This window comes from Panthera pardus, unplaced genomic scaffold, assembly GCF_024362965.1.
Source record: "Panthera pardus isolate Hobbes unplaced genomic scaffold, ASM2436296v1 HiC_scaffold_333, whole genome shotgun sequence".
NCBI lineage: Eukaryota > Metazoa > Chordata > Mammalia > Carnivora > Felidae > Panthera > Panthera pardus.
In genome coordinates, this window is record NW_026526914.1 from 466350 (window position 1) to 603493 (window position 137144).

The 137144-nt window shown below is 55.4% G+C and overlaps 11 protein-coding genes across 11 annotated transcripts; all 11 read left to right on the top strand.

Moving 5' to 3' along the window:
* Window positions 1-6753: 6753 nt before the first annotated feature.
* Window positions 6754-9301, top strand: LOC128774547 (testis-specific Y-encoded protein 3-like; the record flags this gene model as incomplete). The annotated part of the gene is made up of 6 exons (XM_053893613.1): window positions 6754-6936; window positions 7735-7893; window positions 8586-8663; window positions 8808-8919; window positions 9012-9157; window positions 9251-9301. Coding segments are annotated over exons 1-6 (729 nt in total), but the record flags the coding sequence as incomplete, so codon positions are not given.
* A 7605-nt stretch (window positions 9302-16906) lies between these two features.
* LOC128774548 (testis-specific Y-encoded protein 1-like) lies at window positions 16907-18969 on the top strand (the record flags this gene model as incomplete). The annotated part of the gene is made up of 5 exons (XM_053893614.1): window positions 16907-16939; window positions 18163-18240; window positions 18397-18508; window positions 18647-18792; window positions 18898-18969. Coding segments are annotated over 5 exons (441 nt in total), but the record flags the coding sequence as incomplete, so codon positions are not given.
* A 12670-nt stretch (window positions 18970-31639) lies between these two features.
* Window positions 31640-34187, top strand: LOC128774549 (testis-specific Y-encoded protein 3-like; the record flags this gene model as incomplete). Its single annotated transcript, XM_053893615.1, has 6 exons — window positions 31640-31822; window positions 32621-32779; window positions 33472-33549; window positions 33694-33805; window positions 33898-34043; window positions 34137-34187. Coding segments are annotated over exons 1-6 (729 nt in total), but the record flags the coding sequence as incomplete, so codon positions are not given.
* A 7605-nt stretch (window positions 34188-41792) lies between these two features.
* Window positions 41793-43853, top strand: LOC128774550 (testis-specific Y-encoded protein 1-like; the record flags this gene model as incomplete). Its single annotated transcript, XM_053893616.1, has 5 exons — window positions 41793-41825; window positions 43047-43124; window positions 43281-43392; window positions 43531-43676; window positions 43782-43853. Coding segments are annotated over 5 exons (441 nt in total), but the record flags the coding sequence as incomplete, so codon positions are not given.
* Window positions 43854-56516: 12663 nt separating this feature from the next.
* LOC128774551 (testis-specific Y-encoded protein 3-like) lies at window positions 56517-59064 on the top strand (the record flags this gene model as incomplete). Its single annotated transcript, XM_053893617.1, has 6 exons — window positions 56517-56699; window positions 57498-57656; window positions 58349-58426; window positions 58571-58682; window positions 58775-58920; window positions 59014-59064. Coding segments are annotated over exons 1-6 (729 nt in total), but the record flags the coding sequence as incomplete, so codon positions are not given.
* A 6937-nt stretch (window positions 59065-66001) lies between these two features.
* LOC128774592 (testis-specific Y-encoded protein 1-like) lies at window positions 66002-68714 on the top strand. Its single transcript, XM_053893659.1, has 5 exons — window positions 66002-66688; window positions 67908-67985; window positions 68142-68253; window positions 68392-68537; window positions 68643-68714. Exons 1-5 carry the CDS (start codon window positions 66002-66004, stop codon window positions 68712-68714), a joined length of 1095 nt encoding a protein of 364 aa, XP_053749634.1.
* A 12647-nt stretch (window positions 68715-81361) lies between these two features.
* LOC128774552 (testis-specific Y-encoded protein 3-like) lies at window positions 81362-83909 on the top strand (the record flags this gene model as incomplete). The annotated part of the gene is made up of 6 exons (XM_053893618.1): window positions 81362-81544; window positions 82343-82501; window positions 83194-83271; window positions 83416-83527; window positions 83620-83765; window positions 83859-83909. Coding segments are annotated over exons 1-6 (729 nt in total), but the record flags the coding sequence as incomplete, so codon positions are not given.
* A 6940-nt stretch (window positions 83910-90849) lies between these two features.
* LOC128774589 (testis-specific Y-encoded protein 1-like) lies at window positions 90850-93564 on the top strand. Its single transcript, XM_053893656.1, has 5 exons — window positions 90850-91536; window positions 92758-92835; window positions 92992-93103; window positions 93242-93387; window positions 93493-93564. The coding sequence occupies exons 1-5, from the start codon at window positions 90850-90852 to the stop codon at window positions 93562-93564; spliced, it is 1095 nt and encodes a 364-aa protein (XP_053749631.1).
* Window positions 93565-106215: 12651 nt separating this feature from the next.
* Window positions 106216-108763, top strand: LOC128774553 (testis-specific Y-encoded protein 3-like; the record flags this gene model as incomplete). Its single annotated transcript, XM_053893619.1, has 6 exons — window positions 106216-106398; window positions 107197-107355; window positions 108048-108125; window positions 108270-108381; window positions 108474-108619; window positions 108713-108763. Coding segments are annotated over exons 1-6 (729 nt in total), but the record flags the coding sequence as incomplete, so codon positions are not given.
* Window positions 108764-115712: 6949 nt separating this feature from the next.
* Window positions 115713-118433, top strand: LOC128774522 (testis-specific Y-encoded protein 1-like). The gene is made up of 5 exons (XM_053893588.1): window positions 115713-116399; window positions 117627-117704; window positions 117861-117972; window positions 118111-118256; window positions 118362-118433. The coding sequence occupies exons 1-5, from the start codon at window positions 115713-115715 to the stop codon at window positions 118431-118433; spliced, it is 1095 nt and encodes a 364-aa protein (XP_053749563.1).
* A 12646-nt stretch (window positions 118434-131079) lies between these two features.
* Window positions 131080-133627, top strand: LOC128774554 (testis-specific Y-encoded protein 3-like; the record flags this gene model as incomplete). The annotated part of the gene is made up of 6 exons (XM_053893620.1): window positions 131080-131262; window positions 132061-132219; window positions 132912-132989; window positions 133134-133245; window positions 133338-133483; window positions 133577-133627. Coding segments are annotated over exons 1-6 (729 nt in total), but the record flags the coding sequence as incomplete, so codon positions are not given.
* Between the last annotated feature and the right edge of the window lie 3517 nt (window positions 133628-137144).

Below are 137144 nucleotides of genomic sequence, written 5' to 3' on the forward strand. Positions count from 1 at the left end.
TACCTTTCCAAATTGTTTCTTGTAGTTGATTTCGAGTCTCTTAGTGTTGTGGTCTGAAAATATGCACGGTGTGACCTCGATCTCTTTGAACTTCCTTAGGGATGACTGTTTTCCCCAGCATATGATCTATAGAGGAGAATATTCCGTGAGCACCGGAGAAGAATGTATATTCTGCTGCTTTATTATGAAATGTTCTGAACATATCTGTGAAGCCCATCTTGTCCAGTGTGTCATTCAAAGCCCCCGTTTGCTTGTTGATTTTTCGTTTACATGATCTGTCTATTGCAGTGAGTGAGTGCATAGAAGTCTCCTCCTATGATGGCATTACTAAGAATGAGGTTCCTTATGTTTGCGTTTAATTGGTTTGTATATTTGGTTGCTCTCAAATACGCCACATAAATGTATCCATTTGCTAGGTCTTCTTGGTGGATAGACCCCTGAATTATGACATCATGCCCTTGTGTACCACTTGAGACAGTCTTAAATTAAAGTCTAGATTGTCTGATAGAAGTATGGCTACTTTGGCTTTGTTTTGTTGACGGGTAGCATGACAGATGATTCTCCATCCCCTTCTTTTCACTCTGAAGTTGTTTTCACATCTAAAGTGGGTCTCTGGTAAACAGCATATCGATGGAACTTGTTTTCTCATCCATTCTGTTCCCCTATGTTTTTTGATTGGAGCATTCAGTCCACTGACGTTTAAAGTAGTACTGAAAGACACGATTTTATGGCCATTATCTTGTTTGAAGAGTTGGAGGAAAACATATCTATATATCTTTATATCTGTATCTACGTCTCCATCTCCATCTATATGTATATGTGTATGTGTATGTATATGTGTATGTGTATGTGTATGTATGTATATGTATATGTATTGTATTAACTGTATCTATATATCTATATCTATATCGATATGTATATGTCTATATACATCTATATATATAATTCTATATCTATTTGTATATATAAATATAATTATAAAGATAGATAGATAGTTAGATAGATAGATAGATAGATAGATAGATAGATAGATAGATAGATAGATATCAATTTCCCTCTGAGTGTCCCCCCTTAAAATTGCATGCAGGTGTGATTTAGCGGTCACAAACTCCTTTAAATTTTGTGTATCTGGGAACCTTTTTCCTCTGTTTCTATTTTGAATGATGGCCTTGCTGCATAAAGAATTCTTCACTGTGGATGTTTCTAATTCAGCACTTTGAACGTATCCTACCACTCCTTTCAGGCCTGCCAAGTTTCTCTGGATAGGTCTGCTGCAAACCTGATCTGTCTTCTCTTGTAGTTTAGGGACTTGTTTCCCTTGCTGCCTTGATGATTCTCTTTGCCTGAGTACTTTGTGAGTTTGAATATGATATGCCTTGCTGAGGGTCAGTTTTTGTTGAATCTGATGGGGTCCTCGGTGCTTCCTGGATTTTGATGGTGTGTCTTTCCCCAGGTTAGCAAAATTTCCCACTATGATTTGCTCACATAACCTTTCTACCCCTTTTTCTCTCTCTTCCTCTTCGGGACCCCTATGATTCTGATGTTGTTTTTCGTTCTGCATGAGTCACTGATTTCTCCAATTCTTCAATCGTGCTCTTTTCCTTAATCTCCCTCGATTTTGCTGCTTCCATAGTCTCCATAAGTTGGTCCTCTGAATCGCTGATTCTCTGTTCTGTCTCATCCATCCTTGACACCGCTGCATCCATCCGTCATTGCAGCTCAGTTATATCATTTTTAATTTCATTCTGGCCAGTTTTTACTGCATTTTTTCTCTGCACAAAGGGACTCTAATCTACATTGGACTGCAGCTAGTATTCTCATAATCGTGCTTCTAAATGCTGCTTCAGACATCTTGCTTGTGTCTGTGTTGGTTGAATCCCTGGCTCTCGTTTCTTCAGGCTCTTTCTTTCTGGGTGAATTCCTTCCCTTTGTCATTTTGAATGGAGAAAAGGAACTCATGAGGTAGAATATTCAATGAAATATTCAAATTATAAAATGTTAAAAGTAAAAACTTAAAAACACACATGTGAATAATGGAATGAATGATGCTAGATTCTAGGCATGTTTCACCTGGGTGTTGAAAGTGGTTTTGACACAGGAGAGAAAAAAACGTGGGAGTGGAGAAAAATTTAGAAAATACTAATAAAAAATATTAAAAAGGGAAATGTTGTGAGAATTTGAAAAACCAATACACTGAAGTAGACTAAAAGGAGAAGATGGGAGTAAAATAGAATCTGTGAATATAGACACAAAAGGAAAGAATCATGTAGAAGAGTATTAAAGAAAGTTAGTAAAATTTCCACCTGCCCAGTCTCCTTCGCCTCTCCGCGCACAAAAGCACCTCCCTTCCCATGCCTCCTCGCTCTCCAAGTTCACTTCTGCATGCCACGTACCTGCTGAATTCGGTGGTTCAGGATATGCAGATTGCTGTGCTAATCCTCCAGTCAGTTTCCTGGGTGGGTAGGATGGTTTAGTGTTGGTCTGGCTGTATCTCATGCACGCGAGACACTTAAGAAGCTTCCATGCTGTCTGCCATCCGGGCTCCTCCCCAAAGAGGTGAGATCTGTAGCACCAGTTCTCCGATATGAGACATCCCACAGGAAAGTTGTGGTCGGTGACAAAGCGGAAAAGGGCATGTACCAAACAGGGAGGTCACCCTGGAGGGGGAGGCAGAGAACCTGCTCCAGACCTGGGAGGGGAGGCAGGGGCTCAAATGCTGGAGCCACGCCCACTGCCCTCCAGCTGATTGTTCCTGAACAGCAGCCAACTGTCTGGGTCTGGCCTGGAGCGCCTTCACCCCAAGGACCCATGGTCAAAAAGTTCACTGCCTCTGCCTCTGCCTCTCCCCCACCTCCACCGCAGCCACAGCCACAGCCACAGCCACAGCCACAGCCACTTCAGTGTCCGAAGGGCCACGGGGCCGTGGGCGTGCTTCCCAAATGCTGGTGGGCTCCAGAAGGAGGCAGCAGGCATTTAAAAACCTTGGGCCTTGACACTCCACCTGCTGGGCCTAGTCTGGAGCCTCATGCCTCAAGTTCCCACTCCTTCTGCTCTATGGCCCTAGCCTGAGGATGGGCTAGGGCCCCAAAGCAAGGGAGTCCTGTTCCGGAAAACGCTGAGATTGCTGACAATACCGGGCCTCCATTCTGCTGGAAGAGGGCGTTCGAGAGTCCAGGAATCGTGGCAACACCCCTGTCTCAGTCCCAGACAATTTCACTCATTCATACGCACTCACACGCACACGCACGGGCACGGGCACACACACACACACTCCCCCTCTGTGGCTGTCTCTAGTGGCGACTTACTCTCCTTCTTCGGCCTCCTTCCATGTCCCTCTGGCCTCTGTCTGTCTCTGAGTCCCTGTGATCATTTTCTTGAGGGAACGCTTCCTCCCTCCCGCACCTCCATCTCTCTTTCTCTGTCTCTGTGCTGTCCTTGCACAGTATCAGTGCATCTGGGTTTCCGTGAGCTGTGCGTGTCCATATGGACGGAGTAGGCTGCTGATGGCACAGGGCTGCAGGGGAACACACAAAGGAACGCACAAGTACCAGGGGTCAGAGCACATCCAGACCTCCTAAGCCGTGACTGCCTCCAGGCAGCCCACACAAGCTGGGTATACATGTGAACTGAGAAAGGTCAGTCCCTTGGCCCTTGCCCTGTAGGTTGCAGCCAGCTGGGAGGTACTGAAACCCAAGGGACTGCCCAGTGTTGAGAGGGTCTGAAGAAAGGGCAGGAGCCGAGGAGGCAGGGAACCTAGTCGTAGCTGGTGTTTCTCCACATGCCATGTTCCGGTGCCATTGGTACTGGAAGGTTGGTATCAGTTGTGGCTCTCTTTCCTTGGCATCTCAATGCAAGCTTCCGTGACCCAATGGAGGTCCTGAATCTGCCCTAGTTTTCAGCCAGGTTGGGCCCCAGGACAAATGCACGTGCTGTGTGAGGGGGGAAAGCAAGTGTGAGTCGTGAGGAGGAGCTAGCCTCGTGAGTGGGATGTGGCAGAGGGCATGAGTGAGTGCACAGGTCCACTAGAGTGTGTCTGTGAATGTATTGTGGCTGGCGCCTGTGAGTACTTTTGCCTGAGACCTAGCGTTTGTGCTGGCAGCGTGCACGTGTCTGTGTCCACGTGCCGCGTGGCCGTGCATCTTTGTGCCTGAGTGAGTGTGTGTAGGCCGTTGGCAAGCGAAGGAAAGAGACTGGGGGCTTTCCTGACTTGGTGAGTAAGGGGGGGCTCCCGTGCCAAAGTGCAGCGAGTGCAATCCCTTCGCGCCTGGGATCGACACGGAGCTAGCTGATCACCTTTCATGACGGGAGGAAAGCCCGGACTTTGCCTGGGTCCGCTCGTCCTGTGTTGCCTTGGCCAGGGGCAAGTTGGGGTTGGGCCACCCATGGCGCAGTGGAGGAGGACCAAAGTTCCCTGCAAGGAAGTGGGCGTTAGTGGAGGGAGGCAGCAGAGAGCATGAGTAAGCCTGGCCCTGCTCCTGGAGCGGCCTAGGGGATCATCGCAAGGCCTTGTGGTCCCAGCCAGGGTATGTGTCTCGGTGAACATCCTCCTGGATGACCCTGCAGAGACAGGCCTGGCTGGTCTAGAGTCCCTTGCGAAGTTGGGGCCCGGCCCCGGGACCCCAATACTGTGGTAGGTGTTGTTCAAACTGAAAGGCATTGCCTGCTTGTCCCAGACAGTCCCTGCACCTGGGACCCAGATTTGTTCCCACGTTCCTGCCACGGGGTCTCCCGGCGATGCGTGGGAGTTTGACAGGCCCCATTTCTCTGGAGGGAGTGAGTTGCATAGGTCAGGTGCACCAGGGTCTGGGCCTGCTTTCCTGTCTTGCCCACCCGCTACGTCCTCTGCTGAGGGCAGCTTGAGGGCTCACCACTGGACCTGTTCCTCTCCCTTTCTGGGTAAGAGTTTGCCTCTCTGTCGGTCACACTGGCCACCCCCTCTCAGCCCCCTACCACCTGTTCAGCCTCCCCCCATCCACCTGCGTTTCTATGCATTGCTGTCACCTGAAGCGGTGGTGTGCTGCCTCATATATCACAGCCACCCTGGAGCATTTCTGTACCCCGTTCGTATCCTGACATAGCCCAGCGAGTCTGGAGGAACCTCTTCTGTGTCACGGAAGCAACATGTTGGCCAGAGGGCCCGGCACACGAATTTGGAAATCCTAGAATCCCCCGCCTGCCTGGCAGCCTCCTGGTCCCATAAAGAGGTAGGGGAACACTGCATTCCACCAAAGGGAAAAGGCAATGCATGAGTGTGGTGCCTGGCCAGGCAATGCATCTCGAGCCTCCAATCCTGCAGTGGCTCTGTGTGGTGTGTGTGTGTGTAGCTTATGCTGTCTGACATAGACCGGCAGGGAGTCCACATCACCACTGCCCTGACAGGGAGGGAGACCACATCATCGCCCTCACTGCACACCGTCTGCAGCTTATTGCTTCCCCAAAGTGGTCATGTGGCTTCATGTAGACCCTGGGGCGTGTCCCTCACTTGGGTCCCAACACTGCATCCCCCAACCCCCCGATACCTCTCGGAGACCCTTGAAATCACGCTGCCTGTGGCACAGGGGGACAGTGTTTTGAGCCAGCGCCCACGCTCATGGCAGCCTGCCGCCTAAGTGAGTGGTAAAGGAAATGGGACCAGGATGAACAGACATACGGCCAACGAAGGCCTGGGGAGGGTCCCTGTGAGAAGATGGCCAAGCATTGTGGGAGGAAGGGGACCGCTGTCTGTGGGACAGACACAAGCTCCAGGAATCCCAGGGCCCACGGTCACGGGTCTTTCCTGTGCACTGCCACACACGGGAGCAATGGGCAGCCCATCATGAGAGGGGGGTGTGTGCTTGCCAGTGTGTCACTTTCCAGGCAACGGGGACAAACGGCAAGAGCGGCGCGCATGATACGCAGCCTCCCCTAGTGTGGCGTCCTCTCCACGTCACACACCTCTGGTCACCGACCTTCCCTAGCCGGTGCACTGCTAGACTGCTGTCATGACATACATGTCTTCTGGGAGCAAGGATGGACGTAGAGAGTATGCAAAGGAGGCTGAGCAGATGGAAAACCGGGGTGCACAGACAGCAGGCGCACAGCTGACATGCGTCTCCCGGACAGCCAAGGTGATCCGCTGAGTGGATTTGTCGGACTAGGGGCACAATGAACAAAGGTGGCGGTGTAAATGGGCAAAGCGGGGAGGTCCCCCTTTACCCGTGTGTGTAGATAGCCGCGTGCCCAGCGCAGCGTGGAATGCAAAGGTCGCTTTCGCATGGCCAGAAGCCAAACAGGGCACCCAGAGCGCACAGAGGGCCGGCTGCAAGCCCCCCGGAGGAGTTGCACTGCACGGGGCCCAGAGCCTTCCTGCCTATGCAACAGACGCGCCCCAGTTTCCGGGTGACCTAGGGGCGGGACCGCCGAAGCCACGCACGCCACCGTCCCTATGATTGGTCCTGAAGGCAGTGAAGCGGCCTGGGCGTGGCTTGGAGCTCCCTCAGCCTCAAAGCCGCAGGCGCACACCTCTCACCACAAAGGCCTCCGAGGCAGCATCGGCATAGCGATAGCCACCGCCGAGGCATCCTGGGTACAGCACCATGCGCATGCGCATGCGCATGCGCCCCCTCGACCTTTGGGCTCTGGGAGGAAGGGGGAGCGAGTTGCCAGCCATTGCCCTCAGGGCTCCACTCACTGGGTCTGGGGAGGGGGGCCGTGCTTTCACCTCCCGCTTCGTCGTCGGTAGGAGCCACAGTTGGTGTCTCGGGCCGGGGCCGCATGTTGCGCGACTCGTGTTTCCGAAACACTGGGGATGCCCGGAGCCCCCATGCCGCCTTCGACCGGGAACGGGGCGGTCGAGAGACGAGGGCCCGTGGGGACACTGGGTCTCCGGCAGGGCCGGAGGTGCCGCAGGCCGAAGGCTCTCAGGCCACAAGCGAACAGCCTGTGCAGGAAGGCCAGGCCCGACCCGAGAGGCAGGTGGGCGGCCCCAGCGAGATATCGGTGCCGCTGGTGCATGACATAGTGGCGGTGGAGGCGCTGTGGGGCCTGGCGGAGGAGGAGGTTGAGGTGGCGGCCGCGGAAGAGGACGCGCCTGGGGAAGAGGGGCATGAGCAGAGGAAGAAGGGGGAGGAGGACGAGGAGCAGAAGCCGGGGAAGGAGAAGGTCCAAGTTCACGAGGAGGAGGACCTGAAGGGCGAGGGGGAGCAGCAGGACCAGAAGAGCAGAAGGAGGAGGAGGAGGAGGAGGAAGAGGGGGAGAGGCAGCAGGAGTAAAAGATTAGAAGGAGGAGGAGCAGCAGAAGCCCAAGCAGAAGGAGGAAGAGCGGAAGGAGGAGGAGTTGGCGGAAATGAAAGGGGAGGAGCAGGAGCAGCAGGGTATAGAAGCGGGCGCGGCGGCGGCCACGGCGCCGGCCGCGGCGGTGGCGGTGGAGGCATTGGCGGCGGCAGTGGCAGGGGAAGGGGACCAGGAGGAGGAGCAGGAGGAGGAAGGGAAGGCGTGCGAGCCATTAAAGGGAGAGCAGAATTGCAAACCGAGGAGGAAGAGGAGCAGGAGAAGGAAGCGCTGGAGGAGCAGCAGCAGGGCGAGGAGGAGGTGGAGGGCAAGGAGGACAAGGAGGAGCGGGTGGAGGAGGAACAGAAGCCGAGTGAGCAGGAAGGCCGATGGGTGGAAGAAGCCCAGGAGCTGCAGGTGAAGCAGGCTAAGAAGGAGCAGGTAGAGTCAGGCCTCCGTCCTTGCCCTTCCCCACTGGAGGCTCTGGAGGCTCTGGAGGCCCTTCAGATAGAGCTACAGCCGGTGAATAAACAAGCCAGCCGGGAGCACGCTCGACTCAAACTCAGGATGTGGCAGAGGCGGCAGCGACATCTGCAGCAGAGAGGTGCCCTTATCCAGGGCATCCGTGGTTTCTGGGCCAAGGCTGTATCCTTCCTGCTGCTGGTGGAGGGTCCACAGGGGGCTGGGCTTGCGCAAGAGGAAGGAAAGGGAGGTGCCATTTAGAGGAACCCAGGACAGGGACTGGAGCTAAGCCATGCTCCAGTGGCCGGGAACGTGCAAACGTGATCCCATCCGGTGGTCCTGGCTCTGCAATGAGTGTGGGAGGAGGGCAGTGCCGGGGTGGGGGAGGCATGTGTGCTTTACGTCGCACCTGGCACGGAAACAGCGCTGGGAGAGTGGGGAGTGGCGGTGGAGGTCCAGGCCAGGTCGGGGAAATGACCGAGGGCTTCTTCCCACACAAAGCCGCGTGGGGGCACGTTTCTGGGTCCCGCTAAGCATCTTGCTGCGGGGAAGGCGATGTGAATGCCCACTGGTCGGCGCGAGACCGGATGTGTGCTGTCTGGCTGTGTGGAAGTAAGCGTCCTCAGTGTCCTCACGAGCACACAAAGCTAGGCGTGGTTGCGGGCGTCTGGGCATGCACAGCCTCCTGTGCGTGTCTAGCAGAGCCCTGCGCGATCCTGAGACCCCGTGGGCCTGGACGCAGCCTGTGGGGAGGGCTTGAGAGCCTGGGGGAGGACGCCAGTCCCGGGGGGAGGACGCCTGGATGCTGTCCACACTGGTTCTCTGGTTCGAGCTCTCTCACGCCCAGCACCTGAAGGCTCTTTGACCTGCGGCAGTTTGTGAACCACCCTCAGATGTCAGCCCTGATTAGTAAGCCCGATGAAAGCATGCTTCGCCACATGACCAATTTGAAGGTCGGCCTGGGAGTGGGAGGTGGTGTGGGTGGCTGGCTGTGTGGGGAGGGGAGGTGGTGGGGAGAAGTGATGTGTTCCTTCCTCAGGGGAGGGCGGGTCTCCTGGAACAAGATTTCACATTTCTGCCCCACTGTACCACGGCAGGTGGAGGAACACAAGTTTCCCAGGGAATGCCGGAAGATCCTGCTGTTTTTTGGCAAGAACTCCTACTTCCAGAATGAAGTCGTTACGAAGGAGTATGTCCTAGGCCTTGATGGTAAGTGTCCACTGACTGCATGGGCGGCAGTGGGTGCAGGGTTGAATGTGATTAGTTCTCTGGCGCCTTCTCACATACTCGTCTTCCTGCAGGGTATAGGGCGTCTCATTCCAGTCCCATCCAGTGGTACCCAAGGTACAGACAGGAGGCCTACAGACGCAGGCATGACAACAGCAGCCTCAACTTCTTCAACTGGTTCTCTGACCACAGCTTTGCCGGCTCTAGCAGGATTGCTGAGGTGGGGCCCTGTAACAAGGAAGGGAGGTGATTTTCATGGGTTCCCCCACTGCGTGGGATAGCTACCTGAGGCCTGGCCTGTCTCCCCTACCAGATAATCATAGAGGATCTTTGGCCCAACCCCCTGCCGTATTTCAAGATGAAGGAGGCCCCAGGAGAGAGAACTGAGAGGGAAAGAGGTGAGCAGCCAAGGGTGTGGGCATGGAAATGTGTGTCATGGGGTCCAGGGCACAATTCTCTTCTGCATGGAGGCACCGAGACTCACAGCGGCACAGGAGGTGACCCCAGGTCAAAAGGGCATCAGCCTGAGACAGGGAGTCTTAAGAAGTAACGTGTCAAAGAGGCTTTGCCCCTTTGGGGAGCCTGAAGGTGGGAAGGGGGCTAGACAAAAAGAATGAGCAAAGCGGGACAACCAAAGCTGGCTCATCACATAGCACGGTGACAACTGTCATTCCCGGACCATGAACCCCACCCTCAGGCCTCCTACCACCATCCCACATGTTGTCTGGCTTCTGGATCCCCTTGTCAGCTTTGGCACAGCTTATCACACCCTCCCATCCTACTTTCCGTTTGGAAACATTCAAGCAACCTTACTCAGGGCCAAGATAAGACTCTCACCTGTCCTGTGTGTGTGTGTGTGTGTGTGTGTGTGTGTGCGTGTGTGTGTGTGTGTGTGTGTGTGTGTATGTGTGTGTGTCTGTCTGTCTGTCTGTCTGTGTGTACCCATATATCCCAGGGATATGCACGATCTTGAGAAGAGTATGAAGGAGCGTCACACTTCATCGACCCCAGTGGAAACCCTTCCGATGCTCACCGATGGTCCACAAGATTCTCCTGGCCATGAAATAAGGACAAGGGTGGTGGTGACACGTGGCGCAGGGCGGGGGTCCAATACATTTGAAGAAATATAGAATGGGAGATAAACAGCATGAAGTGTTTGTGTGTGTCTTCCTCTCAGGTTCGCTCTGGGGCGTGTCCATGTATACATGCGGCTGTCCAGAGGTGTAAGTGTTCTGTGCCTGCACATTGGAGTTCCAAGGAAGGGCGGGACGTAGGACATTGTCCGTAGGGATGGGTCACACATTGGGATTGCATGTGAGGTCAGTAAGATTGAAGCAATGGGGACTTGAGTGAGGGAGGCCAGGGCACAAACCTGAGAGAAAGGCCAGTGCCCAGGTTCATAGCTTTCCTGTGAAAATGAGGAAATTCAAGGAAACGGAGAGGCCAGCACAGGCCAGGGATGTCCAATATTCAGGGATTGGGCATGTCCATGATGGTGCCCCCAGAATCCCGCATGGGGACACCCTCAGTCATGTTGACTGAACCGCCACACAGGGAGGAATTCCCAGGGTTGATTACCCTCTGGTTTTCAGACGTCTACCAATGCAGACTGTCTTGTGGACAAGGTCAGGATCTCAGGACCAGCCACACATATTTGAGGGATTGTGAGCAGGTTGTAAGATTGGCGTCCAGGGGAAGGAACCGAGGGACCAGAGGCAGAGTGGGTGGGTAAGACCGATGAAGTTCTGCTTCAGGCAGAGTTGACAGGGACAACATACACACTGCAGAGAAAACAGCCCACTACAGTCTCACGCAACTCCAAAATCACAGCGAACTTTTCTGGTTCCACTTCCTGAAGCTGAGCCTCCCAAACACCGCTTCACTTATTCTCACACACACACACACACACACACACACACACACACACACACACACACACAAGACTCCTGAAGGAGTCCTAGTGCTGATGCCCTTGTGTGAACTTTGCTGTTTCTGAAAAGACCTCTGGTTACGAATGGGTGGCCCGGATTGCAAGCCAACAGAGGGGAGGGTCGCGGGGAGGTGGGGCTCTTCAAGGGCACGAACACGCCAACCTCTCCCGTGTGCCCTCTGCCCTCTCATCATCAGCCGTGATGAGTCGGGTGATGCTCTTCCTCTGTGTCCACAGGCTTAAGCCGTGTGTCCAACACGCCATGTGAGACTTGTGAGAAGACTCCCAAGTGCAAACACCAGCAGGCGCTCAGGGAGGTCGCCTCGTCCCAGGCAGCCTGTGTTCCTTTGCCTGAGTGCCAGGACAAAGGCTGCCTCAGCCACATAGGGAACGATGGACTTGTGAGGCCTTAGCATTCTGTGCAGAGGTCCCCGGCAGGCCTGGAGCTTAGAAAGGACTGGGACGAGCCTCACCTGCGAAGACGTGAGTGCTGGGATACTCCTTACACAGCAGATGGCTGCTTGCCAGAGATGTCTGTGCTAGGGATGGGGCAAAAGCTCCACCGTGCGAGCAGTGCAGTCGACAGAGTTCAGCCTTGTCCATCGCAGGCTCTTCTGTATCCCCATGTAACACGGCCCCCAGCACAGCGTGCCTGACACTGACCTCCCGACACTAATATTCCTGTCTCCCAAGCTGCCCAAGCTCCCCAGGATCCCCACTGCACAGCTCTGCAGTACAAGAGCCTTCTCTGCAGTGGCTCTATTCCAGAGAAGGCGTGGGCAGTCCCAATGCATGGAGGCCTCTTGCCCCTATCATATGCAGACAACACGGTCAGCGGGGTGTCAGCACGCTGTGGAGTTGAGGATCTGTGCGACCAAGCCTTACCTCTTCCAGGGCAGAGGCTGTCGCACTCTCTAGAAGGGAAGGCAGGCCTTTCTCTCGCTGCTGTCTGCACACTGGCTGGAGAGGCACGTCTTCTCAGCTGCTTGATGGGTAAATGTCAGGGTACCCTGGAAAAGCTCCCAGTGCTGACCCGAGTCTTTGGGTGTGAACATCCAAAGAAAGTATGGCCAGTGATTGTGCAGTGGGAATACGGCCTCAGTGGTCATGAGGCTGGGCCCTTTGGGGCATCTTCCTGCACAAGCAGGCCGTTACTTGATAGGTCTTGCCGAGCAGGAACACTTTAGGGGACAGGTGAACACAGGGTCCCCCACATGTTAATATCTCCAGCCAATACCTCCTTAGGGGCCAGGGTGACGTTTCCGCCCGGCCTGTCCCAAAGACAAGGTACGGACAAGGTGTGGGTGTGGAATGCACTCACGGCACCCAGAGCCAAACCCTCGAGTGTGGACACTTGAGGTCCGTGGGCAGAGGCCTCGGTGCTCTGTGTCCGAGGGATTACAGCCCTCATGCTGCACACCCGGCATCCCCGGGTGTCCTCCCGTATCCGCAGCTCTCCCCGGGGAGCCCTAGGGTCCAGGAGCTGCTAAACCCCCTGCACAACTGTATCTGCTGCCCAGCGGCCTCTTCCACCCCAACATCAGCGTGTGTGGGCTCCAGAGTGCTGTCCCTCGAGAGAGGACACCCTCAGCAATTCAGGAGCCTTCTGACTTCCATGTCTCTGAACCACACGTGTCTCATTGGCCTGTCGGGATCGTCACGTTGTTCTCTGTTCACAGGAAATGTCTCGCATTGCCTGTGCTCCTCTGTCTCCCTGAGTGAGCCCTGGCGTGTTTGTGTCTTTTCCTGGCTTTGCCTGTGCCGACACCTCTCTGGTGATGCCTCCTTGCCTGGCCTAAGTGGGCACAGCTGTACCCGTGTAACCGCCTTCGTCTCTGCACACCTGTGTGTTGGGTCAGCTGTGGCTCTGGTGGCCTGTCTTGTCTTTGGTGTATGCTTCTGCGCTTGAGTGTGCTTCCCTCTGCATTCAACCCCTTTCTTCCACTGACAGATCCAGTTGCTGTCCTGCTGTCAGGTGGAGGGGCTTCTGCGTGTTCTGTTCTATGTTCCAGGAGCCAGAAATCCTTCCGTGCCTGTAGGACCTTCGTCAGAGGATTGGCCATGCACTCACTGCCAGCCAGTTAATGTCCCCAAATGCAGCTGGCTTGCTGTGAGCATTCCGTCACACCTCTATTTTCTGTCCTTCTGTTTTCAAACCCTTTGCGCCCGAGGGGCTCAAACGTCACTGGCCGGCACATTGCAGATGCAGGCGTAAATTGTGAAAAGCGGACCGGCAACGTTTTCCCACTTACTCTTTTGCCACGTGGCATGTTCCTGGCTGGGAGAGACTTCCCCCTGCCAGTGTGTGTCTCGTTTCCCTGTGCCTCCTGTGTGTTCTGGTCCCTAATTTGTCCATTACGTCCTACCTGGGAGTCTGATCCATGTTTGCAGGAACGAGGCTGACACCTTTGACTGCTGGGTTCTGAGCTCAGCTTAGTCCACCAGGACTAGTGCGTGCCTGAGGGACACAACGGGCAGTGACGGATGTGCCCGTATCCTTCACGTGCAAGCGCTCCGTCCAGCCACCTTCACCGGGACATTTCTCAGCGACCCCTCTTTGTGTGTGGTGAGAGCACTTGCCTCTGAGAAATCTGACGAGGCGGTGAAGCATTGCTTACGGCTGCCCTGTGCAAGTTAAATCTCCAGAACTCATGCACATGGCATGACTGCATCTTCACACCCGAGCCCCGACACCTCCTCATCGCACCCTCCCCTGATTAGCACCACTCTACTCTCTGGTGGACTGCATGCCTTTAACTCCTTTAGTCTCCTCAGGAATCCATCAGGCAGGGCTCACCACCACTGTGCTTCTGTCAGGGGCTGGCTTCTTTCAGTGAGCCCAGTGCTTTCTGCACTGATGCTCAATGCACCCGCAGAAGGGTGAGCCACACTAAGCCCGGCGGCAAACCCTTTGGCCCTACGTTTCCCACACGTGTGCCTGGTGGCAGAGGTGCACAAGGAGCCTGCCTGCATGCGTCTCCCAGGTCCTCCACAGGGTACAAAGTACCGCCTCAGGAGGCTGATCCGCATCACATGGGCATAGCTCTGCTTGCACGTGTTAGCCTTTCGTATCATACAGGCAGCCCAGACTTAGAAATCCTGCTACCTGCTTACAACTATCCAGCCCTCGTGCTTCTGCAGACGCTCTGTGTCTGTACAGACATTTGAGTCACGGTCTCGTGACCTTCCAATACAGCTTGATGGTCTGTCCTTAGCTTACAGCCTGGGATGCGGTTCTCACTCATTGTCCTCCCCTCGGGTGCGAGTTTCCTCCATCACTGTGGTGGAAGGTAACCTTTATCACCATACGTTGGCTTGAAATTACTGGGCGGATCACCTGTCTGCGTCCGGGGATCCGAAGGAGACCTTGGCTCTTTTGCTCACGGTCCACACTTTCTCTGTAATGAGTCGCTTTGGATGAGAAGCTTGCCAGAGGCGAGGGGGCCTCAGAGTTGAGCACATTTCCTGGGCATCTGTGAGAACTTCGTTGGTTCCACTCGGAAAGCATTGACATTCATGGATGTGCAGCCTCTGCTTTTGCTTGAATTTGCCGAGCTTTGGGACGTGATTTCTTCCCGCATGTGCTGTGCCTAAATCTCTGCTGTGTCTTTCCGGCAGTCCCGTTTGCTGTCTCCTGCTGGTAAGTACAGGACTTCCAGCAGCCCTGTGGGGAACGGGTCCTTGTTTTCTTCCCTGCGGTGCCCTCTTCCTCACCCCGAATGACCTCACTGCAGCTTCCTTCTAGTTCAGCGATCGTTTCAGACTGCCCTTAAGGTCCAGGTGGGAGCGGTGCCTTTTGTGCTGAGGGCTGACCACTGTAGAGCATTCGTCTCTGTGCAAATTGCACAGGTGAATTTCACCAGGTGAAAGAGAGTGCACACTGCAGTTGCCCTGTCTTCAGAGTCAGCCCACCTGTCTCCGCCTCGGCTGCCCCTGCTCTCCTTCCTCCTACCCTCTCCTTGCCTCCCCCTCCCTTGTCTTCTTCCTGTCCCTCCCTCCCACTTTCCTTCCAGCTCTCTTTGTCTTCGTCTCCCTCCTCTCCATCACTAATGCCTCCCCCTGTCTCCGCCTGTCTTCCTTGTAATAGGTGCCCCTCTGTCTCTTCTTGTCTTGCTCCTCCTCCCTGTCTCTCCCGCCAATCTCCCCGGACTCTCCCTCTCCAGGCTGGTCTTCCCCTCCACTCGTCCTTCCTTCATCTGCTCTGCTAGCACGTGTCTCTCTCTCTCCCTCTATAGCTCTGTCTCTCTGTGTGTCTCTTTTTCACTGTCTCTCTCAGTGGACCTTCTGTGTCTGGGTGCATGCTTCTTCAGAATTCTTGTTGGTGCCTGGGAAATGGGAAGGGAACTCGTCTGCTTTCGTGTGTACTAGTGAAAGCAGGCACGGGGCTTTCTCAGAGACAGACACAGACAAGTCTGCAATTCTCGGTGAAGGGCCCCTACGTGCCCTGCGTGGTTGGAGTCGTCCTCCTTTTAGTGGAAGGTTAGATTTCAGGACCGGAGCAAGCTGCTAAATCCTACTACCCCATCTCCCTGGCGCTCTGTACGGAGATCAGTAGGGCACCAGTGGCAGATGGTGCTCTGGGGGTTGTTCTTTGCTCTGCATTGCAGTGCAGTGAGGTCTACTGAGCTGTGTTCTTGCAAGGACATGGCGGTGGGGTGGGTCTAGGGTGGGTGTCACTGGTTCTGGGTGGGCACCCACCTTACCGCCGCCCTCAGCCTGACGGCCAACGAGGAGATACCGTGGGGACGGCCATGTGGCCCCGGTAGGCGTGACACTAAGGACTTCTCCAGGCTTTGCCCCAGCTTCATGAAGAAGGGGCAAGGCACGGAGCAGGGAGTGGCTCACGGCGTGGACGATCCTGTGCTGAATGCTCTGGTGCCCGTAGTGAGGCCTCTGGGGAAAGGGTGTACAAGCGACCACAGACTGCGCGATACCGGGGACCTCGCAAGTGAAGGCTGGAAGGTGACAGCGCTGAAGAGGACATGCGGCAAACGGGGGCCACGCTGGCACCTTGGCACTCGCTCCAGAGCCTGGACCGGCCATTGGCGCGCGCTTGCTGGCGGCCAGCACCCTGTCTTGCTGTCTTGCAACTGATTGCTCCCCGAACCTGGCCAGCTGGCCTGACCTGCCCTGGAACCACTTCGCCCCCAGGCCGCATGCGCACACTCTTCACTGCCTCTGTCTCGGCCCCTCCTCCACAGCAGCCACAGCCAATGCGGAGTCCTCAAATCCCAGAGCCCGTGCGCCTGCGCTCAACTTTGGCGGGCTGCGGCGGGAGGCTTCAGGGAGCTAATGGTCTTGCGGCCAAGGCTCCCCCCACCTGCTGCCGTTTCCTGTCCTTGTCCTGAGGCTGCCCTAGCTACACTGGGGCCGGGGCCGAGCGTCATGGCCAGCGTGTCGCGGTCCGGACAAAGCGGAGATTCCCGCCGACCCTGGGCCCTGATCGTCCCGGATGCGAAAGGTGGAGAGTCCCGGCCCCGCGGGAATGCAGGGGCGCTGGAGGGCGTGGGCTGGCCGCAGTCCCCAGGTTCAGGGGCGGCAAGCGCCCATCCTGTGCAGGAAACCCAGGCCGGGTGTGAGATACAGGTGGCAAGCCCAGCGGAGGAATTGGTGCTGATATTGGATGACGGAATGGTGGCGGCTGAGGTGGTGATCGGGGAGGAGGAAGAGGACGGCGAGGCGACCAAGGATGAGGTGGCTGGAGAGGAGAATTCTGAGGAAGCCAAGCCAGAAGCAGAGGACATGCACGAGGAGGAGGAGGAGGTGGAAGTTGAGAGACAGCAGCAGGAGGAGTTTCAGGAGCAAGAGGAGAAGCGCGAGGCAGATGCAGAGGCGGAGGAGGGGCCCCAGCTCTCACAGCCGCTGCAGCAGCAAGAGCCAGCGCTGCGTCCTGCCTCAGGCCAGGACCCGCTGGCAGCACTGGAGCGTCTTCAGCTGGAGATCAGCGCTGGGAATGCCCAGGATTCCAGGGCCTTATGGCGGCTGAAGCGCAGGATTCTTCGGAGGCAGATTTCTTACCTGGATCACAGAAGGGCCATCATCAAGCACATCCCTGGCTTCTGGGCCCAGGCGGTATCCTTCCTTGTGCTGGTGGGTGATGGCGGGGGCTGTTGTGCAGGAGGGCTGGGCACTGAGAGCAGGGTGCCTCAGGGCGATGGCCCCCAGAGAGGAGAGCTGGGGAATGGTCCCTGGCCCTGGGTTGGTGTGGTCTGGGATCCAGTGTAAGGCCTTGGACAGGGGCGGTTGTTGGGGATGGGGGGACTTGGTGACTGGGTCTGTTTCCTCTAGGTCTCCGCCAACGTTGGCCTGCAGGCTGGTCTCAAATATTACTTGCAGACACGAGCCATGTGTCCCCATGCTACCAGAGCTAGGGTAGCACAAAGCAGCCTTCACTCAGAGCAGATAAGGCAAGGAAACATTTCGCTGCAAAATGGGAGAGTTACGCAGGCCGCACACCCACCTTCACATTCACAGGCTGTGCACGTTTCCTAGCAGTTCCTTCAAAAGAGAGCATTTCAGACACACACTCATGACCTTTAGTGGAACCACGCCACGCCCCTTTGCCAGACAGTAGGACGACTGAGACCCACTCCGAATGGGGTACAAGCTGCCTCCCCAGACCCTGACACATGACACACACACACACACACACACACACACACACACACACACACAGAGGATTCTCTCCTGGTATCTCCACCCCTGCTTCCCTCTCTGTCCTCAGGCTCCGGCTCGGTCCCACCCATGTCTTTCTCTCCGGACTGGCTGTGTCACTGTGTCTAATCCTTTTCCCTCCTCGGCCCTCCTCGTCCGTGCTTCTCGATCTCTTTCTCCCTCCCACACCCTCTGCTTGCAGCGTAAGTGTGCAGTCGGGTTCCTGTAAGCCATGTTATTCCATCTGGACTCAGGAGGCTGGTGACAACATAGGTCTTCACGGGAATATGCCAAGAAACCCAGCCGTGAGGAGGGGTCAGAGCACATGCCGACATCACAAGCTATGATGGGCTGCTGGCAGCCCACACAGGTCAGATATAGGAAGGAACTGTGAGGCGTGCAGGCAGTGGAGTCTCTCCCTGCTGTGTGCAGACAGCGTGGGAGGTACAGGAAGCCAACGGACTGCCCAGTGTCGATGGGGTCTGATGCATCTGCAGAGGCTGAGGAGTGTGGGGACTAGTGTTTCCTGGTCTTTCTGCACATGCCGTGATCTAGTCCCTTGCTCTTAGCCTGGGAGGGTTGGAGGGGGGCTGTGTCTGTTTCCACAGCATCTGAAGGCACAGCTCCTTGACACAGCACAGATTCTGAATCACCCCCAGTTGTCGGCCATGATCGGTGCCCAGGACAAAGACGTGCTCAGCTACGTGGTCGACTTGGAGGTGAGACCGGGGAGGCTGTGGCTGGGGGCCGTCCCGTCGGGTGTGGGATTTGGGCAGGAGAAGGTGAGGCAAAGGTGCTCACCCTCACAGCCAGGCAAGTAGCTCAGGACCCCGAGGGAGGACACTTGCCCCCTCCTGTCCCATTGCTCACGGCAGGTGGAAGAAGTGGGCCATCCCAAGTACCGCTGCAGAGTGATGTTTTTCTTTGGGGCCAACCCGTACTTCCGGAACCCAGTGATCATTAAGGAGTTTCAGCTGAGCTTTGCTGGTAGGGTGTGGGTCCCATGATGGTGCGGGGCAGGGGGATGAGGAGCATGAATCAGGGGCAGGAGGGAGGGAGAGGGGGAGGGGCAGGTGGGTGGGGAGGAGGCCATCAGCTTGCTCCTCAAATCCTCTCTTCCTGCAGGCTACAGGATATCGCGTTCCACTCCAGTCCAGTGGTTCTGGGATTATGAACGTGGAGCTCCCAGTCGCAGGCATGACCCCACCAGCCTTAACTTGTTCAACTGGCTGTGTGAGCACAGCCGCCCAGGGGCGAACAGGATTGCCGAGGTGGGGCCCCTGAGGCCTTCGTCAGCAGTGGGGATGTGGGTGGCCCCCGGCCAGAGAGGAGAGTGGGCTATGCCCAATGTGGCGCCGGCCTGTGTCCTCTTCCAGATCATCATCGAGGACCTGTGGCCCAATCCCCTGCAGTACTACCTGAGGGAGGAAGGGACCAGCAGACAGTGATCTGACGTGCTCACGTGTCGGTGAGGACCCCAGTATGCGGTGTGTTGACCTGCGTGTTGTATGGGCAAGGGAACGTGGGCCACACATTGGCTTGGAAATGGAAGGTCCGCCAAGACAGGGACACAGGTAGCATGGGGAGAGGGTGGGAGGATGACAGGGGACCTGCAGAGACTCAGCTGCAAACACACAGAGGGTCGAAGCCTGCAAACCAAATGCAGTTGTGCTGTGGGCTGGGGCTTTGGAGAGCAACTGGGGAGGAGCAGTGCTTCACCACAAATGCTCCCCGTGGATGTCCGCCCTGTCCCGGGCTTCCCCCTGCTCCTTCAGTCTGGATTTGCCTGCCAGTCTTTGGGTCAGGAGCTGCCGTGTCCCCAGGCGCCACTGTGGTGAGAATCTCGCACTTCCTTCCATGTGCCCCACCACGCCATGTCCTCCCGCAACCCGACAGCCATTCTTAGAACTGGTCCAAGGCCATTGGGGGCTGGAAATGAATCCCTGGGTGAGAAAGCAAGGGGGATCGCAAAAGGGCGAGGCACAAGAGTGACACCATCTGGGATGTATCTGCAAATATCCCGTATCATTCTTGGTGTCTGTTGCGTGGGGGTGCGTGTGTGCGCGTGTACGCAAATGTGTCTGCGTGTGCCCACATGCGTCAGGGGCTCTGCATCTGTGTGGGCGTGAATGGCGCAGAGCTTCTATCTTTGCCCATGCAGAAACAATGGAGGACGCCACCAGTGCTGGAAGAGATGGGTGGATGAGTCTCCTGTCTTCTACGTGCCCCGGAGAGAATTGAGGAAGAGATAACGTGTGGCAGCCTTGAAGAGGTTCCACGATGTTTATGTGGACACATACAGGAAGCTAAAAACCCTTCTGTTTTTGTGTATGTGTTTGTGTGTGTTTATGGGGGACGCAAGGAGGCTCGACGAGAACGGGACCTGAGTGTGACTGTCCTAGCCGCTGCCCGGGTGATTCTGTGTGTGCAGGAGAGGTGCAGTACTGGGGTGGGGCCGGTGTTGCCATGTGCACAGAGGCCTGCCTTCTTGGGCAGGAAGAGCCTGGAAGGAGGAGGAGGAAGAGACAGACCTGTTATTTGGAGATTTATTGTATAGGCCAGAGCCGAAAGGCAGGGAAGGGGATTGCACAGTGGGACCAAATTGGTCCATTGGGTCGTGGTACAGTGTGGCCAGGACTCGGGGGGTTTTCATCCAGGACCCTTGCTCCCAGAGGGGTGTTGTGTCCTTGGTGAGATAGAATCCAGTCAGCAAAGCCTCCAGTCAGGATCAGAGCTAAGACCACATGTCCCCGGACAACTCAGGAGCAGGCAGCCTTCTCATAGTCGATGGCAGTATACCTTGCTGCTGCCTCCCACACCCGGGGCTCCTTTGACCCCGAGCCCTGTCCTCAGACAGTGGCTCAGGATGGGAGATGTGTGAGGGGGAGGGGCAGGTGTGGGTTGTGGGCAGCAGCGAGGCTTATGAGTGGGAATTCATGGAGAGAGTACGCACGAGGGCAGAGATCCAGCGTGAGTTCGTGCGAGTGTGTGTGGGCGTCTGTGGCAAACTGGGCCTGAGATCCGTGGTGGTGCCGGCAGTGTGAGCGTGCATATGTTCGTGCGATTGCGTAGCCGTGTGTCTCTGTGTGTGCAGGAGTGGGTGGTTAGGCCACTGGAGAGACAAGGAGAGACACAGCGGTCTGTGTGAATGAGGTGCTTATGTGGGACGGTCAGGTGCCAGAATACAAGAGTGCAGTCCCTTCCCTCCTGAGTCCTGATGGTAATCGCTGGGATGGGTGCAATCGTTGCTGTGCCAGGGGGCTCAAGTCAGGATGCAAAAGGGAGATTGGTGCAAGGTCAAGAGGGGGGCCGAGGGGAGGACAGCCTGTGTCCAGTGGCCAGTGGACCACTTGTGAGTAAGTGTGCTTGTGTGTGTGTTAGTGTGTGTCTAGGTGGGAGTGAGTGTGTGTGTGTGTGTGTGTGTGTGTGTGTGTGTGTGTGTGTGAGTGGCTCTGGTGGGCCGACAGTAGCAAATACGTAGGGGCTACATGGTGTGCCCAGGCTTTGTGCACAGGGTAGCTAGGGAACCCAACCTGTCAGGCTACGTGGTGTGCAGAGGGCGTAGGTATTTCCCTGGAGGGAGCCGTCTAGCAAAAATCTCTGCTCTTGGCAGACGAGCCATGTTTTGTCGCCAGTCAGCTCTTCCTTGGGGCTCTCCTCTCTGCTTCCTGTGCACCAGGCCCAGGGAAAGGGAGGAGCTGGGACCCTAGACCTCAGGTGACTTGAGTCCCCCAGGGGTGCCATAGCAGGGTGGTGTGCGTGATCCATGTGTGGATGGGCAGGTGAGCAGCCTGCCAGCTGCTCTCTGAGGGGACAGTTCCTTGCCAGCAACACCTCTCCCCGCAGCACAAGATCACCACTGTCGCTGCAGCTGGGCTGGGGACATGTCAAGGTGTGTCCCAGAACTGTGTTCCCCTTGCATGTAAGTGGTGCCAGAATGCGCCTCTCAGTCCCTGTGCGGGTGACCCTGATTAGCCTCAGGCTTTGTCGACTCCTGGCCTCATGTAAATGGGGAACTGGGTTCCTTTCTCAGTGTCTCAGCGGTTGCATGTCGACAGAGGATGCTGTGGACATTGTGGTCAGGATTCTGACCGGGCTCCCCCCGCCCTGCCCCAAACCACAGTGGGCAGCACATGGCCCACTGTGTGTGCGCTTTGGGGAGGCTAAAGCCGTACAGCCCCTCCAGTATTCTTCTCAGGTGGTGGACGGTCAAAGGGGCCTAGGGAGGAACACTGGTCCCAGTCTGCTGCCGGCTGTGCCCACAGGTGTGTGTGCCCAGCTCCTTGACGCTGAAGCTGCAAGGCTTCCGCACTGCCCCCAAAGCCCCATCCCTAGAATTTGCGTGTGGGCCAGATGGAAGTGAAGTCCCAGTGACCCTGCGGGATCACAGCGGGTGGTCTCGTCTGTGCCTGGCCACCCACCTACCTGCCTTCCCCGCAGCCCGTGGCCCCCATACAGGGCTTTCGGTAAACACACGGCCACCGTCCAGCATGAGAGGAAAGGCTTGACGGTGTCCCAGTACCGCTGGTCATGTGTTGGCTGCTGCCAGCTGACAGCATGGAGACCCCATGGCCCAGTGGAGGATGTCCGACCTGTCCTACAAGGAACTGGGGACGACTGTACGGATGCATCAGGTCCCATGCAGTAACCTAGGCCTGACCTTATCCGCCTAGGGGGTGATCGAAGCGCCTTGGGGTCCCAGGCCTGGCATACGTGTCGGTGAGCTTCCTCCTGGATGGCGCTGCCGACACAAGGCTGGCTGGTCAGGGGTCGCGTGGGAGGCCCGTTGGGTCCCGGCCTCTAGGTCCGATACTGCTGTAGGTGTTGTTGAAAAGACAGAGCACGATATGACCATCCCTTGGGTGTCGCTGCACCGGGGATCCCGTCGCTGCTCCCAGGTTCCCACTACCGAGTCTCCCCGGGAGGCCTGGGAGGTTGCCAGGCTCCTTTTGCAGGGACACAAAGGCCTGTGAGAGCCCATCCGCAGGGTCCGGTGCTCATTGCGGATGACTTGGGGGCAGTGCGAGATCTATTGCTCCCGTCCTTAGAGGAGATTGTGGTAGTCTTAAGGGACAAAGATGTGCCTGGAGAATAGAAGGATGTCCAGAGGAAGCATTGGAGGAGGAAGAGGACGAGGAGGAGTAGGAGGATGAGGAGGAGTTGGAGGAAGAGGATTGGGAGGAGTTAGAGCTGGAAGAGAAGGGTGAATGATTGGGTGCAGGAGAGGGAACAAGTGGAGGAGGAGGATGTCCAGGATGAGGAGGAGCACGAGCCAAAGGAGCAGGAGCAGCTGGGGGAGGATGTTGAGGAGGACGAGAGCAGAGGGAAGAGGGTGGGGAGAAAAGATAGAGCCAGGGTTCCAGAGCATGAGTAGAAGTGTAGGAGCAGAAGGAGGAAGAGCCCGAGGAGGAAGAGGTGGAGGGAGAGGAGGAGCAGGAGGAGTTGGAGGAAGAGGATTGGGTGGGGTTAGAAGAAGAGGAGGAGGAGAAGGAGCAGTGAATGACTGGGTGCAGGAGAAGGACAAATGGAAGAGGATGATGTCCAGCACCAGGAAGAGGAGGATTACGGGCCAGAGGAGCAGGAGCAGCTGGAGGACGGAGTCGACTAGGACGAGAGCAGAGGGAAGAAGAGGTGAAAGGTCAGAGGTAGGGCAGGAAGGGCAGTAGCAGGAGAGGACCTGGAGAAGGAGGAAGAGTCCTAGGAGGAAGAGTTGGAGGAGGAGGAGGAAGAGGTGAAGGACGAGGAGGATCAGATGGAGGAAGAGGACTGGGAGGAGTTACAGGAGGAGGAAGACGAGTGAATGATCGGGTGCAGGCGAGGGAAGAAGTGGAGGAGGAGGAAGTCCAGGACGAGCAAGAGGAGGAGCACGAGTCGAAGAGCAGTAGTAGCTGGGGAGGAAATTGAGGAGGACGTGAGCAGAGGGAAGAAGAGGAGGAGGAGGAAAGGTAGAGCCAGGGCTGGAAGAGCAGTAGCTGCAGAGGGGGAGCAGAAGGATGAAGAGGCCCGAGGCTAAGACTTCCAATACTGTGTTGAATAACAGTGGAGGCGGTGGACATTCCTGTCTCGTTCGTGACTTGAGCTGAGAGCTTTTGCTCCTTGAGATGATATTCACGTTGGGTCGTTCATACATGGCTTTATGATCTCGATGTGTGCTCCTTCTATCCCTACTTTCTTGAGGGGTTTTACCAGGAAAGGATGCTGTATTTTGTCCATCACTCTGTCTGCATCGATTGAGAGGATCCTGTGGTTCTCGTCCTTTCTTTTATTGATGTGAGGAATCACGTTAATTGTTTTGCAGATGTTGAACCAGCCCTGCGTCCCAGGTACAAATCCCACTGGGTCGTGGTGAATAACATTTTCATGTATTGTTGGATCCGAGTGTCTAATACCTTGTTGAGGAGTTTTGCATCCATGTGCATCAGGGAAATTGGCCTATAGTTCTCCTTTTCAGTGGGGTCTCTTTCCGGTTTTGGAATCAAGGTAACGCTGGCTTCATAGAAAGAGTTTGGAAGTTTTCCTTCCATTTCTATTGTGAGAACAGCTTCAAGAGAATAAGTGTTAACTCTTCCTTAAATGTTTGCTGGCACTCCCCTGGAAAGCCATCTGGCCCTGCAGTCTTCTTCCTCCGGCAGGTTTTTGATTACTAATTTGATTTCTTTACTGGCGATGGGTCTGTTCAAATTTTCCTTTTCTTCCTCTTTCAGCTTTGGTAGTGTATACATTTCTAGGAATTTGTCCATTTCTTCCAGATTGCCCATTGTATTGGCAAATAATGGCTCCTAATATTCTCTTCTTATTGTTTGCCTTTCTGCTGTGTTGGTTGTGATGTCTCCTCTTTCATTCTTGCGTTTCTTTATTTGGGCCCTTTCCTTTTTCCTTTTCATCAAACTGATGACTGGCTTATCAATTTTGGTAATTCCTTCAAAGAAGCAGCTTCTGGGCTCATTGATCTGTTCTCCTATTTTGGTTTGTTTCTTTGTTTGTTTGTTTGAGGTTGTTTTTGTTTTTGTTTTGTTTGATTTTTGGTTTCAATAGCATTAATTTCCGTTAATCATTGTTATTTTCTGTCTCCTGAATGTTTTGGGTTTCGTATGGTGTTCTTTTTACAGCCTCTTAAGGCGTAAGGTGAGGTTGTGTCTCTGAGATCTTTCTTTCTTCTTTAGCAAGACCTGACTTGCTAGATAGGTCCTCTTATAACCGACCCTGGTGCGTCCCAGAGGTTTTGGGTTGTGGTGTTATCACTGACTTCCATATACATTTTCATTGACTTCCGTATACTTTTTATATTCTCTTTCAACCCTTGCTTAGCCCGTTCAATCTTTAGTAGGATGTTCTTCAGTCTCCCAGTATTTGTTACCTTTCCAAATTGTTTCTTGTAGTTGATTTCGAGTCTCTTAGTGTTGTGGTCTGAAAATATGCACGGTGTGACCTCGATCTCTTTGAACTTCCTTAGGGATGACTGTTTTCCCCAGCATATGATCTATAGAGGAGAATATTCCGTGAGCACCGGAGAAGAATGTATATTCTGCTGCTTTATTATGAAATGTTCTGAACATATCTGTGAAGCCCATCTTGTCCAGTGTGTCATTCAAAGCCCCCGTTTGCTTGTTGATTTTTCGTTTACATGATCTGTCTATTGCAGTGAGTGAGTGCATAGAAGTCTCCTCCTATGATGGCATTACTAAGAATGAGGTTCCTTATGTTTGCGTTTAATTGGTTTGTATATTTGGTTGCTCTCAAATACGCCACATAAATGTATCCATTTGCTAGGTCTTCTTGGTGGATAGACCCCTGAATTATGACATCATGCCCTTGTGTACCACTTGACACAGTCTTAAATTAAAGTCTAGATTGTCTGATAGAAGTATGGCTACTTTGGCTTTGTTTTGTTGACGGGTAGCATGACAGATGATTCTCCATCCCCTTCTTTTCACTCTGAAGTTGTTTTCACATCTAAAGTGGGTCTCTGGTAAACAGCATATCGATGGAACTTGTTTTCTCATCCATTCTGTTCCCCTATGTTTTTTGATTGGAGCATTCAGTCCACTGACGTTTAAAGTAGTACTGAAAGACACGATTTTATGGCCATTATCTTGTTTGAAGAGTTGGAGGAAAACATATCTATATATCTTTATATCTGTATCTACGTCTCCATCTCCATCTATATGTATATGTGTATGTGTATGTATATGTGTATGTGTATGTGTATGTATGTATATGTATATGTATTGTATTAACTGTATCTATATATCTATATCTATATCGATATGTATATGTCTATATACATCTATATATATAATTCTATATCTATTTGTATATATAAATATAATTATAAAGATAGATAGATAGTTAGATAGATAGATAGATAGATAGATAGATAGATAGATAGATAGATAGATAGATATCAATTTCCCTCTGAGTGTCCCCCCTTAAAATTGCATGCAGGTGTGATTTAGCGGTCACAAACTCCTTTAAATTTTGTGTATCTGGGAACCTTTTTCCTCTGTTTCTATTTTGAATGATGGCCTTGCTGCATAAAGAATTCTTCACTGTGGATGTTTCTAATTCAGCACTTTGAACGTATCCTACCACTCCTTTCAGGCCTGCCAAGTTTCTCTGGATAGGTCTGCTGCAAACCTGATCTGTCTTCTCTTGTAGTTTAGGGACTTGTTTCCCTTGCTGCCTTGATGATTCTCTTTGCCTGAGTACTTTGTGAGTTTGAATATGATATGCCTTGCTGAGGGTCAGTTTTTGTTGAATCTGATGGGGTCCTCGGTGCTTCCTGGATTTTGATGGTGTGTCTTTCCCCAGGTTAGCAAAATTTCCCACTATGATTTGCTCACATAACCTTTCTACCCCTTTTTCTCTCTCTTCCTCTTCGGGACCCCTATGATTCTGATGTTGTTTTTCGTTCTGCATGAGTCACTGATTTCTCCAATTCTTCAATCGTGCTCTTTTCCTTAATCTCCCTCGATTTTGCTGCTTCCATAGTCTCCATAAGTTGGTCCTCTGAATCGCTGATTCTCTGTTCTGTCTCATCCATCCTTGACACCGCTGCATCCATCCGTCATTGCAGCCCAGTTATATCATTTTTAATTTCATTCTGGCCAGTTTTTACTGCATTTTTTCTCTGCACAAAGGGACTCTAATCTACATTGGACTGCAGCTAGTATTCTCATAATCGTGCTTCTAAATGCTGCTTCAGACATCTTGCTTGTGTCTGTGTTGGTTGAATCCCTGGCTCTCGTTTCTTCAGGCTCTTTCTTTCTGGGTGAATTCCTTCCCTTTGTCATTTTGAATGGAGAAAAGGAACTCATGAGGTAGAAAATTCAATGAAATATTCAAATTATAAAATGTTAAAAGTAAAAACTTAAAAACACACATGTGAATAATGGAATGAATGATGCTAGATTCTAGGCATGTTTCACCTGGGTGTTGAAAGTGGTTTTGACACAGGAGAGAAAAAAACGTGGGAGTGGAGAAAAATTTAGAAAATACTAATAAAAAATATTAAAAAGGGAAATGTTGTGAGAATTTGAAAAACCAATACACTGAAGTAGACTAAAAGGAGAAGATGGGAGTAAAATAGAATCTGTGAATATAGACACAAAAGGAAAGAATCATGTAGAAGAGTATTAAAGAAAGTTAGTAAAATTTCCACCTGCCCAGTCTCCTTCGCCTCTCCGCGCACAAAAGCACCTCCCTTCCCATGCCTCCTCGCTCTCCAAGTTCACTTCTGCATGCCACGTACCTGCTGAATTCGGTGGTTCAGGATATGCAGATTGCTGTGCTAATCCTCCAGTCAGTTTCCTGGGTGGGTAGGATGGTTTAGTGTTGGTCTGGCTGTATCTCATGCACGCGAGACACTTAAGAAGCTTCCATGCTGTCTGCCATCCGGGCTCCTCCCCAAAGAGGTGAGATCTGTAGCACCAGTTCTCCGATATGAGACATCCCACAGGAAAGTTGTGGTCGGTGACAAAGCGGAAAAGGGCATGTACCAAACAGGGAGGTCACCCTGGAGGGGGAGGCAGAGAACCTGCTCCAGACCTGGGAGGGGAGGCAGGGGCTCAAATGCTGGAGCCACGCCCACTGCCCTCCAGCTGATTGTTCCTGAACAGCAGCCAACTGTCTGGGTCTGGCCTGGAGCGCCTTCACCCCAAGGACCCATGGTCAAAAAGTTCACTGCCTCTGCCTCTGCCTCTCCCCCACCTCCACCGCAGCCACAGCCACAGCCACAGCCACAGCCACAGCCACAGCCACTTCAGTGTCCGAAGGGCCACGGGGCCGTGGGCGTGCTTCCCAAATGCTGGTGGGCTCCAGAAGGAGGCAGCAGGCATTTAAAAACCTTGGGCCTTGACACTCCACCTGCTGGGCCTAGTCTGGAGCCTCATGCCTCAAGTTCCCACTCCTTCTGCTCTATGGCCCTAGCCTGAGGATGGGCTAGGGCCCCAAAGCAAGGGAGTCCTGTTCCGGAAAACGCTGAGATTCCTGACAATACCGGGCCTCCATTCTGCTGGAAGAGGGCGTTCGAGAGTCCAGGAATCGTGGCAACACCCCTGTCTCAGTCCCAGACAATTTCACTCATTCATACGCACTCACACGCACACGCACGGGCACGGGCACACACACACACACTCCCCCTCTGTGGCTGTCTCTAGTGGCGACTTACTCTCCTTCTTCGGCCTCCTTCCATGTCCCTCTGGCCTCTGTCTGTCTCTGAGTCCCTGTGATCATTTTCTTGAGGGAACGCTTCCTCCCTCCCGCACCTCCATCTCTCTTTCTCTGTCTCTGTGCTGTCCTTGCACAGTATCAGTGCATCTGGGTTTCCGTGAGCTGTGCGTGTCCATATGGACGGAGTAGGCTGCTGATGGCACAGGGCTGCAGGGGAACACACAAAGGAACGCACAAGTACCAGGGGTCAGAGCACATCCAGACCTCCTAAGCCGTGACTGCCTCCAGGCAGCCCACACAAGCTGGGTATACATGTGAACTGAGAAAGGTCAGTCCCTTGGGCCCTTGCCCTGTAGGTTGCAGCCAGCTGGGAGGTACTGAAACCCAAGGGACTGCCCAGTGTTGAGAGGGTCTGAAGAAAGGGCAGGAGCCGAGGAGCCAGGGAACCTAGTCGTAGCTGGTGTTTCTCCACATGCCATGTTCCGGTGCCATTGGTACTGGAAGGTTGGTATCAGTTGTGGCTCTCTTTCCTTGGCATCTCAATGCAAGCTTCCGTGACCCAATGGAGGTCCTGAATCTGCCCTAGTTTTCAGCCAGGTTGGGCCCCAGGACAAATGCACGTGCTGTGTGAGGGGGGAAAGCAAGTGTGAGTCGTGAGGAGGAGCTAGCCTCGTGAGTGGGATGTGGCAGAGGGCATGAGTGAGTGCACAGGTCCACTAGAGTGTGTCTGTGAATGTATTGTGGCTGGCGCCTGTGAGTACTTTTGCCTGAGACCTAGCGTTTGTGCTGGCAGCGTGCACGTGTCTGTGTCCACGTGCCGCGTGGCCGTGCATCTTTGTGCCTGAGTGAGTGTGTGTAGGCCGTTGGCAAGCGAAGGAAAGAGACTGGGGGCTTTCCTGACTTGGTGAGTAAGGGGGGGCTCCCGTGCCAAAGTGCAGCGAGTGCAATCCCTTCGCGCCTGGGATCGACACGGAGCTAGCTGATCACCTTTCATGACGGGAGGAAAGCCCGGACTTTGCCTGGGTCCGCTCGTCCTGTGTTGCCTTGGCCAGGGGCAAGTTGGGGTTGGGCCACCCATGGCGCAGTGGAGGAGGACCAAAGTTCCCTGCAAGGAAGTGGGCGTTAGTGGAGGGAGGCAGCAGAGAGCATGAGTAAGCCTGGCCCTGCTCCTGGAGCGGCCTTGGGGATCATCGCAAGGCCTTGTGGTCCCAGCCAGGGTATGTGTCTCGGTGAACATCCTCCTGGATGACCCTGCAGAGACAGGCCTGGCTGGTCTAGAGTCCCTTGCGAAGTTGGGGCCCGGCCCCGGGACCCCAATACTGTGGTAGGTGTTGTTCAAACTGAAAGGCATTGCCTGCTTGTCCCAGACAGTCCCTGCACCTGGGACCCAGATTTGTTCCCACGTTCCTGCCACGGGGTCTCCCGGCGATGCGTGGGAGTTTGACAGGCCCCATTTCTCTGGAGGGAGTGAGTTGCATAGGTCAGGTGCACCAGGGTCTGGGCCTGCTTTCCTGTCTTGCCCACCCGCTACGTCCTCTGCTGAGGGCAGCTTGAGGGCTCACCACTGGACCTGTTCCTCTCCCTTTCTGGGTAAGAGTTTGCCTCTCTGTCGGTCACACTGGCCACCCCCTCTCAGCCCCCTACCACCTGTTCAGCCTCCCCCCATCCACCTGCGTTTCTATGCATTGCTGTCACCTGAAGCGGTGGTGTGCTGCCTCATATATCACAGCCACCCTGGAGCATTTCTGTACCCCGTTCGTATCCTGACATAGCCCAGCGAGTCTGGAGGAACCTCTTCTGTGTCACGGAAGCAACATGTTGGCCAGAGGGCCCGGCACACGAATTTGGAAATCCTAGAATCCCCCGCCTGCCTGGCAGCCTCCTGGTCCCATAAAGAGGTAGGGGAACACTGCATTCCACCAAAGGGAAAAGGCAATGCATGAGTGTGGTGCCTGGCCAGGCAATGCATCTCGAGCCTCCAATCCTGCAGTGGCTCTGTGTGGTGTGTGTGTGTGTAGCTTATGCTGTCTGACATAGACCGGCAGGGAGTCCACATCACCACTGCCCTGACAGGGAGGGAGACCACATCATCGCCCTCACTGCACACCGTCTGCAGCTTATTGCTTCCCCAAAGTGGTCATGTGGCTTCATGTAGACCCTGGGGCGTGTCCCTCACTTGGGTCCCAACACTGCATCCCCCAACCCCCCGATACCTCTCGGAGACCCTTGAAATCACGCTGCCTGTGGCACAGGGGGACAGTGTTTTGAGCCAGCGCCCACGCTCATGGCAGCCTGCCGCCTAAGTGAGTGGTAAAGGAAATGGGACCAGGATGAACAGACATACGGCCAACGAAGGCCTGGGGAGGGTCCCTGTGAGAAGATGGCCAAGCATTGTGGGAGGAAGGGGACCGCTGTCTGTGGGACAGACACAAGCTCCAGGAATCCCAGGGCCCACGGTCACGGGTCTTTCCTGTGCACTGCCACACACGGGAGCAATGGGCAGCCCATCATGAGAGGGGGGTGTGTGCTTGCCAGTGTGTCACTTTCCAGGCAACGGGGACAAACGGCAAGAGCGGCGCGCATGATACGCAGCCTCCCCTAGTGTGGCGTCCTCTCCACGTCACACACCTCTGGTCACCGACCTTCCCTAGCCGGTGCACTGCTAGACTGCTGTCATGACATACATGTCTTCTGGGAGCAAGGATGGACGTAGAGAGTATGCAAAGGAGGCTGAGCAGATGGAAAACCGGGGTGCACAGACAGCAGGCGCACAGCTGACATGCGTCTCCCGGACAGCCAAGGTGATCCGCTGAGTGGATTTGTCGGACTAGGGGCACAATGAACAAAGGTGGCGGTGTAAATGGGCAAAGCGGGGAGGTCCCCCTTTACCCGTGTGTGTAGATAGCCGCGTGCCCAGCGCAGCGTGGAATGCAAAGGTCGCTTTCGCATGGCCAGAAGCCAAACAGGGCACCCAGAGCGCACAGAGGGCCGGCTGCAAGCCCCCCGGAGGAGTTGCACTGCACGGGGCCCAGAGCCTTCCTGCCTATGCAACAGACGCGCCCCAGTTTCCGGGTGACCTAGGGGCGGGACCGCCGAAGCCACGCACGCCACCGTCCCTATGATTGGTCCTGAAGGCAGTGAAGCGGCCTGGGCGTGGCTTGGAGCTCCCTCAGCCTCAAAGCCGCAGGCGCACACCTCTCACCACAAAGGCCTCCGAGGCAGCATCGGCATAGCGATAGCCACCGCCGAGGCATCCTGGGTACAGCACCATGCGCATGCGCATGCGCATGCGCCCCCTCGACCTTTGGGCTCTGGGAGGAAGGGGGAGCGAGTTGCCAGCCATTGCCCTCAGGGCTCCACTCACTGGGTCTGGGGAGGGGGGCCGTGCTTTCACCTCCCGCTTCGTCGTCGGTAGGAGCCACAGTTGGTGTCTCGGGCCGGGGCCGCATGTTGCGCGACTCGTGTTTCCGAAACACTGGGGATGCCCGGAGCCCCCATGCCGCCTTCGACCGGGAACGGGGCGGTCGAGAGACGAGGGCCCGTGGGGACACTGGGTCTCCGGCAGGGCCGGAGGTGCCGCAGGCCGAAGGCTCGCAGGCCACAAGCGAACAGCCTGTGCAGGAAGGCCAGGCCCGACCCGAGAGGCAGGTGGGCGGCCCCAGCGAGATATCGGTGCCGCTGGTGCATGACATAGTGGCGGTGGAGGCGCTGTGGGGCCTGGCGGAGGAGGAGGTTGAGGTGGCGGCCGCGGAAGAGGACGCGCCTGGGGCAGAGGGGCATGAGCAGAGGAAGAAGGGGGAGGAGGACGAGGAGCAGGAGCCGGGGAAGGAGAAGGTCCAAGTTCACGAGGAGGAGGACCTGAAGGGCGAGGGGGAGCAGCAGGACCAGAAGAGCAGAAGGAGGAGGAGGAGGAGGAGGAAGAGGGGGAGAGGCAGCAGGAGTAAAAGATTAGAAGGAGGAGGAGCAGCAGAAGCCCAAGCAGAAGGAGGAAGAGCGGAAGGAGGAGGAGTTGGCGGAAATGAAAGGGGAGGAGCAGGAGCAGCAGGGTATAGAAGCGGGCGCGGCGGCGGCCACGGCGCCGGCCGCGGCGGTGGCGGTGGAGGCATTGGCGGCGGCAGTGGCAGGGGAAGGGGACCAGGAGGAGGAGCAGGAGGAGGAAGGGAAGGCGTGCGAGCCATTAAAGGGAGAGCAGAATTGCAAACCGAGGAGGAAGAGGAGCAGGAGAAGGAAGCGCTGGAGGAGCAGCAGCAGGGCGAGGAGGAGGTGGAGGGCAAGGAGGACAAGGAGGAGCGGGTGGAGGAGGAACAGAAGCCGAGTGAGCAGGAAGGCCGATGGGTGGAAGAAGCCCAGGAGCTGCAGGTGAAGCAGGCTAAGAAGGAGCAGGTAGAGTCAGGCCTCCGTCCTTGCCCTTCCCCACTGGAGGCTCTGGAGGCTCTGGAGGCCCTTCAGATAGAGCTACAGCCGGTGAATAAACAAGCCAGCCGGGAGCACGCTCGACTCAAACTCAGGATGTGGCAGAGGCGGCAGCGACATCTGCAGCAGAGAGGTGCCCTTATCCAGGGCATCCGTGGTTTCTGGGCCAAGGCTGTATCCTTCCTGCTGCTGGTGGAGGGTCCACAGGGGGCTGGGCTTGCGCAAGAGGAAGGAAAGGGAGGTGCCATTTAGAGGAACCCAGGACAGGGACTGGAGCTAAGCCACGCTCCAGTGGCCGGGAACGTGCAAACGTGATCCCATCCGGTGGTCCTGGCTCTGCAATGAGTGTGGGAGGAGGGCAGTGCCGGGGTGGGGGAGGCATGTGTGCTTTACGTCGCACCTGGCACGGAAACAGCGCTGGGAGAGTGGGGAGTGGCGGTGGAGGTCCAGGCCAGGTCGGGGAAATGACCGAGGGCTTCTTCCCACACAAAGCCGCGTGGGGGCACGTTTCTGGGTCCCGCTAAGCATCTTGCTGCGGGGAAGGCGATGTGAATGCCCACTGGTCGGCGCGAGACCGGATGTGTGCTGTCTGGCTGTGTGGAAGTAAGCGTCCTCAGTGTCCTCACGAGCACACAAAGCTAGGCGTGGTTGCGGGCGTCTGGGCATGCACAGCCTCCTGTGCGTGTCTAGCAGAGCCCTGCGCGATCCTGAGACCCCGTGGGCCTGGACGCAGCCTGTGGGGAGGGCTTGAGAGCCTGGGGGAGGACGCCAGTCCCGGGGGGAGGACGCCTGGATGCTGTCCACACTGGTTCTCTGGTTCGAGCTCTCTCACGCCCAGCACCTGAAGGCTCTTTGACCTGCGGCAGTTTGTGAACCACCCTCAGATGTCAGCCCTGATTAGTAAGCCCGATGAAAGCATGCTTCGCCACATGACCAATTTGAAGGTCGGCCTGGGAGTGGGAGGTGGTGTGGGTGGCTGGCTGTGTGGGGAGGGGAGGTGGTGGGGAGAAGTGATGTGTTCCTTCCTCAGGGGAGGGCGGGTCTCCTGGAACAAGATTTCACATTTCTGCCCCACTGTACCACGGCAGGTGGAGGAACACAAGTTTCCCAGGGAATGCCGGAAGATCCTGCTGTTTTTTGGCAAGAACTCCTACTTCCAGAATGAAGTCGTTACGAAGGAGTATGTCCTAGGCCTTGATGGTAAGTGTCCACTGACTGCATGGGCGGCAGTGGGTGCAGGGTTGAATGTGATTAGTTCTCTGGCGCCTTCTCACATACTCGTCTTCCTGCAGGGTATAGGGCGTCTCATTCCAGTCCCATCCAGTGGTACCCAAGGTACAGACAGGAGGCCTACAGACGCAGGCATGACAACAGCAGCCTCAACTTCTTCAACTGGTTCTCTGACCACAGCTTTGCCGGCTCTAGCAGGATTGCTGAGGTGGGGCCCTGTAACAAGGAAGGGAGGTGATTTTCATGGGTTCCCCCACTGCGTGGGATAGCTACCTGAGGCCTGGCCTGTCTCCCCTACCAGATAATCATAGAGGATCTTTGGCCCAACCCCCTGCCGTATTTCAAGATGAAGGAGGCCCCAGGAGAGAGAACTGAGAGGGAAAGAGGTGAGCAGCCAAGGGTGTGGGCATGGAAATGTGTGTCATGGGGTCCAGGGCACAATTCTCTTCTGCATGGAGGCACCGAGACTCACAGCGGCACAGGAGGTGACCCCAGGTCAAAAGGGCATCAGCCTGAGACAGGGAGTCTTAAGAAGTAACGTGTCAAAGAGGCTTTGCCCCTTTGGGGAGCCTGAAGGTGGGAAGGGGGCTAGACAAAAAGAATGAGCAAAGCGGGACAACCAAAGCTGGCTCATCACATAGCACGGTGACAACTGTCATTCCCGGACCATGAACCCCACCCTCAGGCCTCCTACCACCATCCCACATGTTGTCTGGCTTCTGGATCCCCTTGTCAGCTTTGGCACAGCTTATCACACCCTCCCATCCTACTTTCCGTTTGGAAACATTCAAGCAACCTTACTCAGGGCCAAGATAAGACTCTCACCTGTCCTGTGTGTGTGTGTGTGTGTGTGTGTGTGTGTGCGTGTGTGTGTGTGTGTGTGTGTGTGTGTATGTGTGTGTGTCTGTCTGTCTGTCTGTCTGTGTGTACCCATATATCCCAGGGATATGCACGATCTTGAGAAGAGTATGAAGGAGCGTCGCACTTCATCGACCCCAGTGGAAACCCTTCCGATGCTCACCGATGGTCCACAAGATTCTCCTGGCCATGAAATAAGGACAAGGGTGGTGGTGACACGTGGCGCAGGGCGGGGGTCCAATACATTTGAAGAAATATAGAATGGGAGATAAACAGCATGAAGTGTTTGTGTGTGTCTTCCTCTCAGGTTCGCTCTGGGGCGTGTCCATGTATACATGCGGCTGTCCAGAGGTGTAAGTGTTCTGTGCCTGCACATTGGAGTTCCAAGGAAGGGCGGGACGTAGGACATTGTCCGTAGGGATGGGTCACACATTGGGATTGCATGTGAGGTCAGTAAGATTGAAGCCATGGGGACTTGAGTGAGGGAGGCCAGGGCACAAACCTGAGAGAAAGGCCAGTGCCCAGGTTCATAGCTTTCCTGTGAAAATGAGGAAATTCAAGGAAACGGAGAGGCCAGCACAGGCCAGGGATGTCCAATATTCAGGGATTGGGCATGTCCATGATGGTGCCCCCAGAATCCCGCATGGGGACACCCTCAGTCATGTTGACTGAACCGCCACACAGGGAGGAATTCCCAGGGTTGATTACCCTCTGGTTTTCAGACGTCTACCAATGCAGACTGTCTTGTGGACAAGGTCAGGATCTCAGGACCAGCCACACATATTTGAGGGATTGTGAGCAGGTTGTAAGATTGGCGTCCAGGGGAAGGAACCGAGGGACCAGAGGCAGAGTGGGTGGGTAAGACCGATGAAGTTCTGCTTCAGGCAGAGTTGACAGGGACAACATACACACTGCAGAGAAAACAGCCCACTACAGTCTCACGCAACTCCAAAATCACAGCGAACTTTTCTGGTTCCACTTCCTGAAGCTGAGCCTCCCAAACACCGCTTCACTTATTCTCACACACACACACACACACACACACACACACACACACACACACACACACAAGACTCCTGAAGGAGTCCTAGTGCTGATGCCCTTGTGTGAACTTTGCTGTTTCTGAAAAGACCTCTGGTTACGAATGGGTGGCCCGGATTGCAAGCCAACAGAGGGGAGGGTCGCGGGGAGGTGGGGCTCTTCAAGGGCACGAACACGCCAACCTCTCCCGTGTGCCCTCTGCCCTCTCATCATCAGCCGTGATGAGTCGGGTGATGCTCTTCCTCTGTGTCCACAGGCTTAAGCCGTGTGTCCAACACGCCATGTGAGACTTGTGAGAAGACTCCCAAGTGCAAACACCAGCAGGCGCTCAGGGAGGTCGCCTCGTCCCAGGCAGCCTGTGTTCCTTTGCCTGAGTGCCAGGACAAAGGCTGCCTCAGCCACATAGGGAACGATGGACTTGTGAGGCCTTAGCATTCTGTGCAGAGGTCCCCGGCAGGCCTGGAGCTTAGAAAGGACTGGGACGAGCCTCACCTGCGAAGACGTGAGTGCTGGGATACTCCTTACACAGCAGATGGCTGCTTGCCAGAGATGTCTGTGCTAGGGATGGGGCAAAAGCTCCACCGTGCGAGCAGTGCAGTCGACAGAGTTCAGCCTTGTCCATCGCAGGCTCTTCTGTATCCCCATGTAACACGGCCCCCAGCACAGCGTGCCTGACACTGACCTCCCGACACTAATATTCCTGTCTCCCAAGCTGCCCAAGCTCCCCAGGATCCCCACTGCACAGCTCTGCAGTACAAGAGCCTTCTCTGCAGTGGCTCTATTCCAGAGAAGGCGTGGGCAGTCCCAATGCATGGAGGCCTCTTGCCCCTATCATATGCAGACAACACGGTCAGCGGGGTGTCAGCACGCTGTGGAGTTGAGGATCTGTGCGACCAAGCCTTACCTCTTCCAGGGCAGAGGCTGTCGCACTCTCTAGAAGGGAAGGCAGGCCTTTCTCTCGCTGCTGTCTGCACACTGGCTGGAGAGGCACGTCTTCTCAGCTGCTTGATGGGTAAATGTCAGGGTACCCTGGAAAAGCTCCCAGTGCTGACCCGAGTCTTTGGGTGTGAACATCCAAAGAAAGTATGGCCAGTGATTGTGCAGTGGGAATACGGCCTCAGTGGTCATGAGGCTGGGCCCTTTGGGGCATCTTCCTGCACAAGCAGGCCGTTACTTGATAGGTCTTGCCGAGCAGGAACACTTTAGGGGACAGGTGAACACAGGGTCCCCCACATGTTAATATCTCCAGCCAATACCTCCTTAGGGGCCAGGGTGACGTTTCCGCCCGGCCTGTCCCAAAGACAAGGTACGGACAAGGTGTGGGTGTGGAATGCACTCACGGCACCCAGAGCCAAACCCTCGAGTGTGGACACTTGAGGTCCGTGGGCAGAGGCCTCGGTGCTCTGTGTCCGAGGGATTACAGCCCTCATGCTGCACACCCGGCATCCCCGGGTGTCCTCCCGTATCCGCAGCTCTCCCCGGGGAGCCCTAGGGTCCAGGAGCTGCTAAACCCCCTGCACAACTGTATCTGCTGCCCAGCGGCCTCTTCCACCCCAACATCAGCGTGTGTGGGCTCCAGAGTGCTGTCCCTCGAGAGAGGACACCCTCAGCAATTCAGGAGCCTTCTGACTTCCATGTCTCTGAACCACACGTGTCTCATTGGCCTGTCGGGATCGTCACGTTGTTCTCTGTTCACAGGAAATGTCTCGCATTGCCTGTGCTCCTCTGTCTCCCTGAGTGAGCCCTGGCGTGTTTGTGTCTTTTCCTGGCTTTGCCTGTGCCGACACCTCTCTGGTGATGCCTCCTTGCCTGGCCTAAGTGGGCACAGCTGTACCCGTGTAACCGCCTTCGTCTCTGCACACCTGTGTGTTGGGTCAGCTGTGGCTCTGGTGGCCTGTCTTGTCTTTGGTGTATGCTTCTGCGCTTGAGTGTGCTTCCCTCTGCATTCAACCCCTTTCTTCCACTGACAGATCCAGTTGCTGTCCTGCTGTCAGGTGGAGGGGCTTCTGCGTGTTCTGTTCTATGTTCCAGGAGCCAGAAATCCTTCCGTGCCTGTAGGACCTTCGTCAGAGGATTGGCCATGCACTCACTGCCAGCCAGTTAATGTCCCCAAATGCAGCTGGCTTGCTGTGAGCATTCCGTCACACCTCTATTTTCTGTCCTTCTGTTTTCAAACCCTTTGCGCCCGAGGGGCTCAAACGTCACTGGCCGGCACATTGCAGATGCAGGCGTAAATTGTGAAAAGCGGACCGGCAACGTTTTCCCACTTACTCTTTTGCCACGTGGCATGTTCCTGGCTGGGAGAGACTTCCCCCTGCCAGTGTGTGTCTCGTTTCCGTGTGCCTCCTGTGTGTTCTGGTCCCTAATTTGTCCATTACGTCCTACCTGGGAGTCTGATCCATGTTTGCAGGAACGAGGCTGACACCTTTGACTGCTGGGTTCTGAGCTCAGCTTAGTCCACCAGGACTAGTGCGTGCCTGAGGGACACAACGGGCAGTGACGGATGTGCCCGTATCCTTCACGTGCAAGCGCTCCGTCCAGCCACCTTCACCGGGACATTTCTCAGCGACCCCTCTTTGTGTGTGGTGAGAGCACTTGCCTCTGAGAAATCTGACGAGGCGGTGAAGCATTGCTTACGGCTGCCCTGTGCAAGTTAAATCTCCAGAACTCATGCACATGGCATGACTGCATCTTCACACCCGAGCCCCGACACCTCCTCATCGCACCCTCCCCTGATTAGCACCACTCTACTCTCTGGTGGACTGCATGCCTTTAACTCCTTTAGTCTCCTCAGGAATCCATCAGGCAGGGCTCACCACCACTGTGCTTCTGTCAGGGGCTGGCTTCTTTCAGTGAGCCCAGTGCTTTCTGCACTGATGCTCAATGCACCCGCAGAAGGGTGAGCCACACTAAGCCCGGCGGCAAACCCTTTGGCCCTACGTTTCCCACACGTGTGCCTGGTGGCAGAGGTGCACAAGGAGCCCGCCTGCATGCGTCTCCCAGGTCCTCCACAGGGTACAAAGTACCGCCTCAGGAGGCTGATCCGCATCACATGGGCATAGCTCTGCTTGCACGTGTTAGCCTTTCGTATCATACAGGCAGCCCAGACTTAGAAATCCTGCTACCTGCTTACAACTATCCAGCCCTCGTGCTTCTGCAGACGCTCTGTGTCTGTACAGACATTTGAGTCACGGTCTCGTGACCTTCCAATACAGCTTGATGGTCTGTCCTTAGCTTACAGCCTGGGATGCGGTTCTCACTCATTGTCCTCCCCTCGGGTGCGAGTTTCCTCCATCACTGTGGTGGAAGGTAACCTTTATCACCATACGTTGGCTTGAAATTACTGGGCGGATCACCTGTCTGCGTCCGGGGATCCGAAGGAGACCTTGGCTCTTTTGCTCACGGTCCACACTTTCTCTGTAATGAGTCGCTTTGGATGAGAAGCTTGCCAGAGGCGAGGGGGCCTCAGAGTTGAGCACATTTCCTGGGCATCTGTGAGAACTTCGTTGGTTCCACTCGGAAAGCATTGACATTCATGGATGTGCAGCCTCTGCTTTTGCTTGAATTTGCCGAGCTTTGGGACGTGATTTCTTCCCGCATGTGCTGTGCCTAAATCTCTGCTGTGTCTTTCCGGCAGTCCCGTTTGCTGTCTCCTGCTGGTAAGTACAGGACTTCCAGCAGCCCTGTGGGGAACGGGTCCTTGTTTTCTTCCCTGCGGTGCCCTCTTCCTCACCCCGAATGACCTCACTGCAGCTTCCTTCTAGTTCAGCGATCGTTTCAGACTGCCCTTAAGGTCCAGGTGGGAGCGGTGCCTTTTGTGCTGAGGGCTGACCACTGTAGAGCATTCGTCTCTGTGCAAATTGCACAGGTGAATTTCACCAGGTGAAAGAGAGTGCACACTGCAGTTGCCCTGTCTTCAGAGTCAGCCCACCTGTCTCCGCCTCGGCTGCCCCTGCTCTCCTTCCTCCTACCCTCTCCTTGCCTCCCCCTCCCTTGTCTTCTTCCTGTCCCTCCCTCCCACTTTCCTTCCAGCTCTCTTTGTCTTCGTCTCCCTCCTCTCCATCACTAATGCCTCCCCCTGTCTCCGCCTGTCTTCCTTGTAATAGGTGCCCCTCTGTCTCTTCTTGTCTTGCTCCTCCTCCCTGTCTCTCCCGCCAATCTCCCCGGACTCTCCCTCTCCAGGCTGGTCTTCCCCTCCACTCGTCCTTCCTTCATCTGCTCTGCTAGCACGTGTCTCTCTCTCTCCCTCTATAGCTCTGTCTCTCTGTGTGTCTCTTTTTCACTGTCTCTCTCAGTGGACCTTCTGTGTCTGGGTGCATGCTTCTTCAGAATTCTTGTTGGTGCCTGGGAAATGGGAAGGGAACTCGTCTGCTTTCGTGTGTACTAGTGAAAGCAGGCACGGGGCTTTCTCAGAGACAGACACAGACAAGTCTGCAATTCTCGGTGAAGGGCCCCTACGTGCCCTGCGTGGTTGGAGTCGTCCTCCTTTTAGTGGAAGGTTAGATTTCAGGACCGGAGCAAGCTGCTAAATCCTACTACCCCATCTCCCTGGCGCTCTGTACGGAGATCAGTAGGGCACCAGTGGCAGATGGTGCTCTGGGGGTTGTTCTTTGCTCTGCATTGCAGTGCAGTGAGGTCTACTGAGCTGTGTTCTTGCAAGGACATGGCGGTGGGGTGGGTCTAGGGTGGGTGTCACTGGTTCTGGGTGGGCACCCACCTTACCGCCGCCCTCAGCCTGACGGCCAACGAGGAGATACCGTGGGGACGGCCATGTGGCCCCGGTAGGCGTGACACTAAGGACTTCTCCAGGCTTTGCCCCAGCTTCATGAAGAAGGGGCAAGGCACGGAGCAGGGAGTGGCTCACGGCGTGGACGATCCTGTGCTGAATGCTCTGGTGCCCGTAGTGAGGCCTCTGGGGAAAGGGTGTACAAGCGACCACAGACTGCGCGATACCGGGGACCTCGCAAGTGAAGGCTGGAAGGTGACAGCGCTGAAGAGGACATGCGGCAAACGGGGGCCACGCTGGCACCTTGGCACTCGCTCCAGAGCCTGGACCGGCCATTGGCGCGCGCTTGCTGGCGGCCAGCACCCTGTCTTGCTGTCTTGCAACTGATTGCTCCCCGAACCTGGCCAGCTGGCCTGACCTGCCCTGGAACCACTTCGCCCCCAGGCCGCATGCGCACACTCTTCACTGCCTCTGTCTCGGCCCCTCCTCCACAGCAGCCACAGCCAATGCGGAGTCCTCAAATCCCAGAGCCCGTGCGCCTGCGCTCAACTTTGGCGGGCTGCGGCGGGAGGCTTCAGGGAGCTAATGGTCTTGCGGCCAAGGCTCCCCCCACCTGCTGCCGTTTCCTGTCCTTGTCCTGAGGCTGCCCTAGCTACACTGGGGCCGGGGCCGAGCGTCATGGCCAGCGTGTCGCGGTCCGGACAAAGCGGAGATTCCCGCCGACCCTGGGCCCTGATCGTCCCGGATGCGAAAGGTGGAGAGTCCCGGCCCCGCGGGAATGCAGGGGCGCTGGAGGGCGTGGGCTGGCCGCAGTCCCCAGGTTCAGGGGCGGCAAGCGCCCATCCTGTGCAGGAAACCCAGGCCGGGTGTGAGATACAGGTGGCAAGCCCAGCGGAGGAATTGGTGCTGATATTGGATGACGGAATGGTGGCGGCTGAGGTGGTGATCGGGGAGGAGGAAGAGGACGGCGAGGCGACCAAGGATGAGGTGGCTGGAGAGGAGAATTCTGAGGAAGCCAAGCCAGAAGCAGAGGACATGCACGAGGAGGAGGAGGAGGTGGAAGTTGAGAGACAGCAGCAGGAGGAGTTTCAGGAGCAAGAGGAGAAGCGCGAGGCAGATGCAGAGGCGGAGGAGGGGCCCCAGCTCTCACAGCCGCTGCAGCAGCAAGAGCCAGCGCTGCGTCCTGCCTCAGGCCAGGACCCGCTGGCAGCACTGGAGCGTCTTCAGCTGGAGATCAGCGCTGGGAATGCCCAGGATTCCAGGGCCTTATGGCGGCTGAAGCGCAGGATTCTTCGGAGGCAGATTTCTTACCTGGATCACAGAAGGGCCATCATCAAGCACATCCCTGGCTTCTGGGCCCAGGCGGTATCCTTCCTTGTGCTGGTGGGTGATGGCGGGGGCTGTTGTGCAGGAGGGCTGGGCACTGAGAGCAGGGTGCCTCAGGGCGATGGCCCCCAGAGAGGAGAGCTGGGGAATGGTCCCTGGCCCTGGGTTGGTGTGGTCTGGGATCCAGTGTAAGGCCTTGGACAGGGGCGGTTGTTGGGGATGGGGGGACTTGGTGACTGGGTCTGTTTCCTCTAGGTCTCCGCCAACGTTGGCCTGCAGGCTGGTCTCAAATATTACTTGCAGACACGAGCCATGTGTCCCCATGCTACCAGAGCTAGGGTAGCACAAAGCAGCCTTCACTCAGAGCAGATAAGGCAAGGAAACATTTCGCTGCAAAATGGGAGAGTTACGCAGGCCGCACACCCACCTTCACATTCACAGGCTGTGCACGTTTCCTAGCAGTTCCTTCAAAAGAGAGCATTTCAGACACACACTCATGACCTTTAGTGGAACCACGCCACGCCCCTTTGCCAGACAGTAGGACGACTGAGACCCACTCCGAATGGGGTACAAGCTGCCTCCCCAGACCCTGACACATGACACACACACACACACACACACACACACACACACACACACAGAGGATTCTCTCCTGGTATCTCCACCCCTGCTTCCCTCTCTGTCCTCAGGCTCCGGCTCGGTCCCACCCATGTCTTTCTCTCCGGACTGGCTGTGTCACTGTGTCTAATCCTTTTCCCTCCTCGGCCCTCCTCGTCCGTGCTTCTCGATCTCTTTCTCCCTCCCACACCCTCTGCTTGCAGCGTAAGTGTGCAGTCGGGTTCCTGTAAGCCATGTTATTCCATCTGGACTCAGGAGGCTGGTGACAACATAGGTCTTCACGGGAATATGCCAAGAAACCCAGCCGTGAGGAGGGGTCAGAGCACATGCCGACATCACAAGCTATGATGGGCTGCTGGCAGCCCACACAGGTCAGATATAGGAAGGAACTGTGAGGCGTGCAGGCAGTGGAGTCTCTCCCTGCTGTGTGCAGACAGCGTGGGAGGTACAGGAAGCCAACGGACTGCCCAGTGTCGATGGGGTCTGATGCATCTGCAGAGGCTGAGGAGTGTGGGGACTAGTGTTTCCTGGTCTTTCTGCACATGCCGTGATCTAGTCCCTTGCTCTTAGCCTGGGAGGGTTGGAGGGGGGCTGTGTCTGTTTCCACAGCATCTGAAGGCACAGCTCCTTGACACAGCACAGATTCTGAATCACCCCCAGTTGTCGGCCATGATCGGTGCCCAGGACAAAGACGTGCTCAGCTACGTGGTCGACTTGGAGGTGAGACCGGGGAGGCTGTGGCTGGGGGCCGTCCCGTCGGGTGTGGGATTTGGGCAGGAGAAGGTGAGGCAAAGGTGCTCACCCTCACAGCCAGGCAAGTAGCTCAGGACCCCGAGGGAGGACACTTGCCCCCTCCTGTCCCATTGCTCACGGCAGGTGGAAGAAGTGGGCCATCCCAAGTACCGCTGCAGAGTGATGTTTTTCTTTGGGGCCAACCCGTACTTCCGGAACCCAGTGATCATTAAGGAGTATCAGCTGAGCTTTGCTGGTAGGGTGTGGGTCCCATGATGGTGCGGGGCAGGGGGATGAGGAGCATGAATCAGGGGCAGGAGGGAGGGGGAGGGGGAGGGGCAGGTGGGTGGGGAGGAGGCCATCAGCTTGCTCCTCAAATCCTCTCTTCCTGCAGGCTACAGGGTATCGCGTTCCACTCCAGTCCAGTGGTTCTGGGATTATGAACGTGGAGCTCCCAGTCGCAGGCATGACCCCACCAGCCTTAACTTGTTCAACTGGCTGTGTGAGCACAGCCGCCCAGGGGCGAACAGGATTGCCGAGGTGGGGCCCCTGAGGCCTTCGTCAGCAGTGGGGATGTGGGTGGCCCCCGGCCAGAGAGGAGAGTGGGCTATGCCCAATGTGGCGCCGGCCTGTGTCCTCTTCCAGATCATCATCGAGGACCTGTGGCCCAATCCCCTGCAGTACTACCTGAGGGAGGAAGGGACCAGCAGACAGTGATCTGACGTGCTCACGTGTCGGTGAGGACCCCAGTATGCGGTGTGTTGACCTGCGTGTTGTATGGGCAAGGGAACGTGGGCCACACATTGGCTTGGAAATGGAAGGTCCGCCAAGACAGGGACACAGGTAGCATGGGGAGAGGGTGGGAGGATGACAGGGGACCTGCAGAGACTCAGCTGCAAACACACAGAGGGTCGAAGCCTGCAAACCAAATGCAGTTGTGCTGTGGGCTGGGGCTTTGGAGAGCAACTGGGGAGGAGCAGTGCTTCACCACAAATGCTCCCCGTGGATGTCCGCCCTGTCCCGGGCTTCCCCCTGCTCCTTCAGTCTGGATTTGCCTGCCAGTCTTTGGGTCAGGAGCTGCCGTGTCCCCAGGCGCCACTGTGGTGAGAATCTCGCACTTCCTTCCATGTGCCCCACCACGCCATGTCCTCCCGCAACCCGACAGCCATTCTTAGAACTGGTCCAAGGCCATTGGGGGCTGGAAATGAATCCCTGGGTGAGAAAGCAAGGGGGATCGCAAAAGGGCGAGGCACAAGAGTGACACCATCTGGGATGTATCTGCAAATATCCCGTATCATTCTTGGTGTCTGTTGCGTGGGGGTGCGTGTGTGCGCGTGTACGCAAATGTGTCTGCGTGTGCCCACATGCGTCAGGGGCTCTGCATCTGTGTGGGCGTGAATGGCGCAGAGCTTCTATCTTTGCCCATGCAGAAACAATGGAGGACGCCACCAGTGCTGGAAGAGATGGGTGGATGAGTCTCCTGTCTTCTACGTGCCCCGGAGAGAATTGAGGAAGAGATAACGTGTGGCAGCCTTGAAGAGGTTCCACGATGTTTATGTGGACACATACAGGAAGCTAAAAACCCTTCTGTTTTTGTGTATGTGTTTGTGTGTGTTTATGGGGGACGCAAGGAGGCTCGACGAGAACGGGACCTGAGTGTGACTGTCCTAGCCGCTGCCCGGGTGATTCTGTGTGTGCAGGAGAGGTGCAGTACTGGGGTGGGGCCGGTGTTGCCATGTGCACAGAGGCCTGCCTTCTTGGGCAGGAAGAGCCTGGAAGGAGGAGGAGGAAGAGACAGACCTGTTATTTGGAGATTTATTGTATAGGCCAGAGCCGAAAGGCAGGGAAGGGGATTGCACAGTGGGACCAAATTGGTCCATTGGGTCGTGGTACAGTGTGGCCAGGACTCGGGGGGGTTTCATCCAGGACCCTTGCTCCCAGAGGGGTGTTGTGTCCTTGGTGAGATAGAATCCAGTCAGCAAAGCCTCCAGTCAGGATCAGAGCTAAGACCACATGTCCCCGGACAACTCAGGAGCAGGCAGCCTTCTCATAGTCGATGGCAGTATACCTTGCTGCTGCCTCCCACACCCGGGGCTCCTTTGACCCCGAGCCCTGTCCTCAGACAGTGGCTCAGGATGGGAGATGTGTGAGGGGGAGGGGCAGGTGTGGGTTGTGGGCAGCAGCGAGGCTTATGAGTGGGAATGCATGGAGAGAGTACGCACGAGGGCAGAGATCCAGCGTGAGTTCGTGCGAGTGTGTGTGGGCGTCTGTGGCAAACTGGGCCTGAGATCCGTGGTGGTGCCGGCAGTGTGAGCGTGCATATGTTCGTGCGATTGCGTAGCCGTGTGTCTCTGTGTGTGCAGGAGTGGGTGGTTAGGCCACTGGAGAGACAAGGAGAGACACAGCGGTCTGTGTGAATGAGGTGCTTATGTGGGACGGTCAGGTGCCAGAATACAAGAGTGCAGTCCCTTCCCTCCTGAGTCCTGATGGTAATCGCTGGGATGGGTGCAATCGTTGCTGTGCCAGGGGGCTCAAGTCAGGATGCAAAAGGGAGATTGGTGCAAGGTCAAGAGGGGGGCCGAGGGGAGGACAGCCTGTGTCCAGTGGCCAGTGGACCACTAGTGAGTAAGTGTGCTTGTGTGTGTGTTAGTGTGTGTCTATGTGGGAGTGAGTGTGTGTGTGTGTGTGTGTGTGTGTGTGTGTGTGTGTGTGTGTGAGTGGCTCTGGTGGGCCGACAGTAGCAAATACGTAGGGGCTACATGGTGTGCCCAGGCTTTGTGCACAGGGTAGCTAGGGAACCCAACCTGTCAGGCTACGTGGTGTGCAGAGGGCGTAGGTATTTCCCTGGAGGGAGCAGTCTAGCAAAAATCTCTGCTCTTGGCAGACGAGCCATGTTTTGTCGCCAGTCAGCTCTTCCTTGGGGCTCTCCTCTCTGCTTCCTGTGCACCAGGCCCAGGGAAAGGGAGGAGCTGGGACCCTAGACCTCAGGTGACTTGAGTCCCCCAGGGGTGCCATAGCAGGGTGGTGTGCGTGATCCATGTGTGGATGGGCAGGTGAGCAGCCTGCCAGCTGCTCTCTGAGGGGACAGTTCCTTGCCAGCAACACCTCTCCCCGCAGCACAAGATCACCACTGTCGCTGCAGCTGGGCTGGGGACATGTCAAGGTGTGTCCCAGAACTGTGTTCCCCTTGCATGTAAGTGGTGCCAGAATGCGCCTCTCAGTCCCTGTGCGGGTGACCCTGATTAGCCTCAGGCTTTGTCGACTCCTGGCCTCATGTAAATGGGGAACTGGGTTCCTTTCTCAGTGTCTCAGCGGTTGCATGTCGACAGAGGATGCTGTGGACATTGTGGTCAGGATTCTGACCGGGCTCCCCCCGCCCTGCCCCAAACCACAGTGGGCAGCACATGGCCCACTGTGTGTGCGCTTTGGGGAGGCTAAAGCCGTACAGCCCCTCCAGTATTCTTCTCAGGTGGTGGACGGTCAAAGGGGCCTAGGGAGGAACACTGGTCCCAGTCTGCTGCCGGCTGTGCCCACAGGTGTGTGTGCCCAGCTCCTTGACGCTGAAGCTGCAAGGCTTCCGCACTGCCCCCAAAGCCCCATCCCTAGAATTTGCGTGTGGGCCAGATGGAAGTGAAGTCCCAGTGACCCTGCGGGATCACAGCGGGTGGTCTCGTCTGTGCCTGGCCACCCACCTACCTGCCTTCCCCGCAGCCCGTGGCCCCCATACAGGGCTTTCGGTAAACACACGGCCACCGTCCAGCATGAGAGGAAAGGCTTGACGGTGTCCCAGTACCGCTGGTCATGTGTTGGCTGCTGCCAGCTGACAGCATGGAGACCCCATGGCCCAGTGGAGGATGTCCGACCTGTCCTACAAGGAACTGGGGACGACTGTACGGATGCATCAGGTCCCATGCAGTAACCTAGGCCTGACCTTATCCGCCTAGGGGGTGATCGAAGCGCCTTGGGGTCCCAGGCCTGGCATACGTGTCGGTGAGCTTCCTCCTGGATGGCGCTGCCGACACAAGGCTGGCTGGTCAGGGGTCGCGTGGGAGGCCCGTTGGGTCCCGGCCTCTAGGTCCGATACTGCTGTAGGTGTTGTTGAAAAGACAGAGCACGATATGACCATCCCTTGGGTGTCGCTGCACCGGGGATCCCGTCGCTGCTCCCAGGTTCCCACTACCGAGTCTCCCCGGGAGGCCTGGGAGGTTGCCAGGCTCCTTTTGCAGGGACACAAAGGCCTGTGAGAGCCCATCCGCAGGGTCCGGTGCTCATTGCGGATGACTTGGGGGCAGTGCGAGATCTATTGCTCCCGTCCTTAGAGGAGATTGTGGTAGTCTTAAGGGACAAAGATGTGCCTGGAGAATAGAAGGATGTCCAGAGGAAGCATTGGAGGAGGAAGAGGACGAGGAGGAGTAGGAGGATGAGGAGGAGTTGGAGGAAGAGGATTGGGAGGAGTTAGAGCTGGAAGAGAAGGGTGAATGATTGGGTGCAGGAGAGGGAACAAGTGGAGGAGGAGGATGTCCAGGATGAGGAGGAGCACGAGCCAAAGGAGCAGGAGCAGCTGGGGGAGGATGTTGAGGAGGACGAGAGCAGAGGGAAGAGGGTGGGGAGAAAAGATAGAGCCAGGGTTCCAGAGCATGAGTAGAAGTGTAGGAGCAGAAGGAGGAAGAGCCCGAGGAGGAAGAGGTGGAGGGAGAGGAGGAGCAGGAGGAGTTGGAGGAAGAGGATTGGGTGGGGTTAGAAGAAGAGGAGGAGGAGAAGGAGCAGTGAATGACTGGGTGCAGGAGAAGGACAAATGGAAGAGGATGATGTCCAGCACCAGGAAGAGGAGGATTACGGGCCAGAGGAGCAGGAGCAGCTGGAGGACGGAGTCGACTAGGACGAGAGCAGAGGGAAGAAGAGGTGAAAGGTCAGAGGTAGGGCAGGAAGGGCAGTAGCAGGAGAGGACCTGGAGAAGGAGGAAGAGTCCTAGGAGGAAGAGTTGGAGGAGGAGGAGGAAGAGGTGAAGGACGAGGAGGATCAGATGGAGGAAGAGGACTGGGAGGAGTTACAGGAGGAGGAAGACGAGTGAATGATCGGGTGCAGGCGAGGGAAGAAGTGGAGGAGGAGGAAGTCCAGGACGAGCAAGAGGAGGAGCACGAGTCGAAGAGCAGTAGTAGCTGGGGAGGAAATTGAGGAGGACGTGAGCAGAGGGAAGAAGAGGAGGAGGAGGAAAGGTAGAGCCAGGGCTGGAAGAGCAGTAGCTGCAGAGGGGGAGCAGAAGGATGAAGAGGCCCGAGGCTAAGACTTCCAATACTGTGTTGAATAACAGTGGAGGCGGTGGACATTCCTGTCTCGTTCGTGACTTGAGCTGAGAGCTTTTGCTCCTTGAGATGATATTCACGTTGGGTCGTTCATACATGGCTTTATGATCTCGATGTGTGCTCCTTCTATCCCTACTTTCTTGAGGGGTTTTACCAGGAAAGGATGCTGTATTTTGTCCATCACTCTGTCTGCATCGATTGAGAGGATCCTGTGGTTCTCGTCCTTTCTTTTATTGATGTGAGGAATCACGTTAATTGTTTTGCAGATGTTGAACCAGCCCTGCGTCCCAGGTACAAATCCCACTGGGTCGTGGTGAATAACATTTTCATGTATTGTTGGATCCGAGTGTCTAATACCTTGTTGAGGAGTTTTGCATCCATGTGCATCAGGGAAATTGGCCTATAGTTCTCCTTTTCAGTGGGGTCTCTTTCCGGTTTTGGAATCAAGGTAACGCTGGCTTCATAGAAAGAGTTTGGAAGTTTTCCTTCCATTTCTATTGTGAGAACAGCTTCAAGAGAATAAGTGTTAACTCTTCCTTAAATGTTTGCTGGCACTCCCCTGGAAAGCCATCTGGCCCTGCAGTCTTCTTCCTCCGGCAGGTTTTTGATTACTAATTTGATTTCTTTACTGGCGATGGGTCTGTTCAAATTTTCCTTTTCTTCCTCTTTCAGCTTTGGTAGTGTATACATTTCTAGGAATTTGTCCATTTCTTCCAGATTGCCCATTGTATTGGCAAATAATGGCTCCTAATATTCTCTTCTTATTGTTTGCCTTTCTGCTGTGTTGGTTGTGATGTCTCCTCTTTCATTCTTGCGTTTCTTTATTTGGGCCCTTTCCTTTTTCCTTTTCATCAAACTGATGACTGGCTTATCAATTTTGGTAATTCCTTCAAAGAAGCAGCTTCTGGGCTCATTGATCTGTTCTCCTATTTTGGTTTGTTTCTTTGTTTGTTTGTTTGAGGTTGTTTTTGTTTTTGTTTTGTTTGATTTTTGGTTTCAATAGCATTAATTTCCGTTAATCATTGTTATTTTCTGTCTCCTGAATGTTTTGGGTTTCGTATGGTGTTCTTTTTACAGCCTCTTAAGGCGTAAGGTGAGGTTGTGTCTCTGAGATCTTTCTTTCTTCTTTAGCAAGACCTGACTTGCTAGATAGGTCCTCTTATAACCGACCCTGGTGCGTCCCAGAGGTTTTGGGTTGTGGTGTTATCACTGACTTCCATATACATTTTCATTGACTTCCGTATACTTTTTATATTCTCTTTCAACCCTTGCTTAGCCCGTTCAATCTTTAGTAGGATGTTCTTCAGTCTCCCAGTATTTGTTACCTTTCCAAATTGTTTCTTGTAGTTGATTTCGAGTCTCTTAGTGTTGTGGTCTGAAAATATGCACGGTGTGACCTCGATCTCTTTGAACTTCCTTAGGGATGACTGTTTTCCCCAGCATATGATCTATAGAGGAGAATATTCCGTGAGCACCGGAGAAGAATGTATATTCTGCTGCTTTATTATGAAATGTTCTGAACATATCTGTGAAGCCCATCTTGTCCAGTGTGTCATTCAAAGCCCCCGTTTGCTTCTTGATTTTTCGTTTACGTGATCTGTCTATTGCAGTGAGTGAGTGCATAGAAGTCTCCTCCTATGATGGCATTACTAAGAATGAGGTTCCTTATGTTTGCGTTTAATTGGTTTGTATATTTGGTTGCTCTCAAATACGCCACATAAATGTATCCATTTGCTAGGTCTTCTTGGTGGATAGACCCCTGAATTATGACATCATGGCCTTGTGTACCACTTGACACAGTCTTAAATTAAAGTCTAGATTGTCTGATAGAAGTATGGCTACTTTGGCTTTGTTTTGTTGACGGGTAGCATGACAGATGATTCTCCATCCCCTTCTTTTCACTCTGAAGTTGTTTTCACATCTAAAGTGGGTCTCTGGTAAACAGCATATCGATGGAACTTGTTTTCTCATCCATTCTGTTCCCCTATGTTTTTTGATTGGAGCATTCAGTCCACTGACGTTTAAAGTAGTACTGAAAGACACGATTTTATGGCCATTATCTTGTTTGAAGAGTTGGAGGAAAACATATCTATATATCTTTATATCTGTATCTACGTCTCCATCTCCATCTATATGTATATGTGTATGTGTATGTATATGTGTATGTGTATGTGTATGTATGTATATGTATATGTATTGTATTAACTGTATCTATATATCTATATCTATATCGATATGTATATGTCTATATACATCTATATATATAATTCTATATCTATTTGTATATATAAATATAATTATAAAGATAGATAGATAGTTAGATAGATAGATAGATAGATAGATAGATAGATAGATAGATAGATATCAATTTCCCTCTGAGTGTCCCCCCTTAAAATTGCATGCAGGTGTGATTTAGCGGTCACAAACTCCTTTAAATTTTGTGTATCTGGGAACCTTTTTCCTCTGTTTCTATTTTGAATGATGGCCTTGCTGCATAAAGAATTCTTCACTGTGGATGTTTCTAATTCAGCACTTTGAACGTATCCTACCACTCCTTTCAGGCCTGCCAAGTTTCTCTGGATAGGTCTGCTGCAAACCTGATCTGTCTTCTCTTGTAGTTTAGGGACTTGTTTCCCTTGCTGCCTTGATGATTCTCTTTGCCTGAGTACTTTGTGAGTTTGAATATGATATGCCTTGCTGAGGGTCAGTTTTTGTTGAATCTGATGGGGTCCTCGGTGCTTCCTGGATTTTGATGGTGTGTCTTTCCCCAGGTTAGCAAAATTTCCCACTATGATTTGCTCACATAACCTTTCTACCCCTTTTTCTCTCTCTTCCTCTTCGGGACCCCTATGATTCTGATGTTGTTTTTCGTTCTGCATGAGTCACTGATTTCTCCAATTCTTCAATCGTGCTCTTTTCCTTAATCTCCCTCGATTTTGCTGCTTCCATAGTCTCCATAAGTTGGTCCTCTGAATCGCTGATTCTCTGTTCTGTCTCATCCATCCTTGACACCGCTGCATCCATCCGTCATTGCAGCTCAGTTATATCATTTTTAATTTCATTCTGGCCAGTTTTTACTGCATTTTTTCTCTGCACAAAGGGACTCTAATCTACATTGGACTGCAGCTAGTATTCTCATAATCGTGCTTCTAAATGCTGCTTCAGACATCTTGCTTGTGTCTGTGTTGGTTGAATCCCTGGCTCTCGTTTCTTCAGGCTCTTTCTTTCTGGGTGAATTCCTTCCCTTTGTCATTTTGAATGGAGAAAAGGAACTCATGAGGTAGAAAATTCAATGAAATATTCAAATTATAAAATGTTAAAAGTAAAAACTTAAAAACACACATGTGAATAATGGAATGAATGATGCTAGATTCTAGGCATGTTTCACCTGGGTGTTGAAAGTGGTTTTGACACAGGAGAGAAAAAAACGTGGGAGTGGAGAAAAATTTAGAAAATACTAATAAAAAATATTAAAAAGGGAAATGTTGTGAGAATTTGAAAAACCAATACACTGAAGTAGACTAAAAGGAGAAGATGGGAGTAAAATAGAATCTGTGAATATAGACACAAAAGGAAAGAATCATGTAGAAGAGTATTAAAGAAAGTTAGTAAAATTTCCACCTGCCCAGTCTCCTTCGCCTCTCCGCGCACAAAAGCACCTCCCTTCCCATGCCTCCTCGCTCTGCAAGTTCACTTCTGCATGCCACGTACCTGCTGAATTCGGTGGTTCAGGATATGCAGATTGCTGTGCTAATCCTCCAGTCAGTTTCCTGGGTGGGTAGGATGGTTTAGTGTTGGTCTGGCTGTATCTCATGCACGCGAGACACTTAAGAAGCTTCCATGCTGTCTGCCATCCGGGCTCCTCCCCAAAGAGGTGAGATCTGTAGCACCAGTTCTCCGATATGAGACATCCCACAGGAAAGTTGTGGTCGGTGACAAAGCGGAAAAGGGCATGTACCAAACAGGGAGGTCACCCTGGAGGGGGAGGCAGAGAACCTGCTCCAGACCTGGGAGGGGAGGCAGGGGCTCAAATGCTGGAGCCACGCCCACTGCCCTCCAGCTGATTGTTCCTGAACAGCAGCCAACTGTCTGGGTCTGGCCTGGAGCGCCTTCACCCCAAGGACCCATGGTCAAAAAGTTCACTGCCTCTGCCTCTGCCTCTCCCCCACCTCCACCGCAGCCACAGCCACAGCCACAGCCACAGCCACAGCCACAGCCACTTCAGTGTCCGAAGGGCCACGGGGCCGTGGGCGTGCTTCCCAAATGCTGGTGGGCTCCAGAAGGAGGCAGCAGGCATTTAAAAACCTTGGGCCTTGACACTCCACCTGCTGGGCCTAGTCTGGAGCCTCATGCCTCAAGTTCCCACTCCTTCTGCTCTATGGCCCTAGCCTGAGGATGGGCTAGGGCCCCAAAGCAAGGGAGTCCTGTTCCGGAAAACGCTGAGATTCCTGACAATACCGGGCCTCCATTCTGCTGGAAGAGGGCGTTCGAGAGTCCAGGAATCGTGGCAACACCCCTGTCTCAGTCCCAGACAATTTCACTCATTCATACGCACTCACACGCACACGCACGGGCACGGGCACACACACACACACTCCCCCTCTGTGGCTGTCTCTAGTGGCGACTTACTCTCCTTCTTCGGCCTCCTTCCATGTCCCTCTGGCCTCTGTCTGTCTCTGAGTCCCTGTGATCATTTTCTTGAGGGAACGCTTCCTCCCTCCCGCACCTCCATCTCTCTTTCTCTGTCTCTGTGCTGTCCTTGCACAGTATCAGTGCATCTGGGTTTCCGTGAGCTGTGCGTGTCCATATGGACGGAGTAGGCTGCTGATGGCACAGGGCTGCAGGGGAACACACAAAGGAACGCACAAGTACCAGGGGTCAGAGCACATCCAGACCTCCTAAGCCGTGACTGCCTCCAGGCAGCCCACACAAGCTGGGTATACATGTGAACTGAGAAAGGTCAGTCCCTTGGCCCTTGCCCTGTAGGTTGCAGCCAGCTGGGAGGTACTGAAACCCAAGGGACTGCCCAGTGTTGAGAGGGTCTGAAGAAAGGGCAGGAGCCGAGGAGGCAGGGAACCTAGTCGTAGCTGGTGTTTCTCCACATGCCATGTTCCGGTGCCATTGGTACTGGAAGGTTGGTATCAGTTGTGGCTCTCTTTCCTTGGCATCTCAATGCAAGCTTCCGTGACCCAATGGAGGTCCTGAATCTGCCCTAGTTTTCAGCCAGGTTGGGCCCCAGGACAAATGCACGTGCTGTGTGAGGGGGGAAAGCAAGTGTGAGTCGTGAGGAGGAGCTAGCCTCGTGAGTGGGATGTGGCAGAGGGCATGAGTGAGTGCACAGGTCCACTAGAGTGTGTCTGTGAATGTATTGTGGCTGGCGCCTGTGAGTACTTTTGCCTGAGACCTAGCGTTTGTGCTGGCAGCGTGCACGTGTCTGTGTCCACGTGCCGCGTGGCCGTGCATCTTTGTGCCTGAGTGAGTGTGTGTAGGCCGTTGGCAAGCGAAGGAAAGAGACTGGGGGCTTTCCTGACTTGGTGAGTAAGGGGGGGCTCCCGTGCCAAAGTGCAGCGAGTGCAATCCCTTCGCGCCTGGGATCGACACGGAGCTAGCTGATCACCTTTCATGACGGGAGGAAAGCCCGGACTTTGCCTGGGTCCGCTCGTCCTGTGTTGCCTTGGCCAGGGGCAAGTTGGGGTTGGGCCACCCATGGCGCAGTGGAGGAGGACCAAAGTTCCCTGCAAGGAAGTGGGCGTTAGTGGAGGGAGGCAGCAGAGAGCATGAGTAAGCCTGGCCCTGCTCCTGGAGCGGCCTTGGGGATCATCGCAAGGCCTTGTGGTCCCAGCCAGGGTATGTGTCTCGGTGAACATCCTCCTGGATGACCCTGCAGAGACAGGCCTGGCTGGTCTAGAGTCCCTTGCGAAGTTGGGGCCCGGCCCCGGGACCCCAATACTGTGGTAGGTGTTGTTCAAACTGAAAGGCATTGCCTGCTTGTCCCAGACAGTCCCTGCACCTGGGACCCAGATTTGTTCCCACGTTCCTGCCACGGGGTCTCCCGGCGATGCGTGGGAGTTTGACAGGCCCCATTTCTCTGGAGGGAGTGAGTTGCATAGGTCAGGTGCACCAGGGTCTGGGCCTGCTTTCCTGTCTTGCCCACCCGCTACGTCCTCTGCTGAGGGCAGCTTGAGGGCTCACCACTGGACCTGTTCCTCTCCCTTTCTGGGTAAGAGTTTGCCTCTCTGTCGGTCACACTGGCCACCCCCTCTCAGCCCCCTACCACCTGTTCAGCCTCCCCCCATCCACCTGCGTTTCTATGCATTGCTGTCACCTGAAGCGGTGGTGTGCTGCCTCATATATCACAGCCACCCTGGAGCATTTCTGTACCCCGTTCGTATCCTGACATAGCCCAGCGAGTCTGGAGGAACCTCTTCTGTGTCACGGAAGCAACATGTTGGCCAGAGGGCCCGGCACACGAATTTGGAAATCCTAGAATCCCCCGCCTGCCTGGCAGCCTCCTGGTCCCATAAAGAGGTAGGGGAACACTGCATTCCACCAAAGGGAAAAGGCAATGCATGAGTGTGGTGCCTGGCCAGGCAATGCATCTCGAGCCTCCAATCCTGCAGTGGCTCTGTGTGGTGTGTGTGTGTGTAGCTTATGCTGTCTGACATAGACCGGCAGGGAGTCCACATCACCACTGCCCTGACAGGGAGGGAGACCACATCATCGCCCTCACTGCACACCGTCTGCAGCTTATTGCTTCCCCAAAGTGGTCATGTGGCTTCATGTAGACCCTGGGGCGTGTCCCTCACTTGGGTCCCAACACTGCATCCCCCAACCCCCCGATACCTCTCGGAGACCCTTGAAATCACGCTGCCTGTGGCACAGGGGGACAGTGTTTTGAGCCAGCGCCCACGCTCATGGCAGCCTGCCGCCTAAGTGAGTGGTAAAGGAAATGGGACCAGGATGAACAGACATACGGCCAACGAAGGCCTGGGGAGGGTCCCTGTGAGAAGATGGCCAAGCATTGTGGGAGGAAGGGGACCGCTGTCTGTGGGACAGACACAAGCTCCAGGAATCCCAGGGCCCACGGTCACGGGTCTTTCCTGTGCACTGCCACACACGGGAGCAATGGGCAGCCCATCATGAGAGGGGGGTGTGTGCTTGCCAGTGTGTCACTTTCCAGGCAACGGGGACAAACGGCAAGAGCGGCGCGCATGATACGCAGCCTCCCCTAGTGTGGCGTCCTCTCCACGTCACACACCTCTGGTCACCGACCTTCCCTAGCCGGTGCACTGCTAGACTGCTGTCATGACATACATGTCTTCTGGGAGCAAGGATGGACGTAGAGAGTATGCAAAGGAGGCTGAGCAGATGGAAAACCGGGGTGCACAGACAGCAGGCGCACAGCTGACATGCGTCTCCCGGACAGCCAAGGTGATCCGCTGAGTGGATTTGTCGGACTAGGGGCACAATGAACAAAGGTGGCGGTGTAAATGGGCAAAGCGGGGAGGTCCCCCTTTACCCGTGTGTGTAGATAGCCGCGTGCCCAGCGCAGCGTGGACTGCAAAGGTCGCTTTCGCATGGCCAGAAGCCAAACAGGGCACCCAGAGCGCACAGAGGGCTGGCTGCAAGCCCCCCGGAGGAGTTGCACTGCACGGGGCCCAGAGCCTTCCTGCCTATGCAACAGACGCGCCCCAGTTTCCGGGTGACCTAGGGGCGGGACCGCCGAAGCCACGCACGCCACCGTCCCTATGATTGGTCCTGAAGGCAGTGAAGCGGCCTGGGCGTGGCTTGGAGCTCCCTCAGCCTCAAAGCCGCAGGCGCACACCTCTCACCACAAAGGCCTCCGAGGCAGCATCGGCATAGCGATAGCCACCGCCGAGGCATCCTGGGTACAGCACCATGCGCATGCGCATGCGCATGCGCCCCCTCGACCTTTGGGCTCTGGGAGGAAGGGGGAGCGAGTTGCCAGCCATTGCCCTCAGGGCTCCACTCACTGGGTCTGGGGAGGGGGGCCGTGCTTTCACCTCCCGCTTCGTCGTCGGTAGGAGCCACAGTTGGTGTCTCGGGCCGGGGCCGCATGTTGCGCGACTCGTGTTTCCGAAACACTGGGGATGCCCGGAGCCCCCATGCCGCCTTCGACCGGGAACGGGGCGGTCGAGAGACGAGGGCCCGTGGGGACACTGGGTCTCCGGCAGGGCCGGAGGTGCCGCAGGCCGAAGGCTCGCAGGCCACAAGCGAACAGCCTGTGCAGGAAGGCCAGGCCCGACCCGAGAGGCAGGTGGGCGGCCCCAGCGAGATATCGGTGCCGCTGGTGCATGACATAGTGGCGGTGGAGGCGCTGTGGGGCCTGGCGGAGGAGGAGGTTGAGGTGGCGGCCGCGGAAGAGGACGCGCCTGGGGAAGAGGGGCATGAGCAGAGGAAGAAGGGGGAGGAGGACGAGGAGCAGGAGCCGGGGAAGGAGAAGGTCCAAGTTCACGAGGAGGAGGACCTGAAGGGCGAGGGGGAGCAGCAGGACCAGAAGAGCAGAAGGAGGAGGAGGAGGAGGAGGAAGAGGGGGAGAGGCAGCAGGAGTAAAAGATTAGAAGGAGGAGGAGCAGCAGAAGCACAAGCAGAAGGAGGAAGAGCGGAAGGAGGAGGAGTTGGCGGAAATGAAAGGGGAGGAGCAGGAGCAGCAGGGTATAGAAGCGGGCGCGGCGGCGGCCACGGCGCCGGCCGCGGCGGTGGCGGTGGAGGCATTGGCGGCGGCAGTGGCAGGGGAAGGGGACCAGGAGGAGGAGCAGGAGGAGGAAGGGAAGGCGTGCGAGCCATTAAAGGGAGAGCAGAATTGCAAACCGAGGAGGAAGAGGAGCAGGAGAAGGAAGCGCTGGAGGAGCAGCAGCAGGGCGAGGAGGAGGTGGAGGGCAAGGAGGACAAGGAGGAGCGGGTGGAGGAGGAACAGAAGCCGAGTGAGCAGGAAGGCCGATGGGTGGAAGAAGCCCAGGAGCTGCAGGTGAAGCAGGCTAAGAAGGAGCAGGTAGAGTCAGGCCTCCGTCCTTGCCCTTCCCCACTGGAGGCTCTGGAGGCTCTGGAGGCCCTTCAGATAGAGCTACAGCCGGTGAATAAACAAGCCAGCCGGGAGCACGCTCGACTCAAACTCAGGATGTGGCAGAGGCGGCAGCGACATCTGCAGCAGAGAGGTGCCCTTATCCAGGGCATCCGTGGTTTCTGGGCCAAGGCTGTATCCTTCCTGCTGCTGGTGGAGGGTCCACAGGGGGCTGGGCTTGCGCAAGAGGAAGGAAAGGGAGGTGCCATTTAGAGGAACCCAGGACAGGGACTGGAGCTAAGCCACGCTCCAGTGGCCGGGAACGTGCAAACGTGATCCCATCCGGTGGTCCTGGCTCTGCAATGAGTGTGGGAGGAGGGCAGTGCCGGGGTGGGGGAGGCATGTGTGCTTTACGTCGCACCTGGCACGGAAACAGCGCTGGGAGAGTGGGGAGTGGCGGTGGAGGTCCAGGCCAGGTCGGGGAAATGACCGAGGGCTTCTTCCCACACAAAGCCGCGTGGGGGCACGTTTCTGGGTCCCGCTAAGCATCTTGCTGCGGGGAAGGCGATGTGAATGCCCACTGGTCGGCGCGAGACCGGATGTGTGCTGTCTGGCTGTGTGGAAGTAAGCGTCCTCAGTGTCCTCACGAGCACACAAAGCTAGGCGTGGTTGCGGGCGTCTGGGCATGCACAGCCTCCTGTGCGTGTCTAGCAGAGCCCTGCGCGATCCTGAGACCCCGTGGGCCTGGACGCAGCCTGTGGGGAGGGCTTGAGACCCTGGGGGAGGACGCCAGTCCCGGGGGGAGGACGCCTGGATGCTGTCCACACTGGTTCTCTGGTTCGAGCTCTCTCACGCCCAGCACCTGAAGGCTCTTTGACCTGCGGCAGTTTGTGAACCACCCTCAGATGTCAGCCCTGATTAGTAAGCCCGATGAAAGCATGCTTCGCCACATGACCAATTTGAAGGTCGGCCTGGGAGTGGGAGGTGGTGTGGGTGGCTGGCTGTGTGGGGAGGGGAGGTGGTGGGGAGAAGTGATGTGTTCCTTCCTCAGGGGAGGGCGGGTCTCCTGGAACAAGATTTCACATTTCTGCCCCACTGTACCACGGCAGGTGGAGGAACACAAGTTTCCCAGGGAATGCCGGAAGATCCTGCTGTTTTTTGGCAAGAACTCCTACTTCCAGAATGAAGTCGTTACGAAGGAGTATGTCCTAGGCCTTGATGGTAAGTGTCCACTGACTGCATGGGCGGCAGTGGGTGCAGGGTTGAATGTGATTAGTTCTCTGGCGCCTTCTCACATACTCGTCTTCCTGCAGGGTATAGGGCGTCTCATTCCAGTCCCATCCAGTGGTACCCAAGGTACAGACAGGAGGCCTACAGACGCAGGCATGACAACAGCAGCCTCAACTTCTTCAACTGGTTCTCTGACCACAGCTTTGCCGGCTCTAGCAGGATTGCTGAGGTGGGGCCCTGTAACAAGGAAGGGAGGTGATTTTCATGGGTTCCCCCACTGCGTGGGATAGCTACCTGAGGCCTGGCCTGTCTCCCCTACCAGATAATCATAGAGGATCTTTGGCCCAACCCCCTGCCGTATTTCAAGATGAAGGAGGCCCCAGGAGAGAGAACTGAGAGGGAAAGAGGTGAGCAGCCAAGGGTGTGGGCACGGAAATGTGTGTCATGGGGTCCAGGGCACAATTCTCTTCTGCATGGAGGCACCGAGACTCACAGCGGCACAGGAGGTGACCCCAGGTCAAAAGGGCATCAGCCTGAGACAGGGAGTCTTAAGAAGTAACGTGTCAAAGAGGCTTTGCCCCTTTGGGGAGCCTGAAGGTGGGAAGGGGGCTAGACAAAAAGAATGAGCAAAGCGGGACAACCAAAGCTGGCTCATCACATAGCACGGTGACAACTGTCATTCCCGGACCATGAACCCCACCCTCAGGCCTCCTACCACCATCCCACATGTTGTCTGGCTTCTGGATCCCCTTGTCAGCTTTGGCACAGCTTATCACACCCTCCCATCCTACTTTCCGTTTGGAAACATTCAAGCAACCTTACTCAGGGCCAAGATAAGACTCTCACCTGTCCTGTGTGTGTGTGTGTGTGTGTGTGCGTGTGTGCGTGTGTGTGTGTGTGTGTGTGTGTGTGTGTGTGTGTGTGTCTGTCTGTCTGTCTGTGTGTACCCATATATCCCAGGGATATGCACGATCTTGAGAAGAGTATGAAGGAGCGTCGCACTTCATCGACCCCAGTGGAAACCCTTCCGATGCTCACCGATGGTCCACAAGATTCTCCTGGCCATGAAATAAGGACAAGGGTGGTGGTGACACGTGGCGCAGGGCGGGGGTCCAATACATTTGAAGAAATATAGAATGGGAGATAAACAGCATGAAGTGTTTGTGTGTGTCTTCCTCTCAGGTTCGCTCTGGGGCGTGTCCATGTATACATGCGGCTGTCCAGAGGTGTAAGTGTTCTGTGCCTGCACATTGGAGTTCCAAGGAAGGGCGGGACGTAGGACATTGTCCGTAGGGATGGGTCACACATTGGGATTGCATGTGAGGTCAGTAAGATTGAAGCAATGGGGACTTGAGTGAGGGAGGCCAGGGCACAAACCTGAGAGAAAGGCCAGTGCCCAGGTTCATAGCTTTCCTGTGAAAATGAGGAAATTCAAGGAAACGGAGAGGCCAGCACAGGCCAGGGATGTCCAATATTCAGGGATTGGGCATGTCCATGATGGTGCCCCCAGAATCCCGCATGGGGACACCCTCAGTCATGTTGACTGAACCGCCACACAGGGAGGAATTCCCAGGGTTGATTACCCTCTGGTTTTCAGACGTCTACCAATGCAGACTGTCTTGTGGACAAGGTCAGGATCTCAGGACCAGCCACACATATTTGAGGGATTGTGAGCAGGTTGTAAGATTGGCGTCCAGGGGAAGGAACCGAGGGACCAGAGGCAGAGTGGGTGGGTAAGACCGATGAAGTTCTGCTTCAGGCAGAGTTGACAGGGACAACATACACACTGCAGAGAAAACAGCCCACTACAGTCTCACGCAACTCCAAAATCACAGCGAACTTTTCTGGTTCCACTTCCTGAAGCTGAGCCTCCCAAACACCGCTTCACTTATTCTCACACACACACACACACACACACACACACACACACACACAAGACTCCTGAAGGAGTCCTAGTGCTGATGCCCTTGTGTGAACTTTGCTGTTTCTGAAAAGACCTCTGGTTACGAATGGGTGGCCCAGATTGCAAGCCAACAGAGGGGAGGGTCACGGGGAGGTGGGGCTCTTCAAGGGCACGAACACGCCAACCTCTCCCGTGTGCCCTCTGCCCTCTCATCATCAGCCGTGATGAGTCGGGTGATGCTCTTCCTCTGTGTCCACAGGCTTAAGCCGTGTGTCCAACACGCCATGTGAGACTTGTGAGAAGACTCCCAAGTGCAAACACCAGCAGGCGCTCAGGGAGGTCGCCTCGTCCCAGGCAGCCTGTGTTCCTTTGCCTGAGTGCCAGGACAAAGGCTGCCTCAGCCACATAGGGAACGATGGACTTGTGAGGCCTTAGCATTCTGTGCAGAGGTCCCCGGCAGGCCTGGAGCTTAGAAAGGACTGGGACGAGCCTCACCTGCGAAGACGTGAGTGCTGGGATACTCCTTACACAGCAGATGGCTGCTTGCCAGAGATGTCTGTGCTAAACAAAAGCTCCACCGTGCGAGCAGTGCAGTCGACAGAGTTCAGCCTTGTCCATCGCAGGCTCTTCTGTATCCCCATGTAACACGGCCCCCGGCACAGCGTGCCTGACACTGACCTCCCGACACTAATATTCCTGTCTCCCAAGCTGCCCAAGCTCCCCAGGATCCCCACTGCACAGCTCTGCAGTACAAGAGCCTTCTCTGCAGTGGCTCTATTCCAGAGAAGGCGTGGGCAGTCCCAATGCATGGAGGCCTCTTGCCCCTATCATATGCAGACAACACGGTCAGCGGGGTGTCAGCACGCTGTGGAGTTGAGGATCTGTGCAACCAAGCCTTACCTCTTCCAGGGCAGAGGCTGTCGCACTCTCTAGAAGGGAAGGAGGCTTTTCTCTCGCTGCTGTCTGCACACTGGCTGGAGAGGCACGTCTTCTCAGCTGCTTGATGGGTAAATGTCAGGGTACCCTGGAAAAGCTCCCAGTGCTGACCCGAGTCTTTGGGTGTGAACATCCAAAGAAAGTATGGCCAGTGATTGTGCAGTGGGAATACGGCCTCAGTGGTCATGAGGCTGGGCCCTTTGGGGCATCTTCCTGCACAAGCAGGCCGTTACTTGATAGGTCTTGCCGAGCAGGAACACTTTAGGGGACAGGTGAACACAGGGTCCCCCACATGTTAATATCTCCAGCCAATACCTCCTTAGGGGCCAGGGTGACGTTTCCGCCCGGCCTGTCCCAAAGACAAGGTACGGACAAGGTGTGGGTGTGGAATGCACTCACGGCACCCAGAGCCAAACCCTCGAGTGTGGACACTTGAGGTCCGTGGGCAGAGGCCTCGGTGCTCTGTGTCCGAGGGATTACAGCCCTCATGCTGCACACCCGGCATCCCCGGGTGTCCTCCCGTATCCGCAGCTCTCCCCGGGGAGCCCTAGGGTCCAGGAGCTGCTAAACCCCCTGCACAACTGTATCTGCTGCCCAGCGGCCTCTTCCACCCCAACATCAGCGTGTGTGGGCTCCAGAGTGCTGTCCCTCGAGAGAGGACACCCTCAGCAATTCAGGAGCCTTCTGACTTCCATGTCTCTGAACCACACGTGTCTCATTGGCCTGTCGGGATCGTCACGTTGTTCTCTGTTCACAGGAAATGTCTCGCATTGCCTGTGCTCCTCTGTCTCCCTGAGTGAGCCCTGGCGTGTTTGTGTCTTTTCCTGGCTTTGCCTGTGCCGACACCTCTCTGGTGATGCCTCCTTGCCTGGCCTAAGTGGGCACAGCTGTACCCGTGTAACCGCCTTCGTCTCTGCACACCTGTGTGTTGGGTCAGCTGTGGCTCTGGTGGCCTGTCTTGTCTTTGGTGTATGCTTCTGCGCTTGAGTGTGCTTCCCTCTGCATTCAACCCCTTTCTTCCACTGACAGATCCAGTTGCTGTCCTGCTGTCAGGTGGAGGGGCTTCTGCGTGTTCTGTTCTATGTTCCAGGAGCCAGAAATCCTTCCGTGCCTGTAGGACCTTCGTCAGAGGATTGGCCATGCACTCACTGCCAGCCAGTTAATGTCCCCAAATGCAGCTGGCTTGCTGTGAGCATTCCGTCACACCTCTATTTTCTGTCCTTCTGTTTTCAAACCCTTTGCGCCCGAGGGGCTCAAACGTCACTGGCCTGCACATTGCAGATGCAGGCGTAAATTGTGAAAAGCGGACCGGCAACGTTTTCCCACTTACTCTTTTGCCACGTGGCATGTTCCTGGCTGGGAGAGACTTCCCCCTGCCAGTGTGTGTCTCGTTTCCGTGTGCCTCCTGTGTGTTCTGGTCCCTAATTTGTCCATTACGTCCTACCTGGGAGTCTGATCCATGTTTGCAGGAACGAGGCTGACACCTTTGACTGCTGGGTTCTGAGCTCAGCTTAGTCCACCAGGACTAGTGCGTGCCTGAGGGACACAACGGGCAGTGATGGATGTGCCCGTATCCTTCACGTGCAAGCGCTCCGTCCAGCCACCTTCACCGGGACATTTCTCAGCGACCCCTCTTTGTGTGTGGTGAGAGCACTTGCCTCTGAGAAATCTGATGAGGCGGTGAAGCATTGCTTACGGCTGCCCTGTGCAAGTTAGATCTCCAGAACTCATGCACATGGCATGACTGCATCTTCACACCCGAGCCCCGACACCTCCTCATCGCACCCTCCCCTGATTAGCACCACTCTACTCTCTGGTGGACTGCATGCCTTTAACTCCTTTAGTCTCCTCAGGAATCCATCAGGCAGGGCTCACCACCACTGTGCTTCTGTCAGGGGCTGGCTTCTTTCAGTGAGCCCAGTGCTTTCTGCACTGATGCTCAATGCACCCGCAGAAGGGTGAGCCACACTAAGCCCGGCGGCAAACCCTTTGGCCCTACGTTTCCCACACGTGTGCCTGGTGGCAGAGGTGCACAAGGAGCCCGCCTGCATGCGTCTCCCAGGTCCTCCACAGGGTACAAAGTACCGCCTCAGGAGGCTGATCCGCATCACATGGGCATAGCTCTGCTTGCACGTGTTAGCCTTTCGTATCATACAGGCAGCCCAGACTTAGAAATCCTGCTACCTGCTTACAACTATCCAGCCCTCGTGCTTCTACAGACGCTCTGTGTCTGTACAGACATTTGAGTCACGGTCTCGTGACCTTCCAATACAGCTTGATGGTCTGTCCTTAGCTTACAGCCTGGGATGCGGTTCTCACTCATTGTCCTCCCCTCGGGTGCGAGTTTCCTCCATCACTGTGGTGGAAGGTAACCTTTATCACCATACGTTGGCTTGAAATTACTGGGCGGATCACCTGTCTGCGTCCGGGGATCCGAAGGAGACCTTGGCTCTTTTGCTCACGGTCCACCCTTTCTCTGTGATGAGTCGCTTTGGATGAGAAGCTTGCCAGAGGCGAGGGGGCCTCAGAGTTGAGCACATTTCCTGGGCATCTGTGAGAACTTCGTTGGTTCCACTCGGAAAGCATTGACATTCATGGATGTGCAGCCTCTGCTTTTGCTTGAATTTGCCGAGCTTTGGGACGTGATTTCTTCCCGCATGTGCTGTGCCTAAATCTCTGCTGTGTCTTTCCGGCAGTCCCGTTTGCTGTCTCCTGCTGGTAAGTACAGGACTTCCAGCAGCCCTGTGGGGAACGGGTCCTTGTTTTCTTCCCTGCGGTGCCCTCTTCCTCACCCCGAATGACCTCACTGCAGCTTCCTTCTAGTTCAGCGATCGTTTCAGACTGCCCTTAAGGTCCAGGTGGGAGCGGTGCCTTTTGTGCTGAGGGCTGACCACTGTAGAGCATTCGTCTCTGTGCAAATTGCACAGGTGAATTTCACCAGGTGAAAGAGAGTGCACACTGCAGTTGCCCTGTCTTCAGAGTCAGCCCACCTGTCTCCGCCTCGGCTGCCCCTGCTCTCCTTCCTCCTACCCTCTCCTTGCCTCCCCCTCCCTTGTCTTCTTCCTGTCCCTCCCTCCCACTTTCCTTCCAGCTCTCTTTGTCTTCGTCTCCCTCCTCTCCATCACTAATGCCTCCCCCTGTCTCCGCCTGTCTTCCTTGTAATAGGTGCCCCTCTGTCTCTTCTTGTCTTGCTCCTCCTCCCTGTCTCTCCCGCCAATCTCCCCGGACTCTCCCTCTCCAGGCCGGTCTTCCCCTCCACTCGTCCTTCCTTCATCTGCTCTGCTAGCACGTGTCTCTCTCTCTCCCTCTATAGCTCTGTCTCTCTGTGTGTCTCTTTTTCACTGTCTCTCTCAGTGGACCTTCTGTGTCTGGGTGCATGCTTCTTCAGAATTCTTGTTGGTGCCTGGGAAATGGGAAGGGAACTCGTCTGCTTTCGTGTGTACTAGTGAAAGCAGGCACGGGGCTTTCTCAGAGACAGACACAGACAAGTCTGCAATTCTCGGTGAAGGGCCCCTACGTGCCCTGCGTGGTTGGAGTCGTCCTCCTTTTAGTGGAAGGTTAGATTTCAGGACCGGAGCAAGCTGCTAAATCCTACTACCCCATCTCCCTGGCGCTCTGTACGGAGATCAGTAGGGCACCAGTGGCAGATGGTGCTCTGGGGGTTGTTCTTTGCTCTGCATTGCAGTGCAGTGAGGTCTACTGAGCTGTGTTCTTGCAAGGACATGGCGGTGGGGTGGGTCTAGGGTGGGTGTCACTGGTTCTGGGTGGGCACCCACCTTACCGCCGCCCTCAGCCTGACGGCCAACGAGGAGATACCGTGGGGACGGCCATGTGGCCCCGGTAGGCGTGACACTAAGGACTTCTCCAGGCTTTGCCCCAGCTTCATGAAGAAGGGGCAAGGCACGGAGCAGGGAGTGGCTCACGGCGTGGACGAGTGGACGATCCTGTGCTGAATGCTCTGGTGCCCGTAGTGAGGCCTCTGGGGAAAGGGTGTACAAGCGACCACAGACTGCGCGATACCGGGGACCTCGCAAGTGAAGGCTGGAAGGTGACAGCGCTGAAGAGGACATGCGGCAAACGGGGGCCACGCTGGCACCTTGGCACTCGCTCCAGAGCCTGGACCGGCCATTGGCGCGCGCTTGCTGGCGGCCAGCACCCTGTCTTGCTGTCTTGCAACTGATTGCTCCCCGAACCTGGCCAGCTGGCCTGACCTGCCCTGGAACCACTTCGCCCCCAGGCCGCATGCGCACACTCTTCACTGCCTCTGTCTCGGCCCCTCCTCCACAGCAGCCACAGCCAATGCGGAGTCCTCAAATCCCAGAGCCTGTGCGCCTGCGCTCAACTTTGGCGGGCTGCGGCGGGAGGCTTCAGGGAGCTAATGGTCTTGCGGCCAAGGCTCCCCCCACCTGCTGCCGTTTCCTGTCCTTGTCCTGAGGCTGCCCTAGCTACACTGGGGCCGGGGCCGAGCGTCATGGCCAGCGTGTCGCGGTCCGGACAAAGCGGAGATTCCCGCCGACCCTGGGCCCTGATCGTCCCGGATGCGAAAGGTGGAGAGTCCCGGCCCCGCGGGAATGCAGGGGCGCTGGAGGGCGTGGGCTGGCCGCAGTCCCCAGGTTCAGGGGCGGCAAGCGCCCATCCTGTGCAGGAAACCCAGGCCGGGTGTGAGATACAGGTGGCAAGCCCAGCGGAGGAATTGGTGCTGATATTGGATGACGGAATGGTGGCGGCTGAGGTGGTGATCGGGGAGGAGGAAGAGGACGGCGAGGCGACCAAGGATGAGGTGGCTGGAGAGGAGAATTCTGAGGAAGCCAAGCCAGAAGCAGAGGACATGCACGAGGAGGAGGAGGAGGTGGAAGTTGAGAGACAGCAGCAGGAGGAGTTTCAGGAGCAAGAGGAGAAGCGCGAGGCAGATGCAGAGGCGGAGGAGGGGCCCCAGCTCTCACAGCCGCTGCAGCAGCAAGAGCCAGCGCTGCGTCCTGCCTCAGCCCAGGACCCGCTGGCAGCACTGGAGCGTCTTCAGCTGGAGATCAGCGCTGGGAATGCCCAGGATTCCAGGGCCTTATGGCGGCTGAAGCGCAGGATTCTTCGGAGGCAGATTTCTTACCTGGATCACAGAAGGGCCATCATCAAGCACATCCCTGGCTTCTGGGCCCAGGCGGTATCCTTCCTTGTGCTGGTGGGTGATGGCGGGGGCTGTTGTGCAGGAGGGCTGGGCACTGAGAGCAGGGTGCCTCAGGGCGATGGCCCCCAGAGAGGAGAGCTGGGGAATGGTCCCTGGCCCTGGGTTGGTGTGGTCTGGGATCCAGTGTAAGGCCTTGGACAGGGGCGGTTGTTGGGGATGGGGGGACTTGGTGACTGGGTCTGTTTCCTCTAGGTCTCCGCCAACGTTGGCCTGCAGGCTGGTCTCAAATATTACTTGCAGACACGAGCCATGTGTCCCCATGCTACCAGAGCTAGGGTAGCACAAAGCAGCCTTCACTCAGAGCAGATAAGGCAAGGAAACATTTCGCTGCAAAATGGGAGAGTTACGCAGGCCGCACACCCACCTTCACATTCACAGGCTGTGCACGTTTCCTAGCAGTTCCTTCAAAAGAGAGCATTTCAGACACACACTCATGACCTTTAGTGGAACCACGCCACGCCCCTTTGCCAGACAGTAGGACGACTGAGACCCACTCCGAATGGGGTACAAGCTGCCTCCCCAGACCCTGACACATGACACACACACACACACACACACACACACACACACACACAGAGGATTCTCTCCTGGTATCTCCACCCCTGCTTCCCTCTCTGTCCTCAGGCTCCGGCTCGGTCCCACCCATGTCTTTCTCTCCGGACTGGCTGTGTCACTGTGTCTAATCCTTTTCCCTCCTCGGCCCTCCTCGTCCGTGCTTCTCGATCTCTTTCTCCCTCCCACACCCTCTGCTTGCAGCGTAAGTGTGCAGTCGGGTTCCTGTAAGCCATGTTATTCCATCTGGACTCAGGAGGCTGGTGACAACATAGGTCTTCACGGGAATATGCCAAGAAACCCAGCCGTGAGGAGGGGTCAGAGCACATGCCGACATCACAAGCTATGATGGGCTGCTGGCAGCCCACACAGGTCAGATATAGGAAGGAACTGTGAGGCGTGCAGGCAGTGGAGTCTCTCCCTGCTGTGTGCAGACAGCGTGGCAGGTACAGGAAGCCAACGGACTGCCCAGTGTCGATGGGGTCTGATGCATCTGCAGAGGCTGAGGAGTGTGGGGACTAGTGTTTCCTGGTCTTTCTGCACATGCCGTGATCTAGTCCCTTGCTCTTAGCCTGGGAGGGTTGGAGGGGGGCTGTGTCTGTTTCCACAGCATCTGAAGGCACAGCTCCTTGACACAGCACAGATTCTGAATCACCCCCGGTTGTCGGCCATGATCGGTGCCCAGGACAAAGACGTGCTCAGCTACGTGGTCGACTTGGAGGTGAGACCGGGGAGGCTGTGGCTGGGGGCCGTCCCGTCGGGTGTGGGATTTGGGCAGGAGAAGGTGAGGCAAAGGTGCTCACCCTCACAGCCAGGCAAGTAGCTCAGGACCCCGAGGGAGGACACTTGCCCCCTCCTGTCCCATTGCTCACGGCAGGTGGAAGAAGTGGGCCATCCCAAGTACCGCTGCAGAGTGATGTTTTTCTTTGGGGCCAACCCGTACTTCCGGAACCCAGTGATCATTAAGGAGTATCAGCTGAGCTTTGCTGGTAGGGTGTGGGTCCCATGATGGTGCGGGGCAGGGGGATGAGGAGCATGAATCAGGGGCCGGAGGGAGGGGGAGGGGGAGGGGCAGGTGGGTGGGGAGGAGGCCATCAGCTTGCTCCTCAAATCCTCTCTTCCTGCAGGCTACAGGACATCGCGTTCCACTCCAGTCCAGTGGTTCTGGGATTATGAACGTGGAGCTCCCAGTCGCAGGCATGACCCCACCAGCCTTAACTTGTTCAACTGGCTGTGTGAGCACAGCTGCCCAGGGGCGAACAGGATTGCCGAGGTGGGGCCCCTGAGGCCTTCGTCAGCAGTGGGGATGTGGGTGGCCCCCGGCCAGAGAGGAGAGTGGGCTATGCCTAATGTGGCGCCGGCCTGTGTCCTCTTCCAGATCATCATCGAGGACCTGTGGCCCAATCCCCTGCAGTACTACCTGAGGGAGGAAGGGACCAGCAGACAGTGATCTGACGTGCTCACGTGTCGGTGAGAACCCCAGTATGCGGTGTGTTGACCTGCGTGTTGTATGGGCAAGGGAACGTGGGCCACACATTGGCTTGGAAATGGAAGGTCCGCCGACACAGGGACACAGGTAGCATGGGGAGAGGGTGGGAGGATGACAGGGGACCTGCAGAGACTCAGCTGCAAACACACAGAGGGTCGAAGCCTGCAAACCAAATGCAGTTGTGCTGTGGGCTGGGGCTTTGGAGAGCAACTGGGGAGGAGCAGTGCTTCACCACAAATGCTCCCCGTGGATGTCCGCCCTGTCCCGGGCTTCCCCCTGCTCCTTCAGTCTGGATTTGCCTGCCAGTCTTTGGGTCAGGAGCTGCCGTGTCCCCAGGCGCCACTGTGGTGAGAATCTCGCACTTCCTTCCATGTGCCCCACCACGCCATGTCCTCCCGCAACCCGACAGCCATTCTTAGAACTGGTCCAAGGCCATTGGGGGCTGGAAATGAATCCCTGGGTGAGAAAGCAAGGGGGATCGCAAAAGGGCGAGGCACAAGAGTGACACCATCTGGGATGTATCTGCAAATATCCCGTATCATTCTTGGTGTCTGTTGCGTGGGGGTGCGTGTGTGCGCGTGTACGCAAATGTGTCTGCGTGTGCCCACATGCGTCAGGGGCTCTGCATCTGTGTGGGCGTGAATGGCGCAGAGCTTCTATCTTTGCCCATGCAGAAACAATGGAGGACGCCACCAGTGCTGGAAGAGATGGGTGGATGAGTCTCCTGTCTTCTACGTGCCCCGGAGAGAATTGAGGAAGAGATAACGTGTGGCAGCCTTGAAGAGTTTCCACGATGTTTATGTGGACACATACAGGAAGCTAAAAACCCTTCTGTTTTTGTGTATGTGTTTGTGTGTGTTTATGGGGGACGCAAGGAGGCTCGACGAGAACGGGACCTGAGTGTGACTGTCCTAGCCGCTGCCCGGGTGATTCTGTGTGTGCAGGAGAGGTGCAGTACTGGGGTGGGGCCGGTGTTGCCATGTGCACAGAGGCCTGCCTTCTTGGGCAGGAAGAGCCTGGAAGGAGGAGGAGGAAGAGACAGACCTGTTATTTGGAGATTTATTGTATAGGCCAGAGCCGAAAGGCAGGGAAGGGGATTGCACAGTGGGACCAAATTGGTCCACTGGGTCGTGGTACAGTGTGGCCAGGACTCGGGGGGGTTTCATCCAGGACCCTTGCTCCCAGAGGGGTGTTGTGTCCTTGGTGAGATAGAATCCAGTCAGCAAAGCCTCCAGTCAGGATCAGAGCTAAGACCACATGTCCCCGGACAACTCAGGAGCAGGCAGCCTTCTCATAGTCGATGGCAGTATACCTTGCTGCTGCCTCCCACACCCGGGGCTCCTTTGACCCCGAGCCCTGTCCTCAGACAGTGGCTCAGGATGGGAGATGTGTGAGGGGGAGGGGCAGGTGTGGGTTGTGGGCAGCAGCGAGGCTTATGAGTGGGAATTCATGGAGAGAGTACGCACGAGGGCAGAGATCCAGCGTGAGTTCGTGCGAGTGTGTGTGGGCGTCTGTGGCAAACTGGGCCTGAGATCCGTGGTGGTGCCGGCAGTGTGAGCGTGCATATGTTCGTGCGATTGCGTAGCCGTGTGTCTCTGTGTGTGCAGGAGTGGGTGGTTAGGCCACTGGAGAGACAAGGAGAGACACAGCGGTCTGTGTGAATGAGGTGCTTATGTGGGACGGTCAGGTGCCAGAATACAAGAGTGCAGTCCCTTCCCTCCTGAGTCCTGATGGTAATCGCTGGGATGGGTGCAATCGTTGCTGTGCCAGGGGGCTCAAGTCAGGATGCAAAAGGGAGATTGGTGCAAGGTCAAGAGGGGGGCCGAGGGGAGGACAGCCTGTGTCCAGTGGCCAGTGGACCACTTGTGAGTAAGTGTGCTTGTGTGTGTGTTAGTGTGTGTCTATGTGGGAGTGAGTGTGTGTGTGTGTGTGTGTGTGTGTGTGTGAGTGGCTCTGGTGGGCCGACAGTAGCAAATACGTAGGGGCTACATGGTGTGCCCAGGCTTTGTGCACAGGGTAGCTAGGGAACCCAACCTGTCAGGCTACGTGGTGTGCAGAGGGCGTAGGTATTTCCCTGGAGGGAGCCGTCTAGCAAAAATCTCTGCTCTTGGCAGACGAGCCATGTTTTGTCGCCAGTCAGCTCTTCCTTGGGGCTCTCCTCTCTGCTTCCTGTGCACCAGGCCCAGGGAAAGGGAGGAGCTGGGACCCTAGACCTCAGGTGACTTGAGTCCCCCAGGGGTGCCATAGCAGGGTGGTGTGCGTGATCCATGTGTGGATGGGCAGGTGAGCAGCCTGCCAGCTGCTCTCTGAGGGGACAGTTCCTTGCCAGCAACACCTCTCCCCGCAGCACAAGATCACCACTGTCGCTGCAGCTGGGCTGGGGACATGTCAAGGTGTGTCCCAGAACTGTGTTCCCCTTGCATGTAAGTGGTGCCAGAATGCGCCTCTCAGTCCCTGTGCGGGTGACCCTGATTAGCCTCAGGCTTTGTCGACTCCTGGCCTCATGTAAATGGGGAACTGGGTTCCTTTCTCAGTGTCTCAGCGGTTGCATGTCGACAGAGGATGCTGTGGACATTGTGGTCAGGATTCTGACCGGGCTCCCCCCGCCCTGCCCCAAACCACAGTGGGCAGCACATGGCCCACTGTGTGTGCGCTTTGGGGAGGCTAAAGCCGTACAGCCCCTCCAGTATTCTTCTCAGGTGGTGGACGGTCAAAGGGGCCTAGGGAGGAACACTGGTCCCAGTCTGCTGCCGGCTGTGCCCACAGGTGTGTGTGCCCAGCTCCTTGACGCTGAAGCTGCAAGGCTTCCGCACTGCCCCCAAAGCCCCATCCCTAGAATTTGCGTGTGGGCCAGATGGAAGTGAAGTCCCAGTGACCCTGCGGGATCACAGCGGGTGGTCTCGTCTGTGCCTGGCCACCCACCTACCTGCCTTCCCCGCAGCCCGTGGCCCCCATACAGGGCTTTCGGTAAACACACGGCCACCGTCCAGCATGAGAGGAAAGGCTTGACGGTGTCCCAGTACCGCTGGTCATGTGTTGGCTGCTGCCAGCTGACAGCATGGAGACCCCATGGCCCAGTGGAGGATGTCCGACCTGTCCTACAAGGAACTGGGGACGACTGTACGGATGCATCAGGTCCCATGCAGTAACCTAGGCCTGACCTTATCCGCCTAGGGGGTGATCGAAGCGCCTTGGGGTCCCAGGCCTGGCATACGTGTCGGTGAGCTTCCTCCTGGATGGCGCTGCCGACACAAGGCTGGCTGGTCAGGGGTCGCGTGGGAGGCCCGTTGGGTCCCGGCCTCTAGGTCCGATACTGCTGTAGGTGTTGTTGAAAAGACAGAGCACGATATGACCATCCCTTGGGTGTCGCTGCACCGGGGATCCCGTCGCTGCTCCCAGGTTCCCACTACCGAGTCTCCCCGGGAGGCCTGGGAGGTTGCCAGGCTCCTTTTGCAGGGACACAAAGGCCTGTGAGAGCCCATCCGCAGGGTCCGGTGCTCATTGCGGATGACTTGGGGGCAGTGCGAGATCTATTGCTCCCGTCCTTAGAGGAGATTGTGGTAGTCTTAAGGGACAAAGATGTGCCTGGAGAATAGAAGGATGTCCAGAGGAAGCATTGGAGGAGGAAGAGGACGAGGAGGAGTAGGAGGATGAGGAGGAGTTGGAGGAAGAGGATTGGGAGGAGTTAGAGCTGGAAGAGAAGGGTGAATGATTGGGTGCAGGAGAGGGAACAAGTGGAGGAGGAGGATGTCCAGGATGAGGAGGAGCACGAGCCAAAGGAGCAGGAGCAGCTGGGGGAGGATGTTGAGGAGGACGAGAGCAGAGGGAAGAGGGTGGGGAGAAAAGATAGAGCCAGGGTTCCAGAGCATGAGTAGAAGTGTAGGAGCAGAAGGAGGAAGAGCCCGAGGAGGAAGAGGTGGAGGGAGAGGAGGAGCAGGAGGAGTTGGAGGAAGAGGATTGGGTGGGGTTAGAAGAAGAGGAGGAGGAGAAGGAGCAGTGAATGACTGGGTGCAGGAGAAGGACAAATGGAAGAGGATGATGTCCAGCACCAGGAAGAGGAGGATTACGGGCCAGAGGAGCAGGAGCAGCTGGAGGACGGAGTCGACTAGGACGAGAGCAGAGGGAAGAAGAGGTGAAAGGTCAGAGGTAGGGCAGGAAGGGCAGTAGCAGGAGAGGACCTGGAGAAGGAGGAAGAGTCCTAGGAGGAAGAGTTGGAGGAGGAGGAGGAAGAGGTGAAGGACGAGGAGGATCAGATGGAGGAAGAGGACTGGGAGGAGTTACAGGAGGAGGAAGACGAGTGAATGATCGGGTGCAGGCGAGGGAAGAAGTGGAGGAGGAGGAAGTCCAGGACGAGCAAGAGGAGGAGCACGAGTCGAAGAGCAGTAGTAGCTGGGGAGGAAATTGAGGAGGACGTGAGCAGAGGGAAGAAGAGGAGGAGGAGGAAAGGTAGAGCCAGGGCTGGAAGAGCAGTAGCTGCAGAGGGGGAGCAGAAGGATGAAGAGGCCCGAGGCTAAGACTTCCAATACTGTGTTGAATAACAGTGGAGGCGGTGGACATTCCTGTCTCGTTCGTGACTTGAGCTGAGAGCTTTTGCTCCTTGAGATGATATTCACGTTGGGTCGTTCATACATGGCTTTATGATCTCGATGTGTGCTCCTTCTATCCCTACTTTCTTGAGGGGTTTTACCAGGAAAGGATGCTGTATTTTGTCCATCACTCTGTCTGCATCGATTGAGAGGATCCTGTGGTTCTCGTCCTTTCTTTTATTGATGTGAGGAATCACGTTAATTGTTTTGCAGATGTTGAACCAGCCCTGCGTCCCAGGTACAAATCCCACTGGGTCGTGGTGAATAACATTTTCATGTATTGTTGGATCCGAGTGTCTAATACCTTGTTGAGGAGTTTTGCATCCATGTGCATCAGGGAAATTGGCCTATAGTTCTCCTTTTCAGTGGGGTCTCTTTCCGGTTTTGGAATCAAGGTAACGCTGGCTTCATAGAAAGAGTTTGGAAGTTTTCCTTCCATTTCTATTGTGAGAACAGCTTCAAGAGAATAAGTGTTAACTCTTCCTTAAATGTTTGCTGGCACTCCCCTGGAAAGCCATCTGGCCCTGCAGTCTTCTTCCTCCGGCAGGTTTTTGATTACTAATTTGATTTCTTTACTGGCGATGGGTCTGTTCAAATTTTCCTTTTCTTCCTCTTTCAGCTTTGGTAGTGTATACATTTCTAGGAATTTGTCCATTTCTTCCAGATTGCCCATTGTATTGGCAAATAATGGCTCCTAATATTCTCTTCTTATTGTTTGCCTTTCTGCTGTGTTGGTTGTGATGTCTCCTCTTTCATTCTTGCGTTTCTTTATTTGGGCCCTTTCCTTTTTCCTTTTCATCAAACTGATGACTGGCTTATCAATTTTGGTAATTCCTTCAAAGAAGCAGCTTCTGGGCTCATTGATCTGTTCTCCTATTTTGGTTTGTTTCTTTGTTTGTTTGTTTGAGGTTGTTTTTGTTTTTGTTTTGTTTGATTTTTGGTTTCAATAGCATTAATTTCCGTTAATCATTGTTATTTTCTGTCTCCTGAATGTTTTGGGTTTCGTATGGTGTTCTTTTTACAGCCTCTTAAGGCGTAAGGTGAGGTTGTGTCTCTGAGATCTTTCTTTCTTCTTTAGCAAGACCTGACTTGCTAGATAGGTCCTCTTATAACCGACCCTGGTGCGTCCCAGAGGTTTTGGGTTGTGGTGTTATCACTGACTTCCATATACATTTTCATTGACTTCCGTATACTTTTTATATTCTCTTTCAACCCTTGCTTAGCCCGTTCAATCTTTAGTAGGATGTTCTTCAGTCTCCCAGTATTTGTTACCTTTCCAAATTGTTTCTTGTAGTTGATTTCGAGTCTCTTAGTGTTGTGGTCTGAAAATATGCACGGTGTGACCTCGATCTCTTTGAACTTCCTTAGGGATGACTGTTTTCCCCAGCATATGATCTATAGAGGAGAATATTCCGTGAGCACCGGAGAAGAATGTATATTCTGCTGCTTTATTATGAAATGTTCTGAACATATCTGTGAAGCCCATCTTGTCCAGTGTGTCATTCAAAGCCCCCGTTTGCTTCTTGATTTTTCGTTTACGTGATCTGTCTATTGCAGTGAGTGAGTGCATAGAAGTCTCCTCCTATGATGGCATTACTAAGAATGAGGTTCCTTATGTTTGCGTTTAATTGGTTTGTATATTTGGTTGCTCTCAAATACGCCACATAAATGTATCCATTTGCTAGGTCTTCTTGGTGGATAGACCCCTGAATTATGACATCATGGCCTTGTGTACCACTTGACACAGTCTTAAATTAAAGTCTAGATTGTCTGATAGAAGTATGGCTACTTTGGCTTTGTTTTGTTGACGGGTAGCATGACAGATGATTCTCCATCCCCTTCTTTTCACTCTGAAGTTGTTTTCACATCTAAAGTGGGTCTCTGGTAAACAGCATATCGATGGAACTTGTTTTCTCATCCATTCTGTTCCCCTATGTTTTTTGATTGGAGCATTCAGTCCACTGACGTTTAAAGTAGTACTGAAAGACACGATTTTATGGCCATTATCTTGTTTGAAGAGTTGGAGGAAAACATATCTATATATCTTTATATCTGTATCTACGTCTCCATCTCCATCTATATGTATATGTGTATGTGTATGTATATGTGTATGTGTATGTGTATGTATGTATATGTATATGTATTGTATTAACTGTATCTATATATCTATATCTATATCGATATGTATATGTCTATATACATCTATATATATAATTCTATATCTATTTGTATATATAAATATAATTATAAAGATAGATAGATAGTTAGATAGATAGATAGATAGATAGATAGATAGATAGATAGATAGATAGATATCAATTTCCCTCTGAGTGTCCCCCCTTAAAATTGCATGCAGGTGTGATTTAGCGGTCACAAACTCCTTTAAATTTTGTGTATCTGGGAACCTTTTTCCTCTGTTTCTATTTTGAATGATGGCCTTGCTGCATAAAGAATTCTTCACTGTGGATGTTTCTAATTCAGCACTTTGAACGTATCCTACCACTCCTTTCAGGCCTGCCAAGTTTCTCTGGATAGGTCTGCTGCAAACCTGATCTGTCTTCTCTTGTAGTTTAGGGACTTGTTTCCCTTGCTGCCTTGATGATTCTCTTTGCCTGAGTACTTTGTGAGTTTGAATATGATATGCCTTGCTGAGGGTCAGTTTTTGTTGAATCTGATGGGGTCCTCGGTGCTTCCTGGATTTTGATGGTGTGTCTTTCCCCAGGTTAGCAAAATTTCCCACTATGATTTGCTCACATAACCTTTCTACCCCTTTTTCTCTCTCTTCCTCTTCGGGACCCCTATGATTCTGATGTTGTTTTTCGTTCTGCATGAGTCACTGATTTCTCCAATTCTTCAATTGTGCTCTTTTCCTTAATCTCCCTCGATTTTGCTGCTTCCATAGTCTCCATAAGTTGGTCCTCTGAATCGCTGATTCTCTGTTCTGTCTCATCCATCCTTGACACCGCTGCATCCATCCGTCATTGCAGCTCAGTTATATCATTTTTAATTTCATTCTGGCCAGTTTTTACTGCATTTTTTCTCTGCACAAAGGGACTCTAATCTACATTGGACTGCAGCTAGTATTCTCATAATCGTGCTTCTAAATGCTGCTTCAGACATCTTGCTTGTGTCTGTGTTGGTTGAATCCCTGGCTCTCGTTTCTTCAGGCTCTTTCTTTCTGGGTGAATTCCTTCCCTTTGTCATTTTGAATGGAGAAAAGGAACTCATGAGGTAGAATATTCAATGAAATATTCAAATTATAAAATGTTAAAAGTAAAAACTTAAAAACACACATGTGAATAATGGAATGAATGATGCTAGATTCTAGGCATGTTTCACCTGGGTGTTGAAAGTGGTTTTGACACAGGAGAGAAAAAAACGTGGGAGTGGAGAAAAATTTAGAAAATACTAATAAAAAATATTAAAAAGGGAAATGTTGTGAGAATTTGAAAAACCAATACACTGAAGTAGACTAAAAGGAGAAGATGGGAGTAAAATAGAATCTGTGAATATAGACACAAAAGGAAAGAATCATGTAGAAGAGTATTAAAGAAAGTTAGTAAAATTTCCACCTGCCCAGTCTCCTTCGCCTCTCCGCGCACAAAAGCACCTCCCTTCCCATGCCTCCTCGCTCTCCAAGTTCACTTCTGCATGCCACGTACCTGCTGAATTCGGTGGTTCAGGATATGCAGATTGCTGTGCTAATCCTCCAGTCAGTTTCCTGGGTGGGTAGGATGGTTTAGTGTTGGTCTGGCTGTATCTCATGCACGCGAGACACTTAAGAAGCTTCCATGCTGTCTGCCATCCGGGCTCCTCCCCAAAGAGGTGAGATCTGTAGCACCAGTTCTCCGATATGAGACATCCCACAGGAAAGTTGTGGTCGGTGACAAAGCGGAAAAGGGCATGTACCAAACAGGGAGGTCACCCTGGAGGGGGAGGCAGAGAACCTGCTCCAGACCTGGGAGGGGAGGCAGGGGCTCAAATGCTGGAGCCACGCCCACTGCCCTCCAGCTGATTGTTCCTGAACAGCAGCCAACTGTCTGGGTCTAGCCTGGAGCGCCTTCACCCCAAGGACCCATGGTCAAAAAGTTCACTGCCTCTGCCTCTGCCTCTCCCCCACCTCCACCGCAGCCACAGCCACAGCCACAGCCACAGCCACAGCCACTTCAGTGTCCGAAGGGCCACGGGGCCGTGGGCGTGCTTCCCAAATGCTGGTGGGCTCCAGAAGGAGGCAGCAGGCATTTAAAAACCTTGGGCCTTGACACTCCACCTGCTGGGCCTAGTCTGGAGCCTCATGCCTCAAGTTCCCACTCCTTCTGCTCTATGGCCCTAGCCTGAGGATGGGCTAGGGCCCCAAAGCAAGGGAGTCCTGTTCCGGAAAACGCTGAGATTCCTGACAATACCGGGCCTCCATTCTGCTGGAAGAGGGCGTTCGAGAGTCCAGGAATCGTGGCAACACCCCTGTCTCAGTCCCAGACAATTTCACTCATTCATACGCACTCACACGCACACGCACGGGCACGGGCACACACACACACACTCCCCCTCTGTGGCTGTCTCTAGTGGCGACTTACTCTCCTTCTTCGGCCTCCTTCCATGTCCCTCTGGCCTCTGTCTGTCTCTGAGTCCCTGTGATCATTTTCTTGAGGGAACGCTTCCTCCCTCCCGCACCTCCATCTCTCTTTCTCTGTCTCTGTGCTGTCCTTGCACAGTATCAGTGCATCTGGGTTTCCGTGAGCTGTGCGTGTCCATATGGACGGAGTAGGCTGCTGATGGCACAGGGCTGCAGGGGAACACACAAAGGAACGCACAAGTACCAGGGGTCAGAGCACATCCAGACCTCCTAAGCCGTGACTGCCTCCAGGCAGCCCACACAAGCTGGGTATACATGTGAACTGAGAAAGGTCAGTCCCTTGGCCCTTGCCCTGTAGGTTGCAGCCAGCTGGGAGGTACTGAAACCCAAGGGACTGCCCAGTGTTGAGAGGGTCTGAAGAAAGGGCAGGAGCCGAGGAGCCAGGGAACCTAGTCGTAGCTGGTGTTTCTCCACATGCCATGTTCCGGTGCCATTGGTACTGGAAGGTTGGTATCAGTTGTGGCTCTCTTTCCTTGGCATCTCAATGCAAGCTTCCGTGACCCAATGGAGGTCCTGAATCTGCCCTAGTTGTCAGCCAGGTTGGGCCCCAGGACAAATGCACGTGCTGTGTGAGGGGGGAAAGCAAGTGTGAGTCGTGAGGAGGAGCTAGCCTCGTGAGTGGGATGTGGCAGAGGGCATGAGTGAGTGCACAGGTCCACTAGAGTGTGTCTGTGAATGTATTGTGGCTGGCGCCTGTGAGTACTTTTGCCTGAGACCTAGCGTTTGTGCTGGCAGCGTGCACGTGTCTGTGTCCACGTGCCGCGTGGCCGTGCATCTTTGTGCCTGAGTGAGTGTGTGTAGGCCGTTGGCAAGCGAAGGAAAGAGACTGGGGGCTTTCCTGACTTGGTGAGTAAGGGGGGGCTCCCGTGCCAAAGTGCAGCGAGTGCAATCCCTTCGCGCCTGGGATCGACACGGAGCTAGCTGATCACCTTTCATGACGGGAGGAAAGCCCGGACTTTGCCTGGGTCCGCTCGTCCTGTGTTGCCTTGGCCAGGGGCAAGTTGGGGTTGGGCCACCCATGGCGCAGTGGAGGAGGACCAAAGTTCCCTGCAAGGAAGTGGGCGTTAGTGGAGGGAGGCAGCAGAGAGCATGAGTAAGCCTGGCCCTGCTCCTGGAGCGGCCTTGGGGATCATCGCAAGGCCTTGTGGTCCCAGCCAGGGTATGTGTCTCGGTGAACATCCTCCTGGATGACCCTGCAGAGACAGGCCTGGCTGGTCTAGAGTCCCTTGCGAAGTTGGGGCCCGGCCCCGGGACCCCAATACTGTGGTAGGTGTTGTTCAAACTGAAAGGCATTGCCTGCTTGTCCCAGACAGTCCCTGCACCTGGGACCCAGATTTGTTCCCACGTTCCTGCCACGGGGTCTCCCGGCGATGCGTGGGAGTTTGACAGGCCCCATTTCTCTGGAGGGAGTGAGTTGCATAGGTCAGGTGCACCAGGGTCTGGGCCTGCTTTCCTGTCTTGCCCACCCGCTACGTCCTCTGCTGAGGGCAGCTTGAGGGCTCACCACTGGACCTGTTCCTCTCCCTTTCTGGGTAAGAGTTTGCCTCTCTGTCGGTCACACTGGCCACCCCCTCTCAGCCCCCTACCACCTGTTCAGCCTCCCCCCATCCACCTGCGTTTCTATGCATTGCTGTCACCTGAAGCGGTGGTGTGCTGCCTCATATATCACAGCCACCCTGGAGCATTTCTGTACCCCGTTCGTATCCTGACATAGCCCAGCGAGTCTGGAGGAACCTCTTCTGTGTCACGGAAGCAACATGTTGGCCAGAGGGCCCGGCACACGAATTTGGAAATCCTAGAATCCCCCGCCTGCCTGGCAGCCTCCTGGTCCCATAAAGAGGTAGGGGAACACTGCATTCCACCAAAGGGAAAAGGCAATGCATGAGTGTGGTGCCTGGCCAGGCAATGCATCTCGAGCCTCCAATCCTGCAGTGGCTCTGTGTGGTGTGTGTGTGTGTAGCTTATGCTGTCTGACATAGACCGGCAGGGAGTCCACATCACCACTGCCCTGACAGGGAGGGAGACCACATCATCGCCCTCACTGCACACCGTCTGCAGCTTATTGCTTCCCCAAAGTGGTCATGTGGCTTCATGTAGACCCTGGGGCGTGTCCCTCACTTGGGTCCCAACACTGCATCCCCCAACCCCCCGATACCTCTCGGAGACCCTTGAAATCACGCTGCCTGTGGCACAGGGGGACAGTGTTTTGAGCCAGCGCCCACGCTCATGGCAGCCTGCCGCCTAAGTGAGTGGTAAAGGAAATGGGACCAGGATGAACAGACATACGGCCAACGAAGGCCTGGGGAGGGTCCCTGTGAGAAGATGGCCAAGCATTGTGGGAGGAAGGGGACCGCTGTCTGTGGGACAGACACAAGCTCCAGGAATCCCAGGGCCCACGGTCACGGGTCTTTCCTGTGCACTGCCACACACGGGAGCAATGGGCAGCCCATCATGAGAGGGGGGTGTGTGCTTGCCAGTGTGTCACTTTCCAGGCAACGGGGACAAACGGCAAGAGCGGCGCGCATGATACGCAGCCTCCCCTAGTGTGGCGTCCTCTCCACGTCACACACCTCTGGTCACCGACCTTCCCTAGCCGGTGCACTGCTAGACTGCTGTCATGACATACATGTCTTCTGGGAGCAAGGATGGACGTAGAGAGTATGCAAAGGAGGCTGAGCAGATGGAAAACCGGGGTGCACAGACAGCAGGCGCACAGCTGACATGCGTCTCCCGGACAGCCAAGGTGATCCGCTGAGTGGATTTGTCGGACTAGGGGCACAATGAACAAAGGTGGCGGTGTAAATGGGCAAAGCGGGGAGGTCCCCCTTTACCCGTGTGTGTAGATAGCCGCGTGCCCAGCGCAGCGTGGAATGCAAAGGTCGCTTTCGCATGGCCAGAAGCCAAACAGGGCACCCAGAGCGCACAGAGGGCCGGCTGCAAGCCCCCCGGAGGAGTTGCACTGCACGGGGCCCAGAGCCTTCCTGCCTATGCAACAGACGCGCCCCAGTTTCCGGGTGACCTAGGGGCGGGACCGCCGAAGCCACGCACGCCACCGTCCCTATGATTGGTCCTGAAGGCAGTGAAGCGGCCTGGGCGTGGCTTGGAGCTCCCTCAGCCTCAAAGCCGCAGGCGCACACCTCTCACCACAAAGGCCTCCGAGGCAGCATCGGCATAGCGATAGCCACCGCCGAGGCATCCTGGGTACAGCACCATGCGCATGCGCATGCGCATGCGCCCCCTCGACCTTTGGGCTCTGGGAGGAAGGGGGAGCGAGTTGCCAGCCATTGCCCTCAGGGCTCCACTCACTGGGTCTGGGGAGGGGGGCCGTGCTTTCACCTCCCGCTTCGTCGTCGGTAGGAGCCACAGTTGGTGTCTCGGGCCGGGGCCGCATGTTGCACGACTCGTGTTTCCGAAACACTGGGGATGCCCGGAGCCCCCATGCCGCCTTCGACCGGGAACGGGGCGGTCGAGAGACGAGGGCCCGTGGGGACACTGGGTCTCCGGCAGGGCCGGAGGTGCCGCAGGCCGAAGGCTCGCAGGCCACAAGCGAACAGCCTGTGCAGGAAGGCCAGGCCCGACCCGAGAGGCAGGTGGGCGGCCCCAGCGAGATATCGGTGCCGCTGGTGCATGACATAGTGGCGGTGGAGGCGCTGTGGGGCCTGGCGGAGGAGGAGGTTGAGGTGGCGGCCGCGGAAGAGGACGCGCCTGGGGAAGAGGGGCATGAGCAGAGGAAGAAGGGGGAGGAGGACGAGGAGCAGGAGCCGGGGAAGGAGAAGGTCCAAGTTCACGAGGAGGAGGACCTGAAGGGCGAGGGGGAGCAGCAGGACCAGAAGAGCAGAAGGAGGAGGAGGAGGAGGAGGAAGAGGGGGAGAGGCAGCAGGAGTAAAAGATTAGAAGGAGGAGGAGCAGCAGAAGCCCAAGCAGAAGGAGGAAGAGCGGAAGGAGGAGGAGTTGGCGGAAATGAAAGGGGAGGAGCAGGAGCAGCAGGGTATACAAGCGGGCGCGGCGGCGGCCACGGCGCCGGCCGCGGCGGTGGCGGTGGAGGCATTGGCGGCGGCAGTGGCAGGGGAAGGGGACCAGGAGGAGGAGCAGGAGGAGGAAGGGAAGGCGTGCGAGCCATTAAAGGGAGAGCAGAATTGCAAACCGAGGAGGAAGAGGAGCAGGAGAAGGAAGCGCTGGAGGAGCAGCAGCAGGGCGAGGAGGAGGTGGAGGGCAAGGAGGACAAGGAGGAGCGGGAGGAGGAGGAACAGAAGCCGAGTGAGCAGGAAGGCCGATGGGTGGAAGAAGCCCAGGAGCTGCAGGTGAAGCAGGCTAAGAAGGAGCAGGTAGAGTCAGGCCTCCGTCCTTGCCCTTCCCCACTGGAGGCTCTGGAGGCTCTGGAGGCCCTTCAGATAGAGCTACAGCCGGTGAATAAACAAGCCAGCCGGGAGCACGCTCGACTCAAACTCAGGATGTGGCAGAGGCGGCAGCGACATCTGCAGCAGAGAGGTGCCCTTATCCAGGGCATCCGTGGTTTCTGGGCCAAGGCTGTATCCTTCCTGCTGCTGGTGGAGGGTCCACAGGGGGCTGGGCTTGCGCAAGAGGAAGGAAAGGGAGGTGCCATTTAGAGGAACCCAGGACAGGGACTGGAGCTAAGCCACGCTCCAGTGGCCGGGAACGTGCAAACGTGATCCCATCCGGTGGTCCTGGCTCTGCAATGAGTGTGGGAGGAGGGCAGTGCCGGGGTGGGGGAGGCATGTGTGCTTTACGTCGCACCTGGCACGGAAACAGCGCTGGGAGAGTGGGGAGTGGCGGTGGAGGTCCAGGCCAGGTCGGGGAAATGACCGAGGGCTTCTTCCCACACAAAGCCGCGTGGGGGCACGTTTCTGGGTCCCGCTAAGCATCTTGCTGCGGGGAAGGCGATGTGAATGCCCACTGGTCGGCGCGAGACCGGATGTGTGCTGTCTGGCTGTGTGGAAGTAAGCGTCCTCAGTGTCCTCACGAGCACACAAAGCTAGGCGTGGTTGCGGGCGTCTGGGCATGCACAGCCTCCTGTGCGTGTCTAGCAGAGCCCTGCGCGATCCTGAGACCCCGTGGGCCTGGACGCAGCCTGTGGGGAGGGCTTGAGACCCTGGGGGAGGACGCCAGTCCCGGGGGGAGGACGCCTGGATGCTGTCCACACTGGTTCTCTGGTTCGAGCTCTCTCACGCCCAGCACCTGAAGGCTCTTTGACCTGCGGCAGTTTGTGAACCACCCTCAGATGTCAGCCCTGATTAGTAAGCCCGATGAAAGCATGCTTCGCCACATGACCAATTTGAAGGTCGGCCTGGGAGTGGGAGGTGGTGTGGGTGGCTGGCTGTGTGGGGAGGGGAGGTGGTGGGGAGAAGTGATGTGTTCCTTCCTCAGGGGAGGGCGGGTCTCCTGGAACAAGATTTCACATTTCTGCCCCACTGTACCACGGCAGGTGGAGGAACACAAGTTTCCCAGGGAATGCCGGAAGATCCTGCTGTTTTTTGGCAAGAACTCCTACTTCCAGAATGAAGTCGTTACGAAGGAGTATGTCCTAGGCCTTGATGGTAAGTGTCCACTGACTGCATGGGCGGCAGTGGGTGCAGGGTTGAATGTGATTAGTTCTCTGGCGCCTTCTCACATACTCGTCTTCCTGCAGGGTATAGGGCGTCTCATTCCAGTCCCATCCAGTGGTACCCAAGGTACAGACAGGAGGCCTACAGACGCAGGCATGACAACAGCAGCCTCAACTTCTTCAACTGGTTCTCTGACCACAGCTTTGCCGGCTCTAGCAGGATTGCTGAGGTGGGGCCCTGTAACAAGGAAGGGAGGTGATTTTCATGGGTTCCCCCACTGCGTGGGATAGCTACCTGAGGCCTGGCCTGTCTCCCCTACCAGATAATCATAGAGGATCTTTGGCCCAACCCCCTGCCGTATTTCAAGATGAAGGAGGCCCCAGGAGAGAGAACTGAGAGGGAAAGAGGTGAGCAGCCAAGGGTGTGGGCACGGAAATGTGTGTCATGGGGTCCAGGGCACAATTCTCTTCTGTATGGAGGCACCGAGACTCACAGCGGCACAGGAGGTGACCCCAGGTCAAAAGGGCATCAGCCTGAGACAGGGAGTCTTAAGAAGTAACGTGTCAAAGAGGCTTTGCCCCTTTGGGGAGCCTGAAGGTGGGAAGGGGGCTAGACAAAAAGAATGAGCAAAGCGGGACAACCAAAGCTGGCTCATCACATAGCACGGTGACAACTGTCATTCCCGGACCATGAACCCCACCCTCAGGCCTCCTACCACCATCCCACATGTTGTCTGGCTTCTGGATCCCCTTGTCAGCTTTGGCACAGCTTATCACACCCTCCCATCCTACTTTCCGTTTGGAAACATTCAAGCAACCTTACTCAGGGCCAAGATAAGACTCTCACCTGTCCTGTGTGTGTGTGTGTGTGTGTGTGTGTGTGTGCGTGTGCGTGTGTGTGTGTGTGTGTGTGTGTATGTGTGTGTGTCTGTCTGTCTGTCTGTCTGTGTGTACCCATATATCCCAGGGATATGCACGATCTTGAGAAGAGTATGAAGGAGCGTCGCACTTCATCGACCCCAGTGGAAACCCTTCCGATGCTCACCGATGGTCCACAAGATTCTCCTGGCCATGAAATAAGGACAAGGGTGGTGGTGACACGTGGCGCAGGGCGGGGGTCCAATACATTTGAAGAAATACAGAATGGGAGATAAACAGCATGAAGTGTTTGTGTGTGTCTTCCTCTCAGGTTCGCTCTGGGGCGTGTCCATGTATACATGCGGCTGTCCAGAGGTGTAAGTGTTCTGTGCCTGCACATTGGAGTTCCAAGGAAGGGCGGGACGTAGGACATTGTCCGTAGGGATGGGTCACACATTGGGATTGCATGTGAGGTCAGTAAGATTGAAGCAATGGGGACTTGAGTGAGGGAGGCCAGGGCACAAACCTGAGAGAAAGGCCAGTGCCCAGGTTCATAGCTTTCCTGTGAAAATGAGGAAATTCAAGGAAACGGAGAGGCCAGCACAGGCCAGGGATGTCCAATATTCAGGGATTGGGCATGTCCATGATGGTGCCCCCAGAATCCCGCATGGGGACACCCTCAGTCATGTTGACTGAACCGCCACACAGGGAGGAATTCCCAGGGTTGATTACCCTCTGGTTTTCAGACGTCTACCAATGCAGACTGTCTTGTGGACAAGGTCAGGATCTCAGGACCAGCCACACATATTTGAGGGATTGTGAGCAGGTTGTAAGATTGGCGTCCAGGGGAAGGAACCGAGGGACCAGAGGCAGAGTGGGTGGGTAAGACCGATGAAGTTCTGCTTCAGGCAGAGTTGACAGGGACAACATACACACTGCAGAGAAAACAGCCCACTACAGTCTCACGCAACTCCAAAATCACAGCGAACTTTTCTGGTTCCACTTCCTGAAGCTGAGCCTCCCAAACACCGCTTCACTTATTCTCACACACACACACACACACACACACACACACACACACACACACAAGACTCCTGAAGGAGTCCTAGTGCTGATGCCCTTGTGTGAACTTTGCTGTTTCTGAAAAGACCTCTGGTTACGAATGGGTGGCCCGGATTGCAAGCCAACAGAGGGGAGGGTCGCGGGGAGGTGGGGCTCTTCAAGGGCACGAACACGCCAACCTCTCCCGTGTGCCCTCTGCCCTCTCATCATCAGCCGTGATGAGTCGGGTGATGCTCTTCCTCTGTGTCCACAGGCTTAAGCCGTGTGTCCAACACGCCATGTGAGACTTGTGAGAAGACTCCCAAGTGCAAACACCAGCAGGCGCTCAGGGAGGTCGCCTCGTCCCAGGCAGCCTGTGTTCCTTTGCCTGAGTGCCAGGACAAAGGCTGCCTCAGCCACATAGGGAACGATGGACTTGTGAGGCCTTAGCATTCTGTGCAGAGGTCCCCGGCAGGCCTGGAGCTTAGAAAGGACTGGGACGAGCCTCACCTGCGAAGACGTGAGTGCTGGGATACTCCTTACACAGCAGATGGCTGCTTGCCAGAGATGTCTGTGCTAAACAAAAGCTCCACCGTGCGAGCAGTGCAGTCGACAGAGTTCAGCCTTGTCCATCGCAGGCTCTTCTGTATCCCCATGTAACACGGCCCCCAGCACAGCGTGCCTGACACTGACCTCCCGACACTAATATTCCTGTCTCCCAAGCTGCCCAAGCTCCCCAGGATCCCCACTGCACAGCTCTGCAGTACAAGAGCCTTCTCTGCAGTGGCTCTATTCCAGAGAAGGCGTGGGCAGTCCCAATGCATGGAGGCCTCTTGCCCCTATCATATGCAGACAACACGGTCAGCGGGGTGTCAGCACGCTGTGGAGTTGAGGATCTGTGCGACCAAGCCTTACCTCTTCCAGGGCAGAGGCTGTCGCACTCTCTAGAAGGGAAGGCAGGCCTTTCTCTCGCTGCTGTCTGCACACTGGCTGGAGAGGCACGTCTTCTCAGCTGCTTGATGGGTAAATGTCAGGGTACCCTGGAAAAGCTCCCAGTGCTGACCCAAGTCTTTGGGTGTGAACATCCAAAGAAAGTATGGCCAGTGATTGTGCAGTGGGAATACGGCCTCAGTGGTCATGAGGCTGGGCCCTTTGGGGCATCTTCCTGCACAAGCAGGCCGTTACTTGATAGGTCTTGCCGAGCAGGAACACTTTAGGGGACAGGTGAACACAGGGTCCCCCACATGTTAATATCTCCAGCCAATACCTCCTTAGGGGCCAGGGTGACGTTTCCGCCCGGCCTGTCCCAAAGACAAGGTACGGACAAGGTGTGGGTGTGGAATGCACTCACGGCACCCAGAGCCAAACCCTCGAGTGTGGACACTTGAGGTCCGTGGGCAGAGGCCTCGGTGCTCTGTGTCCGAGGGATTACAGCCCTCATGCTGCACACCCGGCATCCCCGGGTGTCCTCCCGCATCCGCAGCTCTCCCCGGGGAGCCCTAGGGTCCAGGAGCTGCTAAACCCCCTGCACAACTGTATCTGCTGCCCAGCGGCCTCTTCCACCCCAACATCAGCGTGTGTGGGCTCCAGAGTGCTGTCCCTCGAGAGAGGACACCCTCAGCAATTCAGGAGCCTTCTGACTTCCATGTCTCTGAACCACACGTGTCTCATTGGCCTGTCGGGATCGTCACGTTGTTCTCTGTTCACAGGAAATGTCTCGCATTGCCTGTGCTCCTCTGTCTCCCTGAGTGAGCCCTGGCGTGTTTGTGTCTTTTCCTGGCTTTGCCTGTGCCGACACCTCTCTGGTGATGCCTCCTTGCCTGGCCTAAGTGGGCACAGCTGTACCCGTGTAACCGCCTTCGTCTCTGCACACCTGTGTGTTGGGTCAGCTGTGGCTCTGGTGGCCTGTCTTGTCTTTGGTGTATGCTTCTGCGCTTGAGTGTGCTTCCCTCTGCATTCAACCCCTTTCTTCCACTGACAGATCCAGTTGCTGTCCTGCTGTCAGGTGGAGGGGCTTCTGCGTGTTCTGTTCTATGTTCCAGGAGCCAGAAATCCTTCCGTGCCTGTAGGACCTTCGTCAGAGGATTGGCCATGCACTCACTGCCAGCCAGTTAATGTCCCCAAATGCAGCTGGCTTGCTGTGAGCATTCCGTCACACCTCTATTTTCTGTCCTTCTGTTTTCAAACCCTTTGCGCCCGAGGGGCTCAAACGTCACTGGCCGGCACATTGCAGATGCAGGCGTAAATTGTGAAAAGCGGACCGGCAACGTTTTCCCACTTACTCTTTTGCCACGTGGCATGTTCCTGGCTGGGAGAGACTTCCCCCTGCCAGTGTGTGTCTCGTTTCCGTGTGCCTCCTGTGTGTTCTGGTCCCTAATTTGTCCATTACGTCCTACCTGGGAGTCTGATCCATGTTTGCAGGAACGAGGCTGACACCTTTGACTGCTGGGTTCTGAGCTCAGCTTAGTCCACCAGGACTAGTGCGTGCCTGAGGGACACAACGGGCAGTGACGGATGTGCCCGTATCCTTCACGTGCAAGCGCTCCGTCCAGCCACCTTCACCGGGACATTTCTCAGCGACCCCTCTTTGTGTGTGGTGAGAGCACTTGCCTCTGAGAAATCTGACGAGGCGGTGAAGCATTGCTTACGGCTGCCCTGTGCAAGTTAGATCTCCAGAACTCATGCACATGGCATGACTGCATCTTCACACCCGAGCCCCGACACCTCCTCATCGCACCCTCCCCTGATTAGCACCACTCTACTCTCTGGTGGACTGCATGCCTTTAACTCCTTTAGTCTCCTCAGGAATCCATCAGGCAGGGCTCACCACCACTGTGCTTCTGTCAGGGGCTGGCTTCTTTCAGTGAGCCCAGTGCTTTCTGCACTGATGCTCAATGCACCCGCAGAAGGGTGAGCCACACTAAGCCCGGCGGCAAACCCTTTGGCCCTACGTTTCCCACACGTGTGCCTGGTGGCAGAGGTGCACAAGGAGCCCGCCTGCATGCGTCTCCCAGGTCCTCCACAGGGTACAAAGTACCGCCTCAGGAGGCTGATCCGCATCACATGGGCATAGCTCTGCTTGCACGTGTTAGCCTTTCGTATCATACAGGCAGCCCAGACTTAGAAATCCTGCTACCTGCTTACAACTATCCAGCCCTCGTGCTTCTGCAGACGCTCTGTGTCTGTACAGACATTTGAGTCACGGTCTCGTGACCTTCCAATACAGCTTGATGGTCTGTCCTTAGCTTACAGCCTGGGATGCGGTTCTCACTCATTGTCCTCCCCTCGGGTGCGAGTTTCCTCCATCACTGTGGTGGAAGGTAACCTTTATCACCATACGTTGGCTTGAAATTACTGGGCGGATCACCTGTCTGCGTCCGGGGATCCGAAGGAGACCTTGGCTCTTTTGCTCACGGTCCACACTTTCTCTGTAATGAGTCGCTTTGGATGAGAAGCTTGCCAGAGGCGAGGGGGCCTCAGAGTTGAGCACATTTCCTGGGCATCTGTGAGAACTTCGTTGGTTCCACTCGGAAAGCATTGACATTCATGGATGTGCAGCCTCTGCTTTTGCTTGAATTTGCCGAGCTTTGGGACGTGATTTCTTCCCGCATGTGCTGTGCCTAAATCTCTGCTGTGTCTTTCCGGCAGTCCCGTTTGCTGTCTCCTGCTGGTAAGTACAGGACTTCCAGCAGCCCTGTGGGGAACGGGTCCTTGTTTTCTTCCCTGCGGTGCCCTCTTCCTCACCCCGAATGACCTCACTGCAGCTTCCTTCTAGTTCAGCGATCGTTTCAGACTGCCCTTAAGGTCCAGGTGGGAGCGGTGCCTTTTGTGCTGAGGGCTGACCACTGTAGAGCATTCGTCTCTGTGCAAATTGCACAGGTGAATTTCACCAGGTGAAAGAGAGTGCACACTGCAGTTGCCCTGTCTTCAGAGTCAGCCCACCTGTCTCCGCCTCGGCTGCCCCTGCTCTCCTTCCTCCTACCCTCTCCTTGCCTCCCCCTCCCTTGTCTTCTTCCTGTCCCTCCCTCCCACTTTCCTTCCAGCTCTCTTTGTCTTCGTCTCCCTCCTCTCCATCACTAATGCCTCCCCCTGTCTCCGCCTGTCTTCCTTGTAATAGGTGCCCCTCTGTCTCTTCTTGTCTTGCTCCTCCTCCCTGTCTCTCCCGCCAATCTCCCCGGACTCTCCCTCTCCAGGCCGGTCTTCCCCTCCACTCGTCCTTCCTTCATCTGCTCTGCTAGCACGTGTCTCTCTCTCTCCCTCTATAGCTCTGTCTCTCTGTGTGTCTCTTTTTCACTGTCTCTCTCAGTGGACCTTCTGTGTCTGGGTGCATGCTTCTTCAGAATTCTTGTTGGTGCCTGGGAAATGGGAAGGGAACTCGTCTGCTTTCGTGTGTACTAGTGAAAGCAGGCACGGGGCTTTCTCAGAGACAGACACAGACAAGTCTGCAATTCTCGGTGAAGGGCCCCTACGTGCCCTGCGTGGTTGGAGTCGTCCTCCTTTTAGTGGAAGGTTAGATTTCAGGACCGGAGCAAGCTGCTAAATCCTACTACCCCATCTCCCTGGCGCTCTGTACGGAGATCAGTAGGGCACCAGTGGCAGATGGTGCTCTGGGGGTTGTTCTTTGATCTGCATTGCAGTGCAGTGAGGTCTACTGAGCTGTGTTCTTGCAAGGACATGGCGGTGGGGTGGGTCTAGGGTGGGTGTCACTGGTTCTGGGTGGGCACCCACCTTACCGCCGCCCTCAGCCTGACGGCCAAGGAGGAGATACCGTGGGGACGGCCATGTGGCCCCGGTAGGCGTGACACTAAGGACTTCTCCAGGCTTTGCCCCAGCTTCATGAAGAAGGGGCAAGGCACGGAGCAGGGAGTGGCTCACGGCGTGGACGATCCTGTGCTGAATGCTCTGGTGCCCGTAGTGAGGCCTCTGGGGAAAGGGTGTACAAGCGACCACAGACTGCGCGATACCGGGGACCTCGCAAGTGAAGGCTGGAAGGTGACAGCGCTGAAGAGGACATGCGGCAAACGGGGGCCACGCTGGCACCTTGGCACTCGCTCCAGAGCCTGGACCGGCCATTGGCGCGCGCTTGCTGGCGGCCAGCACCCTGTCTTGCTGTCTTGCAACTGATTGCTCCCCGAACCTGGCCAGCTGGCCTGACCTGCCCTGGAACCACTTCGCCCCCAGGCCGCATGCGCACACTCTTCACTGCCTCTGTCTCGGCCCCTCCTCCACAGCAGCCACAGCCAATGCGGAGTCCTCAAATCCCAGAGCCTGTGCGCCTGCGCTCAACTTTGGCGGGCTGCGGCGGGAGGCTTCAGGGAGCTAATGGTCTTGCGGCCAAGGCTCCCCCCACCTGCTGCCGTTTCCTGTCCTTGTCCTGAGGCTGCCCTAGCTACACTGGGGCCGGGGCCGAGCGTCATGGCCAGCGTGTCGCGGTCCGGACAAAGCGGAGATTCCCGCCGACCCTGGGCCCTGATCGTCCCGGATGCGAAAGGTGGAGAGTCCCGGCCCCGCGGGAATGCAGGGGCGCTGGAGGGCGTGGGCTGGCCGCAGTCCCCAGGTTCAGGGGCGGCAAGCGCCCATCCTGTGCAGGAAACCCAGGCCGGGTGTGAGATACAGGTGGCAAGCCCAGCGGAGGAATTGGTGCTGATATTGGATGACGGAATGGTGGCGGCTGAGGTGGTGATCGGGGAGGAGGAAGAGGACGGCGAGGCGACCAAGGATGAGGTGGCTGGAGAGGAGAATTCTGAGGAAGCCAAGCCAGAAGCAGAGGACATGCACGAGGAGGAGGAGGAGGTGGAAGTTGAGAGACAGCAGCAGGAGGAGTTTCAGGAGCAAGAGGAGAAGCGCGAGGCAGATGCAGAGGCGGAGGAGGGGCCCCAGCTCTCACAGCCGCTGCAGCAGCAAGAGCCAGCGCTGCGTCCTGCCTCAGCCCAGGACCCGCTGGCAGCACTGGAGCGTCTTCAGCTGGAGATCAGCGCTGGGAATGCCCAGGATTCCAGGGCCTTATGGCGGCTGAAGCGCAGGATTCTTCGGAGGCAGATTTCTTACCTGGATCACAGAAGGGCCATCATCAAGCACATCCCTGGCTTCTGGGCCCAGGCGGTATCCTTCCTTGTGCTGGTGGGTGATGGCGGGGGCTGTTGTGCAGGAGGGCTGGGCACTGAGAGCAGGGTGCCTCAGGGCGATGGCCCCCAGAGAGGAGAGCTGGGGAATGGTCCCTGGCCCTGGGTTGGTGTGGTCTGGGATCCAGTGTAAGGCCTTGGACAGGGGCGGTTGTTGGGGATGGGGGGACTTGGTGACTGGGTCTGTTTCCTCTAGGTCTCCGCCAACGTTGGCCTGCAGGCTGGTCTCAAATATTACTTGCAGACACGAGCCATGTGTCCCCATGCTACCAGAGCTAGGGTAGCACAAAGCAGCCTTCACTCAGAGCAGATAAGGCAAGGAAACATTTCGCTGCAAAATGGGAGAGTTACGCAGGCCGCACACCCACCTTCACATTCACAGGCTGTGCACGTTTCCTAGCAGTTCCTTCAAAAGAGAGCATTTCAGACACACACTCATGACCTTTAGTGGAACCACGCCACGCCCCTTTGCCAGACAGTAGGACGACTGAGACCCACTCCGAATGGGGTACAAGCTGCCTCCCCAGACCCTGACACATGACACACACACACACACACACACACACACACACACACACACAGAGGATTCTCTCCTGGTATCTCCACCCCTGCTTCCCTCTCTGTCCTCAGGCTCCGGCTCGGTCCCACCCATGTCTTTCTCTCCGGACTGGCTGTGTCACTGTGTCTAATCCTTTTCCCTCCTCGGCCCTCCTCGGCCGTGCTTCTCGATCTCTTTCTCCCTCCCACACCCTCTGCTTGCAGCGTAAGTGTGCAGTCGGGTTCCTGTAAGCCATGTTATTCCATCTGGACTCAGGAGGCTGGTGACAACATAGGTCTTCACGGGAATATGCCAAGAAACCCAGCCGTGAGGAGGGGTCAGAGCACATGCCGACATCACAAGCTATGATGGGCTGCTGGCAGCCCACACAGGTCAGATATAGGAAGGAACTGTGAGGCGTGCAGGCAGTGGAGTCTCTCCCTGCTGTGTGCAGACAGCGTGGGAGGTACAGGAAGCCAACGGACTGCCCAGTGTCGATGGGGTCTGATGCATCTGCAGAGGCTGAGGAGTGTGGGGACTAGTGTTTCCTGGTCTTTCTGCACATGCCGTGATCTAGTCCCTTGCTCTTAGCCTGGGAGGGTTGGAGGGGGGCTGTGTCTGTTTCCACAGCATCTGAAGGCACAGCTCCTTGACACAGCACAGATTCTGAATCACCCCCAGTTGTCGGCCATGATCGGTGCCCAGGACAAAGACGTGCTCAGCTACGTGGTCGACTTGGAGGTGAGACCGGGGAGGCTGTGGCTGGGGGCCGTCCCGTCGGGTGTGGGATTTGGGCAGGAGAAGGTGAGGCAAAGGTGCTCACCCTCACAGCCAGGCAAGTAGCTCAGGACCCCGAGGGAGGACACTTGCCCCCTCCTGTCCCATTGCTCACGGCAGGTGGAAGAAGTGGGCCATCCCAAGTACCGCTGCAGAGTGATGTTTTTCTTTGGGGCCAACCCGTACTTCCGGAACCCAGTGATCATTAAGGAGTATCAGCTGAGCTTTGCTGGTAGGGTGTGGGTCCCATGATGGTGCGGGGCAGGGGGATGAGGAGCATGAATCAGGGGCAGGAGGGAGGGGGAGGGGGAGGGGCAGGTGGGTGGGGAGGAGGCCATCAGCTTGCTCCTCAAATCCTCTCTTCCTGCAGGCTACAGGATATCGCGTTCCACTCCAGTCCAGTGGTTCTGGGATTATGAACGTGGAGCTCCCAGTCGCAGGCATGACCCCACCAGCCTTAACTTGTTCAACTGGCTGTGTGAGCACAGCTGCCCAGGGGCGAACAGGATTGCCGAGGTGGGGCCCCTGAGGCCTTCGTCAGCAGTGGGGATGTGGGTGGCCCCCGGCCAGAGAGGAGAGTGGGCTATGCCCAATGTGGCGCCGGCCTGTGTCCTCTTCCAGATCATCATCGAGGACCTGTGGCCCAATCCCCTGCAGTACTACCTGAGGGAGGAAGGGACCAGCAGACAGTGATCTGACGTGCTCACGTGTCGGTGAGAACCCCAGTATGCGGTGTGTTGACCTGCGTGTTGTATGGGCAAGGGAACGTGGGCCACACATTGGCTTGGAAATGGAAGGTCCGCCGACACAGGGACACAGGTAGCATGGGGAGAGGGTGGGAGGATGACAGGGGACCTGCAGAGACTCAGCTGCAAACACACAGAGGGTCGAAGCCTGCAAACCAAATGCAGTTGTGCTGTGGGCTGGGGCTTTGGAGAGCAACTGGGGAGGAGCAGTGCTTCACCACAAATGCTCCCCGTGGATGTCCGCCCTGTCCCGGGCTTCCCCCTGCTCCTTCAGTCTGGATTTGCCTGCCAGTCTTTGGGTCAGGAGCTGCCGTGTCCCCAGGCGCCACTGTGGTGAGAATCTCGCACTTCCTTCCATGTGCCCCACCACGCCATGTCCTCCCGCAACCCGACAGCCATTCTTAGAACTGGTCCAAGGCCATTGGGGGCTGGAAATGAATCCCTGGGTGAGAAAGCAAGGGGGATCGCAAAAGGGCGAGGCACAAGAGTGACACCATCTGGGATGTATCTGCAAATATCCCGTATCATTCTTGGTGTCTGTTGCGTGGGGGTGCGTGTGTGCGCGTGTACGCAAATGTGTCTGCGTGTGCCCACATGCGTCAGGGGCTCTGCATCTGTGTGGGCGTGAATGGCGCAGAGCTTCTATCTTTGCCCATGCAGAAACAATGGAGGACGCCACCAGTGCTGGAAGAGATGGGTGGATGAGTCTCCTGTCTTCTACGTGCCCCGGAGAGAATTGAGGAAGAGATAACGTGTGGCAGCCTTGAAGAGGTTCCACGATGTTTATGTGGACACATACAGGAAGCTAAAAACCCTTCTGTTTTTGTGTATGTGTTTGTGTGTGTTTATGGGGGACGCAAGGAGGCTCGACGAGAACGGGACCTGAGTGTGACTGTCCTAGCCGCTGCCCGGGTGATTCTGTGTGTGCAGGAGAGGTGCAGTACTGGGGTGGGGCCGGTGTTGCCATGTGCACAGAGGCCTGCCTTCTTGGGCAGGAAGAGCCTGGAAGGAGGAGGAGGAAGAGACAGACCTGTTATTTGGAGATTTATTGTATAGGCCAGAGCCGAAAGGCAGGGAAGGGGATTGCACAGTGGGACCAAATTGGTCCATTGGGTCGTGGTACAGTGTGGCCAGGACTCGGGGGGTTTTCATCCAGGACCCTTGCTCCCAGAGGGGTGTTGTGTCCTTGGTGAGATAGAATCCAGTCAGCAAAGCCTCCAGTCAGGATCAGAGCTAAGACCACATGTCCCCGGACAACTCAGGAGCAGGCAGCCTTCTCATAGTCGATGGCAGTATACCTTGCTGCTGCCTCCCACACCCGGGGCTCCTTTGACCCCGAGCCCTGTCCTCAGACAGTGGCTCAGGATGGGAGATGTGTGAGGGGGAGGGGCAGGTGTGGGTTGTGGGCAGCAGCGAGGCTTATGAGTGGGAATTCATGGAGAGAGTACGCACGAGGGCAGAGATCCAGCGTGAGTTCGTGCGAGTGTGTGTGGGCGTCTGTGGCAAACTGGGCCTGAGATCCGTGGTGGTGCCGGCAGTGTGAGCGTGCATATGTTCGTGCGATTGCGTAGCCGTGTGTCTCTGTGTGTGCAGGAGTGGGTGGTTAGGCCACTGGAGAGACAAGGAGAGACACAGCGGTCTGTGTGAATGAGGTGCTTATGTGGGACGGTCAGGTGCCAGAATACAAGAGTGCAGTCCCTTCCCTCCTGAGTCCTGATGGTAATCGCTGGGATGGGTGCAATCGTTGCTGTGCCAGGGGGCTCAAGTCAGGATGCAAAAGGGAGATTGGTGCAAGGTCAAGAGGGGGGCCGAGGGGAGGACAGCCTGTGTCCAGTGGCCAGTGGACCACTTGTGAGTAAGTGTGCTTGTGTGTGTGTTAGTGTGTGTCTAGGTGGGAGTGAGTGTGTGTGTGTGTGTGTGTGTGTGTGTGTGTGTGTGTGTGAGTGGCTCTGGTGGGCCGACAGTAGCAAATACGTAGGGGCTACATGGTGTGCCCAGGCTTTGTGCACAGGGTAGCTAGGGAACCCAACCTGTCAGGCTACGTGGTGTGCAGAGGGCGTAGGTATTTCCCTGGAGGGAGCCGTCTAGCAAAAATCTCTGCTCTTGGCAGACGAGCCATGTTTTGTCGCCAGTCAGCTCTTCCTTGGGGCTCTCCTCTCTGCTTCCTGTGCACCAGGCCCAGGGAAAGGGAGGAGCTGGGACCCTAGACCTCAGGTGACTTGAGTCCCCCAGGGGTGCCATAGCAGGGTGGTGTGCGTGATCCATGTGTGGATGGGCAGGTGAGCAGCCTGCCAGCTGCTCTCTGAGGGGACAGTTCCTTGCCAGCAACACCTCTCCCCGCAGCACAAGATCACCACTGTCGCTGCAGCTGGGCTGGGGACATGTCAAGGTGTGTCCCAGAACTGTGTTCCCCTTGCATGTAAGTGGTGCCAGAATGCGCCTCTCAGTCCCTGTGCGGGTGACCCTGATTAGCCTCAGGCTTTGTCGACTCCTGGCCTCATGTAAATGGGGAACTGGGTTCCTTTCTCAGTGTCTCAGCGGTTGCATGTCGACAGAGGATGCTGTGGACATTGTGGTCAGGATTCTGACCGGGCTCCCCCCGCCCTGCCCCAAACCACAGTGGGCAGCACATGGCCCACTGTGTGTGCGCTTTGGGGAGGCTAAAGCCGTACAGCCCCTCCAGTATTCTTCTCAGGTGGTGGACGGTCAAAGGGGCCTAGGGAGGAACACTGGTCCCAGTCTGCTGCCGGCTGTGCCCACAGGTGTGTGTGCCCAGCTCCTTGACGCTGAAGCTGCAAGGCTTCCGCACTGCCCCCAAAGCCCCATCCCTAGAATTTGCGTGTGGGCCAGATGGAAGTGAAGTCCCAGTGACCCTGCGGGATCACAGCGGGTGGTCTCGTCTGTGCCTGGCCACCCACCTACCTGCCTTCCCCGCAGCCCGTGGCCCCCATACAGGGCTTTCGGTAAACACACGGCCACCGTCCAGCATGAGAGGAAAGGCTTGACGGTGTCCCAGTACCGCTGGTCATGTGTTGGCTGCTGCCAGCTGACAGCATGGAGACCCCATGGCCCAGTGGAGGATGTCCGACCTGTCCTACAAGGAACTGGGGACGACTGTACGGATGCATCAGGTCCCATGCAGTAACCTAGGCCTGACCTTATCCGCCTAGGGGGTGATCGAAGCGCCTTGGGGTCCCAGGCCTGGCATACGTGTCGGTGAGCTTCCTCCTGGATGGCGCTGCCGACACAAGGCTGGCTGGTCAGGGGTCGCGTGGGAGGCCCGTTGGGTCCCGGCCTCTAGGTCCGATACTGCTGTAGGTGTTGTTGAAAAGACAGAGCACGATATGACCATCCCTTGGGTGTCGCTGCACCGGGGATCCCGTCGCTGCTCCCAGGTTCCCACTACCGAGTCTCCCCGGGAGGCCTGGGAGGTTGCCAGGCTCCTTTTGCAGGGACACAAAGGCCTGTGAGAGCCCATCCGCAGGGTCCGGTGCTCATTGCGGATGACTTGGGGGCAGTGCGAGATCTATTGCTCCCGTCCTTAGAGGAGATTGTGGTAGTCTTAAGGGACAAAGATGTGCCTGGAGAATAGAAGGATGTCCAGAGGAAGCATTGGAGGAGGAAGAGGACGAGGAGGAGTAGGAGGATGAGGAGGAGTTGGAGGAAGAGGATTGGGAGGAGTTAGAGCTGGAAGAGAAGGGTGAATGATTGGGTGCAGGAGAGGGAACAAGTGGAGGAGGAGGATGTCCAGGATGAGGAGGAGCACGAGCCAAAGGAGCAGGAGCAGCTGGGGGAGGATGTTGAGGAGGACGAGAGCAGAGGGAAGAGGGTGGGGAGAAAAGATAGAGCCAGGGTTCCAGAGCATGAGTAGAAGTGTAGGAGCAGAAGGAGGAAGAGCCCGAGGAGGAAGAGGTGGAGGGAGAGGAGGAGCAGGAGGAGTTGGAGGAAGAGGATTGGGTGGGGTTAGAAGAAGAGGAGGAGGAGAAGGAGCAGTGAATGACTGGGTGCAGGAGAAGGACAAATGGAAGAGGATGATGTCCAGCACCAGGAAGAGGAGGATTACGGGCCAGAGGAGCAGGAGCAGCTGGAGGACGGAGTCGACTAGGACGAGAGCAGAGGGAAGAAGAGGTGAAAGGTCAGAGGTAGGGCAGGAAGGGCAGTAGCAGGAGAGGACCTGGAGAAGGAGGAAGAGTCCTAGGAGGAAGAGTTGGAGGAGGAGGAGGAAGAGGTGAAGGACGAGGAGGATCAGATGGAGGAAGAGGACTGGGAGGAGTTACAGGAGGAGGAAGACGAGTGAATGATCGGGTGCAGGCGAGGGAAGAAGTGGAGGAGGAGGAAGTCCAGGACGAGCAAGAGGAGGAGCACGAGTCGAAGAGCAGTAGTAGCTGGGGAGGAAATTGAGGAGGACGTGAGCAGAGGGAAGAAGAGGAGGAGGAGGAAAGGTAGAGCCAGGGCTGGAAGAGCAGTAGCTGCAGAGGGGGAGCAGAAGGATGAAGAGGCCCGAGGCTAAGACTTCCAATACTGTGTTGAATAACAGTGGAGGCGGTGGACATTCCTGTCTCGTTCGTGACTTGAGCTGAGAGCTTTTGCTCCTTGAGATGATATTCACGTTGGGTCGTTCATACATGGCTTTATGATCTCGATGTGTGCTCCTTCTATCCCTACTTTCTTGAGGGGTTTTACCAGGAAAGGATGCTGTATTTTGTCCATCACTCTGTCTGCATCGATTGAGAGGATCCTGTGGTTCTCGTCCTTTCTTTTATTGATGTGAGGAATCACGTTAATTGTTTTGCAGATGTTGAACCAGCCCTGCGTCCCAGGTACAAATCCCACTGGGTCGTGGTGAATAACATTTTCATGTATTGTTGGATCCGAGTGTCTAATACCTTGTTGAGGAGTTTTGCATCCATGTGCATCAGGGAAATTGGCCTATAGTTCTCCTTTTCAGTGGGGTCTCTTTCCGGTTTTGGAATCAAGGTAACGCTGGCTTCATAGAAAGAGTTTGGAAGTTTTCCTTCCATTTCTATTGTGAGAACAGCTTCAAGAGAATAAGTGTTAACTCTTCCTTAAATGTTTGCTGGCACTCCCCTGGAAAGCCATCTGGCCCTGCAGTCTTCTTCCTCCGGCAGGTTTTTGATTACTAATTTGATTTCTTTACTGGCGATGGGTCTGTTCAAATTTTCCTTTTCTTCCTCTTTCAGCTTTGGTAGTGTATACATTTCTAGGAATTTGTCCATTTCTTCCAGATTGCCCATTGTATTGGCAAATAATTGCTCCTAATATTCTCTTCTTATTGTTTGCCTTTCTGCTGTGTTGGTTGTGATGTCTCCTCTTTCATTCTTGCGTTTCTTTATTTGGGCCCTTTCCTTTTTCCTTTTCATCAAACTGATGACTGGCTTATCAATTTTGGTAATTCCTTCAAAGAAGCAGCTTCTGGGCTCATTGATCTGTTCTCCTATTTTGGTTTGTTTCTTTGTTTGTTTGTTTGTTTGAGGTTGTTTTTGTTTTTGTTTTGTTTGATTTTTGGTTTCAATAGCATTAATTTCCGTTAATCATTGTTATTTTCTGTCTCCTGAATGTTTTGGGTTTCGTATGGTGTTCTTTTTACAGCCTCTTAAGGCGTAAGGTGAGGTTGTGTCTCTGAGATCTTTCTTTCTTCTTTAGCAAGACCTGACTTGCTAGATAGGTCCTCTTATAACCGACCCTGGTGCGTCCCAGAGGTTTTGGGTTGTGGTGTTATCACTGACTTCCATATACATTTTCATTGACTTCCGTATACTTTTTATATTCTCTTTCAACCCTTGCTTAGCCCATTCAATCTTTAGTAGGATGTTCTTCAGTCTCCCAGTATTTGTTACCTTTCCAAATTGTTTCTTGTAGTTGATTTCGAGTCTCTTAGTGTTGTGGTCTGAAAATATGCACGGTGTGACCTCGATCTCTTTGAACTTCCTTAGGGATGACTGTTTTCCCCAGCATATGATCTATAGAGGAGAATATTCCGTGAGCACCGGAGAAGAATGTATATTCTGCTGCTTTATTATGAAATGTTCTGAACATATCTGTGAAGCCCATCTTGTCCAGTGTGTCATTCAAAGCCCCCGTTTGCTTGTTGATTTTTCGTTTACATGATCTGTCTATTGCAGTGAGTGAGTGCATAGAAGTCTCCTCCTATGATGGCATTACTAAGAATGAGGTTCCTTATGTTTGCGTTTAATTGGTTTGTATATTTGGTTGCTCTCAAATACGCCACATAAATGTATCCATTTGCTAGGTCTTCTTGGTGGATAGACCCCTGAATTATGACATCATGCCCTTGTGTACCACTTGAGACAGTCTTAAATTAAAGTCTAGATTGTCTGATAGAAGTATGGCTACTTTGGCTTTGTTTTGTTGACGGGTAGCATGACAGATGATTCTCCATCCCCTTCTTTTCACTCTGAAGTTGTTTTCACATCTAAAGTGGGTCTCTGGTAAACAGCATATCGATGGAACTTGTTTTCTCATCCATTCTGTTCCCCTATGTTTTTTGATTGGAGCATTCAGTCCACTGACGTTTAAAGTAGTACTGAAAGACACGATTTTATGGCCATTATCTTGTTTGAAGAGTTGGAGGAAAACATATCTATATATCTTTATATCTGTATCTACGTCTCCATCTCCATCTATATGTATATGTGTATGTGTATGTATATGTGTATGTGTATGTGTATGTATGTATATGTATATGTATTGTATTAACTGTATCTATATATCTATATCTATATCGATATGTATATGTCTATATACATCTATATATATAATTCTATATCTATTTGTATATATAAATATAATTATAAAGATAGATAGATAGTTAGATAGATAGATAGATAGATAGATAGATAGATAGATAGATAGATATCAATTTCCCTCTGAGTGTCCCCCCTTAAAATTGCATGCAGGTGTGATTTAGCGGTCACAAACTCCTTTAAATTTTGTGTATCTGGGAACCTTTTTCCTCTGTTTCTATTTTGAATGATGGCCTTGCTGCATAAAGAATTCTTCACTGTGGATGTTTCTAATTCAGCACTTTGAACGTATCCTACCACTCCTTTCAGGCCTGCCAAGTTTCTCTGGATAGGTCTGCTGCAAACCTGATCTGTCTTCTCTTGTAGTTTAGGGACTTGTTTCCCTTGCTGCCTTGATGATTCTCTTTGCCTGAGTACTTTGTGAGTTTGAATATGATATGCCTTGCTGAGGGTCAGTTTTTGTTGAATCTGATGGGGTCCTCGGTGCTTCCTGGATTTTGATGGTGTGTCTTTCCCCAGGTTAGCAAAATTTCCCACTATGATTTGCTCACATAACCTTTCTACCCCTTTTTCTCTCTCTTCCTCTTCGGGACCCCTATGATTCTGATGTTGTTTTTCGTTCTGCATGAGTCACTGATTTCTCCAATTCTTCAATCGTGCTCTTTTCCTTAATCTCCCTCGATTTTGCTGCTTCCATAGTCTCCATAAGTTGGTCCTCTGAATCGCTGATTCTCTGTTCTGTCTCATCCATCCTTGACACCGCTGCATCCATCCGTCATTGCAGCCCAGTTATATCATTTTTAATTTCATTCTGGCCAGTTTTTACTGCATTTTTTCTCTGCACAAAGGGACTCTAATCTACATTGGACTGCAGCTAGTATTCTCATAATCGTGCTTCTAAATGCTGCTTCAGACATCTTGCTTGTGTCTGTGTTGGTTGAATCCCTGGCTCTCGTTTCTTCAGGCTCTTTCTTTCTGGGTGAATTCCTTCCCTTTGTCATTTTGAATGGAGAAAAGGAACTCATGAGGTAGAAAATTCAATGAAATATTCAAATTATAAAATGTTAAAAGTAAAAACTTAAAAACACACATGTGAATAATGGAATGAATGATGCTAGATTCTAGGCATGTTTCACCTGGGTGTTGAAAGTGGTTTTGACACAGGAGAGAAAAAAACGTGGGAGTGGAGAAAAATTTAGAAAATACTAATAAAAAATATTAAAAAGGGAAATGTTGTGAGAATTTGAAAAACCAATACACTGAAGTAGACTAAAAGGAGAAGATGGGAGTAAAATAGAATCTGTGAATATAGACACAAAAGGAAAGAATCATGTAGAAGAGTATTAAAGAAAGTTAGTAAAATTTCCACCTGCCCAGTCTCCTTCGCCTCTCCGCGCACAAAAGCACCTCCCTTCCCATGCCTCCTCGCTCTGCAAGTTCACTTCTGCATGCCACGTACCTGCTGAATTCGGTGGTTCAGGATATGCAGATTGCTGTGCTAATCCTCCAGTCAGTTTCCTGGGTGGGTAGGATGGTTTAGTGTTGGTCTGGCTGTATCTCATGCACGCGAGACACTTAAGAAGCTTCCATGCTGTCTGCCATCCGGGCTCCTCCCCAAAGAGGTGAGATCTGTAGCACCAGTTCTCCGATATGAGACATCCCACAGGAAAGTTGTGGTCGGTGACAAAGCGGAAAAGGGCATGTACCAAACAGGGAGGTCACCCTGGAGGGGGAGGCAGAGAACCTGCTCCAGACCTGGGAGGGGAGGCAGGGGCTCAAATGCTGGAGCCACGCCCACTGCCCTCCAGCTGATTGTTCCTGAACAGCAGCCAACTGTCTGGGTCTGGCCTGGAGCGCCTTCACCCCAAGGACCCATGGTCAAAAAGTTCACTGCCTCTGCCTCTGCCTCTCCCCCACCTCCACCGCAGCCACAGCCACAGCCACAGCCACAGCCACAGCCACTTCAGTGTCCGAAGGGCCACGGGGCCGTGGGCGTGCTTCCCAAATGCTGGTGGGCTCCAGAAGGAGGCAGCAGGCATTTAAAAACCTTGGGCCTTGACACTCCACCTGCTGGGCCTAGTCTGGAGCCTCATGCCTCAAGTTCCCACTCCTTCTGCTCTATGGCCCTAGCCTGAGGATGGGCTAGGGCCCCAAAGCAAGGGAGTCCTGTTCCGGAAAACGCTGAGATTGCTGACAATACCGGGCCTCCATTCTGCTGGAAGAGGGCGTTCGAGAGTCCAGGAATCGTGGCAACACCCCTGTCTCAGTCCCAGACAATTTCACTCATTCATACGCACTCACACGCACACGCACGGGCACGGGCACACACACACACACTCCCCCTCTGTGGCTGTCTCTAGTGGCGACTTACTCTCCTTCTTCGGCCTCCTTCCATGTCCCTCTGGCCTCTGTCTGTCTCTGAGTCCCTGTGATCATTTTCTTGAGGGAACGCTTCCTCCCTCCCGCACCTCCATCTCTCTTTCTCTGTCTCTGTGCTGTCCTTGCACAGTATCAGTGCATCTGGGTTTCCGTGAGCTGTGCGTGTCCATATGGACGGAGTAGGCTGCTGATGGCACAGGGCTGCAGGGGAACACACAAAGGAACGCACAAGTACCAGGGGTCAGAGCACATCCAGACCTCCTAAGCCGTGACTGCCTCCAGGCAGCCCACACAAGCTGGGTATACATGTGAACTGAGAAAGGTCAGTCCCTTGGCCCTTGCCCTGTAGGTTGCAGCCAGCTGGGAGGTACTGAAACCCAAGGGACTGCCCAGTGTTGAGAGGGTCTGAAGAAAGGGCAGGAGCCGAGGAGCCAGGGAACCTAGTCGTAGCTGGTGTTTCTCCACATGCCATGTTCCGGTGCCATTGGTACTGGAAGGTTGGTATCAGTTGTGGCTCTCTTTCCTTGGCATCTCAATGCAAGCTTCCGTGACCCAATGGAGGTCCTGAATCTGCCCTAGTTTTCAGCCAGGTTGGGCCCCAGGACAAATGCACGTGCTGTGTGAGGGGGGAAAGCAAGTGTGAGTCGTGAGGAGGAGCTAGCCTCGTGAGTGGGATGTGGCAGAGGGCATGAGTGAGTGCACAGGTCCACTAGAGTGTGTCTGTGAATGTATTGTGGCTGGCGCCTGTGAGTACTTTTGCCTGAGACCTAGCGTTTGTGCTGGCAGCGTGCACGTGTCTGTGTCCACGTGCCGCGTGGCCGTGCATCTTTGTGCCTGAGTGAGTGTGTGTAGGCCGTTGGCAAGCGAAGGAAAGAGACTGGGGGCTTTCCTGACTTGGTGAGTAAGGGGGGGCTCCCGTGCCAAAGTGCAGCGAGTGCAATCCCTTCGCGCCTGGGATCGACACGGAGCTAGCTGATCACCTTTCATGACGGGAGGAAAGCCCGGACTTTGCCTGGGTCCGCTCGTCCTGTGTTGCCTTGGCCAGGGGCAAGTTGGGGTTGGGCCACCCATGGCGCAGTGGAGGAGGACCAAAGTTCCCTGCAAGGAAGTGGGCGTTAGTGGAGGGAGGCAGCAGAGAGCATGAGTAAGCCTGGCCCTGCTCCTGGAGCGGCCTAGGGGATCATCGCAAGGCCTTGTGGTCCCAGCCAGGGTATGTGTCTCGGTGAACATCCTCCTGGATGACCCTGCAGAGACAGGCCTGGCTGGTCTAGAGTCCCTTGCGAAGTTGGGGCCCGGCCCCGGGACCCCAATACTGTGGTAGGTGTTGTTCAAACTGAAAGGCATTGCCTGCTTGTCCCAGACAGTCCCTGCACCTGGGACCCAGATTTGTTCCCACGTTCCTGCCACGGGGTCTCCCGGCGATGCGTGGGAGTTTGACAGGCCCCATTTCTCTGGAGGGAGTGAGTTGCATAGGTCAGGTGCACCAGGGTCTGGGCCTGCTTTCCTGTCTTGCCCACCCGCTACGTCCTCTGCTGAGGGCAGCTTGAGGGCTCACCACTGGACCTGTTCCTCTCCCTTTCTGGGTAAGAGTTTGCCTCTCTGTCGGTCACACTGGCCACCCCCTCTCAGCCCCCTACCACCTGTTCAGCCTCCCCCCATCCACCTGCGTTTCTATGCATTGCTGTCACCTGAAGCGGTGGTGTGCTGCCTCATATATCACAGCCACCCTGGAGCATTTCTGTACCCCGTTCGTATCCTGACATAGCCCAGCGAGTCTGGAGGAACCTCTTCTGTGTCACGGAAGCAACATGTTGGCCAGAGGGCCCGGCACACGAATTTGGAAATCCTAGAATCCCCCGCCTGCCTGGCAGCCTCCTGGTCCCATAAAGAGGTAGGGGAACACTGCATTCCACCAAAGGGAAAAGGCAATGCATGAGTGTGGTGCCTGGCCAGGCAATGCATCTCGAGCCTCCAATCCTGCAGTGGCTCTGTGTGGTGTGTGTGTGTGTAGCTTATGCTGTCTGACATAGACCGGCAGGGAGTCCACATCACCACTGCCCTGACAGGGAGGGAGACCACATCATCGCCCTCACTGCACACCGTCTGCAGCTTATTGCTTCCCCAAAGTGGTCATGTGGCTTCATGTAGACCCTGGGGCGTGTCCCTCACTTGGGTCCCAACACTGCATCCCCCAACCCCCCGATACCTCTCGGAGACCCTTGAAATCACGCTGCCTGTGGCACAGGGGGACAGTGTTTTGAGCCAGCGCCCACGCTCATGGCAGCCTGCCGCCTAAGTGAGTGGTAAAGGAAATGGGACCAGGATGAACAGACATACGGCCAACGAAGGCCTGGGGAGGGTCCCTGTGAGAAGATGGCCAAGCATTGTGGGAGGAAGGGGACCGCTGTCTGTGGGACAGACACAAGCTCCAGGAATCCCAGGGCCCACGGTCACGGGTCTTTCCTGTGCACTGCCACACACGGGAGCAATGGGCAGCCCATCATGAGAGGGGGGTGTGTGCTTGCCAGTGTGTCACTTTCCAGGCAACGGGGACAAATGGCAAGAGCGGCGCGCATGATACGCAGCCTCCCCTAGTGTGGCGTCCTCTCCACGTCACACACCTCTGGTCACCGACCTTCCCTAGCCGGTGCACTGCTAGACTGCTGTCATGACATACATGTCTTCTGGGAGCAAGGATGGACGTAGAGAGTATGCAAAGGAGGCTGAGCAGATGGAAAACCGGGGTGCACAGACAGCAGGCGCACAGCTGACATGCGTCTCCCGGACAGCCAAGGTGATCCGCTGAGTGGATTTGTCGGACTAGGGGCACAATGAACAAAGGTGGCGGTGTAAATGGGCAAAGCGGGGAGGTCCCCCTTTACCCGTGTGTGTAGATAGCCGCGTGCCCAGCGCAGCGTGGAATGCAAAGGTCGCTTTCGCATGGCCAGAAGCCAAACAGGGCACCCAGAGCGCACAGAGGGCCGGCTGCAAGCCCCCCGGAGGAGTTGCACTGCACGGGGCCCAGAGCCTTCCTGCCTATGCAACAGACGCGCCCCAGTTTCCGGGTGACCTAGGGGCGGGACCGCCGAAGCCACGCACGCCACCGTCCCTATGATTGGTCCTGAAGGCAGTGAAGCGGCCTGGGCGTGGCTTGGAGCTCCCTCAGCCTCAAAGCCGCAGGCGCACACCTCTCACCACAAAGGCCTCCGAGGCAGCATCGGCATAGCGATAGCCACCGCCGAGGCATCCTGGGTACAGCACCATGCGCATGCGCATGCGCCCCCTCGACCTTTGGGCTCTGGGAGGAAGGGGGAGCGAGTTGCCAGCCATTGCCCTCAGGGCTCCACTCACTGGGTCTGGGGAGGGGGGCCGTGCTTTCACCTCCCGCTTCGTCGTCGGTAGGAGCCACAGTTGGTGTCTCGGGCCGGGGCCGCATGTTGCGCGACTCGTGTTTCCGAAACACTGGGGATGCCCGGAGCCCCCATGCCGCCTTCGACCGGGAACGGGGCGGTCGAGAGACGAGGGCCCGTGGGGACACTGGGTCTCCGGCAGGGCCGGAGGTGCCGCAGGCCGAAGGCTCGCAGGCCACAAGCGAACAGCCTGTGCAGGAAGGCCAGGCCCGACCCGAGAGGCAGGTGGGCGGCCCCAGCGAGATATCGGTGCCGCTGGTGCATGACATAGTGGCGGTGGAGGCGCTGTGGGGCCTGGCGGAGGAGGAGGTTGAGGTGGCGGCCGCGGAAGAGGACGCGCCTGGGGAAGAGGGGCATGAGCAGAGGAAGAAGGGGGAGGAGGACGAGGAGCAGAAGCCGGGGAAGGAGAAGGTCCAAGTTCACGAGGAGGAGGACCTGAAGGGCGAGGGGGAGCAGCAGGACCAGAAGAGCAGAAGGAGGAGGAGGAGGAGGAGGAAGAGGGGGAGAGGCAGCAGGAGTAAAAGATTAGAAGGAGGAGGAGCAGCAGAAGCCCAAGCAGAAGGAGGAAGAGCGGAAGGAGGAGGAGTTGGCGGAAATGAAAGGGGAGGAGCAGGAGCAGCAGGGTATAGAAGCGGGCGCGGCGGCGGCCACGGCGCCGGCCGCGGCGGTGGCGGTGGAGGCATTGGCGGCGGCAGTGGCAGGGGAAGGGGACCAGGAGGAGGAGCAGGAGGAGGAAGGGAAGGCGTGCGAGCCATTAAAGGGAGAGCAGAATTGCAAACCGAGGAGGAAGAGGAGCAGGAGAAGGAAGCGCTGGAGGAGCAGCAGCAGGGCGAGGAGGAGGTGGAGGGCAAGGAGGACAAGGAGGAGCGGGTGGAGGAGGAACAGAAGCCGAGTGAGCAGGAAGGCCGATGGGTGGAAGAAGCCCAGGAGCTGCAGGTGAAGCAGGCTAAGAAGGAGCAGGTAGAGTCAGGCCTCCGTCCTTGCCCTTCCCCACTGGAGGCTCTGGAGGCTCTGGAGGCCCTTCAGATAGAGCTACAGCCGGTGAATAAACAAGCCAGCCGGGAGCACGCTCGACTCAAACTCAGGATGTGGCAGAGGCGGCAGCGACATCTGCAGCAGAGAGGTGCCCTTATCCAGGGCATCCGTGGTTTCTGGGCCAAGGCTGTATCCTTCCTGCTGCTGGTGGAGGGTCCACAGGGGGCTGGGCTTGCGCAAGAGGAAGGAAAGGGAGGTGCCATTTAGAGGAACCCAGGACAGGGACTGGAGCTAAGCCATGCTCCAGTGGCCGGGAACGTGCAAACGTGATCCCATCCGGTGGTCCTGGCTCTGCAATGAGTGTGGGAGGAGGGCAGTGCCGGGGTGGGGGAGGCATGTGTGCTTTACGTCGCACCTGGCACGGAAACAGCGCTGGGAGAGTGGGGAGTGGCGGTGGAGGTCCAGGCCAGGTCGGGGAAATGACCGAGGGCTTCTTCCCACACAAAGCCGCGTGGGGGCACGTTTCTGGGTCCCGCTAAGCATCTTGCTGCGGGGAAGGCGATGTGAATGCCCACTGGTCGGCGCGAGACCGGATGTGTGCTGTCTGGCTGTGTGGAAGTAAGCGTCCTCAGTGTCCTCACGAGCACACAAAGCTAGGCGTGGTTGCGGGCGTCTGGGCATGCACAGCCTCCTGTGCGTGTCTAGCAGAGCCCTGCGCGATCCTGAGACCCCGTGGGCCTGGACGCAGCCTGTGGGGAGGGCTTGAGACCCTGGGGGAGGACGCCAGTCCCGGGGGGAGGACGCCTGGATGCTGTCCACACTGGTTCTCTGGTTCGAGCTCTCTCACGCCCAGCACCTGAAGGCTCTTTGACCTGCGGCAGTTTGTGAACCACCCTCAGATGTCAGCCCTGATTAGTAAGCCCGATGAAAGCATGCTTCGCCACATGACCAATTTGAAGGTCGGCCTGGGAGTGGGAGGTGGTGTGGGTGGCTGGCTGTGTGGGGAGGGGAGGTGGTGGGGAGAAGTGATGTGTTCCTTCCTCAGGGGAGGGCGGGTCTCCTGGAACAAGATTTCACATTTCTGCCCCACTGTACCACGGCAGGTGGAGGAACACAAGTTTCCCAGGGAATGCCGGAAGATCCTGCTGTTTTTTGGCAAGAACTCCTACTTCCAGAATGAAGTCGTTACGAAGGAGTATGTCCTAGGCCTTGATGGTAAGTGTCCACTGACTGCATGGGCGGCAGTGGGTGCAGGGTTGAATGTGATTAGTTCTCTGGCGCCTTCTCACATACTCGTCTTCCTGCAGGGTATAGGGCGTCTCATTCCAGTCCCATCCAGTGGTACCCAAGGTACAGACAGGAGGCCTACAGACGCAGGCATGACAACAGCAGCCTCAACTTCTTCAACTGGTTCTCTGACCACAGCTTTGCCGGCTCTAGCAGGATTGCTGAGGTGGGGCCCTGTAACAAGGAAGGGAGGTGATTTTCATGGGTTCCCCCACTGCGTGGGATAGCTACCTGAGGCCTGGCCTGTCTCCCCTACCAGATAATCATAGAGGATCTTTGGCCCAACCCCCTGCCGTATTTCAAGATGAAGGAGGCCCCAGGAGAGAGAACTGAGAGGGAAAGAGGTGAGCAGCCAAGGGTGTGGGCATGGAAATGTGTGTCATGGGGTCCAGGGCACAATTCTCTTCTGCATGGAGGCACCGAGACTCACAGCGGCACAGGAGGTGACCCCAGGTCAAAAGGGCATCAGCCTGAGACAGGGAGTCTTAAGAAGTAACGTGTCAAAGAGGCTTTGCCCCTTTGGGGAGCCTGAAGGTGGGAAGGGGGCTAGACAAAAAGAATGAGCAAAGCGGGACAACCAAAGCTGGCTCATCACATAGCACGGTGACAACTGTCATTCCCGGACCATGAACCCCACCCTCAGGCCTCCTACCACCATCCCACATGTTGTCTGGCTTCTGGATCCCCTTGTCAGCTTTGGCACAGCTTATCACACCCTCCCATCCTACTTTCCGTTTGGAAACATTCAAGCAACCTTACTCAGGGCCAAGATAAGACTCTCACCTGTCCTGTGTGTGTGTGTGTGTGTGTGTGTGTGTGTGCGTGTGTGTGTGTGTGTGTGTGTGTGTGTATGTGTGTGTGTCTGTCTGTCTGTCTGTCTGTGTGTACCCATATATCCCAGGGATATGCACGATCTTGAGAAGAGTATGAAGGAGCGTCGCACTTCATCGACCCCAGTGGAAACCCTTCCGATGCTCACCGATGGTCCACAAGATTCTCCTGGCCATGAAATAAGGACAAGGGTGGTGGTGACACGTGGCGCAGGGCGGGGGTCCAATACATTTGAAGAAATATAGAATGGGAGATAAACAGCATGAAGTGTTTGTGTGTGTCTTCCTCTCAGGTTCGCTCTGGGGCGTGTCCATGTATACATGCGGCTGTCCAGAGGTGTAAGTGTTCTGTGCCTGCACATTGGAGTTCCAAGGAAGGGCGGGACGTAGGACATTGTCCGTAGGGATGGGTCACACATTGGGATTGCATGTGAGGTCAGTAAGATTGAAGCAATGGGGACTTGAGTGAGGGAGGCCAGGGCACAAACCTGAGAGAAAGGCCAGTGCCCAGGTTCATAGCTTTCCTGTGAAAATGAGGAAATTCAAGGAAACGGAGAGGCCAGCACAGGCCAGGGATGTCCAATATTCAGGGATTGGGCATGTCCATGATGGTGCCCCCAGAATCCCGCATGGGGACACCCTCAGTCATGTTGACTGAACCGCCACACAGGGAGGAATTCCCAGGGTTGATTACCCTCTGGTTTTCAGACGTCTACCAATGCAGACTGTCTTGTGGACAAGGTCAGGATCTCAGGACCAGCCACACATATTTGAGGGATTGTGAGCAGGTTGTAAGATTGGCGTCCAGGGGAAGGAACCGAGGGACCAGAGGCAGAGTGGGTGGGTAAGACCGATGAAGTTCTGCTTCAGGCAGAGTTGACAGGGACAACATACACACTGCAGAGAAAACAGCCCACTACAGTCTCACGCAACTCCAAAATCACAGCGAACTTTTCTGGTTCCACTTCCTGAAGCTGAGCCTCCCAAACACCGCTTCACTTATTCTCACACACACACACACACACACACACACACACACACACACACACACACAAGACTCCTGAAGGAGTCCTAGTGCTGATGCCCTTGTGTGAACTTTGCTGTTTCTGAAAAGACCTCTGGTTACGAATGGGTGGCCCGGATTGCAAGCCAACAGAGGGGAGGGTCGCGGGGAGGTGGGGCTCTTCAAGGGCATGAACACGCCAACCTCTCCCGTGTGCCCTCTGCCCTCTCATCATCAGCCGTGATGAGTCGGGTGATGCTCTTCCTCTGTGTCCACAGGCTTAAGCCGTGTGTCCAACACGCCATGTGAGACTTGTGAGAAGACTCCCAAGTGCAAACACCAGCAGGCGCTCAGGGAGGTCGCCTCGTCCCAGGCAGCCTGTGTTCCTTTGCCTGAGTGCCAGGACAAAGGCTGCCTCAGCCACATAGGGAACGATGGACTTGTGAGGCCTTAGCATTCTGTGCAGAGGTCCCCGGCAGGCCTGGAGCTTAGAAAGGACTGGGACGAGCCTCACCTGCGAAGACGTGAGTGCTGGGATACTCCTTACACAGCAGATGGCTGCTTGCCAGAGATGTCTGTGCTAGGGATGGGGCAAAAGCTCCACCGTGCGAGCAGTGCAGTCGACAGAGTTCAGCCTTGTCCATCGCAGGCTCTTCTGTATCCCCATGTAACACGGCCCCCAGCACAGCGTGCCTGACACTGACCTCCCGACACTAATATTCCTGTCTCCCAAGCTGCCCAAGCTCCCCAGGATCCCCACTGCACAGCTCTGCAGTACAAGAGCCTTCTCTGCAGTGGCTCTATTCCAGAGAAGGCGTGGGCAGTCCCAATGCATGGAGGCCTCTTGCCCCTATCATATGCAGACAACACGGTCAGCGGGGTGTCAGCACGCTGTGGAGTTGAGGATCTGTGCGACCAAGCCTTACCTCTTCCAGGGCAGAGGCTGTCGCACTCTCTAGAAGGGAAGGCAGGCCTTTCTCTCGCTGCTGTCTGCACACTGGCTGGAGAGGCACGTCTTCTCAGCTGCTTGATGGGTAAATGTCAGGGTACCCTGGAAAAGCTCCCAGTGCTGACCCGAGTCTTTGGGTGTGAACATCCAAAGAAAGTATGGCCAGTGATTGTGCAGTGGGAATACGGCCTCAGTGGTCATGAGGCTGGGCCCTTTGGGGCATCTTCCTGCACAAGCAGGCCGTTACTTGATAGGTCTTGCCGAGCAGGAACACTTTAGGGGACAGGTGAACACAGGGTCCCCCACATGTTAATATCTCCAGCCAATACCTCCTTAGGGGCCAGGGTGACGTTTCCGCCCGGCCTGTCCCAAAGACAAGGTACGGACAAGGTGTGGGTGTGGAATGCACTCACGGCACCCAGAGCCAAACCCTCGAGTGTGGACACTTGAGGTCCGTGGGCAGAGGCCTCGGTGCTCTGTGTCCGAGGGATTACAGCCCTCATGCTGCACACCCGGCATCCCCGGGTGTCCTCCCGTATCCGCAGCTCTCCCCGGGGAGCCCTAGGGTCCAGGAGCTGCTAAACCCCCTGCACAACTGTATCTGCTGCCCAGCGGCCTCTTCCACCCCAACATCAGCGTGTGTGGGCTCCAGAGTGCTGTCCCTCGAGAGAGGACACCCTCAGCAATTCAGGAGCCTTCTGACTTCCATGTCTCTGAACCACACGTGTCTCATTGGCCTGTCGGGATCGTCACGTTGTTCTCTGTTCACAGGAAATGTCTCGCATTGCCTGTGCTCCTCTGTCTCCCTGAGTGAGCCCTGGCGTGTTTGTGTCTTTTCCTGGCTTTGCCTGTGCCGACACCTCTCTGGTGATGCCTCCTTGCCTGGCCTAAGTGGGCACAGCTGTACCCGTGTAACCGCCTTCGTCTCTGCACACCTGTGTGTTGGGTCAGCTGTGGCTCTGGTGGCCTGTCTTGTCTTTGGTGTATGCTTCTGCGCTTGAGTGTGCTTCCCTCTGCATTCAACCCCTTTCTTCCACTGACAGATCCAGTTGCTGTCCTGCTGTCAGGTGGAGGGGCTTCTGCGTGTTCTGTTCTATGTTCCAGGAGCCAGAAATCCTTCCGTGCCTGTAGGACCTTCGTCAGAGGATTGGCCATGCACTCACTGCCAGCCAGTTAATGTCCCCAAATGCAGCTGGCTTGCTGTGAGCATTCCGTCACACCTCTATTTTCTGTCCTTCTGTTTTCAAACCCTTTGCGCCCGAGGGGCTCAAACGTCACTGGCCGGCACATTGCAGATGCAGGCGTAAATTGTGAAAAGCGGACCGGCAACGTTTTCCCACTTACTCTTTTGCCACGTGGCATGTTCCTGGCTGGGAGAGACTTCCCCCTGCCAGTGTGTGTCTCGTTTCCGTGTGCCTCCTGTGTGTTCTGGTCCCTAATTTGTCCATTACGTCCTACCTGGGAGTCTGATCCATGTTTGCAGGAACGAGGCTGACACCTTTGACTGCTGGGTTCTGAGCTCAGCTTAGTCCACCAGGACTAGTGCGTGCCTGAGGGACACAACGGGCAGTGACGGATGTGCCCGTATCCTTCACGTGCAAGCGCTCCGTCCAGCCACCTTCACCGGGACATTTCTCAGCGACCCCTCTTTGTGTGTGGTGAGAGCACTTGCCTCTGAGAAATCTGACGAGGCGGTGAAGCATTGCTTACGGCTGCCCTGTGCAAGTTAAATCTCCAGAACTCATGCACATGGCATGACTGCATCTTCACACCCGAGCCCCGACACCTCCTCATCGCACCCTCCCCTGATTAGCACCACTCTACTCTCTGGTGGACTGCATGCCTTTAACTCCTTTAGTCTCCTCAGGAATCCATCAGGCAGGGCTCACCACCACTGTGCTTCTGTCAGGGGCTGGCTTCTTTCAGTGAGCCCAGTGCTTTCTGCACTGATGCTCAATGCACCCGCAGAAGGGTGAGCCACACTAAGCCCGGCGGCAAACCCTTTGGCCCTACGTTTCCCACACGTGTGCCTGGTGGCAGAGGTGCACAAGGAGCCTGCCTGCATGCGTCTCCCAGGTCCTCCACAGGGTACAAAGTACCGCCTCAGGAGGCTGATCCGCATCACATGGGCATAGCTCTGCTTGCACGTGTTAGCCTTTCGTATCATACAGGCAGCCCAGACTTAGAAATCCTGCTACCTGCTTACAACTATCCAGCCCTCGTGCTTCTGCAGACGCTCTGTGTCTGTACAGACATTTGAGTCACGGTCTCGTGACCTTCCAATACAGCTTGATGGTCTGTCCTTAGCTTACAGCCTGGGATGCGGTTCTCACTCATTGTCCTCCCCTCGGGTGCGAGTTTCCTCCATCACTGTGGTGGAAGGTAACCTTTATCACCATACGTTGGCTTGAAATTACTGGGCGGATCACCTGTCTGCGTCCGGGGATCCGAAGGAGACCTTGGCTCTTTTGCTCACGGTCCACACTTTCTCTGTAATGAGTCGCTTTGGATGAGAAGCTTGCCAGAGGCGAGGGGGCCTCAGAGTTGAGCACATTTCCTGGGCATCTGTGAGAACTTCGTTGGTTCCACTCGGAAAGCATTGACATTCATGGATGTGCAGCCTCTGCTTTTGCTTGAATTTGCCGAGCTTTGGGACGTGATTTCTTCCCGCATGTGCTGTGCCTAAATCTCTGCTGTGTCTTTCCGGCAGTCCCGTTTGCTGTCTCCTGCTGGTAAGTACAGGACTTCCAGCAGCCCTGTGGGGAACGGGTCCTTGTTTTCTTCCCTGCGGTGCCCTCTTCCTCACCCCGAATGACCTCACTGCAGCTTCCTTCTAGTTCAGCGATCGTTTCAGACTGCCCTTAAGGTCCAGGTGGGAGCGGTGCCTTTTGTGCTGAGGGCTGACCACTGTAGAGCATTCGTCTCTGTGCAAATTGCACAGGTGAATTTCACCAGGTGAAAGAGAGTGCACACTGCAGTTGCCCTGTCTTCAGAGTCAGCCCACCTGTCTCCGCCTCGGCTGCCCCTGCTCTCCTTCCTCCTACCCTCTCCTTGCCTCCCCCTCCCTTGTCTTCTTCCTGTCCCTCCCTCCCACTTTCCTTCCAGCTCTCTTTGTCTTCGTCTCCCTCCTCTCCATCACTAATGCCTCCCCCTGTCTCCGCCTGTCTTCCTTGTAATAGGTGCCCCTCTGTCTCTTCTTGTCTTGCTCCTCCTCCCTGTCTCTCCCGCCAATCTCCCCGGACTCTCCCTCTCCAGGCTGGTCTTCCCCTCCACTCGTCCTTCCTTCATCTGCTCTGCTAGCACGTGTCTCTCTCTCTCCCTCTATAGCTCTGTCTCTCTGTGTGTCTCTTTTTCACTGTCTCTCTCAGTGGACCTTCTGTGTCTGGGTGCATGCTTCTTCAGAATTCTTGTTGGTGCCTGGGAAATGGGAAGGGAACTCGTCTGCTTTCGTGTGTACTAGTGAAAGCAGGCACGGGGCTTTCTCAGAGACAGACACAGACAAGTCTGCAATTCTCGGTGAAGGGCCCCTACGTGCCCTGCGTGGTTGGAGTCGTCCTCCTTTTAGTGGAAGGTTAGATTTCAGGACCGGAGCAAGCTGCTAAATCCTACTACCCCATCTCCCTGGCGCTCTGTACGGAGATCAGTAGGGCACCAGTGGCAGATGGTGCTCTGGGGGTTGTTCTTTGCTCTGCATTGCAGTGCAGTGAGGTCTACTGAGCTGTGTTCTTGCAAGGACATGGCGGTGGGGTGGGTCTAGGGTGGGTGTCACTGGTTCTGGGTGGGCACCCACCTTACCGCCGCCCTCAGCCTGACGGCCAACGAGGAGATACCGTGGGGACGGCCATGTGGCCCCGGTAGGCGTGACACTAAGGACTTCTCCAGGCTTTGCCCCAGCTTCATGAAGAAGGGGCAAGGCACGGAGCAGGGAGTGGCTCACGGCGTGGACGATCCTGTGCTGAATGCTCTGGTGCCCGTAGTGAGGCCTCTGGGGAAAGGGTGTACAAGCGACCACAGACTGCGCGATACCGGGGACCTCGCAAGTGAAGGCTGGAAGGTGACAGCGCTGAAGAGGACATGCGGCAAACGGGGGCCACGCTGGCACCTTGGCACTCGCTCCAGAGCCTGGACCGGCCATTGGCGCGCGCTTGCTGGCGGCCAGCACCCTGTCTTGCTGTCTTGCAACTGATTGCTCCCCGAACCTGGCCAGCTGGCCTGACCTGCCCTGGAACCACTTCGCCCCCAGGCCGCATGCGCACACTCTTCACTGCCTCTGTCTCGGCCCCTCCTCCACAGCAGCCACAGCCAATGCGGAGTCCTCAAATCCCAGAGCCTGTGCGCCTGCGCTCAACTTTGGCGGGCTGCGGCGGGAGGCTTCAGGGAGCTAATGGTCTTGCGGCCAAGGCTCCCCCCACCTGCTGCCGTTTCCTGTCCTTGTCCTGAGGCTGCCCTAGCTACACTGGGGCCGGGGCCGAGCGTCATGGCCAGCGTGTCGCGGTCCGGACAAAGCGGAGATTCCCGCCGACCCTGGGCCCTGATCGTCCCGGATGCGAAAGGTGGAGAGTCCCGGCCCCGCGGGAATGCAGGGGCGCTGGAGGGCGTGGGCTGGCCGCAGTCCCCAGGTTCAGGGGCGGCAAGCGCCCATCCTGTGCAGGAAACCCAGGCCGGGTGTGAGATACAGGTGGCAAGCCCAGCGGAGGAATTGGTGCTGATATTGGATGACGGAATGGTGGCGGCTGAGGTGGTGATCGGGGAGGAGGAAGAGGACGGCGAGGCGACCAAGGATGAGGTGGCTGGAGAGGAGAATTCTGAGGAAGCCAAGCCAGAAGCAGAGGACATGCACGAGGAGGAGGAGGAGGTGGAAGTTGAGAGACAGCAGCAGGAGGAGTTTCAGGAGCAAGAGGAGAAGCGCGAGGCAGATGCAGAGGCGGAGGAGGGGCCCCAGCTCTCACAGCCGCTGCAGCAGCAAGAGCCAGCGCTGCGTCCTGCCTCAGCCCAGGACCCGCTGGCAGCACTGGAGCGTCTTCAGCTGGAGATCAGCGCTGGGAATGCCCAGGATTCCAGGGCCTTATGGCGGCTGAAGCGCAGGATTCTTCGGAGGCAGATTTCTTACCTGGATCACAGAAGGGCCATCATCAAGCACATCCCTGGCTTCTGGGCCCAGGCGGTATCCTTCCTTGTGCTGGTGGGTGATGGCGGGGGCTGTTGTGCAGGAGGGCTGGGCACTGAGAGCAGGGTGCCTCAGGGCGATGGCCCCCAGAGAGGAGAGCTGGGGAATGGTCCCTGGCCCTGGGTTGGTGTGGTCTGGGATCCAGTGTAAGGCCTTGGACAGGGGCGGTTGTTGGGGATGGGGGGACTTGGTGACTGGGTCTGTTTCCTCTAGGTCTCCGCCAACGTTGGCCTGCAGGCTGGTCTCAAATATTACTTGCAGACACGAGCCATGTGTCCCCATGCTACCAGAGCTAGGGTAGCACAAAGCAGCCTTCACTCAGAGCAGATAAGGCAAGGAAACATTTCGCTGCAAAATGGGAGAGTTACGCAGGCCGCACACCCACCTTCACATTCACAGGCTGTGCACGTTTCCTAGCAGTTCCTTCAAAAGAGAGCATTTCAGACACACACTCATGACCTTTAGTGGAACCACGCCACGCCCCTTTGCCAGACAGTAGGACGACTGAGACCCACTCCGAATGGGGTACAAGCTGCCTCCCCAGACCCTGACACATGACACACACACACACACACACACACACACACACACACACACACACACAGAGGATTCTCTCCTGGTATCTCCACCCCTGCTTCCCTCTCTGTCCTCAGGCTCCGGCTCGGTCCCACCCATGTCTTTCTCTCCGGACTGGCTGTGTCACTGTGTCTAATCCTTTTCCCTCCTCGGCCCTCCTCGTCCGTGCTTCTCGATCTCTTTCTCCCTCCCACACCCTCTGCTTGCAGCGTAAGTGTGCAGTCGGGTTCCTGTAAGCCATGTTATTCCATCTGGACTCAGGAGGCTGGTGACAACATAGGTCTTCACGGGAATATGCCAAGAAACCCAGCCGTGAGGAGGGGTCAGAGCACATGCCGACATCACAAGCTATGATGGGCTGCTGGCAGCCCACACAGGTCAGATATAGGAAGGAACTGTGAGGCGTGCAGGCAGTGGAGTCTCTCCCTGCTGTGTGCAGACAGCGTGGCAGGTACAGGAAGCCAACGGACTGCCCAGTGTCGATGGGGTCTGATGCATCTGCAGAGGCTGAGGAGTGTGGGGACTAGTGTTTCCTGGTCTTTCTGCACATGCCGTGATCTAGTCCCTTGCTCTTAGCCTGGGAGGGTTGGAGGGGGGCTGTGTCTGTTTCCACAGCATCTGAAGGCACAGCTCCTTGACACAGCACAGATTCTGAATCACCCCCAGTTGTCGGCCATGATCGGTGCCCAGGACAAAGACGTGCTCAGCTACGTGGTCGACTTGGAGGTGAGACCGGGGAGGCTGTGGCTGGGGGCCGTCCCGTCGGGTGTGGGATTTGGGCAGGAGAAGGTGAGGCAAAGGTGCTCACCCTCACAGCCAGGCAAGTAGCTCAGGACCCCGAGGGAGGACACTTGCCCCCTCCTGTCCCATTGCTCACGGCAGGTGGAAGAAGTGGGCCATCCCAAGTACCGCTGCAGAGTGATGTTTTTCTTTGGGGCCAACCCGTACTTCCGGAACCCAGAGATCATTAAGGAGTATCAGCTGAGCTTTGCTGGTAGGGTGTGGGTCCCATGATGGTGCGGGGCAGGGGGATGAGGAGCATGAATCAGGGGCAGGAGGGAGGGGGAGGGGGAGGGGCAGGTGGGTGGGGAGGAGGCCATCAGCTTGCTCCTCAAATCCTCTCTTCCTGCAGGCTACAGGACATCGCGTTCCACTCCAGTCCAGTGGTTCTGGGATTATGAACGTGGAGCTCCCAGTCGCAGGCATGACCCCACCAGCCTTAACTTGTTCAACTGGCTGTGTGAGCACAGCTGCCCAGGGGCCAACAGGATTGCCGAGGTGGGGCCCCTGAGGCCTTCGTCAGCAGTGGGGATGTGGGTGGCCCCCGGCCAGAGAGGAGAGTGGGCTATGCCCAATGTGGCGCCGGCCTGTGTCCTCTTCCAGATCATCATCGAGGACCTGTGGCCCAATCCCCTGCAGTACTACCTGAGGGAGGAAGGGACCAGAAGACAGTGATCTGACGTGCTCACGTGTCGGTGAGGACCCCAGTATGCGGTGTGTTGACCTGCGTGTTGTATGGGCAAGGGAACGTGGGCCACACATTGGCTTGGAAATGGAAGGTCCGCCGACACAGGGACACAGGTAGCATGGGGAGAGGGTGGGAGGATGACAGGGGACCTGCAGAGACTCAGCTGCAAACACACAGAGGGTCGAAGCCTGCAAACCAAATGCAGTTGTGCTGTGGGCTGGGGCTTTGGAGAGCAACTGGGGAGGAGCAGTGCTTCACCACAAATGCTCCCCGTGGATGTCCGCCCTGTCCCGGGCTTCCCCCTGCTCCTTCAGTCTGGATTTGCCTGCCAGTCTTTGGGTCAGGAGCTGCCGTGTCCCCAGGCGCCACTGTGGTGAGAATCTCGCACTTCCTTCCATGTGCCCCACCACGCCATGTCCTCCCGCAACCCGACAGCCATTCTTAGAACTGGTCCAAGGCCATTGGGGGCTGGAAATGAATCCCTGGGTGAGAAAGCAAGGGGGATCGCAAAAGGGCGAGGCACAAGAGTGACACCATCTGGGATGTATCTGCAAATATCCCGTATCATTCTTGGTGTCTGTTGCGTGGGGGTGCGTGTGTGCGCGTGTACGCAAATGTGTCTGCGTGTGCCCACATGTGTCAGGGGCTCTGCATCTGTGTGGGCGTGAATGGCGCAGAGCTTCTATCTTTGCCCATGCAGAAACAATGGAGGACGCCACCAGTGCTGGAAGAGATGGGTGGATGAGTCTCCTGTCTTCTACGTGCCCCGGAGAGAATTGAGGAAGAGATAACGTGTGGCAGCCTTGAAGAGGTTCCACGATGTTTATGTGGACACATACAGGAAGCTAAAAACCCTTCTGTTTTTGTGTATGTGTTTGTGTGTGTTTATGGGGGACGCAAGGAGGCTCGACGAGAACGGGACCTGAGTGTGACTGTCCTAGCCGCTGCCCGGGTGATTCTGTGTGTGCAGGAGAGGTGCAGTACTGGGGTGGGGCCGGTGTTGCCATGTGCACAGAGGCCTGCCTTCTTGGGCAGGAAGAGCCTGGAAGGAGGAGGAGGAAGAGACAGACCTGTTATTTGGAGATTTATTGTATAGGCCAGAGCCGAAAGGCAGGGAAGGGGATTGCACAGTGGGACCAAATTGGTCCATTGGGTCGTGGTACAGTGTGGCCAGGACTCGGGGGGTTTTCATCCAGGACCCTTGCTCCCAGAGGGGTGTTGTGTCCTTGGTGAGATAGAATCCAGTCAGCAAAGCCTCCAGTCAGGATCAGAGCTAAGACCACATGTCCCCGGACAACTCAGGAGCAGGCAGCCTTCTCATAGTCGATGGCAGTATACCTTGCTGCTGCCTCCCACACCCGGGGCTCCTTTGACCCCGAGCCCTGTCCTCAGACAGTGGCTCAGGATGGGAGATGTGTGAGGGGGAGGGGCAGGTGTGGGTTGTGGGCAGCAGCGAGGCTTATGAGTGGGAATTCATGGAGAGAGTACGCACGAGGGCAGAGATCCAGCGTGAGTTCGTGCGAGTGTGTGTGGGCGTCTGTGGCAAACTGGGCCTGAGATCCGTGGTGGTGCCGGCAGTGTGAGCGTGCATATGTTCGTGCGATTGCGTAGCCGTGTGTCTCTGTGTGTGCAGGAGTGGGTGGTTAGGCCACTGGAGAGACAAGGAGAGACACAGCGGTCTGTGTGAATGAGGTGCTTATGTGGGACGGTCAGGTGCCAGAATACAAGAGTGCAGTCCCTTCCCTCCTGAGTCCTGATGGTAATCGCTGGGATGGGTGCAATCGTTGCTGTGCCAGGGGGCTCAAGTCAGGATGCAAAAGGGAGATTGGTGCAAGGTCAAGAGGGGGGCCGAGGGGAGGACAGCCTGTGTCCAGTGGCCAGTGGACCACTTGTGAGTAAGTGTGCTTGTGTGTGTGTTAGTGTGTGTCTAGGTGGGAGTGAGTGTGTGTGTGTGTGTGTGTGTGTGTGTGTGTGTGTGTGAGTGGCTCTGGTGGGCCGACAGTAGCAAATACGTAGGGGCTACATGGTGTGCCCAGGCTTTGTGCACAGGGTAGCTAGGGAACCCAACCTGTCAGGCTACGTGGTGTGCAGAGGGCGTAGGTATTTCCCTGGAGGGAGCCGTCTAGCAAAAATCTCTGCTCTTGGCAGACGAGCCATGTTTTGTCGCCAGTCAGCTCTTCCTTGGGGCTCTCCTCTCTGCTTCCTGTGCACCAGGCCCAGGGAAAGGGAGGAGCTGGGACCCTAGACCTCAGGTGACTTGAGTCCCCCAGGGGTGCCATAGCAGGGTGGTGTGCGTGATCCATGTGTGGATGGGCAGGTGAGCAGCCTGCCAGCTGCTCTCTGAGGGGACAGTTCCTTGCCAGCAACACCTCTCCCCGCAGCACAAGATCACCACTGTCGCTGCAGCTGGGCTGGGGACATGTCAAGGTGTGTCCCAGAACTGTGTTCCCCTTGCATGTAAGTGGTGCCAGAATGCGCCTCTCAGTCCCTGTGCGGGTGACCCTGATTAGCCTCAGGCTTTGTCGACTCCTGGCCTCATGTAAATGGGGAACTGGGTTCCTTTCTCAGTGTCTCAGCGGTTGCATGTCGACAGAGGATGCTGTGGACATTGTGGTCAGGATTCTGACCGGGCTCCCCCCGCCCTGCCCCAAACCACAGTGGGCAGCACATGGCCCACTGTGTGTGCGCTTTGGGGAGGCTAAAGCCGTACAGCCCCTCCAGTATTCTTCTCAGGTGGTGGACGGTCAAAGGGGCCTAGGGAGGAACACTGGTCCCAGTCTGCTGCCGGCTGTGCCCACAGGTGTGTGTGCCCAGCTCCTTGACGCTGAAGCTGCAAGGCTTCCGCACTGCCCCCAAAGCCCCATCCCTAGAATTTGCGTGTGGGCCAGATGGAAGTGAAGTCCCAGTGACCCTGCGGGATCACAGCGGGTGGTCTCGTCTGTGCCTGGCCACCCACCTACCTGCCTTCCCCGCAGCCCGTGGCCCCCATACAGGGCTTTCGGTAAACACACGGCCACCGTCCAGCATGAGAGGAAAGGCTTGACGGTGTCCCAGTACCGCTGGTCATGTGTTGGCTGCTGCCAGCTGACAGCATGGAGACCCCATGGCCCAGTGGAGGATGTCCGACCTGTCCTACAAGGAACTGGGGACGACTGTACGGATGCATCAGGTCCCATGCAGTAACCTAGGCCTGACCTTATCCGCCTAGGGGGTGATCGAAGCGCCTTGGGGTCCCAGGCCTGGCATACGTGTCGGTGAGCTTCCTCCTGGATGGCGCTGCCGACACAAGGCTGGCTGGTCAGGGGTCGCGTGGGAGGCCCGTTGGGTCCCGGCCTCTAGGTCCGATACTGCTGTAGGTGTTGTTGAAAAGACAGAGCACGATATGACCATCCCTTGGGTGTCGCTGCACCGGGGATCCCGTCGCTGCTCCCAGGTTCCCACTACCGAGTCTCCCCGGGAGGCCTGGGAGGTTGCCAGGCTCCTTTTGCAGGGACACAAAGGCCTGTGAGAGCCCATCCGCAGGGTCCGGTGCTCATTGCGGATGACTTGGGGGCAGTGCGAGATCTATTGCTCCCGTCCTTAGAGGAGATTGTGGTAGTCTTAAGGGACAAAGATGTGCCTGGAGAATAGAAGGATGTCCAGAGGAAGCATTGGAGGAGGAAGAGGACGAGGAGGAGTAGGAGGATGAGGAGGAGTTGGAGGAAGAGGATTGGGAGGAGTTAGAGCTGGAAGAGAAGGGTGAATGATTGGGTGCAGGAGAGGGAACAAGTGGAGGAGGAGGATGTCCAGGATGAGGAGGAGCACGAGCCAAAGGAGCAGGAGCAGCTGGGGGAGGATGTTGAGGAGGACGAGAGCAGAGGGAAGAGGGTGGGGAGAAAAGATAGAGCCAGGGTTCCAGAGCATGAGTAGAAGTGTAGGAGCAGAAGGAGGAAGAGCCCGAGGAGGAAGAGGTGGAGGGAGAGGAGGAGCAGGAGGAGTTGGAGGAAGAGGATTGGGTGGGGTTAGAAGAAGAGGAGGAGGAGAAGGAGCAGTGAATGACTGGGTGCAGGAGAAGGACAAATGGAAGAGGATGATGTCCAGCACCAGGAAGAGGAGGATTACGGGCCAGAGGAGCAGGAGCAGCTGGAGGACGGAGTCGACTAGGACGAGAGCAGAGGGAAGAAGAGGTGAAAGGTCAGAGGTAGGGCAGGAAGGGCAGTAGCAGGAGAGGACCTGGAGAAGGAGGAAGAGTCCTAGGAGGAAGAGTTGGAGGAGGAGGAAGAGGTGAAGGACGAGGAGGATCAGATGGAGGAAGAGGACTGGGAGGAGTTACAGGAGGAGGAAGACGAGTGAATGATCGGGTGCAGGCGAGGGAAGAAGTGGAGGAGGAGGAAGTCCAGGACGAGCAAGAGGAGGAGCACGAGTCGAAGAGCAGTAGTAGCTGGGGAGGAAATTGAGGAGGACGTGAGCAGAGGGAAGAAGAGGAGGAGGAGGAAAGGTAGAGCCAGGGCTGGAAGAGCAGTAGCTGCAGAGGGGGAGCAGAAGGATGAAGAGGCCCGAGGCTAAGACTTCCAATACTGTGTTGAATAACAGTGGAGGCGGTGGACATTCCTGTCTCGTTCGTGACTTGAGCTGAGAGCTTTTGCTCCTTGAGATGATATTCACGTTGGGTCGTTCATACATGGCTTTATGATCTCGATGTGTGCTCCTTCTATCCCTACTTTCTTGAGGGGTTTTACCAGGAAAGGATGCTGTATTTTGTCCATCACTCTGTCTGCATCGATTGAGAGGATCCTGTGGTTCTCGTCCTTTCTTTTATTGATGTGAGGAATCACGTTAATTGTTTTGCAGATGTTGAACCAGCCCTGCGTCCCAGGTACAAATCCCACTGGGTCGTGGTGAATAACATTTTCATGTATTGTTGGATCCGAGTGTCTAATACCTTGTTGAGGAGTTTTGCATCCATGTGCATCAGGGAAATTGGCCTATAGTTCTCCTTTTCAGTGGGGTCTCTTTCCGGTTTTGGAATCAAGGTAACGCTGGCTTCATAGAAAGAGTTTGGAAGTTTTCCTTCCATTTCTATTGTGAGAACAGCTTCAAGAGAATAAGTGTTAACTCTTCCTTAAATGTTTGCTGGCACTCCCCTGGAAAGCCATCTGGCCCTGCAGTCTTCTTCCTCCGGCAGGTTTTTGATTACTAATTTGATTTCTTTACTGGCGATGGGTCTGTTCAAATTTTCCTTTTCTTCCTCTTTCAGCTTTGGTAGTGTATACATTTCTAGGAATTTGTCCATTTCTTCCAGATTGCCCATTGTATTGGCAAATAATGGCTCCTAATATTCTCTTCTTATTGTTTGCCTTTCTGCTGTGTTGGTTGTGATGTCTCCTCTTTCATTCTTGCGTTTCTTTATTTGGGCCCTTTCCTTTTTCCTTTTCATCAAACTGATGACTGGCTTATCAATTTTGGTAATTCCTTCAAAGAAGCAGCTTCTGGGCTCATTGATCTGTTCTCCTATTTTGGTTTGTTTCTTTGTTTGTTTGTTTGAGGTTGTTTTTGTTTTTGTTTTGTTTGATTTTTGGTTTCAATAGCATTAATTTCCGTTAATCATTGTTATTTTCTGTCTCCTGAATGTTTTGGGTTTCGTATGGTGTTCTTTTTACAGCCTCTTAAGGCGTAAGGTGAGGTTGTGTCTCTGAGATCTTTCTTTCTTCTTTAGCAAGACCTGACTTGCTAGATAGGTCCTCTTATAACCGACCCTGGTGCGTCCCAGAGGTTTTGGGTTGTGGTGTTATCACTGACTTCCATATACATTTTCATTGACTTCCGTATACTTTTTATATTCTCTTTCAACCCTTGCTTAGCCCGTTCAATCTTTAGTAGGATGTTCTTCAGTCTCCCAGTATTTGTTACCTTTCCAAATTGTTTCTTGTAGTTGATTTCGAGTCTCTTAGTGTTGTGGTCTGAAAATATGCACGGTGTGACCTCGATCTCTTTGAACTTCCTTAGGGATGACTGTTTTCCCCAGCATATGATCTATAGAGGAGAATATTCCGTGAGCACCGGAGAAGAATGTATATTCTGCTGCTTTATTATGAAATGTTCTGAACATATCTGTGAAGCCCATCTTGTCCAGTGTGTCATTCAAAGCCCCCGTTTGCTTGTTGATTTTTCGTTTACATGATCTGTCTATTGCAGTGAGTGAGTGCATAGAAGTCTCCTCCTATGATGGCATTACTAAGAATGAGGTTCCTTATGTTTGCGTTTAATTGGTTTGTATATTTGGTTGCTCTCAAATACGCCACATAAATGTATCCATTTGCTAGGTCTTCTTGGTGGATAGACCCCTGAATTATGACATCATGCCCTTGTGTACCACTTGACACAGTCTTAAATTAAAGTCTAGATTGTCTGATAGAAGTATGGCTACTTTGGCTTTGTTTTGTTGACGGGTAGCATGACAGATGATTCTCCATCCCCTTCTTTTCACTCTGAAGTTGTTTTCACATCTAAAGTGGGTCTCTGGTAAACAGCATATCGATGGAACTTGTTTTCTCATCCATTCTGTTCCCCTATGTTTTTTGATTGGAGCATTCAGTCCACTGACGTTTAAAGTAGTACTGAAAGACACGATTTTATGGCCATTATCTTGTTTGAAGAGTTGGAGGAAAACATATCTATATATCTTTATATCTGTATCTACGTCTCCATCTCCATCTATATGTATATGTGTATGTGTATGTATATGTGTATGTGTATGTGTATGTATGTATATGTATATGTATTGTATTAACTGTATCTATATATCTATATCTATATCGATATGTATATGTCTATATACATCTATATATATAATTCTATATCTATTTGTATATATAAATATAATTATAAAGATAGATAGATAGTTAGATAGATAGATAGATAGATAGATAGATAGATAGATAGATAGATATCAATTTCCCTCTGAGTGTCCCCCCTTAAAATTGCATGCAGGTGTGATTTAGCGGTCACAAACTCCTTTAAATTTTGTGTATCTGGGAACCTTTTTCCTCTGTTTCTATTTTGAATGATGGCCTTGCTGCATAAAGAATTCTTCACTGTGGATGTTTCTAATTCAGCACTTTGAACGTATCCTACCACTCCTTTCAGGCCTGCCAAGTTTCTCTGGATAGGTCTGCTGCAAACCTGATCTGTCTTCTCTTGTAGTTTAGGGACTTGTTTCCCTTGCTGCCTTGATGATTCTCTTTGCCTGAGTACTTTGTGAGTTTGAATATGATATGCCTTGCTGAGGGTCAGTTTTTGTTGAATCTGATGGGGTCCTCGGTGCTTCCTGGATTTTGATGGTGTGTCTTTCCCCAGGTTAGCAAAATTTCCCACTATGATTTGCTCACATAACCTTTCTACCCCTTTTTCTCTCTCTTCCTCTTCGGGACCCCTATGATTCTGATGTTGTTTTTCGTTCTGCATGAGTCACTGATTTCTCCAATTCTTCAATTGTGCTCTTTTCCTTAATCTCCCTCGATTTTGCTGCTTCCATAGTCTCCATAAGTTGGTCCTCTGAATCGCTGATTCTCTGTTCTGTCTCATCCATCCTTGACACCGCTGCATCCATCCGTCATTGCAGCTCAGTTATATCATTTTTAATTTCATTCTGGCCAGTTTTTACTGCATTTTTTCTCTGCACAAAGGGACTCTAATCTACATTGGACTGCAGCTAGTATTCTCATAATCGTGCTTCTAAATGCTGCTTCAGACATCTTGCTTGTGTCTGTGTTGGTTGAATCCCTGGCTCTCGTTTCTTCAGGCTCTTTCTTTCTGGGTGAATTCCTTCCCTTTGTCATTTTGAATGGAGAAAAGGAACTCATGAGGTAGAAAATTCAATGAAATATTCAAATTATAAAATGTTAAAAGTAAAAACTTAAAAACACACATGTGAATAATGGAATGAATGATGCTAGATTCTAGGCATGTTTCACCTGGGTGTTGAAAGTGGTTTTGACACAGGAGAGAAAAAAACGTGGGAGTGGAGAAAAATTTAGAAAATACTAATAAAAAATATTAAAAAGGGAAATGTTGTGAGAATTTGAAAAACCAATACACTGAAGTAGACTAAAAGGAGAAGATGGGAGTAAAATAGAATCTGTGAATATAGACACAAAAGGAAAGAATCATGTAGAAGAGTATTAAAGAAAGTTAGTAAAATTTCCACCTGCCCAGTCTCCTTCGCCTCTCCGCGCACAAAAGCACCTCCCTTCCCATGCCTCCTCGCTCTGCAAGTTCACTTCTGCATGCCACGTACCTGCTGAATTCGGTGGTTCAGGATATGCAGATTGCTGTGCTAATCCTCCAGTCAGTTTCCTGGGTGGGTAGGATGGTTTAGTGTTGGTCTGGCTGTATCTCATGCACGCGAGACACTTAAGAAGCTTCCATGCTGTCTGCCATCCGGGCTCCTCCCCAAAGAGGTGAGATCTGTAGCACCAGTTCTCCGATATGAGACATCCCACAGGAAAGTTGTGGTCGGTGACAAAGCGGAAAAGGGCATGTACCAAACAGGGAGGTCACCCTGGAGGGGGAGGCAGAGAACCTGCTCCAGACCTGGGAGGGGAGGCAGGGGCTCAAATGCTGGAGCCACGCCCACTGCCCTCCAGCTGATTGTTCCTGAACAGCAGCCAACTGTCTGGGTCTGGCCTGGAGCGCCTTCACCCCAAGGACCCATGGTCAAAAAGTTCACTGCCTCTGCCTCTGCCTCTCCCCCACCTCCACCGCAGCCACAGCCACAGCCACAGCCACAGCCACAGCCACAGCCACTTCAGTGTCCGAAGGGCCACGGGGCCGTGGGCGTGCTTCCCAAATGCTGGTGGGCTCCAGAAGGAGGCAGCAGGCATTTAAAAACCTTGGGCCTTGACACTCCACCTGCTGGGCCTAGTCTGGAGCCTCATGCCTCAAGTTCCCACTCCTTCTGCTCTATGGCCCTAGCCTGAGGATGGGCTAGGGCCCCAAAGCAAGGGAGTCCTGTTCCGGAAAACGCTGAGATTGCTGACAATACCGGGCCTCCATTCTGCTGGAAGAGGGCGTTCGAGAGTCCAGGAATCGTGGCAACACCCCTGTCTCAGTCCCAGACAATTTCACTCATTCATACGCACTCACACGCACACGCACGGGCACGGGCACACACACACACACTCCCCCTCTGTGGCTGTCTCTAGTGGCGACTTACTCTCCTTCTTCGGCCTCCTTCCATGTCCCTCTGGCCTCTGTCTGTCTCTGAGTCCCTGTGATCATTTTCTTGAGGGAACGCTTCCTCCCTCCCGCACCTCCATCTCTCTTTCTCTGTCTCTGTGCTGTCCTTGCACAGTATCAGTGCATCTGGGTTTCCGTGAGCTGTGCGTGTCCATATGGACGGAGTAGGCTGCTGATGGCACAGGGCTGCAGGGGAACACACAAAGGAACGCACAAGTACCAGGGGTCAGAGCACATCCAGACCTCCTAAGCCGTGACTGCCTCCAGGCAGCCCACACAAGCTGGGTATACATGTGAACTGAGAAAGGTCAGTCCCTTGGCCCTTGCCCTGTAGGTTGCAGCCAGCTGGGAGGTACTGAAACCCAAGGGACTGCCCAGTGTTGAGAGGGTCTGAAGAAAGGGCAGGAGCCGAGGAGGCAGGGAACCTAGTCGTAGCTGGTGTTTCTCCACATGCCATGTTCCGGTGCCATTGGTACTGGAAGGTTGGTATCAGTTGTGGCTCTCTTTCCTTGGCATCTCAATGCAAGCTTCCGTGACCCAATGGAGGTCCTGAATCTGCCCTAGTTTTCAGCCAGGTTGGGCCCCAGGACAAATGCACGTGCTGTGTGAGGGGGGAAAGCAAGTGTGAGTCGTGAGGAGGAGCTAGCCTCGTGAGTGGGATGTGGCAGAGGGCATGAGTGAGTGCACAGGTCCACTAGAGTGTGTCTGTGAATGTATTGTGGCTGGCGCCTGTGAGTACTTTTGCCTGAGACCTAGCGTTTGTGCTGGCAGCGTGCACGTGTCTGTGTCCACGTGCCGCGTGGCCGTGCATCTTTGTGCCTGAGTGAGTGTGTGTAGGCCGTTGGCAAGCGAAGGAAAGAGACTGGGGGCTTTCCTGACTTGGTGAGTAAGGGGGGGCTCCCGTGCCAAAGTGCAGCGAGTGCAATCCCTTCGCGCCTGGGATCGACACGGAGCTAGCTGATCACCTTTCATGACGGGAGGAAAGCCCGGACTTTGCCTGGGTCCGCTCGTCCTGTGTTGCCTTGGCCAGGGGCAAGTTGGGGTTGGGCCACCCATGGCGCAGTGGAGGAGGACCAAAGTTCCCTGCAAGGAAGTGGGCGTTAGTGGAGGGAGGCAGCAGAGAGCATGAGTAAGCCTGGCCCTGCTCCTGGAGCGGCCTTGGGGATCATCGCAAGGCCTTGTGGTCCCAGCCAGGGTATGTGTCTCGGTGAACATCCTCCTGGATGACCCTGCAGAGACAGGCCTGGCTGGTCTAGAGTCCCTTGCGAAGTTGGGGCCCGGCCCCGGGACCCCAATACTGTGGTAGGTGTTGTTCAAACTGAAAGGCATTGCCTGCTTGTCCCAGACAGTCCCTGCACCTGGGACCCAGATTTGTTCCCACGTTCCTGCCACGGGGTCTCCCGGCGATGCGTGGGAGTTTGACAGGCCCCATTTCTCTGGAGGGAGTGAGTTGCATAGGTCAGGTGCACCAGGGTCTGGGCCTGCTTTCCTGTCTTGCCCACCCGCTACGTCCTCTGCTGAGGGCAGCTTGAGGGCTCACCACTGGACCTGTTCCTCTCCCTTTCTGGGTAAGAGTTTGCCTCTCTGTCGGTCACACTGGCCACCCCCTCTCAGCCCCCTACCACCTGTTCAGCCTCCCCCCATCCACCTGCGTTTCTATGCATTGCTGTCACCTGAAGCGGTGGTGTGCTGCCTCATATATCACAGCCACCCTGGAGCATTTCTGTACCCCGTTCGTATCCTGACATAGCCCAGCGAGTCTGGAGGAACCTCTTCTGTGTCACGGAAGCAACATGTTGGCCAGAGGGCCCGGCACACGAATTTGGAAATCCTAGAATCCCCCGCCTGCCTGGCAGCCTCCTGGTCCCATAAAGAGGTAGGGGAACACTGCATTCCACCAAAGGGAAAAGGCAATGCATGAGTGTGGTGCCTGGCCAGGCAATGCATCTCGAGCCTCCAATCCTGCAGTGGCTCTGTGTGGTGTGTGTGTGTGTAGCTTATGCTGTCTGACATAGACCGGCAGGGAGTCCACATCACCACTGCCCTGACAGGGAGGGAGACCACATCATCGCCCTCACTGCACACCGTCTGCAGCTTATTGCTTCCCCAAAGTGGTCATGTGGCTTCATGTAGACCCTGGGGCGTGTCCCTCACTTGGGTCCCAACACTGCATCCCCCAACCCCCCGATACCTCTCGGAGACCCTTGAAATCACGCTGCCTGTGGCACAGGGGGACAGTGTTTTGAGCCAGCGCCCACGCTCATGGCAGCCTGCCGCCTAAGTGAGTGGTAAAGGAAATGGGACCAGGATGAACAGACATACGGCCAACGAAGGCCTGGGGAGGGTCCCTGTGAGAAGATGGCCAAGCATTGTGGGAGGAAGGGGACCGCTGTCTGTGGGACAGACACAAGCTCCAGGAATCCCAGGGCCCACGGTCACGGGTCTTTCCTGTGCACTGCCACACACGGGAGCAATGGGCAGCCCATCATGAGAGGGGGGTGTGTGCTTGCCAGTGTGTCACTTTCCAGGCAACGGGGACAAACGGCAAGAGCGGCGCGCATGATACGCAGCCTCCCCTAGTGTGGCGTCCTCTCCACGTCACACACCTCTGGTCACCGACCTTCCCTAGCCGGTGCACTGCTAGACTGCTGTCATGACATACATGTCTTCTGGGAGCAAGGATGGACGTAGAGAGTATGCAAAGGAGGCTGAGCAGATGGAAAACCGGGGTGCACAGACAGCAGGCGCACAGCTGACATGCGTCTCCCGGACAGCCAAGGTGATCCGCTGAGTGGATTTGTCGGACTAGGGGCACAATGAACAAAGGTGGCGGTGTAAATGGGCAAAGCGGGGAGGTCCCCCTTTACCCGTGTGTGTAGATAGCCGCGTGCCCAGCGCAGCGTGGAATGCAAAGGTCGCTTTCGCATGGCCAGAAGCCAAACAGGGCACCCAGAGCGCACAGAGGGCTGGCTGCAAGCCCCCCGGAGGAGTTGCACTGCACGGGGCCCAGAGCCTTCCTGCCTATGCAACAGACGCGCCCCAGTTTCCGGGTGACCTAGGGGCGGGACCGCCGAAGCCACGCACGCCACCGTCCCTATGATTGGTCCTGAAGGCAGTGAAGCGGCCTGGGCGTGGCTTGGAGCTCCCTCAGCCTCAAAGCCGCAGGCGCACACCTCTCACCACAAAGGCCTCCGAGGCAGCATCGGCATAGCGATAGCCACCGCCGAGGCATCCTGGGTACAGCACCATGCGCATGCGCATGCCCCCTCGACCTTTGGGCTCTGGGAGGAAGGGGGAGCGAGTTGCCAGCCATTGCCCTCAGGGCTCCACTCACTGGGTCTGGGGAGGGGGGCCGTGCTTTCACCTCCCGCTTCGTCGTCGGTAGGAGCCACAGTTGGTGTCTCGGGCCGGGGCCGCATGTTGCGCGACTCGTGTTTCCGAAACACTGGGGATGCCCGGAGCCCCCATGCCGCCTTCGACCGGGAACGGGGCGGTCGAGAGACGAGGGCCCGTGGGGACACTGGGTCTCCGGCAGGGCCGGAGGTGCCGCAGGCCGAAGGCTCTCAGGCCACAAGCGAACAGCCTGTGCAGGAAGGCCAGGCCCGACCCGAGAGGCAGGTGGGCGGCCCCAGCGAGATATCGGTGCCGCTGGTGCATGACATAGTGGCGGTGGAGGCGCTGTGGGGCCTGGCGGAGGAGGAGGTTGAGGTGGCGGCCGCGGAAGAGGACGCGCCTGGGGAAGAGGGGCATGAGCAGAGGAAGAAGGGGGAGGAGGACGAGGAGCAGGAGCCGGGGAAGGAGAAGGTCCAAGTTCACGAGGAGGAGGACCTGAAGGGCGAGGGGGAGCAGCAGGACCAGAAGAGCAGAAGGAGGAGGAGGAGGAGGAGGAAGAGGGGGAGAGGCAGCAGGAGTAAAAGATTAGAAGGAGGAGGAGCAGCAGAAGCCCAAGCAGAAGGAGGAAGAGCGGAAGGAGGAGGAGTTGGCGGAAATGAAAGGGGAGGAGCAGGAGCAGCAGGGTATAGAAGCGGGCGCGGCGGCGGCCACGGCGCCGGCCGCGGCGGTGGCGGTGGAGGCATTGGCGGCGGCAGTGGCAGGGGAAGGGGACCAGGAGGAGGAGCAGGAGGAGGAAGGGAAGGCGTGCGAGCCATTAAAGGGAGAGCAGAATTGCAAACCGAGGAGGAAGAGGAGCAGGAGAAGGAAGCGCTGGAGGAGCAGCAGCAGGGCGAGGAGGAGGTGGAGGGCAAGGAGGACAAGGAGGAGCGGGTGGAGGAGGAACAGAAGCCGAGTGAGCAGGAAGGCCGATGGGTGGAAGAAGCCCAGGAGCTGCAGGTGAAGCAGGCTAAGAAGGAGCAGGTAGAGTCAGGCCTCCGTCCTTGCCCTTCCCCACTGGAGGCTCTGGAGGCTCTGGAGGCCCTTCAGATAGAGCTACAGCCGGTGAATAAACAAGCCAGCCGGGAGCACGCTCGACTCAAACTCAGGATGTGGCAGAGGCGGCAGCGACATCTGCAGCAGAGAGGTGCCCTTATCCAGGGCATCCGTGGTTTCTGGGCCAAGGCTGTATCCTTCCTGCTGCTGGTGGAGGGTCCACAGGGGGCTGGGCTTGCACAAGAGGAAGGAAAGGGAGGTGCCATTTAGAGGAACCCAGGACAGGGACTGGAGCTAAGCCACGCTCCAGTGGCCGGGAACGTGCAAACGTGATCCCATCCGGTGGTCCTGGCTCTGCAATGAGTGTGGGAGGAGGGCAGTGCCGGGGTGGGGGAGGCATGTGTGCTTTACGTCGCACCTGGCACGGAAACAGCGCTGGGAGAGTGGGGAGTGGCGGTGGAGGTCCAGGCCAGGTCGGGGAAATGACCGAGGGCTTCTTCCCACACAAAGCCGCGTGGGGGCACGTTTCTGGGTCCCGCTAAGCATCTTGCTGCGGGGAAGGCGATGTGAATGCCCACTGGTCGGCGCGAGACCGGATGTGTGCTGTCTGGCTGTGTGGAAGTAAGCGTCCTCAGTGTCCTCACGAGCACACAAAGCTAGGCGTGGTTGCGGGCGTCTGGGCATGCACAGCCTCCTGTGCGTGTCTAGCAGAGCCCTGCGCGATCCTGAGACCCCGTGGGCCTGGACGCAGCCTGTGGGGAGGGCTTGAGACCCTGGGGGAGGACGCCAGTCCCGGGGGGAGGACGCCTGGATGCTGTCCACACTGGTTCTCTGGTTCGAGCTCTCTCACGCCCAGCACCTGAAGGCTCTTTGACCTGCGGCAGTTTGTGAACCACCCTCAGATGTCAGCCCTGATTAGTAAGCCCGATGAAAGCATGCTTCGCCACATGACCAATTTGAAGGTCGGCCTGGGAGTGGGAGGTGGTGTGGGTGGCTGGCTGTGTGGGGAGGGGAGGTGGTGGGGAGAAGTGATGTGTTCCTTCCTCAGGGGAGGGCGGGTCTCCTGGAACAAGATTTCACATTTCTGCCCCACTGTACCACGGCAGGTGGAGGAACACAAGTTTCCCAGGGAATGCCGGAAGATCCTGCTGTTTTTTGGCAAGAACTCCTACTTCCAGAATGAAGTCGTTACGAAGGAGTATGTCCTAGGCCTTGATGGTAAGTGTCCACTGACTGCATGGGCGGCAGTGGGTGCAGGGTTGAATGTGATTAGTTCTCTGGCGCCTTCTCACATACTCGTCTTCCTGCAGGGTATAGGGCGTCTCATTCCAGTCCCATCCAGTGGTACCCAAGGTACAGACAGGAGGCCTACAGACGCAGGCATGACAACAGCAGCCTCAACTTCTTCAACTGGTTCTCTGACCACAGCTTTGCCGGCTCTAGCAGGATTGCTGAGGTGGGGCCCTGTAACAAGGAAGGGAGGTGATTTTCATGGGTTCCCCCACTGCGTGGGATAGCTACCTGAGGCCTGGCCTGTCTCCCCTACCAGATAATCATAGAGGATCTTTGGCCCAACCCCCTGCCGTATTTCAAGATGAAGGAGGCCCCAGGAGAGAGAACTGAGAGGGAAAGAGGTGAGCAGCCAAGGGTGTGGGCACGGAAATGTGTGTCATGGGGTCCAGGGCACAATTCTCTTCTGCATGGAGGCACCGAGACTCACAGCGGCACAGGAGGTGACCCCAGGTCAAAAGGGCATCAGCCTGAGACAGGGAGTCTTAAGAAGTAACGTGTCAAAGAGGCTTTGCCCCTTTGGGGAGCCTGAAGGTGGGAAGGGGGCTAGACAAAAAGAATGAGCAAAGCGGGACAACCAAAGCTGGCTCATCACATAGCACGGTGACAACTGTCATTCCCGGACCATGAACCCCACCCTCAGGCCTCCTACCACCATCCCACATGTTGTCTGGCTTCTGGATCCCCTTGTCAGCTTTGGCACAGCTTATCACACCCTCCCATCCTACTTTCCGTTTGGAAACATTCAAGCAACCTTACTCAGGGCCAAGATAAGACTCTCACCTGTCCTGTGTGTGTGTGTGTGTGTGTGTGCGTGTGTGTGTGTGTGTGTGTGTGTGTGTGTGTGTGTGTGTGTGTGTGTGTCTGTCTGTCTGTCTGTGTGTACCCATATATCCCAGGGATATGCACGATCTTGAGAAGAGTATGAAGGAGCGTCGCACTTCATCGACCCCAGTGGAAACCCTTCCGATGCTCACCGATGGTCCACAAGATTCTCCTGGCCATGAAATAAGGACAAGGGTGGTGGTGACACGTGGCGCAGGGCGGGGGTCCAATACATTTGAAGAAATATAGAATGGGAGATAAACAGCATGAAGTGTTTGTGTGTGTCTTCCTCTCAGGTTCGCTCTGGGGCGTGTCCATGTATACATTCGGCTGTCCAGAGGTGTAAGTGTTCTGTGCCTGCACATTGGAGTTCCAAGGAAGGGCGGGACGTAGGACATTGTCCGTAGGGATGGGTCACACATTGGGATTGCATGTGAGGTCAGTAAGATTGAAGCAATGGGGACTTGAGTGAGGGAGGCCAGGGCACAAACCTGAGAGAAAGGCCAGTGCCCAGGTTCATAGCTTTCCTGTGAAAATGAGGAAATTCAAGGAAACGGAGAGGCCAGCACAGGCCAGGGATGTCCAATATTCAGGGATTGGGCATGTCCATGATGGTGCCCCCAGAATCCCGCATGGGGACACCCTCAGTCATGTTGACTGAACCGCCACACAGGGAGGAATTCCCAGGGTTGATTACCCTCTGGTTTTCAGACGTCTACCAATGCAGACTGTCTTGTGGACAAGGTCAGGATCTCAGGACCAGCCACACATATTTGAGGGATTGTGAGCAGGTTGTAAGATTGGCGTCCAGGGGAAGGAACCGAGGGACCAGAGGCAGAGTGGGTGGGTAAGACCGATGAAGTTCTGCTTCAGGCAGAGTTGACAGGGACAACATACACACTGCAGAGAAAACAGCCCACTACAGTCTCACGCAACTCCAAAATCACAGCGAACTTTTCTGGTTCCACTTCCTGAAGCTGAGCCTCCCAAACACCGCTTCACTTATTCTCACACACACACACACACACACACACACACACACACACACACACACACACAAGACTCCTGAAGGAGTCCTAGTGCTGATGCCCTTGTGTGAACTTTGCTGTTTCTGAAAAGACCTCTGGTTACGAATGGGTGGCCCGGATTGCAAGCCAACAGAGGGGAGGGTCACGGGGAGGTGGGGCTCTTCAAGGGCACGAACACGCCAACCTCTCCCGTGTGCCCTCTGCCCTCTCATCATCAGCCGTGATGAGTCGGGTGATGCTCTTCCTCTGTGTCCACAGGCTTAAGCCGTGTGTCCAACACGCCATGTGAGACTTGTGAGAAGACTCCCAAGTGCAAACACCAGCAGGCGCTCAGGGAGGTCGCCTCGTCCCAGGCAGCCTGTGTTCCTTTGCCTGAGTGCCAGGACAAAGGCTGCCTCAGCCACATAGGGAACGATGGACTTGTGAGGCCTTAGCATTCTGTGCAGAGGTCCCCGGCAGGCCTGGAGCTTAGAAAGGACTGGGACGAGCCTCACCTGCGAAGACGTGAGTGCTGGGATACTCCTTACACAGCAGATGGCTGCTTGCCAGAGATGTCTGTGCTAAACAAAAGCTCCACCGTGCGAGCAGTGCAGTCGACAGAGTTCAGCCTTGTCCATCGCAGGCTCTTCTGTATCCCCATGTAACACGGCCCCCAGCACAGCGTGCCTGACACTGACCTCCCGACACTAATATTCCTGTCTCCCAAGCTGCCCAAGCTCCCCAGGATCCCCACTGCACAGCTCTGCAGTACAAGAGCCTTCTCTGCAGTGGCTCTATTCCAGAGAAGGCGTGGGCAGTCCCAATGCATGGAGGCCTCTTGCCCCTATCATATGCAGACAACACGGTCAGCGGGGTGTCAGCACGCTGTGGAGTTGAGGATCTGTGCGACCAAGCCTTACCTCTTCCAGGGCAGAGGCTGTCGCACTCTCTAGAAGGGAAGGAGGCCTTTCTCTCGCTGCTGTCTGCACACTGGCTGGAGAGGCACGTCTTCTCAGCTGCTTGATGGGTAAATGTCAGGGTACCCTGGAAAAGCTCCCAGTGCTGACCCGAGTCTTTGGGTGTGAACATCCAAAGAAAGTATGGCCAGTGATTGTGCAGTGGGAATACGGCCTCAGTGGTCATGAGGCTGGGCCCTTTGGGGCATCTTCCTGCACAAGCAGGCCGTTACTTGATAGGTCTTGCCGAGCAGGAACACTTTAGGGGACAGGTGAACACAGGGTCCCCCACATGTTAATATCTCCAGCCAATACCTCCTTAGGGGCCAGGGTGACGTTTCCGCCCGGCCTGTCCCAAAGACAAGGTACGGACAAGGTGTGGGTGTGGAATGCACTCACGGCACCCAGAGCCAAACCCTCGAGTGTGGACACTTGAGGTCCGTGGGCAGAGGCCTCGGTGCTCTGTGTCTGAGGGATTACAGCCCTCATGCTGCACACCCGGCATCCCCGGGTGTCCTCCCGTATCCGCAGCTCTCCCCGGGGAGCCCTAGGGTCCAGGAGCTGCTAAACCCCCTGCACAACTGTATCTGCTGCCCAGCGGCCTCTTCCACCCCAACATCAGCGTGTGTGGGCTCCAGAGTGCTGTCCCTCGAGAGAGGACACCCTCAGCAATTCAGGAGCCTTCTGACTTCCATGTCTCTGAACCACACGTGTCTCATTGGCCTGTCGGGATCGTCACGTTGTTCTCTGTTCACAGGAAATGTCTCGCATTGCCTGTGCTCCTCTGTCTCCCTGAGTGAGCCCTGGCGTGTTTGTGTCTTTTCCTGGCTTTGCCTGTGCCGACACCTCTCTGGTGATGCCTCCTTGCCTGGCCTAAGTGGGCACAGCTGTACCCGTGTAACCGCCTTCGTCTCTGCACACCTGTGTGTTGGGTCAGCTGTGGCTCTGGTGGCCTGTCTTGTCTTTGGTGTATGCTTCTGCGCTTGAGTGTGCTTCCCTCTGCATTCAACCCCTTTCTTCCACTGACAGATCCAGTTGC

Bases quoted from the DNA above. Each gene is read 5' to 3' on its own strand.
- LOC128774592 (XM_053893659.1), top strand. From the start codon at position 66,002: ATGGCCAGCGTGTCGCGGTCCGGACAAAGCGGAGATTCCCGCCGACCC. The intron at 67,986-68,141 runs GTGAGACCGGGG...TGCTCACGGCAG, and splicing joins GCTACGTGGTCGACTTGGAG to GTGGAAGAAGTGGGCCATCC. The intron at 68,254-68,391 runs GTAGGGTGTGGG...CTCTTCCTGCAG, and splicing joins GTATCAGCTGAGCTTTGCTG to GCTACAGGACATCGCGTTCC.
- LOC128774589 (XM_053893656.1), top strand. From the start codon at position 90,850: ATGGCCAGCGTGTCGCGGTCCGGACAAAGCGGAGATTCCCGCCGACCC. The intron at 91,537-92,757 runs GTATCCTTCCTT...GACACAGCACAG, and splicing joins CTGGCTTCTGGGCCCAGGCG to ATTCTGAATCACCCCCAGTT. The intron at 93,104-93,241 runs GTAGGGTGTGGG...CTCTTCCTGCAG, and splicing joins GTATCAGCTGAGCTTTGCTG to GCTACAGGATATCGCGTTCC.
- LOC128774522 (XM_053893588.1), top strand. From the start codon at position 115,713: ATGGCCAGCGTGTCGCGGTCCGGACAAAGCGGAGATTCCCGCCGACCC. The intron at 117,705-117,860 runs GTGAGACCGGGG...TGCTCACGGCAG, and splicing joins GCTACGTGGTCGACTTGGAG to GTGGAAGAAGTGGGCCATCC. The intron at 117,973-118,110 runs GTAGGGTGTGGG...CTCTTCCTGCAG, and splicing joins GTATCAGCTGAGCTTTGCTG to GCTACAGGACATCGCGTTCC.